Source organism: Petaurus breviceps, unplaced genomic scaffold (assembly GCF_028583685.1).
Source record: "Petaurus breviceps papuanus isolate PSGF00001 unplaced genomic scaffold, PetGlider_PUasm1.0 90977, whole genome shotgun sequence".
NCBI lineage: Eukaryota > Metazoa > Chordata > Mammalia > Diprotodontia > Petauridae > Petaurus > Petaurus breviceps.
In genome coordinates this window covers 44,642,152-44,765,793 of record NW_027187391.1, presented here as the reverse complement: position 1 = coordinate 44,765,793, position 123,642 = coordinate 44,642,152, and the positions used below count along the sequence as shown (strand labels likewise).

The 123,642-nt window shown below is 37.7% G+C and overlaps 2 protein-coding genes across 2 annotated transcripts in view; one reads left to right on the top strand and one right to left on the bottom strand.

The window, feature by feature from the left end:
• NR2E1 (nuclear receptor subfamily 2 group E member 1) overlaps positions 1–23,824 on the top strand; it is a 28,914-nt gene extending 5,090 nt beyond the window's left edge. Inside the window, exons 2-9 of the mRNA XM_069077433.1 lie at positions 927–1,072; positions 5,492–5,579; positions 7,723–7,958; positions 9,656–9,802; positions 12,328–12,424; positions 12,812–12,961; positions 13,152–13,368; positions 23,074–23,824. Coding sequence (XP_068933534.1) covers positions 927–1,072; positions 5,492–5,579; positions 7,723–7,958; positions 9,656–9,802; positions 12,328–12,424; positions 12,812–12,961; positions 13,152–13,368; positions 23,074–23,236 — 1,244 coding nt within the window. The 3' untranslated portion in view covers positions 23,237–23,824. The remainder of the gene's footprint in view (positions 1–926; positions 1,073–5,491; positions 5,580–7,722; positions 7,959–9,655; positions 9,803–12,327; positions 12,425–12,811; positions 12,962–13,151; positions 13,369–23,073) is intronic.
• Positions 23,825–60,512: 36,688 nt separating this feature from the next.
• Positions 60,513–104,655, bottom strand: SNX3 (sorting nexin 3). Its single transcript, XM_069077099.1, has 4 exons — positions 104,180–104,655; positions 69,604–69,699; positions 62,785–62,909; positions 60,513–61,257 (listed from the first exon to the last, which is right to left on the bottom strand). The coding sequence occupies exons 1-4, from the start codon at positions 104,339–104,341 to the stop codon at positions 61,152–61,154; spliced, it is 489 nt and encodes a 162-aa protein (XP_068933200.1). The 5' UTR covers positions 104,342–104,655; the 3' UTR covers positions 60,513–61,151.
• Between the last annotated feature and the right edge of the window lie 18,987 nt (positions 104,656–123,642).

Below are 123,642 nucleotides of genomic sequence, written 5' to 3'. Positions count from 1 at the left end.
GTGTGTGTGTGTGTGTGTGTGTGTGTGTGTGTGTGTGTGTGTGTGTGCTTGCCAGAGGGGCGCCGAGTACGCAGGAGTGAAATGATTTTTCGATCAAATGCCAGTTTTTTTCCTCCCCCAGCCTGGGGACAGACAAGGCCAAAGTGTGTCTACTTTAAAGAAAAGGTCAACTGAGGAACTGAGGTTTGGAGAGATGGGAAAGCTACTTCAGACAAGTTGGCACGGGAAGGGGGAAGGAGATTCTTTTTAGACCCCCAGTATGGTAATTAATATTATTCAACAAGCATTTATTAAACTACTGTGCTAAGCGCTGTGGGGAGGGTAAGAGAGGGGAAATTGTTTCTAAGATTGACCAAAGAAAAGTAAGGTGAAAGTTTTGTAACTATGTGGTATTATTGTTACTAATTCTGCTACTGACTAACAATAATAACGACAATGGATCTCAGAGCTGGACCCCGGACTCCTTCACGGGTTCCCAGTGTGTTTATTTTTCTTGTGCATTTTAAAGTTTCCAGTTAGTCGCGTTTCTCCAGCACTAACAGCTTCCAGGGCTCAATGGAGGAGCCCAGGCAGGCAGACCAAACTTTTTGTCGGAGCAGAAGAAGGACGTTTTTGCTGTTCCCTCTACTGCTGCTGAGGCTGCCGCCGCTGAGCTCGGGGCTGCAGGGCCCTTTTATTCCAAAATGGGCCTCGGCGATTGTAGAGGATCCAAATAAATGTAGCGGTGCATGAATAATGTTCATTGTAGGAAACTGACACTTGCTCAAGGGAGGGTGGGGGGAAAGGTTGGCTATAAAATAACTTCATTATTTGCGTTTACCACTGCTCCAGTGCTAATCCCTTCTCAGGTCAGATTTCTCTCTCTCTCTCTCTCTCTCTCTCTCTCTCTCTCTCCTTTCTTTTTTTTTCTTCCCTTCTGATTTCAGGTCGTATTTTAGATATTCCCTGTAAAGTGTGTGGGGATCGCAGCTCTGGAAAGCACTACGGAGTATATGCCTGTGATGGATGTTCGGGTTTTTTCAAACGGAGTATCAGGAGAAATAGGACGTACGTCTGCAAATCTGGAAACCAGGTACCAGTCACTTCTCCCCCTTCTTCCCAGACATCACTCCCTCCTCCTCTTCAGAGTCTCTCCTGCCATCTGCTAAAGAGTGTACACACAGTTCTTCTATTTGGGATCTTTTCCGTACTTTTTTTTTTTTTTTACCTTTCATCTCCTCCTGGTCTTTACAGGCGTCAAGCCTCCGCCTGATGAACGGGGGTAAAAGACAAAGTGGGGGAGGAGAGGCGTGGGAGGAGAAATAGATTTGTTTTCAATAAGAAAAGTAGGAACACAGAGGTTACAGTGTTTTCGCCCAGGAGGAATAGTTTTCATAAGTGGTTAAGACACAAGCAAAAGTGCTTGGAAAGTAGATTACAGTTTCGAACCCAGAACAGGTTTTTAGTTTCTTAAAATCAAGTAACAAGTAAGAGGAAGGCGCTCAGATTTCCACCTATCCCCATAATCTTGGGACATACACCTCATTGGGAGCTCTTCTTCATTCTCAATTGCATGCATCCACCCTTACACAAATCTGGTGCTGTAGAAATCCCCTGGTGCCTTAGGAAATTCTGGAGATTTTTTTCCTCTTCCTCTAAACTCTGGACTCATCAGGAGGAATAGAGAAACCTTTAGGGGAATCCATGCGCATGGTTCCAATCAGAAGGTAGGACCACTCAAGATTCAGGGAGTCAAGTTTCATTTGTAAATTGTAGTTTTAGTGGAAGCAAACTCTGCTCAGAATATTAGGGAAGGGGGAATGATAAGGCAATGATAATGATAAGGTGAGATCAAAGCTATCTCCTCCAACCCGAAGACCCAGCGTGAGTTTTCTTCTTCCTATCTTTGCATCATAATCTGGGCCAGTGTCACCTTGCACAGATCAAATTAGCAAAGAAGTGACTTAAGAAAGGTTTTCGGAGGTTTAGGGAAATTGTAGCTGGCATGTTCCTGCAGAATTCAGCAATGACCAATAATAGTAACTGAATTCTGGCATAGGAAATGGGGGAGACCAACCAAGAGCCCAAGCCAGGGCAGTAAGAGAATTTCAGAAAAGCCTCCTGAAAGGAAAAACAGATGCCTCTATCAACAGAAAAGAAATAGCCAGCTTTTTAATAGGCTTAACTTTTCCTTTTCACACCAGCCTTATGGTCGAAGAATCTTTCTTCTCATCAGTCATTAAATCATAAGTGCTCATTTCAGTGAAGATAGAGCTCTAGCTACATGCTTATGGTGTTAATATGGCAAGAAATACCTAGAAGTTTTCATCATAGTACTGTGGGAATGATCAAAATCACACAAGTAGTTGCTGCTTTGCAGAATTATGGAAATCCACTATAGATATACATATGTATATGCACAAAATATATACATATAGATACAGACACTACACTGTTAATTGTTACTAAATTGTTCTGATTTCTATCATGGGCTATATCTACATTTATGGACTAATTTGATAAAATTCTACTTTAAAAAATCATATGAATACAGCAAAACTTGAAGGAGGGGTTTTATACCCATAATTTTGTTTGATTGAATTTTTCATTTGGTGATTAGTCATTTTGTCACTTTGTTGATAAATCAGTACTTGGGCAGCTCCATACATGGGTAATTAGGTCAATCAGTAGATAAAGTACTGGGCCTGGAGTCAGGAAGACCTGAGTTCAAATCTGGCCTCAGACACTTACTAGCTATGTGACCCTTGGCAAGTCACTTAACCCTGTGTTTGCCTCAGTTTTCTAATCTACATAAGGACCTGAGGAAGGAAATGATGGGAAACCACTACAATATCTTTGCCAAGAAAACCTCAAATTCAGTCACAAAGACTTAGGACTGAATAACAAATATTTCCATACATACATGCTTCTTGAGATATGAAGGGGATTATTGCAGTCACAAGACTGGAACAGTGTCCTAGAATCATAAGATCACAGTTTTAGACATGGAAGGGGCCTTTGAAGTTATCTAGTCCAACACTCAGTTGAGGAAACTGAGCCCTAATTGAGATTAATTGGCTTGTCCAAGGTTACAAGTAGTAAGTGATGAACCCAGATCTTTTGACTCCAAATCAGTTTCATCATGCTGCCTTTTCCACTTGGTTTTATTTATTGAAATGCAATATGCCACATGCAACAAACAGAATTGGGGAATTCAAAATATGGGGAATGTTCTTTTAAACACTGGGAAAGTAGCCAAATCAAAACATATTGATGACACTAGCATTTGCAAATGGGCAACAATGGGGCTTAGCTTGCCTGTTCTCTCCCCACTTTGCAAGGCAGAATACATAAATTGATCTTTGTCAGACACCTTTGTCCCAGACTTTTGATAGTGATATACATTATATAATCTGATTAGAAGATACGAATAAACATTAATGAAGGCCTTTAGTTGGAGTCAAAATGTTTGTTAGAAGAGTGAGATGACACTCTTAATTACATGTTAACAAACTTTTTTAAAATTTTAGGGATCTCAAAAAAATTGCTCTTTTGGGGTCGGGGAATGTGTGCTGTAGAATTGTCCCAGGGATCTTCCCCCGCCCCCCAAAAATCATTTTTAATTTTAATCAGTTTAGAGCCAGAACTTCAATAATTGGAAATTACCATGAACCTTTTACCAAGTTTTTAAAGATTTCAAGGGGAGCTTCTCTTTATTCACCTACACAATAAATGTTTGGATACTACATTGATCTAACTCTAAAACTTATGATAGTATCTTTCCCCCAACCCCCACCCTAAAGAGAATATTCAGAAGGACAAATCTGAACATTTAAATCCAAGTTTCCTTTATATGGATTTATCTGGACTTTTGAAGCAACATTTTTAACAAGCAACTTTTATTTAGAATGATTCCATTTTTTCTATCATTCACGTAAAAATACTAACATGTACAAAAAGAGAGACCTTTAGTGGATAGAGGGCTGATCAGGGAATCAGAAAAATCCAGATTCAAGTTCTGTTCCTGTTGAATACTAGCTATGTGACTTAATCCTCTGCAACTCTCTAAGATTCTGTTACAGAGGAATTGTCATTAGTAGAGGGAATTATCATACCTCAAGTTTCCTACATTGATAACATTCTAGGTACAGAAATAAAACACAGTGAACACCCTTAACATGTTCCTCTCCAAATGTCTGTGAATAAATAGCTATATAAGTAGCTATGTAGCTATGCACATATAAACATACACAAAATATACACATCTATCACTATATATGTATGTAGGTATGCATATCTATCATTTAATTATCACAAAGACTTGGTAGTAAATACTTTTTTTTAAATAAATAAGAAATTTCCCAATTTAACCTCCTCTTTCAAAAACCTCATTAACCAGAATATTGCCTGAGTTAAATTATCCTTTCTCACATTTATTTCTAATTTTCAAATCTGGGAAGTTTTAACTAACTTTTCAAAATTTAGTGTTTGTAGCCTTTCAAATCTTCCCCTTTTACCCCTCATTTTAAGTTTCCTTATCCCCTGGTTTCTTTAGCCTTAAATTTCCTCTCTTGTGTGCCACTTTTGTCCCTATATCAATGGGTATTTTCACAACTCTAGATGGAGTCAAATCTTCAGGAAAGCATTCAAAACATTGGACCCAAAAATCGATTTAGGAAAGCAAGAAAGGGATTGAACCCATAGGGAGTTCAGACCAGGGAAGTAGAACCTGAAAGGAAAACCTGACTAGAGAAAGTGGAGTAAGGAGGCAGACCACAGAGATAGAATGGGAGGAGACGAGAGGAGAGACAGAAAGACAGTGAGAGACAGAAAGAGAAGCTGTAATTCAGAATACCTGGCTCAGTGATGGAAGCCTTCTCATTAAGGGTGGGGTGGGGAAGCGGCTGGGGGAGAGAAAAGAAGGCTGCAAGGTAGGCCGCTGTCTTTGGTGCTGAAAAGGCCTCACCAACCTCTTTCTCAGAAGTTTTCTATTTAAAAATTCCTCTCAAAATTTGGTAGTCTCAATTTGGCTCAAAATCCAGGAGAATGATCAGCTCAGTATTGTTATTTCTGCTCTCACCTCTTCCTCTTTCTCTTGCATCTGGCCATTTACCCCCAGTAGCCCATACTTGTCTGACTGAAGCAACCAGTACTCACAACACCAACTGACTTTTTCAAGCTCATAGAAGCAAACTCACATCAGGAATTCAGCTATTTATTGCCTTTCTAAAACACCCAAAAGGAGTTGCCCCAAGTTGGGAAACCCAGTATGGACTTTAGCCTTCAGGATGTAAGACCTCTCCCTTCTTGGAGATTCAGAGGCAAAAGCAACAAAGTTAAAAGGTGAAAATCAAATAAATAGGACTCATTCTGTCCTTCTGCTCTTCTCCAACTTCCTCTTATTTGATGATCTGTTTATTTTCCTTGAATCTGCCCTGATTTGTCCTCCTTCCATGAACAAAAAGCACCCCTCTCCCCTTGCCTGTAGACTGATTCTCCCTTTCTGTTTCAGGGAGGTTGCCCAGTGGATAAGACGCACAGAAACCAATGCAGGGCTTGTCGCTTGAAGAAGTGTTTGGAAGTCAACATGAACAAAGATGGTAATCAGCACATTCCTTTATTCTTCTAATGTTGATTGAGTAGTAAGTAAATTATATGTACAGAAAATACATTGCATTCATATGCATGTAAATCATCTTCCCCAAACACTTCTACCAGATGCCTGGGAAGTTGTCCCAGTGTTTCAGCCAAAATCTCTCCCTTCGACCCTGATCAGTGCCAGTCCACTTAGAGTTCCCCTCTTGTAGGGGGAACTACTCTTGTAGGAGGCAGTGTGGAAACTGAAAATAAGACATGCCTCTTCATGCTCATTAGTTCTGTCACCCTGGGAAGGTCATCTAAGCTCTCCTCAATTTCTTCATCTGAAAAATGTGGGAGCTGGCCTAGAGTTGGAAGGAATTCTAGAAATCTCTTCCAACTCTATCATTCTGTGAACTGTGGGACCTGACTCCCACTCTAACGAAGAGAGTCTGGGATCACTACCATTATTCCTGAAGAAGAAGAAAAATGGGGCGGGGAAAGACTGCTTCTAAAATGCTGGTCCAACATTTCCCGTTATCGCTGTGGAAAGGAAGAACAAGTGATCCCGGCAATATTTCCAGCCTCTTGTCATAATCCCCCTTCTCACCTCTTTCCGGAATCACATCTTTTTGCTTCCCTTTTGTGACTAGCCTTTAAGCCTATCAGACAGCCCTGGGACCTTAGAGTCCTGTTACTCCTTCATCCTGAGTGAACCTGAAGGACAGAGAATGGAATTCGTGAAGCAAGTTTTCTGAAAATGAGAGTATGTCGAAAGAGAAGAAAACCCTCTTTAGCAAATCAACAAAAGAGCGTTCTCCGAGGCTGCTACTCAGAGGTCCCACAAGGGACATTTCTGCATCCTCTACAGAGATGAAGAGGAAAGAATACTCTGGGAGGCGGGGGAGTCTCCTAGGTGTCCCCCTCTCTCCTGCTTCCGAGGGCACTATGCCCTCTTTGTAGCACGAGGAGAAGAGACTAGGGACTGGGACTCTGCAGGGGGCTGTGAGAGTGTGTATACTACAGTTCCGAACAGTTTGGAAAAAGCCCGGCTGGAGGCCTCTGCTGCCCAGGCTGAGGTATCAGTGTTGGGGACCAGGGTCAAGGACTGGGGAGGATTTGACCTTCAGGACCAGGGCCAGGGACCAGGGCCAGGGACCAGGTCCGGCAGCGTCTAGCTGTCAGCTCAGGAAGCTCTCTCTCTGCAGCGGAAAAAAAGCAGGAGCGGAAAAACCTGTTGAACTTCTGTATTGACAAGTTGTCAAGCTCTGCGGGCGGGAGATTGCCCCTGAATTAATTTGTTTGTTTAAACTGTTTGCGGTAATTGTCAGATCTCTCTCCTGCTGCTTGCCTGCCTGCCTCCCTTCCCGCACACTCTTCCGAGGCTAGCTCTCCTTCCCTTTAGCATCACATTTCCCCCACTCCATTCCCTAGGCCGCTAGCATCTTTTTCTCTCGAAATCTTAAAGGCAGAAAGTCAATTCCCCTCGGGGTTCCCCATTGGTACTGGCTCAGAACCGGTTCGGGTGCAGCTGCTGCCGGTGGGAGCCAGGACTGCTCTTTGAACTACGCCTGAGGGCGACAAGGCCTAAAATTGTTACCTGATAAAAGGCAAGGCACTTATCAGAACTCTGCAGTGAGCCCTCCTTTCGGATCCTTCTCTCGGATCAGACTGTGGGCAGTTGGCAGACACCAGGGTCCAACCTTGCCTGAATGTGTCTCCGTTTTCCAAAAAATAGTCCCCAGATACTGAAGGTATCCTTTCCCTAGCCCCGAGTCCCTGGACCAATTCTGAGACTCGGAAACTAGATGGTCCTGGGTATTTCCAGATGACCCAGTGCGGAAGCGAGAGACACAGCAAGATTATCCGACTCTCTAGTGCGCACGTCGAGTAAGTTCATGGCAAAGTAGTTAGGGATTTATGGGGTTTAGCAATTTAGATACAACCTGGTCCAACTCCCTCGTTTTTCAGATGAGGAAACTTGAGACCTGGAGCGGTGAACCACTTCCCTAAGGTCACGCAGCTTGTTAGTGAAGGAGACAGGTTTCAAAACCGAATCTTGATTCCAAACCCGGAGTGAGGCTGATGGGCTGAGGCTCAAGTTCTTGGGTTACCAAACTTGTTAGAACCAAGCTCAACTTTGTTACTGTGTGTCTATTCCTGCAGCTGTGCAACACGAGCGAGGGCCCAGGACGTCTACTATCCGCAAGCAGGTTGCCCTGTATTTCCGCGGCCACAAGGAGGAGAACGGTGCAGCCCCTCACTTCCCTTCCGCAGCCCTGCCTGCCCCAGCTTTCTTCACTGCAGTCACGCAATTGGAGCAACACAACCTGGAATTGGCGGCAGTGTCCGGCACCCCGGAGAGGCAAACATTGGTGGGGCTGGCCCAGCCCACGCCCAAGGTCAGTGGCCCACCACTCCAACAGAGGAAAAATAGGAGGGATCAGAGGGTTGAGTGTGAAAGGTTCGCTAAGGAGATTGAGAAAGAAAATAAGGTTATGTGTTTTTCTTTTCCCCTTGGATTTAAAAGGGAGAAATACTCCCTTAAATCGGAGTATTCATCTTAGGACTTCTCTTCCTTGGCTAAGGGGGAGTGGGAGGTAGGGGAGGAACCGGAAACCAGTTCTCTTTGCTGTCAATAATTCCCTATCCCTGTTAAAACTTAGATTTCCCAGTAGACCAGTTGAACAGCAGTGTGCCTTACAGGAAAATGACCTCCAAATTGGAGCTTAATTTAGGTCAATGATGTAGGACCTCAAAATTCAATCCGATTTAATTCAAGAAATAGCCTTTGAGTGTGCACGGCACTGTCCAGGGTGCTAGTACTAAGAAGACAGTAGTGAAAATAATGCCTGCCTCCAAGGAGTTTACAATCTGCTAGGATTAGATCAACTATTAACTTTTTGTCCCCCAAATCTAATATTAGGCCGAAAAGTCTAAAGGGAGTTGCTCATTAGCTAGTGTGAAAATGTTAAGTTCTATTGTACCATTAAAGAGGGAAAACCCACAAATGCAAACCCATCTAGATTGCTTTGGCTCTTTCCCTGACACTTCCAAACTGCTTGAATTTATTCCAGTGCTAGCAATCTAGTATAAAAAGGGTTTATGACATTTATCACCAATTTAGAATGCTGCCATCTAGAGACTGCATTTATAACCCCTAAGGGTTTGTGATGCCCAGGGAAAATTTAAGATAGTCACCCCAGGATTTCTCTGAAAGGAGATCCAACAACTGCATGGAGTCCTACACTGTCAGAGTTCACACACACACACACACACACACACACACAGAGTCTCAGAAAAGCAAAACACCTGTGCACCCGAACACGAACACATGCATACACAATATTTAATGTTTTTTTTTCCTTACCCCTTGATGTGTATAATAAGCATGGGAAAGTGCTGCTATGAATATGTTGTCAGTTGTGAATGAGAATGCTCTATGAATGATTAAAATGTCTAATTGAAATATTTCCATAATATACTAATCCTTTCTAAAAATATTCATATGCATATTTGTGTTTTGGATGCCTATTAATTTATACTTTTTCATGTCTATTTTTATTTACACAAATACAAGCTGCTCTTGTCTAAATTGGGAGCCAGGCCTGCCACTTGGCTCAGCCCTGTGTAAATTTGCTGGTGAGGATAGAGAAAGACTGAGAGACTCATAGACTACTCACTCTGGAAGAGAACTTAGCAATCTTTTAGGCCAACATTCTCAATTTGCAAATGAGAAGACTAACTCCCAGAGGAGAGAAATGACTCAACCAAGGTCCATCTCTCCAAAGTGAATACAACCATCTAAATAAGAGCTTAGAAATGAGGCTTCTCCTGGGGAAATCAAAAAAGTTAGTTCAGGGTATGACTTCTCTCAGAGGGTTACAAGTGAAAGTTCTTAAACTATATGGAGGTATTTTAGTTATACAAAATTATGCAAAACTTAAGTGTATCCTTTTTCCTTAGTGAATCCTTTCTCTAGGAATTGTTGGTTCTTATTTAAAGTAACAAAAGATTGATTTCTTTTTAAAATGCTGTGTTTTTATCATGCTGCCCCCACCCCTTAATCCAGGCTTCCTCCTTTCTTCTCCCCTTCCAGTATCCTCATGAGGTTAATGGAGCCCCTATGTATCTCTATGAAGTAGCCACTGAGTCTGTATGTGAATCAGCAGCCAGACTCCTTTTCATGAGCATTAAATGGGCCAAAAGTGTTCCAGCCTTCTCCACTCTGTCCTTGCAAGATCAGGTAAGCTTGAGTGTGCTTTGAGATTCTTGGACAATAAGGGTTATAGGAGAGAATACACAAGGGAGAATAAGAGTTACTGATCCCAGTTTCACAAAGCTGGAAGGGATCTGGGAGTATCATCTGTAATAACTCCTTGTTATCAGTCAGGTGAATATCTCAGCCTGAAATCCTTAACTGGCTAAACAATCACTAATAACAAAGTGTTTTGTGATGTCCAAAAACATAACAATGAAGTCAACTCAACAAATATTTGATAAGCATTTATTATGTGCAAGGTGAGGTACAGCATGACAAAGAACTGACCTTGGAGTCAAGAAGAACTGGTTCAAATTCTACATCTGAAATATACTCGCTTGAGCATGAGTGATTCACTTTACTCCTTAGGTTCCCAGCGACTCTCAGAGACTATAAGTTACAGATGGATTACTGAACTGCATTCATGGATACATCCAGACACCAATGGAGTTATAAATCCAAACAAAAAAATGTACATGACCTTGTGCTAGGTCCTGATGGTATAGAGACACACCAAGGAAATTATTAAGATAAAGCTCATTTAAGAAACTCTAAATTGGAAGAAAAAAAGGCTTCCTTTTGAGAGGTTGTCCTTTCCCCTCATATTTCCACCAGCTAGAATGATCCTTTACTTCAGGAAAGTAGGATGAGCTCTAAGGAAAAAAAATGTGTAAGAAAATATTCTCTTTTCTTGCAAGTGGAGTTTAAAAATGTTTCCATGTATATTTTTAAATTGTTAAAAACCTTTGTAGGAAAGGGAGAAGTAGGATATGTGACTAATAATGAGATATTTCCATTCCTCACATGAAGGATTAGTCTCATTACATTATGATCACACTTGTGTATTCTCTGAAGATGATACATAGAGTTTGGGTCACTAAACTATATGGAGATAAACAGCAAATAGGAACCCAGGATGTATTATAAACCTCCATAGAGATAAGAGTTCATTTAATTCTTAAAATTTTTATAAATCCCTAAAAGCAAATATCTCTCACAATCCTATGGCCACAAAAAGATTTTCAAAAGACTACATTATATTGTACCTAAAATTGCATCACGTCCAGAAAGAAAATAAATTTTATTCATCTTATTTGAAAATTATTTTTCCAGAATTATTTTGATTGTAAGGGAATGACTCAAAGAAAATGCAGTCTAGATTGCTTTCTGCAGAACTGGTTTGGCAAATGTATTCAAACAGACTAGTGGCAAGGTTTACCAAAAATTATTAAGTGGTTATACAAGCAAAAGATATGAATCCTTTAAAATAATCATCATAATTTAAAGATTTGAATTCTATTGTGCCTAATTAGGTTATACTAGCTCTCCTAAATATAAAATGCATTTCCTCACTGAGACACATGCTAACACATTCAAAACATTTACTTATTCTTCATAAGATCTATTTGCATCACACATCAAGAATAGCCAAAATTGGATGATTTTCCCCCCAAAATTTTTCAATTCATTTTCTTGTACCTTATGTAATAAACTTTACAAAGCATTGATTTTTAAAGATTAGAATTAGGTATGAGTCATTAAGAGTATTTTTGATAAATATTTAATGAACCAGTTCTGGAGAGTAACTTTAAAAAAAAAGCCTTACATTTAAAATGAGCTGCTTTTGCTCATTTTGGAAGACAGAAACCATTTAAAAATATCTATCAGCTAGCTTTACTGATTTACCTAACAGATCAATTTTTGAAGTTCCCATTTTTGGATGCCATTTAAAAACTCTTCCAAATAAATGTCTAGAGACATTTGGAAGACAAACATAAATTGATTTTCTTTTCAACCTTCGAAGAAAACCCTACAATAACAAGTCAGAGTGGGAAAGGGAACTGAAGAAATCAGATTTTGCATTCGAGTTGTCCATATCACATCACATAAAAATGAATGCAATCTGTTCCTTTATGCTTATCTGAAAAATCAGACAACCAACAAGGAGTTACATGTGGAAACCCTGATTAACTTAATTGTATCACTATTTTTCCTCTCCTAATGCTTGTCTTTGATAAGTACTGTGGCTATTATCCCTCACATATATACTGTTCCTTGATCTTCTGGTTCTAGATCTTCTAGTTCTTCTTTGAGAATAAAAGGCAGACAAAAATTCAGTAGGCCAGTCAGTAATCCTTGAGAATTTCTGCATTAATATTCCAGAGGGCTCATTTTAGGTGGCATTCCAGTATGCTACAGTTTGGCATCTCATAGAGCACTTAATCTTATGAGCAATTCCTAGGTTTGGCTGGAATAAAAAGACAAGAAAGGAAAAGCAGACCTTTCCCTGGGAGAAGCAAACTTTGGGAAAATAGAGTCTGAAGTAACATGTTACTTTATCTATAGGCACCTTGTGAAAAAGATAAAAGAAAAAGCTAAAATATTCAAGAGAAATTACCAAGACAGGCATTTAAAACCGTTTTTTTTAATAATGGAAATTTACATATTGAGATTGTTTATAAATTTATAAATTATACACTATATTCTATTATCCATCTATTGTATGACAGCTGATGCTTTTGGAAGATGCTTGGAGAGAACTGTTTGTTCTAGGAATAGCACAATGGGCCATTCCAGTTGATGCTAACACTCTACTGGCTGTATCTGGTAAGAACTGCACAATTTAATGACTTTGTTGTAGAAATTACCATAAAAATACATTACTGAAAAAAGAACAACATGTAAAGAATAACAAATTCCTACTGAACAATAGAGTATACCTGTCATTTATAAATCTATATTTAAATGCAAATAATGTTGTTTTGTTGTATTCATGACTGCTTGCATTGTTATTTAAATGCAAATTACTGTGTTTGTTATCATCCCAGAGAAGATTTTATATTAACTTCCATACAATATAGTCAGTCTACAGGGAATCAGAGATCTCAGAGTGACAATTGAATAGATATTTATATGCAGAATTTTGTCAAAAATCAATATGAAATCATGAAAATGCCCTAATATTAGGACATTAATTTCACATTCCCATTCTAGGCATGAATGGTGAAAATACAGATTCCCAGAAGCTGAGTAAGATCATCTCTGAAATCCAGGCTTTGCAGGAGGTAGTGGCCAGATTCAGACAACTTCGGCTGGACGCAACTGAATTTGCCTGTCTCAAATGCATTGTCACTTTCAAAGCTGGTAAGCAGATGTGAACCCCTTCTTCTTCTTCTTCTTCCTCTTCATTATCCCCGTGCCCTATCTCGACAGCTTCCCCTCCCCCTCCCTGCCCCTGACCCAGCCTGCCCCCTTCATGATAACAGCCACTTCAGAGTCAGAAAGAGCCTCATAAAATGGAGCTGATCTTTCGGACCCTTTGACTCCATTTTAGAGAGCCACGGTCTTCTTTCATGCTGGACCAGCTTTGCATTTCATCGCTGCTTTATACCGTTGCACCCACCTGGAGGTCAACTGACCGACTGGTTCCTGATCTCTTTTCTAGTACCTACACACAGTGGTTCTGAACTGAGAAGTTTCCGGAATGCCGCGGCTATTGCAGCACTTCAAGATGAAGCTCAGCTAACACTTAACAGCTATATCCATACCAGGTGAATTTTATTTGTTTAATAATTAAGAATAACAACAACCACAGCCATGGCAATAACCCTCTTTTACATGGGGTATAGTTTACAAAGTGTTTCCCTGCACCGCCCGCCCCCCCCAACATCATCTCACTTGCTTTGATCATGTACCTAAAAAGGATCATAAGTCTTAGATCTGAAAGGGACTTTAGACATCATTGAATCTATCAATCAATCAAAAAGCATCTTAAGCACCTATTGGTGCCAGATCTGGTGATGGTCTGGTGATGGGAATAGGAAGACAAAAGTAAAATAGTGCCTGCTCTCAAGGAACTTATATTCTAATGGAGACAATATGTACAGTTAGAATATATGAAAAATATTTACAAATTAAGGGGGAGGAGCACTGACTACTGGAAGGATTTATCAATTAGGCCATGTTCCTCAATTTAGCCTCAGAGGAAGTAAAGTAACTGGCCTAAGGCCATACAAATAGTAAAGTGGCAGAGTTTTGAACTAAATCTGATTCTAAGTTCAGCAGTCTTTCCACTGTACCATGGGAAATTGCCTTTGTGAAGGAGACTCAAGCTGTGTGTGTGTGTGTCCCAAAAAGCTAGTACAAACAATTAGCTTAATTAACCACTGAATCCAAGCAGTTCAGTCAAAAGAACACTAATAACAAGTCAGTTAGTCAAAATGGTCCAACTGATATTTGTACTTAGACCCAGCTAGATTGAGAAAGGTCAAAAATAATGACCAAAGTATTATGGTTGTGGACAATGACATCTTGAATGGGGTTGGATAATCCTAAAGAAATGAAGGTGTCTTTATGGAGATGCCAACTAGATAACCCTCAGAAAAGATGGGCTTTCACACTGATGATTCATTCATTTGAGGTTTCTTTAACCATTGACTGGTAAGCCCTCTATGATTGGCTCTGTCTCTAATTGTGAAGGCAGACAGAATGGATCTTCTTGATTGGCAGCCATGAATAGACACAGATAGCTTCACACTATTCCTGGCAATGAGAAACACATTCCAGGGAAACCTTGTTAGAAAATATAATGGATTGGAGTATGGAAAGTCTACAATATGGGCTTTATTCTAGTTTCTAGGAACCAGTTTTAAAATGACATTCCTACTTATTTGAAAAAAACAGAAGGCAATGCTTTCTATCCTATGATTCTATGGATTATTATTAGCTGCCAGCATGGTTTCAGGATATAACCCCCCTCCTAGAGTAAGAAGCTCTTTATTCCTCTAAAACAGGGGTTCTTAAACTGGAGTCTGCGGGGTTTTTTTTTAATTTGATAACTGCATTTCAGTATAATTGGTTTCCCTTCTAATCCTATGTACTTTCTTTATTGCATTTAACAATATTATTCTTAGAAGTCCATAAATGTCACCAGACTACCTAAGGGGTCCATGACACAAAAAAAAGTTGAGGGTTCTTGTTCTATAACTTATGCAAATAGTACACTTGGCTTCTTTTGCCGATCAATCACCATCAGATAGAAATAATTTTTTTCTACTTATGCATGACATCTTTTGGGTTCCATAGAGATGGTGAAAAAAAAAACAACCAAATATATACATCAACCAATCAATCAATCAATAAACATTTCTTAGGTGCCTAGTATGTGCCAGGCACTGCACTAGGCTCTGGGGATACAAAAAGAAACAAAAGACGGTCCCTGACCTCAGGAAGTTTATAATCTAATGAGATAATATACATAAAGTATGTTGTGAATCTTTAAGTAATATATGAATATTATCTATTATTATGTCCTAAAATGAGCAAGTTTGTTATGAAACAGTTCCATTATATTCAAAACCCGTTAATCAGCCAAATTTTAGTACTCCAAGAATGTGGGCAGCTTAATGACCTCAGCCCACATTTCTCTCCTTCTTCCATAGAATAGTGCTGAGTGTTTCTACCCATATCGTCCCTTCATTTGAGCAGATGAGTTTTAGGTGAGTAGCTGAAATGAGTTAGGATGAGATGTGGGGGCAAAGGAGAAAGAGGTGTGTTTTCTCTCTTTATATGTCAACTATTTTTGACCATTTAAATAAAAATGGATAGAGATCTTATTCCAACTACTTCATCTGTAAGAATTACAAGAGAAATAGATACTGGTGATGGGGAAAGGCACCAGGCAGAATGGAAACAAGATATACATGCACCATATAAGCCTAAAAGGATAGCCATGTTTTTCAGTGATCCTTCAATCCTTTCTTTACTTCTTTGTTTTTTACATACTTTTCCCTCAAAATGCTAAGTGTCAGGGCATAGTGGGTAGTATTGACTGCTATTCTGATAACTTGATAAGTGAATTCTAGTGAGTGATAATTATAATATCATAGACTAGGGTTTAGTTCCTTACCACAACTAAGTTCATGTCATAGTAAATTTAGAGATGGAAGGGAATTTAGAGATCAAAATTCACTCTTTGCCTTCAATTCTATTTTTTATGATACTTCCAAAGCACTTTTTGCCCAAGGATTTTAAACTCTTGAGAAATACGGTTTAGCCAAGAAACAAAATTTTGAGATATAGAATTTCTGCTCCCATTTTTTTCAGATAGAGAAAGGTTTATTATGAGCAAAACAATTTTATCTTTCCTTACTTTTTAGTTGATGGCAGGGGGAAGGAGTGTCTCCAATTATTCTGGTTGCTAGTTCTCTATATTGATCTTGAAGGGAAAAATGAAACATGAGGACAAGTTTACAAAAATTCAAAGGAGTCACACCTTCACAATCAGCCCACCAAAATAAAAATTCAACCTATTATAAACATTCATTTCTAACTCTCTAGATATGGCCAAATCTAAAAAGAGTCAGGATGAGAAAATCCTGCACATGTCAATATTTTTTGTCTTGACTGACATTACTTCCCCTAGGGACTCTTAATTTCTATGACAAAATCCCATTTTTTTTGTGGGAGGCTGCTACATATATTCTGAGAATTATATGAGTTATTAAGTTAAGAGTATGGTGTTTTTCCTCAAAATTAAAGGTGTCTTGTTGTTTAATTAAGGATAGGATAGATTTGAAATCCATTTTTAGTCAGTTAACCACAAACCAGCTTTATTTTAGAATTGGTTTTTTGGTCTGAGTAACTCTCATAGAAAACAATACATTGTATTTTCTACAAAGAGCCCCATATCTTACATGGACTTTAGATAAAATAATGATGAAGTAAAAATACAACAAAACAATAAAAGTGTTTTATGGGGAGGCAATTGTCAAACTTTGATACATCAATGCAGGGAAATAAAAATTGTTGTTGTCGTTCATCATTTTCAGTCATGTCCAACTCTTCATGGCCCCGTTTGGGGTTTTCTTGGCAAAGATACTGGAGTGGTTTGCCATTTCCTTCTCTAGCTCATTTTACAGATGAGGAAACTGAGGCAAACAGGGTTAAGTGACTTGCCCATGGTCCATCCACTGCACCTACCTCCCCTAAATAATTCTTAATAGTGATTTTAAGGTTTACAAAGGACTTAGTATATATACTAAGTAAATAATGTAAATATTACTATCCCCTTTTGGCAGATAGGAAAACTGAAGTTCAGAAAGATAAAATTATTTTCTTATATGCAGCTTATCAATGAGTATTTATTAGGCATCTACTAAAGGCTGGGCACTTTGCTAGGCACTGGCTGTAGACTGACAAAGAATGAAACAATATCCATTCCCAAGGAGTCTACATCTTATCAGGAGTGACTGCATGTAAACATATAAGTATACAAAATAAATGCAAAATCAATGTTAGCTAACTTCAAAGTAGGGAGGAGGAGAGAGCTGGTAATAAAGAAATGCTGTATAGGACTTAGTTCATGATGTGCATGTTGTAGGTACAGAGAAGGATAATGGAACATCAACATATGAAGAACAGATAAAAGACCATTTTGCCTAGACTGAAGAATGCAGGAAGAGATAAGTACGGAAAGGTAGACTGAAGCAAGCTTGTAAAGAGCTTTACAAGATAAACAGAGGATTCAAAGCTAGAAATAATAGAAAGTCACTAAAGTTTATGCCGAGGAGAAATGACATGGTCAGAAACACTTGAGGAAAATCACTTTGGCAACAGTATGGTGGATGGATTGAAGAGGGGTGGACAATTTGGAGGCAATTGCAATAATCTTGGTGAGAGGTTGTGAAAGTCAACTGCTGGGCAGTTGTTAAACTAGGAATCAAATCCAAGTCCTTTATCTCAAAGGAGGGTTTTGTTTTGTTTTGTTTTTCTGTCATGTCATGTGCTTTCTCTACAGCACACAGTCTTCCATCATTAGGAGCAATAAAAAATCTGCCTTGACCCGCCCTTCTCAGTTTATGCTCTCAGCCTAGAGATATAATTTAGCGTATTTAGAATCACGCTTGTTATGAGATTTTCCCTATGTCAGCTCTTAGTTCCATGAAACTAGTAAACATAGACTCAAAATCTCCTTTGTGAAAAAATGGAGTAGTTAATAAACAAATGCTATTGAGTTATCAGAGCAAAGATGGTAGTGCAGCTGAATTCTGGGCTGTGGAAATGCAATAGCTGCAGGCAGTTATCTGAACATATATTCCAACATCTCTCCTATACTGAGGCTGTCTGCAATCAGCATATAAAAACTAGGAGAAACAGAGGTGCCTCTGCTGGTGACTGAAAACTGGCATTCAGAGTCATTTTAGTAGGAGAGAGAGAGAGAGAGAAAGAGAGAGAGAGAGAGAGAGAGAGAGAGAGAGAGAGAGAGAGAGAGAAGATGTGGGGTATTGTTTCAAAGGAGCAGTGAGGAACTGGGGGGACAGGTGGATTCTGAGCATCTTTTTTAGTCTCTAAGTGCATTTCCCTTGTCCTATTAGTGTTCTCCTGCAGGAGTCTCATATATCACACCTTGCCACCAAGTTACCTTAGGTCTAGGTGTGAATTGCCCCTCTGGGAAGTGATATGTGATCAACTGATGCCACAGGGTTGCCACTGCATCTTTGACTCAGTGATCTTTGGATATCTCTCTTCTTCCCAGCCCCCACTATGATTGAAGGGTCAACACAACTGATCTGTGCCATGTAAAATATACAAGCACACTTGAGCAGAATCAGTTCTCAAATATTCCTGCTTCTGGGTATGTGACAAGACCTATGTTTTTTTTTTCAAAACTACATTAAGAAATCAGCAGCATACAACATGACTAATATGGAAATATGTTTTACATGATTGCACATATATAACCTATGTCAAATTGCTTAGGGAAGAAGGAGGAGGGGAAAGAGGGAAAAAATTAGAACTTAATTTTTTTCTAAAACGAATGTTAAAATTTGTTTTTACATGTAATTGGAAAAATAAAATGCTATTAAAAAGAAAATCACAATGTTTTAAAAAAAAGGAAATTAGTGACACAGGGTAATTTTCAAATATATACTTCAGATCATGTACATGGCTCTCTCTTCCTGTCAAGTTCAATAACAACTGAATTGAGGCGCTCAATGCATGTTTTTTGATGGACTCACCTCCTCCCTGTTTTGACTCAGGACCAGCCATGAGAGAAGACTATAGAGTGGATAATTTACTCATAAGAAATCAAGAGTTGACTGTCTTTGAGAAAGTAATTGATTCCCACACGGGTTTCTAATTATGTGAGAACTTCAGAACTTTGAATAGCAATCATAACGGTAGCTGGCATTTCTATAGCATGCTAAGGCCTTAATTTTTCTTTTTGGACCAGACTTGTAATTTCATGAGTATAGGAACTCCCAGTGAGGACACTGTATACCAACTGCATTTCAGCACCTGCTCTGTAATACATAGTCTTAGAGGGTGAAGTTAATTGCCTAATTGGGGGTCTCGGAGGCCAACCCTGTATCCAATATGCTACCTCATAAACATTAACATTTACAGAGTGCTTTTCTCCCTACAACTCTGTGAGGTCTGTAAATCTTATTACCTTCATTTTGCAGATAAGGAAATTGAGATTTAGAGAAGTCAAGAGGTCCATGGATATATAGCATATTTCAGAGTCTGGATTTGAACTGATAGCTCCTGACTCCAAGTCTGGTACCACTTTCTTACTGAGGACATAGTAGAGTCTCATTCTGGACTTTGAAGTAGCCTTTGACATGTCTCTGAGACTGTTCATTGCTCTGCTATAATAGTAAGGGAAAGGGTCAGTGTGGTAAAGAAGAAAGGGAAGGATTGTTTTAATATTGGGTTTTATGGAAATTTAGGAGTCTTTTGTATGAATTTAAAAACAAAACCTTCAGCAATTAAGATTGAGGAATGCTACCTTTGGATCAATCATCTCACTTCCTTAAGTCTCAGTTTTCTGACCCATAAAATGAAGAGGTTCAACAAAATTACCTTTAACAACCTTTACAATATTTCTAAATACTTTGCTGTTATTTAAGAGAGACCTCGGGTAGGCCAGATGTCTCAGTGAGTAAGAGTGCCAGCTCCAACCTCAGGAGACCTGGGATTGGTTCCAGCCTCATATGCTCGGCAGCCACACAAAAATAACTGGCTGTGTAACCTTGAGCAAGTTACCTAACCTCGATTGCTTTATAAAAAAAAAGAGAGAGACCTCAAAAATGCTTATGAGCAATCATTGATTCCATTGATTCCATACAGGCTGATTTCAACCTATTAAAAGATTTTGTTCCCAAAGTTCATATCTGGTAAATTATTTAGAATAAAAATACATTTCACCATAAAAATAAAGTTACATTTTGGTTCCCAGGCCTGCCTAACAAAAGCCTATGGTTATAATGCCTGAAATGTGGACCATGACTGCATATGGGTACCAGTGTTTCTCTAAGAAAAATCTTTTTGGTTTTCTACCTGAGAGGCCATTTTCAAAATAATTCTCCACTGTAGACTCAGCAATATTTGCACAATCACAAAATCTCAGCTATGGGAAGGACCTTAGAGGCCACATAGTCCATCCTATATGTGGACAAGAAACCCCTCTACAAGAGCTCCAACAAGTGTTGATACAGTCATTACTTGTAGACCCATTTGTAGTGTTGGGAAACTTGCTGCTGAATCCTTCTGACTTATGACCTTTCTATTTTTCATTGACATCCATATTTTTTTCAGGTCTTGGGTCCCTTGCCTATCTTCAAAACCTCCTTCAGGAGAAAAATCAGATATCAATTCAGCCAATACATATTAAGTTCTTTTTATATGTAATAATAGTAGGCTCTCCTTCCCTGAAGATAAAAACAAAATAATCCCTTTCCCCAAAGAATTTAAATTCTATCAGGCAAAAACATGTAGACATATAAGGAAATATTAAGTTTATATATGTTAAGTAGAAAATAATTTTAGGGAGATGCTAATAGCTAGGAGAATAAGAAAGCCCTCATGTGGGAAGGCACTTGAGCTGAGCTTTGGGGAGATTGAGGGATTCTTAGAGGTTGAGGTGAAGAGGGAGAGCACTCTACATTTTTTTTGCCTTTTTTTGGAGGGCAATTGGGGTTAAATAACTTGCCCAAGGTTACACGGCTAGTTTTTTTGTGAGGGTGTTAAGTGTCTGAGGCCAGAACCGAACTCGGGTCCTCCTGACTCTGGGGCTGTGCTTTACTCACTGTGCCACCTAGCCGTCCCTAGGGAGAGCATTCTAGGTTGTCCACTGGACAGCTGGTCAAAGTCAAAGAATCAGGAGATGGAATGTCCTGGATGAGGAACAAAAAGTAGTACAGGTTAGCTGGAGCACAGAGTCCAGGATGACTATGACACCATAACCCTGGGTGATTAAAAGGGCAGTGGTGTCCTTAGCTGAAATTAGGAAGATATGGGTCCGAGGGAAAAGATAATGAGTTCTATTTTTAATATTATAATTTTGAGATGCCCATATCCAGTTAGAAGTTCATAGGAAAATATCCAAAATGCAGTTGATGAGGGACCAAAATTTAGGAGACTAGATCTAGACAAATGGATCTAGCAGTGATCTGTATAGAGATGACCATTGACCCATAGAACCTTATCAGATCACTGAGAGAGAGTGTGAGTGTGTGTGTAGAAAGAGAAAAGGACCTGTGGCACAGCTTGAGGTATACACACAGTTAAGAAGTAAAACATGGATAATGATCCAGCAAGGGAAACTAAAGAGGGTCAGACAAGGAGAAGCACCAACAAAGAACAGTGTCACAAGCACTAGAGCGGAGACAGTGTTTAAGAGGTGAGGGTGGTCAGCAGGAAAATGCTGCAAAGAATTCAAGAAGGATGAAGACTGATTAAAAAGTCATTGTATTTGGCAACTGAGGAACCATTGGTAACTTTGGATAAGAGAGTTTCAATCAAGGCAGATTGCAAAGGGTTAAGGAGTGAGAAGGAGGAAGTAGAAGCAATGAGAGTAGATAGCTTTTTTTTAAAATAGGGGTTTAGCTATGAAAATGGGAGAAATAGGATAATAGCTTGAATGAGAGTAGGGTAAAATAAAGGTTTTTTAAGGATGAGGTAGTCTTGGCATGCTTATAGAAAGCACAAAATATGCCACTAGATAAGGAGATATTGAAGATTAGAGAGTAAGGTGGGATCAAGAGAGGAGTTGACATCAGTGAGAAGAAAGCTCACCTCCTTATCCAAGAATGGAGCAAAGAATAGGGAATGTAGACAAGGGGAAAATTTTCGTGGTCTCAAAAGGAAGAAGAGGTCAAATAAAGGAACTGGTACTTGGACTTTGAACTTTGACTCACCTACTTTCTAGTGTTAAGTGGGTTCTTCCCTTGTCACTGTAAACTCTTTGGTAAAGTGCTTACTTTGAATTCATTCATATACTTGTCAGTTTCCATCATGAAAGCTTAAACTTGGCTTTTCACCAACATGTTTCCCAAGGAATGTTTGGCCTTTGGTTGTGACATTTCCAGAAAAAGGAACCCACCTGACAAGTTCTGCTGTGATAAAGGATACAATAGGGATTGTGATAATGGAAACAATAGGGATTACTTTGGTATAGACCTGTCGTTCTAGAGGCTGTGCAAGCAGCAGAGAATTGAGCTTGTGCATCAGAGCCCAGATAGATGTTGGACCTCAAGAGAGAGAATTGTTCAACACTTTTTCATATCTTTAATTAGATGTCAATTTCATTGACATGTAAGTTGGGTGGCATTCCCACCCAACAGAATTTAGTCCTTAATTTGTAATGTAATAGAATTATTTCTGTGAGTGACTAAGTATAAATCCTGAATAATAATTTGGAGAAACGCTTAGAAAAAGGAGCCATTTCATTTGAGGGAAACAGTCTAGGGGAGAAGCATTGGGACTAAGAATCAAGAAACTTCCACTCATTCAAATATATTTCTTAAGCTCCTAATATATTCAAGACTTTATTTATGCTAGGCACTAGAAATGTGAAGATAAAAAAAACTTAATCCCTGCCCTCAAGAAGCTTACTGGCCAGATACAATATTTACATAGTTAAGTGATTTAAAGAGGGGAAATATTCTAACAACTGAGTGGAAGAAGGCAGGGTGGTTCTTTTTTTGTAGTTGAATCACCAGATCCTATAACATAGTAGGTTCTTAATAAATGCTTGCCTAGTGTGCCTCCATTTCTCCCTTTGCAAAATAGGTAAAATTACCCTTTCTAAATTCATTTCTAAAGTACCCTGTTATTAATGAAATCCAGTCAAAAACCTGTTTTGGCACATTTGGATATGGCTTTTGTCCAAATACAAGATATTAAGATTTTTAAACAGGATGCACTTTGGCAAATGCTCATCTAACTTTCCTGATTTCTTTTCATTCCAGGTATCCCACACAACCTTGTCGCTTTGGGAAACTCCTATTGCTTCTGCCAGCCTTACGCTCCATTAGCCCATCTACAATAGAAGAAGTGTTTTTCAAAAAAACCATTGGCAATGTGCCAATTACGAGACTGCTTTCAGATATGTACAAATCCAGTGATATCTAATCTCTGCTGAACATATACACAGTCTTCAGGATGGACAGTGTCAGATGAACTTTTACCTTTGGAGAACAAGCCTCAACTAACAAAACCTTCAGGAAGCATAAACCTGGGAATGTGTAGCCTTTGGAGGAAAAAAAATAAAAGAATTAATTGGCACAAGACTATTCCAGTAGATATGACCTGCTGCCTCTACAGAAGATTGTAGACCTGAAGAAAGGGCATTGCTTGATAGGACACCCGGAGTGGAGAGAACTCATCAATTCCCCTTCTCAGTGGGAGGGGCTCACGATTGCTGGTTGCCACTGGCCATGCTATTCTATCACTCACCAGGAAGATGATTCTGATATAATAAAAGCCAAAATACAGTATTTCATTTTTCCTTTTCAGTATATGAAGTTGGGTTACCAAAAAATTACTCTGGAGGTAATACAGTGTGCTGCAGCCTTCAGAAAGTAACTTAAGTTGACACATTTGTTCAGAATACAATGGGAACATTCTAAATCAAATACTTCACCAAACATTTTCCTTCTGTTGTAGATATAATCAAGTGGCCTTCATAATGAATTGAAAAGTGTTTTAGGTGATTGACTATTCTCCCCCCCCCCCTTTTTTTTTGGCCCTTGAAGGCCAGGCAACCCTATCAAACCAACTGGTGAATATAGGTGACTCTCTCATCAGGACTGCAGTTTGGATAACATCTCAAAGACAGAAGAGTTTTACAAAAAGAATACAAGTCAAAGAAGGAAGAATAAAACAGCAAAACCAAATAAAGCAGAGATGTCTCACTTCGTGAGCCGATTGCTGTCCCGTTGGCGTAGTGCTGAAACCAAAGGCAATGGGGTCCGAACTCTTGATCCAATGAGACATGCAGAACAGCAACTGAATATACACAGCATGCTAGGATGAACTTCAAAGAGATAGATGCTAAAAGGTTTCTTAATTGATAAACTGCTAACAGTCTCTGAGACTCTACAATGCCTTTCAGAAAACTTTGGGTTCTAAGTAAAGCCTTGTTCATACATACAACACACATACACACACATGCACACACACAAACACAACCTTACACTATACGCTGCTTCTTTGATATGAGACTATACTTATGAAAATGTAGAAACAAACATTTGAAGATAGCTGCTGTACTTTTCATGTTTTGATTTGTTATTAGATACTAGCCCTGAGAAAAATCAGCACTTGGCCTATCATAGGATGAGTAAAACTTTTCTTGTACAAAGTGAATTAACAGATTTGTGAAGTTAAAAAGTTGTACTCATTGTATTTACAAAGAATAAAATATATATTGAATTTAAATCATCTTCCCTTTATTTTATCAATGTCTCTTGCTAGTTTCTATCCCTTAGATACAAAGTGATATCAACACAACTATTAAATACCTATTGCTCAGATTGTGCTCCATACTGGATGTCTGAAGGATTGTGAGAAAAAAGACTCTTTTTAAAAAAAAATAGCAAATCCCATGTATATAAATCATAAATAAAATAATAAAACAAAAACTGTTCTCCACATCTCTCAACTAGAACTGCATCCATAGGAAAAACTTACTATATGAGAAGGAAGTTGATTAAAACAAGTTTTGTTCACTCCTCTATGTCTCACTATCTTGCAAACATTTCAATCCTGACCATGAATTTATTTTTTCAATAATCAGAAAAAATCATGCAGAACTAGACAGAGTGAGTGAGTAGTGAGAAATAAGAGGTGATTGGAGGAGAAACAGCAAGAGAAAGGGCAAATGGACTTCAGATCCAGATGTTCAAAACTGCAGGTCATCAGCATTTTCTTCAGAGGGAACAGAGGTAGGATAAATGAAGAAAATCTCACAGCCTTTGATTCTACTGTTTGTCATCATTCCTAGGAAAGGTTTGCTTACTGAGGGAATTGAAACTATTGATTAAAATGAAGACGGGAGATGATATGCTGATTTCAACTCATCATGTTCTCCATAGTCATCATGATCATAGCTAATTGAGAGCTGGCCTTAACGAGAAAAGGGGTGAGATTCCCTACAAAATACCACAAATTGCTGGCCTTTCAGAACAGGAATTACCTCAGTTTGGGGCAACTCTGGTTTACTTTTAAAGACTCAAATGTTGCTAAATCAAACACTTCACCAAATGCTTTCTTTCTGTCTCAAGACATTATAAAGTGGCCTTCATGATAGATTAAAATGGATTGATTTTGTTATTTAATCTTTTCCCTTTTTTGGCCATTGAAGGTCAGACAACCCTATCAAATTAACTGGTAAATATAGATGATCATTTTCTAGGGGGTGACTAGGCTCAACAACCTTCTGGGGAGTCATCTTGTAACACAATTTTGTGGGTCCACAACTTACTCAACCTTATATGCTTAAGTATCTTATAATGAGTTCTGTTTGGTACTTCAGCAATGAAATATCCTTGAAGAGGTTTCAAGACGGAACTCACATATACTCAACTCCATGGAGGTATGGACCATGACATAGTCATTTTTCTGACTTTCCCAGGATCTGGAACAATTGAATGAATAAATGAATATTAAATTCTCTCTAGTTTAGGTCATAGTAAGGTTCCAACATGTTTCAATGAGAAATTTCCAAATGTTATATTCATCATTTATTTCTTTATTAATATAATTCAACAGAGTACTACAGAAAATGAAAAAAAGCTGAGGTGAAACATAGTACTTACTTTCAGGTATCTTATAGTCTAGTAGAGTTTCATGTTTGCCATCAGATGGGTGTGAGGTGGAACCTCTGAGATATTTTAATTTAATATGATGTATTTTGTTAATGTCCAAGAAAGCAGGGATGGAAGCAATGGCTGATGATTCACAACAGTCTAAGATCAGTTATTAATATCTCTCTTCTGACACAGTTAATATCTATACTTATGAAAGAGATTTCACATATCCCAGACAAAATAGGAGATTTTCACTACTGTGAGTGGCAATGACATAACTAGAGTAAGGGGTTGGGAGGCATCAAGTCCTAGATGAACATACCCCAAACTTGATCATTAGAAGTAACCCTTAACTCTTTTCTTTTTTGCTTTTTGCTTTTTTTCACTTATTTTAAAATGTTTATTTTTTTTCAATTATTGAAAACCCATTATCCCTCTCTCCATATCTCCTCCCCCATTGAGAAAGAAAAACAAACCCCCTTTTGCAAACACATGTTGTTGAGCAAAATAAATTCTCCCATTGGTCATGTTCAAAGTGGGAAAAAAATCTCAATCTGCCCTTGAATCTATCATATCTCTTTCAGGAGGCAGATAGTATCCCAGTGAGTGCACTAGAATCACAGTTTGTCATTGTGTTGATCATAATTCTAAAGTTTTTCAAAGTCGTTTGTCTTTATAGCCATGCCGTCATTGTATAAATTGTTCTGGTTCTGCTCCCCTCACTCTGCATCAGTTCATACAAATTTCCCCAGATTTCTCTGAATCTGCCCTCTTTATCATTTCTTATAGCATGGTAGTATTCGATGACATTCATATGCCATTTAATTTATTCAGCCATTCCCCAGTTGATGAATGCCTTGTCTGTTTCCAATTCTTTGCCACCACAAAAATTGCTGCTATAAGTAATTTTGTATACATAAGTCTTTTTCTTCTTTTTTTGATATCTTTGGGGTATAGATCCCATAGTAGTATTGCTGGATCAAAAAGTTATGCATAGTTTAACTTTTGAGGAACAGTTACAAACTGCCTTCCAGAATAGCTAGGCCACTTCACAGCTCCATCAAAAGTGCCATTAATATATTTGTTTTTCCACAATCCTTCCAGCATTTATCATTTGCTTTTTTCATGTTCTTTGTCATCAGATGGGTATGAGGTGGAACCTCTGAGTTATTTTAATTTCTGTAATTATTAATTATTTAGGGTATTTTTCATATAGCTATTGATAGCTTGGCTTTTTCCCTCTGAAAATTGTCTGTTCATATCCCTTAACCACTATCAATTGGGGAATGGCTCTTATGCTTATAAATTTAAATCCATTCCTTGAGAGATACAACCTTTACCAGTGAGACTTGTTACAAGGATTTTCCCCCCTTTTGCATACTTCTCTAATTTTATCTGTATTGGTTTTGTTTGTACAGAGACTTTTTGATTTTATGGATTTTAAATTGTCCATTTTACCTCCTGTGAGTTTCTCTATATCTTGTTTGTTCACGAATCTCTTCCACTATCCATAAAGCTCAAAAATAATTTTTTCCTTGCTCTCTACTTTGTTTATGATGTCACTTTTTATAACCTATAACTCTCTATATGCTCTCATCATTAAAAAGAAAATCACTGCATCTTGCCTTGGTGGGGGATGACATCTATATGTTATAGCACCTACATGTTGTATTGTTGGGATTCTTCTGAGGGGCTTTTGTTTTGTTTTATTTTCAAATGGTTTGGGGCATCCAAAAGGAGAGGATAAATTGAAACAAAAATTACTTTACTTAAAGCAAAAGATTTCAAGTCGAAACTAATGATTGAGTGCTTCTGCTATTGGCTCAACTTATTGACTGTCCTCCATGTAACTTCTTCAAGAATCAAGAAAAATTAAGAAAAATTATCTAAGGATCAAGCACTTTGACTTGCATATATTTTGGTTTAGACTACAAAGTCTTTAGTTGGATAGCTGCTTTGTGGGCACTGTGTCCTTTTAGCAAAACAATGAGAAGTGTATTTCTTTCAAATTGCATTTCAAAATTCTTTATTTTCAAATATTTGAATTCAGATCTTGGCCAAAATGACTCCTAAAATAATAAATAAGTCTCATATTGTGCCCATAGGCAACCAGGTGGAACAATGTATAGAGCACTGAGCCAGAAGTCAAGAAGACCTTATTTAAATCTGGTCTCAGATGCTTATTAGTCATGAGACTTTGGGGAAGTCACTTAACCTCTCTTAGCCTCAGTTTCCTCAGCTCTAAAATGGGGATGATAATAACACCTACCTTACAGGGTTATTGTAGGGACCAAAAAGAGATATTCATAAAGCTCTTAGCACAATGCCTGGAATATAGCAGCACTTAATTGATGTTTGCTTCCTTCTTTCCATGAAGTTTGAAGTTAGCTGAATTCCTCCCAGTCTTTGCAGTATGTTTTATATGTCTGAACTGGCTATCTAAGAGATGAGGAGAATAAGATTGTAAACTCCTTGAGGGCAGGGATTGTCTTTTGTCTCTTTTTGTATATCCAGTACTTAATACAGTGCCTAGCACATAATAGGTGCTTAATAGATGTTTATTGATTGGTTGGGGGAGATGAAAGCAAAAGTAGCTCAACACCACAGCACAACACAGTTTCTATTATAGAGATTATTTACTCACTGGGAACTCTAGGGCCAGTCTTGCTCCTAATTCATACATCCTGGGTAGATCACCTCTCTGTATGGAGGTGGAATCATGATTAGCCATTGCATTGACTAGAGTTCTTAAGTCTTTCAAAGTTCTTTTCCTTTACAATATCATTGTTATTGTATAAATTGCTCTGTTGGTTACACTTTCTTCATTCTGCATCAGTTCATTCAAGTCTTCAAAGGTTTCTCTAACATCATCCCTTTCATAATTTCTTAAGATATAATAATATTCTGTTACATTCATAAATTGTCCTTTTTTGTTTTTAATAAATTTCATTGATATCTTTTAGTTTTTATCTCACTAAATTTTCTCCCAATATTTCACTTCCTTCCCTTTTAGAGAACCATTCCATATAACAAATATTTTTAAACAAAAAGAAGAGAAAGACCTCAGCAAAAGGGATCAATACATCAAAAAAAGTCTGAAAATATCTGCAATGTACCACATCCATGAACCTTTCACCTCTGCAAAAGAGAGGGATGGGGATGTCTTCTCACATTTCTTCTCTGAAGTCATGCTTGTTCCTTGTAATTTTGCAACATTCACTTCTGGTTGCTTTGTGGTTTTCTTTTCTGTTTACATTCCTGTAGTCATGTGTATTATTTCCTTGGCTCTTCTTTCTTCATTCTCATCAGATTAGGTAAATCATTCCACGTTTCTTTGTATTCATCATATTCATCATTTCTTGCAACACAGTAACATTCCATTATATTCATATACAATTTGTCTAAGTAGTCCCCATTTTGTAGTCATCTGCTTGTATATCCCTGATTATTTACATGTTGTCCCCCTCCCCTGTTAGAATGTAAGTTCCTTGAGGGTAGGGACTGTTTTTGCCTTTCTATCCTCAACACTTCGCATATTGCCTATATTATACTAAGTGCTTCACAAATACTTATTGACTGACTCAGTTTTGGCTACCTATATAGAACTCAGTTTCAAGCACAAAGTGTCCCTTCACTTATAAGTGGATGAAAGGGACAATTTTGACCAGTTCAAAGTTGGCCATTGTTGATTAGAGATGAGTAGGAGCCCTAGGCAAACATGAATTCAGTTTGCTCTGTATCTCAGGGAAAATTAATGGGAATGCAGAAACATCCTAACATTTAGGTACAGGCTGGTCTCTCTGCCTTCATTTACATTTATATTTATCTCCAGTTAACCTCTCACCTCTTTGTGTTTGAGGCAAAATTGAGGTTACCAGAAATATTACCAGAAATGGATTTCATTGTCTGTTGCTGGACAGGCACCCAGAGGGGAAGCTGGCAAAAGAGCAGTCATTTTCTTGGAACTTGAAAGTCTCCTAGAGTCAGGAAGGCTCTTAAATTAATTAAATTCTACCCTGAGACACTTACTAGCTATGTGACCCTGGGAAAGTCACTTAACTTCTGTTTGCCTCAGTTTAATCAATTGTAAAAATAGAGATAATAACAGCACCTACCTTGCAGGGTTGTTTTGAGGGTGAAATAAGACAATGTTTGTAAAGTACTTTGTCTGGCACATAGTAGGTGCTATATAAATACTCCTTTCTCTTCTCTTGGAACTAGCCTCAGTTCTTGAGTAGGTGGGCACAATTAGTGGCATCAGCTGTCAGAGATACCTGGAAGGAAAATATCTCCATTCTCTGGAACAGCACAGTGCCAGCTTCTATTTCTGGTTGCCCCTGAAGAATTAGGTTCTTTCTGAGTTGGTCTTGGAGGTCCCCATTCCTTTCACTCTGAATTTCCCTCTGGTCAGGACATGATCAAATCTCTCATCCAAAACTTTTGATTGAAGAAAGTGCTAAATGAGGTGTTTGGACCTTACTCACACTTAGTTTTGATCAATAAATTTAGTCAAAAAAGTGTTCGGGGTGATCAATGGAGCCAGATTGACCTCAGACACAGAGCTTATGTTATAATATGGAACATAGTTAATCAGTTAGCCAGTCAATAAACATTTATTAAATGTCTATTATTTGCCAGGCATTTTGCTAAGCACTAGGGATAAAGCAAAAGACAGCCCCTGCTCTCATAAACTAATGGGGGGGAAACATGCAAAGGATTATGCACAAACAGGCTGTAGGCAGGATAAACCAAAAATAATCAAGTCTCCATTTTAGAAGTAATTCCTTGATGGCAAAATAGAGGACTCTGGGAATCTTGATATCTGCTGGAGACCTCTCTCCAGCAAACACAGAACAATTCATAGATTCTGGTGTTGCCTTTAATGATAATCATGAATCAACAAGATTGAAGGACCCATGAAGGCAACTTCTATGCTGGTTCAGATCTTAGCAACAAGGACAAACCATCTCCTCAAGTGAAAATAATTGGGACCTTGGTCGGGAAGTAATGACCACTTATTAGGATTTGTGATAGAGAAGGAAAGCGAAATAGGGCACAGTCTGCTAAACACCTTCGATTTTAGGAAAATAAATTTCAAAGGGTTCAGAGAAAGAATAGACAAAACCTCATAGGCTACAATTCTACAGGTGAAGTCAGACCCAAGGGGATGAGAAGTCCTCAAGAATTAAATTTTGAAGATGCAAAGAAAAAATAATGATATAGGATAGGAAGAGCTGTTTAAAGAGACTGATCCATTAAGGGAATATATGGATCAACTTAATTTTTTTAAGAAATTATACTGATATCTTCTATTTTTATACCATATTCACTTGCCAATGTGTCTCTGTCCATTGAGCTCTCTCTTGCCAGAAAGAAAAACATTTCAGCAAAATGACCACATTTAATGGTATAAGCTTCACACCCATAGCCTCCCACTTCTCTACTAAGAAGAATGAAATATGTTTTCTGGCACCAAATTTGCTCACTGTAATTAATTAGAGTCTAGACGTGTCTTATTGTCACCTTAGTTTACATTATTTCAGTCATTTGTGTATATTATCTTCCTTGGTCCTGCTCATTGTGGTCTACATTAGTTTATTCAGTTTTTCTCATATTCAGTTCTTTCCTCTACCCTATTCTTTTTCATTCTTTCTTCCTCTACTTTCCTGTCTCTACCTTCCCTCTGTCCCTCCATCCCTCCTCCCCACTTTTCCTCTCCCCCTCTCTTAGTCTATGTCCTTCTCTTGCCCTCTGTCTCTCTCCCTCCCCTTCCTTTCTCTCTCCTTTTCTCACTCTATATCTCTCTCTAACCTTTCTCTCTTGCTCTCTCCCTCTTTACGTCCTTCTTTCTCTATCTCTCTCTTGCTTTCTTCCTCCCTCTCTCTCTCTTTCTTTCTCTCTCACCCTATATTTCTGCCCCCCTCTCTCTTTCTCTCTCCTCTCTCTTTCCCCTCTATTTCTTCCTCCTCTCTTTCCCACCCTTTCTTTCTCTCCCACCCTCTCTATCCCTGCTTTCTCTCTCCTTCCCTTTCTCTTTCTCTGCATCTCTCCCCCCCCCCTGCTCTTGGTTTATCTCTCTCTGTTTTTGTCTGTCTCTTCTCTGTGTGTATGTCTCTATGTCTGTCTTTGTCTCCATCTCTGTCTGTCTGTCACTCTTTCTTACACACTTTGATGACCTTTAAAAAAGTTAATTCTTTTAACTCTATTCCCTTTTTGAGACCATTATTGAACTCGACCCACTGATTGCAGCACTTGTGATTGAGAACCCTCTTCTGATCAATTCCCTTTCCCCAGAAATTAATGCGCCCATTAAGACTTATAATTTTACTCACCAGGGCTATCAATCAAGGAGCTCAGAAATAGAGTTAAGGGTTTTCTTATAATTGGTAGCTGCCTTAGCTCTGTAAGGGAGCGTGCAGAGGAAAAGGGGGGAGCTAAAGGGGGAACACAGGACTGAAGGCAATACAAGCCTCAGCTTCAGTGAGTGGCTATGAGGCCCTAAATCTGCCTGCTTGTAAGACCAGAATGCCTTCCAGATATAAACAATTGCAGGACCACCTGACTAGGTCAGCTTCCACAAATATCAAAAAGAAGCAGTTGCTCCAAGTTGGATTACTGATATCACTAGCTGGCCCTTCTCTATCCCAGCTCCCTCCCAGTTCTTTGAAATGTAAAAAAATAGAAATCTCTATCATCTAATTCAATTCCCTAGAAGACATTAAATGACTTACTCAAGGTTCCACAGGTACGAAATAGCAAGTTGAAGTATAAATCCAGGTCTTTGGATACCAGATTCCATTCACTTTCTACTTTCCCAGGCTTCTAGAGGACAACCTCACCTGTCCACATGGGTTGGTACCATGTCTCAGGCCTCTTTCCAAACAAGGGAGAGGGTTAGAGGAGGTCAGACACAAAACAGAAACCTTTTTGGTTAGGTCATCACTTTGAGATTTCTCCAGTAGGAAACAATCCAGGTCATCTAATCAGTAAGCACTATTAAGCACCTACTATGTGTTATGAGGTATACTTAGGTGCTGGAGGATAAAATACAGAGAATCTGCTCTATTGGACAGGGTGCTGAGGTCCTTTAGTGCAAGCTGTCATGTCCAGTTAAAATGAATGCTCTAATCTCCTTTGGGGGCAGGGAGTTGGATAAAAGAGGTTACACTTTTATTTTGGCCAGCAACTTGCATGAACTTGATGTAAATGATAACTATTCTTTTTTTCCCCTTTTTTGGAGGGCAGAAGGCAGGGCAATTTGGGGTTGAGTGACTTGCCCAAGGTCACATGGTTAGTAAGTATTAAGTGTCTGAGGCCGAATTTGAACTCAGGTCCTCCTGACTCCAGGGCTGGTGCTCTATTCACTGTGCCACCTAGCCACCCCAATAAGTATTCTTGAAGACAACCAGGAGGAAGTTCTTTCTAATGGCCACAGATGAATACAAATTCCCAGGAAGAAAAGAGGAAGAAAAAAAAGAGGCAATAAGAGTCTTTATTTTAAACCCTTGAAATTAAGACCATGATCTTACCAATCTATTTTCTTACTGGGTCTGAGATTTAAACCTGGGAAATTCTAAGTGGGAAAATTTCCTTCACCAATGAAGATTGGCACCTTCTCTGCAAATTATCAATAGCTGGGATCTTTAGATTTCTCCAACACTAAACTACTGTGAGTGTTTGCTTCTGTGTATCTTGTGCCTAATCTGTTCTACCCATCGATTTCTCTAATTCTTAGTCAGGACCAAATCATATCGATGCTCACTGTTTTGTAGTATACTTTGAGATCTGGCACCGCTAGGCTTCTTTCCCATTTTATTTTTATTATTTCCCTTGAGATTCTCGACTTTTTGTATCTCCAGGTGAATTTTTTTCCCCTTGCTCTTTTTTAAGAATTTATTAATTTATTTATTTTTAGTTTTCACCTCCTCTAGCTTTTTAAATTAATCCATTGGTTGTTTGATTGGTATGGCACTCAATAAGTAAAATAATTTAGGCATTATTACCATTTTTATTATATTCAGCCTATCCTATTATGGTTCAGCCTACCCATGAACAATGAAATTTTTTAAATTATTGATATCTGTATTTATTTGGATAAACATCATTTCAGAATCATGTTTATATAGTTCCTATGTGTATCTTGGCAGGTAGACTCCCAGGTATCTTCCACTTTCTGTAGTTATTTTAAATAAATTTTCACTTTTTATCTCTTCCTACTGGATATTGCTGTTAATACAGAGAAATGTTGATGGCTTATGTAAGTTTATTTTACATCCTATAAACTTGCTGAAGTTTTTAATTGTTTCAATTAGTTTTTTAGCCTACTCCCTAGGGTTCTAACATATCATCTGTCAAATGCAATACTTTGGTTTCCTTTTTGACTGTTTATTCCCTTGTTCTCTCTTTCTTGTTGTATCGCTATATCGAGAATTTCTAACACTACAATAACTGTAATGGTAATAATGGACATTCTTGATTTATACCTGATCTTACTGGAAAGGCCTTTTGTTTATCCCCATTGCAGATAATGCTTGCGCTTTGTTTTAGAAAGATAATATTTATGGTATTAAGGAAAGATCCCTTTATTTCTGTGCTTTCTAGGTTATTGAACATTAACACAACATTTGGCATATGCTAGGCCCTTAATAATTTCCTAGTAAATAAATGCTAGTAGGCTGAATGGGTATTATATCTTGTTTTTGAAAAGCTCTTATGTATCTATTGATATAATTATGTTATTTTTATTGTTTAATATTCATTAGGAATATTGGCCCATAGTTTTCTTTCTCTGTATTCTATCTGGTATAGGTATCAATACCATATTTTTGTTATAGAAGGAATTTGCTAGGATTCCTTTTCCTATTTTTTCAGTTTATGCACTACTGTAATTCATCATTCTTGAAATGTTTGGTAGAATTTGCTTTTAAATACATGTAGTACTGAGTTTCTTTGTTTTCCTTTGAAAGTTCATTTATGACATTTAATTTCTGCTTCTAAAATTTGGTTTTCAATTCTTCTAGTTCTTATTCTGTTAACCAGGACATTTTACATTTTTGTAAATGTTCATCCATTTCATTATATGGTCAATTTTATTGGCATGTAATTGGACATGGTGCTTAATAATGTATTTATTTTCACTAGTTGTGAATTCAACTTTTTCATTTTTGATACTGGTAATTTGGCTTTCTTTTTTTTGTAAAAAATTGTTTTCTAATGATTTATCTTTTTTATTGGTTTCTTATTCCTCAATCCCTCCCCCACAAAAAGCTCCTGATTTTATTTATTAATTCAATGAACTTTTTTTTTTTGCTTTCAATTTTGTAAGTCTCTCTTTTTTTTTCATTTTCAAGATTCCTAATTTGGTATTTAATTGGGAGTTTTAAATTTTTTAATTTTCTAGGGTTTTTTTGGTTTGATACCCAATTCATATATCTGATCTTTCTCTCTTTTATTGTGGAAGCATTTAGATATATAAAATTTTACCTAAGGATTACTATGGCTTTTTTCAAAAAATTTTGGCATGTTGTCCTATTATTGTCATTAATTGTAATGAAATAATCAATTGTTTCTATGATTTACTTTTTAACCCACCTATTTTTTAAGTTTAAGCTATTTAGTCTCTACTTAATTTCTAATAATTTCTCGAATAAAGGGGCCTTTATTGAATAAAATTTTATTTCATTGTCGTCCATAAAAGATGCACTTAATATTTCTGCTTTTCTGAATTTATTTGTGATGTTTTCATGCCCTAATATATGGTCAATTTTTGTAGTGTGCCACACACATATGAGTAATATACTTCTTTCTCTTCCCATTCAATAATCTCTAGCAGTATATCACATGTGTGTATACCTATAATGTAATAAAAATACTATATATAAGTATGCATGTGTATATGTATGTGTTTGTGTATTCTATCCAGGTTCTTCACTTCTGGATTTTGTTTTTGTTATATTTATCTAGGTCTGAGAGGGGTAGGACAACTTGGTGGTACAGTGGATAGAGCACCATCTACTGCATCTTGAGCCACATCCAGTTGTCTTGACTTTTGTCTTTCCACTGGCCTCTGGTGACTCTGGAAGACTTTGGCCCACTGGAACAAATTGTTCATATCCATCCGTTCTGCCAGGGAAGTCTTCATGCACTTGGGATAGACGCTCCACTAAGTCACCAATGGGTTTGAGGCCCTTTGGCTAACCTCAGCATGGGTTAACCCATCTGCCAAGAGAGCATGCTACTAATTCTTGGAGCCACAGGTGAAAGCTGGGTGAAAAGGTGGACACCAAAAGGGGATGAGCAGCCGTGAAAAGGGCTTAGCAAGCCCTCATACCACAGGTGCTGGTCCTCTCTGAACACCCCTTACACGCTGACTACAAACTGACAACTAGAGGATCACGGTAGGCTTCCCATAAGCTGAGTAAGGATTTTTTTTTTAAAGCAATTGGGGTTAAGTAACTTGCTCAAGGTTACACGGCCAGGTGTTTCTGGGTGGGTGCTAAGTGTCTGAGCCTGGATTCGATTCCAGGTCATCCCGATTCTGGGGCCGGTGCTCTTACTCACTGAGCCACCTGGCCACCCCTCTGAGTAAGGATTCTAAGAGAAGAAGGTGAGGAGGGGATCTGTTCTATAAACTATACAAAAGTGTGGAGGAGGGAGAAGAAATATCAAGTCTGGAGAATAGCAAATTAGACCAAATTGGTTGGAACAATCAATGTCTAAATTAGAAGTAATGTGAAATTAGTCTGGGAAGGTAGGAGAGAGCTAGAACTAGAATGTTAAGGGCTTAAAAGCCAAGCTGCAAAGCTTATAGTTGATCCCAAAAGCCATAGGAAGCCAGTGACGATAAGTACCTTGTTAACCTAGACTAATGCACAATCCTTAGAGGGGTAAGGAACTCTGAGTCACAAAAGGAAACCGGTCCTGAAGAACACTGTAACTTGAAACCTTGTAAGCAGAGTTATTAAGTCTATAAAGTGGAAGAGGATAGGAATTTAGGATCAGGATTGAACAGCAGTATTTCCTTTCAAAAAGGGGATTTAAACACCAAACATCATTATGCCATTACTAGCCTTATTAAGACCTCTAGATGTAAATTATAACTGTATGAAATGAAAAATTTAAAAACCTTCTAATACCTACCAATCATAGAATAAATTATGTATCTGATGGATAGTCATGCAGCTTCTCTAGACCCAAAGACCTTCAACTTTCTGAAGTGAGAGAGGCTTGAAGAAATTATCTTCTAAAAGAATCCAAATTCGCATAATCCAGACAAGAAGGCAGAGGGTGCCTTTTTTTTCCTGTTTTTAGGAGGTTCCTGGAGAAGCACACACCCCTGTCCAAAAATATCTTCACTGGGCTCCTGAGGACAGGATATAAGGATATATGTGGATATCTAGTGGAAAATGTATCCAGTTGTAAAATTTGTCCTCTCCTCTCTTCATAGAACTTAAATAGGAAGGATACACATCATATTCATATTTTGTTGTTCAGTTGTTTAGATCATATTTGACTCTTCATGACCCTATTTGGGGTTTTCTTGGCAGAGATCCTGGAATGGCTTACCATTTCCTTTTCCAACTCATTTTACAGATGAGGAAACTGAGGCCAACAGGGTTAAGTGACTTGCCCAGGGTCACACAGCCAGTAAGTGTTTGAGGCCAGATCTGAACTCAGGAAGAAGAGTCTTCCTAACTTTAGACCCGGCATTTTATCTATTGTGCCAACCTAGTTGCCCCATATTCATTTGGTTCCTAGATTTAGAAGTGGAAGGGACCTCAGAGAGAAGCTAAGTAATTTGTCTAAGGTCACATGGGCTGTAAGTGTTTAAGGTGGTATCTAAACCAAACTTTTCCTGATTGGAAGCCCAGCATGCTACCCACTGTCTTCATAGTTCCCATGTGATTAAATAGATACAGATTTAGTATATGGAATTTGGAAGCATCTGGAAGGATCTTAAGGATGGTCTATTCTATTACCTAGAGATTCATTTAGCTTTTGTTCAGTCATTTTTAGCCATGTTTGACTCTTCATGACTCCTTTGGAGGTTTTCTTGGCAGATATACTGGAGTGGATTGCCATTTCCTTTTCTAACTCATTTTACAGATAAGGAAACTGAGGCAAATGGAGTAATGTGACCTACCTAGGGTCACACAGTTACTAAGTGTCTGAGGTCAGATTCGAACTCAAGAAGAGGAGTCTTCCTGACTCCAGGCCTGTTATTCCATCCACTGGGTCACCTAGCTGTGCTCAAGCAGAGCATCCCTGGGATGATAATTCCACCTTAAAAACTTAAATACCTCTTGGGGAGGTTGTTATTAATTCACCCCTTTGTGAACTACTTTAATTACAGGAAAATTGGATTGAAAGGACCTTAGAGAGAACATGGAATGACAGAAAGCTCTAAACTCGAAGGCAGAGATTTGGCTTGACTCAGGATCTAACACTTATTGTCTGTGGGACCTTGAACAAGGTCCAAGGTCACTTCTCTCATCACCTCTCAGAACTTATTTCTTCATCTGTTATTATTGTGTCATTTCAGTCATGTCTGACCCTATCACCCCATTTAGGGTTTCCTTGGCAAAGATACTGGAGTGGCTTGCCATTTCCTTCTCCAGCTCATTTTACATATGAGCAAACTGAGGCCAACAGGGTTAAGTGACTTGCCCAGGGTCACACAGCTAGTAAGTGTCTGAGGCCAGATTTGAATTTAGGAAGATGAGTTTTCCTAACTTTAGGTCTGATACTCTATTCACTATGCCACCTAACTGCCCCTTCCCTAACTGTAAAACAGGATTTAAAAATACTGGCACTCCCTCCCTACTTCAGGAGTTAGGAGGCCCATACTTTGAGTGCTAAGGAAACGTGAATTAGAGACCCTCTAGTCTAGTCCCTTCCTTAGCAGCTTAGGGTTCTAAAGCCCAGAGGTATTAGTAGAGGATAGAGGAGCTATGTTATGAGCCAGGGTCTTCTGACTCCAAATACAGTGTTCTTGAATCAGGGAGTCAGGTGTCCTAAAACCCAGTAGAGCTCAGTAGCAATGGAAATTTGGATTAGAAGCAGAAAAAGGGAGATGCTTAGAGTACTGAATAAGTGATGATATTGGGTCATATGTCATGAATAAAGGGCTCTAAGGTTCTCAAGGTGCTTTACATAGGTTACCTCATTTGATCTTCATAATAATGAGGGCGTTGCTGTGGCTATCCCCATTTGACAGATAAGGAAATGGAGACTGAGAGAGTTTAAATGTCTTGTCCAGGATCTCACAGATAGTAAGTGAATCAGGATTTGAATGTGGATCTTCCTGATCCCAAGTCCTATACACTGCTCCATATAGTATGCATATGTAAGTTAAACACACAGTTATATGTTCAACTATTATCAGGAGGCATAGGTCGATACTACTTACTATCCCATTTGATAGATGGGAAGACTGAGTCACAGAAGGGTCCGACAACTTTCTCAAAGTATAGCCAGTGGATCAGTGGCCAAGTAGGACCACTTCAGCAATTACCGGTTCTCTATAGTTTCCTCCAAACCCCACAGGGTAACCCAATAGCTTATATTTGTTCTTGGATCCCCTTTCATCTTACACAGTCCCCAAGGGGCTTTGCCTTATTATAAAAAGCCATCTCCCTAGCATCTGAAACACAGCTGCCTCTGGGGAAGGAAAATGGAAGCTGTTTATTGCATAACAGCAGACCCACAACCGGCAGGAAACTTAAGCAACAAATACCAGAGGGAATTTAGGTTGACAGACTATATAGCTGCCCCATTTGGCAGGCAATGACCATGGAAATAGTATCTCTCCTCCAGAAGATGATGCCAGCAGAGGAATTAAGGCCTCTAGCTTTACAGGGTTAGAGCTTACCTGAAAGCCTTCACTTCCCCACAGGACAGTTCCCCCAAATTCAAAAGTGGGGTGTCGGTTTGGTTTTTGAGTCAGGAGGAAAAATAAGGTGTGAAAATGTTTCATCTGTAAAGGGAGGAGGTTGGATACAAAGGTCTCTAAGGCCCTTCCAGTTTTCTCTCTTATGATCTTTTTTGTTTTTCATGACTTGCCTTCTAAATCCGGTCCACTCTTTCTACCCAAATTCAGCATTTCTCTACTTCTGCATGCAATCTGAGGATGGTCCACTCAAGGAAAACTGGGTGGTGGAGAGTAGAATGATGGTCATTATTTCTTTCCCACAAGGGAAAAGTGGTAGTACACAGTGCCTCTATTTACACAAACATTTGTCTGTGTTGCTATCTAGCATCTAATACTTAGAGAGGCTTTTTAACTGTCCACTTAGTTTTTTCATCTGCAAAATGGCAACAATAACCTTTGATCTCCATAAATCTTGCAAAGGTTCAGATCCTTTGATAAGAGGAGGCCACATGAAATAAAAGCCACTAGATTTTCCTTTCACATATATTTCAACTTGTTCATTACTTGGGGCTGAATTTTGCTCTCTGAGGAATTTTTTTTTTAATTTTCATTTTCAGTTTCAAATTCTGATCCTCTCTCCCCTTCCCCCCCCTCAATTGAGAAGGCAAGAACAATAATGTCCATTATACATAAGAAGTCATACAAAACATAATTCCACATTAGCCATGTTGCATAAAAAAAGAAAAAGCAAGAAGAAGAAAATATACTTCAATCTGCACTGAGTTCTCTCTCTGGAGATGGGTAGCATATTTCATCATAAGTCCTTCGAAATTGTATTGACAAGAGTACCTGTCATTTGTAGTTGATTAAACAACATTGCTGTTACTGTATACAGTGTTTCTCTGGCTCTGCTCACTTCACTTTTCATCAGTCCATATAAGTCTTCCCAGGGTTTTTTGAAATAATTTTTTATAATACAATAGTTTTCCATCCCAATCACATAGGCTAACTTGTTCTGTCCTTCCCCAAATGAAACGCATCCCCTCAATTTCTAATTCTTTGCCAACACAAAAAGAGCTTCTATAAATATTTTTTGTACATATGATTCCTTTTCCTTTTTCTCTGATTTCTTTGGGATACAGACAGTAGTGGTATTGCTGGGGCAAAGGGTATATATAGTTTTATAGCCTTTTGAGCATAATTCCAAATTCTTCTCAAAAATGGCCAGACCAGTTCACAACTCCACCAACAGTGCATTAGGATCTCTATTTTTCCACATCCCCACCAGCATTTGTCATATGACTTTTCTGTCAGGTTAGCCAATCTGATAGGGGTGAGGTGGTACTGAAGAAATTTTTGCCTTAAAATTTTTTTCTTTTTAACTATGATATCTAACTATATATGATATATAACTATGATAACATCAACAAACAGAAATGTTCCAGTGCACACAGATAATATATGAACTTGTTTTTTTTTTAAGTTATATTAACAAAATTGTCCTGTTTTTGTCTCATTTTAACCTTTTCGTCCTATTCTGTGTAATCTTTTCTTTTATGGAGTATTTTCTTTTTCCATTTTTTTTCCTGTATCTCTTCCACTTGTATTAATTCACTCCTTCCTCTAACAGAAGCCTCACCTTATAAAACAACAATTTTTAAAAATCATAAGCACAGTTAATTGAAATAAATCAACACAGAAAATGCTTTGTATCTTTAATAAAGAGGCAACAAAGGTTTAATGTACAGAATCATTAAACCTGGAGACAGGAGCACTTAACAGACAAGAGATGTTCTCGATGATGTATATAATATTCTTCCCAAATAGTTTCACAGCTCTCTGCCAGAGGAAGGAGTAATGTTTCATCACTTGGTGGTTTCTTTAGGAGCCTCATCCCAGCAATGGTGTGAGCCATCAGGAATAGAAAGAGAAAAGCAGGTACCTCTAGTAGAATATAGACCACTATGGACTATGGACAGCGGATATCCTCTAGACATCTCCAGAAAGCTAAGGGATACATAGCTTTGGATAGGATATTAGAGAGAAAGCATGACTTCAAATCCAGCCTCAGACACTTACTAGTGTCTATGGCCTCAGGCAAGTCACTTAACCCTGTTTGCCTCAGTTTTCTCATCTGTAAAAGGAGCTGGAGAAGGAAATGGCAAATCACTCCAGTATCTTTGCCAAGAAAACCCCAAATGGGGTCATGAAGAGTCAGACACAACTGAAATGACTGAATAACAACAAATCTCTAATAAGCTGTTTGTCTCTACATGTGAGATATATCTAAGCTAATTATTGTAAATTATTATAGCATATCTATATTATTTAATATAGATAATATAATTAATATATTATTATTTAATATATTATTAATTTAATAATCTAAATTATTGTAAATTATTATAGCATATCTAAGCTAATTATTGTAAACTGGCAGATTTTATAGCATAGTGACTACATAGTTGGCTTTGGAGTCAGGAATTTATGGATTCAAGTTCTATCTAGGATACACTGTGTAACCATGGGAAGTCATTTGCTCTTTTTCTTGTCACTCTCTTGATGTCAATGGTTTTCTTTGAAAAAAAAAAAGATGAACGACAACAATCTGTTGTGGGTTTTTTTTTTAATTATTGAGCTCTTCCATATTTACATCATCACCTCTTGGGGTCACAATCCAATATCTAGTATTATAGATCTCTCATAACCAGAGGGCTTAAACAAACAGTTCTTTTATTAAAATCATATTCCAGAACCCTCCAGTAGAAGCATGTCTCACAGCAATTTATTTATTTTTGCTTTTTGGAGGGGGAAGACAGGGCAATTAGGGTTAGTGACTTGCCTGAGGTCACATGGCTAATAAGTGTTAAGTGTCTGAGGCCAGATTTGAACTCAGGTCCTCCTGACTCCAGGGCCAGTGCTCTATTCATTGCTTCAACTAACAGCCCCTCAGTCTCACAGCAATTTAAAAGGAGCCCAAAGGATAAGATCAAATAGAAGCTGCCAGTGATGTTTAAAAAGCAGTCAACAAGGAATTTCTTTGAAGCTCTCTGCCAGTCTCAAAAAACTATTTTTATAACTCCTCTTGGCAGCTAGATGGTGCAATAGTAGATGGTGCAATAGAACTGGAGTCAGGAAGACCTGAGTTCAAATCCAGCCTCAGACACTTACTAGCTGTATGACCCTAGCAAGTCATTTAACCTGTCTGTCTCAGTTTTCTCAACTGCAAAATGGGGATAATAACATCTACCTCCCAGAGGTGTTGTTTTATAACAACATTTTTATTGATAACAACACTTAGCATAGTGGCTGACACTTATTAGATGCTTATTTCCTTTCCTTTTTGCCCAAAAGATATTCATCTACCTGGGTGCAAAGTTAACTCCAACTACCCCAGATCTATACTATAATTTCCTAGTTTGCAGTAGTCCTAGCTGGTGCTGTGGGTATTTGGGGAGGAGGTGAGGCTTAACTCACACCTTCTAAGTTCCTGGCCCATGAGTCCATCTTTTCCAAAGAGATCTGTCTCTTCTCTCCTACCCAGAGAGTTATCTCTTTTATCAAAAATTAAGAAGGGAAGTGGGGGGGAAGCAGTTTGTTAAAACCAGCCATAGCACATCATCCAAACTGCTTTCCAAAATGTTCATTGTTCCACCAATATTGTATTTAACATGTTGCATTATTGGGTGGTGGTTAGGAGGCATAGTGGACAGAGTGCTGGCTGTGGGATCAGGAAGACCTAAGTTTAAATGCTACCTCTGTAATGGTAATGGGGATTGAAGGTTTTCCATGCCCCTTGTATTGGCAAGCAAACAGGTACTTAGCACCTTGTTTCAAGTTCCTGATTGTGTCAAGTATTAAGATCCAGAACTTGTGAATCCCACAGTGGGAGGAAGTTGCTGATGTAACAGGAAGGGGTGGAACAGGGAGAAGCTAATACCATATATAAAGAAAAGCCCAAGCTAGAAAGCCAGAATTTCTGAGAGAGACAGAACTGCTAGGATTCTGAGAACTTCTGAGAACTTCTACAAATTGAGAACAGAATGGAGAACAGAACTTGTGGTGGCAGAACAGAGAACTGAGAAATGAGAACTGAACTGAGAACTGAGAAGAGAATTGAGAAAAACTGAGAAATGAGAAGAGAGAACTGGGAGGAAACATGACTGTGGTGCCAGTACTTTGTCTGTCTGTTTTGATGTTACTTTGTCAGATTCGTCTGTTGATAGAGGACATTGCTGTTGTTACAGAAGCCCTGGGACCTTACTGCTGGTTCGGAAGCCCTGAAAGAGGATTTTCTTGTTGTATGTTTACAGAAATCCTGGAGGAGGGTCTTACTGATGTTTTCAGAGGTCCTGGGACTATACTGATGATTTGTGTTAATTTCTCAGACCTTGTTGTTGGGTCTATGTTGATTTCACAGGCAGAAAGTGAATTGATGATGGTGCCGGCAATGTGCATGAATGTTATTGTGGCTTTGTTAAGCTTTGTCTTCCCAGGAACAGAAACTGTGAAGGACTTGAGATGGACTAGACACTGTGAGCTTCAATATGGAACAGGAACTGCACAAGGAGCTGGATAAGGAACTGAGAGCCATCTGCCTTTGAACTTAGGTGACAGTTGGATAGTTTTGGGCATGAGCTGGGACCATGGAAGAGGAACCATGGAAGCTAAGAGCCTTCCTTGAGTCAAGATGAAAAGAGCTCTCCTTGGGTATTTAATGCAAACTGAGAAGATCATGATTTACTGTGGCCTAGGGGTGGAGAATTTTGACCTTTACATTTAGATGATTGAGTTAAGGACTTCTCCAATTAAGAAGAAAAAAGACTTTTTGATTGAAGAGATTAAAACAATGTGACCTAGGGGTGGAGAACTTTGACCTTTGTACTTCACACTGAATTAAAAGTACTAAATGATTGAGTTACTAAATGAATGTACTTTGTTTAAAAATATGTGACCACTTTGGTGAAAACTATGTGGCCATTTTAGTGATAAGTTGTTATGTCATAATATTGTGAATGTTGTACTTTGATTTCTGAGAACGTTTTGTCTTAGTTGTTACTGAATAAATAGAGAGTTCACTATACTGTGTAATCAGAATCTTGAAGCTGTTCACAGCAGCAGTCCTCTGGAAAGCTGCTTGTGCTTGGCTTTACAACCTCAGATACTTACTGGCTATATGATCCAGTAAGTCATTTAACTTCTCTGGGCCTCAGTTTCCCCATCTGTTAAATGGGATAATAATAGCACCTACTTCACAGAGTTGTGAGGATCAGATAAGTTAACATACAACCTTTAAAGTGCTATATAAATGCTACGAAGTAACATATGAAGAACAAGTCACTTAACTTCTCAATGTCCCAGGCACCTCTTTAGGGTATAAATAAATTGCTGCTCTGAATCATTAAAAGATTATCCACACTAGGGATCACTAATTCCTATGAAATCATAGATATTGTGAACAACAAATAAACTGAAACTTATTCTGACTCCCAAGGATTAGGATTTTCCATGAGGTTTGCATAGTGACCAGACAACTGATCTAAATCATCCATCACAGACATAGAGCTAGAAGGAGTTATCTAGTGATAGTCTAATCCTCCCCTTTTACAGATGAGTAAACTGAGGGCAAGAGAGGTTAAGAGAGTTACCCAACATCATAAAGGTAGTAAACAGCAAAGGCAGAATTCCTATCCCTGGTCCCCTGACTCCCAATTCAGCAAATTTTCCAATGATTCCATTGAATCCTCCTACCTGGATCTGTGATATTCTTTTGCATCCAAACAATGAGCAACTACACAGATCTAACTACAATTAATAAAATTGGGGGGCAATGGATTGTATGACAGCAGCTTACGGAATATTAGTTTAGTATCTGGTACTTAGTATAGGAAAAAGAATATTGGCCTAAATGTCAGGAGACCTGGGGTATAGTTCCCACTCTATCACTAACTAGCTACGGAGACTTGCATGAGAACCCCATTTTGGTATCACAATATGTTGTACCATCCTTCTTATCTCCTGAGAAGTTAATAGCCAGACAAACCACACAGAGATAGAGTCACAAAAGGACTGGAAGCAGAGAAATAAAAGTACATAAGACAGAAATGACTGCCCACTCACGAACTCTCAAACTAAAAGAAATACCAATGGAGCCCATGTCCCTGGGACCTTGAGAAATAGGGATTTACTTCAGGCATCACCCCCAGATGATGTGATATCCCTTGGAATGAATGAGGGGCAGGCCCTGGGCTTCAAGTAGTCTCTCTTGACACTTAGCCTCTTTAAGAACCCCTTCCATATCCTACCATGGGAGTGCAGAGAAGGGAAAAAGCATTGTAATGTCAGGGAAATTATGTTTATTCCTTTCTTTGCTGTTGTTACTGTTGTTTGTCCTTTGTTCACAAAGAGAACCATGACATCAGGAAGGTGATGCCGTGACTTGCACATGAATTGGATTTAAGTGAGGGAGGGCTGTGTAAAGTCACCAGCTTCACTTTCTCCTCTGGAGACATCTGGGTCCAGTGGCAAGATACAGATCAGGATGACTGGAGATGACTCCTTTCCCTTCTTTAAGTTCTGCTGAAAGGATGGCTCTAACTTGCATTTCAGTTTTGCCTCAGATGGGTAGGGATAGGGACTACATTGCAATGGGCAGCTCTTAGCTAAGAGACTTCTACCAATGCAGGAGCAGGTTAACAATTTCCTCAGAAATTTATGGTCTTAGAGAGTTGCCTAGAGCACTGAGAAGCTGTGACTTACTCAGAGTCAGAGATGGGACTTGAAACTAAGCCTTCCTGACTTTATGTCACACTTTGACTAATCAACCCTCAAAAGACTGACACATACAACAAAGCCTGAAATGTTGGTTGATCAGCACAGAATGGTGGGTGAATGTGAATAGATGTTCTTGGAGGCTTCTTTCAATTGAGAATGCTTGATTCTTATATGATTTCAAGCAGGAACAAAAGGTGAGAAGGCAAGTGATTCTGTGTATTGAGCAGCAAAGCTGGGAAGAGAATATTCAGTTCCCTTCAGTTTAACAAGCATTTATTAAGAGCCAATAAAGTAGCAGGCACCATGCTGTTTGAGACAGAAAGACAAAAATGAAATTCTACCAAATCTTACCCCGGTTAAGATCAGAGCAGTATGGTTTGGGCTTCCTTGGTTGGTTGGTTTTTTAATGGATCTAAGATTTCAAGTACAGGGAACTGGAATCCCAGGTGAGGGATTTTCCTCTACCAATACAAATGGCACCTTCTGTGTGACTTCTAGTCTTAAGACTGTTCCCTGAAGCATTAAAAAGTTAAGTGACTTGCCCGTGGTTACACAGCCAATATATGTCAGAAGTGGGATTTGAATTCAGGCCTTTCTGGTAATGAGACCAACTTTTCTTACATTACACCAAGACATAAGAAAAAGCACTGGTTTTAAAGTCAGAGGACCTGGGTTCAAATCCTGACTCTACCAACCACTTATTACCCATGTGACCTTAGAAGAAGTCACTTAACTTCTCTGCACCTCAGTTTCCTCATCTGTAAATGAGAGAATGAGATTAAATGGTCCCTAAAGTCCCTTCTAGGCCTAAGTTTATGATTCAATGGTCCTATGACTAGAATGATAAGAAAGCAAATGGGTTGCTCTCTCTGCACCAAGACACAAAGGACCTGTCTCACAAGATTGGGCAAACTGGGAAAAAAAAAAAGAAAAAGGAAAAAAACCCACAGGAGAAGCTGGTCAGGTTACAGACTTAGGACCCCCTTCCTCCCTCCTAGCAAAGAGTAAATCCCCATTTGAGTTGAAAGGACAAAACTTTCCTTCCTCACTTTAGTCACTCATGAATAAACCGGTTAAACATGGTTTGGATTTACTGAATGTGAAAACAACTGGATTAAGGTATAATCTAGCTAGAAAGGAAATGGAAGCATGAAGAAAGCAATTACAAAGATGCAGTGTTTACCTCTGCCAAACAGGGATAGCCTTTCCAGCATTAAAATTAAATTCTCTTAAATGTTTTAGCCTTCCATTAGGTTAAAATAATAATCAAGTTCATGGTTGCCATTCTGATAAGAAAACTGGTTATCAAGGCAACCACACACATGCTGGTAAGATTAGTCTCCCAACCCTTAAAGAAGGACCCTCCCTACTAAAGGTACTCACTACTTAGTACCAGGTTGGGTCACTCAGAATGGGGGCTCAGCTACTATCATGACACTGCTCTGCGGTTCCTACTATGGCAAAGAAATACCAGGAGGTAGTAGAACCATTATTGAATTTAAATCCAGAAAACCTGGGCTCCAGGGTTCCCTGGGTTCCAGGGCCAGCTCTGACACCTCCCAGCTATGTAACTATGACTTTCTTGCTTCAGATTAGGATGCTACTACTTCTACTACCCACCTCATAGGGTTACTGTAAGCATAGCAAAACATAAATTGTTTTAAAGTTTATTTATAATATATATATATGTATACACACACATATATATGATATGTAAATATGTATTTAAATAAAGCTTTAGCTCTATATACATTCGAGCCATTATTATTAAATCACATTAATTTAGAAATTAAAATAATGCCTCAGTTTATGGTTCACAAGATGCTTGTCTGTGCTAGATGGTACATGGAGTGAGTTTTATGTAGCATTGTCAAAGAGATTCTGATCTCTAAAAGCATCACTCATAAAGTCAGTATGTCCTTACTCCAATTTAAATCATTCCTACTTTCATGGAAAGAATTGATAAATAGAAGTATGCATAGTGTGGCGGTGTATATATATATACACACACATATATATACATACATGTGCTTGCACATGTATGTGTATCTCTATATAGGTATATGTACTTTATATATTATATTGTATATGTTATATATTATATACAATATATAATACGTGAACATGTATATGTGTATAGATATATGTCTTTTATGTAGGTGTATATGTACATGTATATATGTATAGAAACACATATATACAGATGTACACATGCGTGTGTCAAATATTGACCTTCTCTAGTGTGGGGTGGGAAGAGAGACAGTTTGGAACTTAAAATGCAACAAATAAATTAAATTAAAAAATTTTCAAACCACTCCCTTTTCTCTGAATCTGAATTCTCAGGGGGCTTACTGCTTATTGAAATGTTACCTTCTGTTGTGATTTGTTTCTATTAATGTATAATCCTTTCTCCCCAACTACATTTCCTACCTTTTCTAGTCTCCTTACCCTATCACTTCCCTCCCTTTAGATAGACTGGGGGGCTCCTTGAGATCAGGGACTGTCTTTGATCTTCTTTGCATCCCCTAGTACTTAGCACAGTGCTTGGCACAACAACAGGTGCTTAACAAAGGTTTGTTGACTGACTCCGTCAAGTTCTGGACTACTTGCTATTTTGAACCTACAAGGATGTTCCATCTCCCATCTCCATGTCTTTGCATTGGCTTTCCCCTGTGCCTGGAATGCACTCCCTCCTCATCTCTGACTTCGGAAATTCTGGGTTTTCTTCAAGACTCACCTCACGGGGCCACCCCTATATGGAGACTTTTCTCATCTCCCAGCTGTTCAAGTGCACAGTATGCACTTTGTACAGTATGGGTATGTAAGTATATCTAAATGTGGTCTTTTATTAGAATGTAAACTCCTCACTATGACCAAAGGGCTATTAAAATGTGCATACCCTTTGACCCACCATTCCACTTCTAGAGCTGTACTCCAAAGAGATCACACAAGTGGTAGGAGGACCCGTATGTACAAAAATATTTATATTAGCTCTTTTGTGGTGGCAAAGAATTGGAAATCAAAGGGATGCCCATCAATTGGGGAATGGCTAAACAAGTTGTGGTATATGAATGGAATGAAGTATTATTGTGCTATAAGAAATGAGGAGCAGATGGACTTCATAATAACCTGGAGAGACTTATACAAACTGATGTTGAGTGAGGGGAGCAGAATCAGGAGAACTTTGTACACAATTACAGATACAACATATGTGTGACGACTAACTTTGATAGACTGGGCTCCTCTCGGCAATGCCAAATTAGAAGAAAGCTCCAGAAGACTCAAGATGGAAAGGGATATCCACATCCAGAGAAAGAACTACAGAGCTGAATGCAGATTGAAGCAGACTATTTGCTCTCTCTCTTTTGTGTTTTATCTTGTTTCATTCCTTCTTTCTAGTTCACTCCATTGGTTACAACTCTTCTTTACAACTTGACTAATGTTTAATGCAAAGGTATTTGTAGAATCTATGTTGGATTGCATGCTGCCTTGGGCGGGGGGAGGGGTGTGGAGGAGAAGAAGGGGGAGAAAATTCGGAACTCAAGGGATTGTGGAATTGAATGTTGTAAAATAAAAATAAAGAAATGAATTTAAACAAACAAACAAAAAAGAATGTAAACTCCTTGAGGACAGAGACCGATCCACTTCTGTCTTTGTATCCCCACAGTGCTTACAGGATGCCTTACTATGAAAAGTCTAATCAATGTTTGCTCATTGATCGATTAAGCAAGCTTCTTTAATGAAGGGCCCCCATCTTTGTGTGCCCTAGAGCAGTGGTGTCACACAGACCACTAAATTGAACATAAGAGTTGCATGTTGACTTAGAAAAACACTTATTAATTTCATTATTCCTCATTTATCTCTTTAGCTGTTTATTTATTTTGTTAAATATTTCTAAATTACATTTTAATTTAGTTTGGGCCACACTCAGGAGTACTGTTGGCCATGGAATTGCATGTCGAACACTTCTGCCCTAGAGTACTCAACAATGCTTTGGCATTGACAAGGCATTTCATAAATCATAGGTTCACAAAAGTTAGTTTGGAATTTTTGTTGGTTTAAAGAATTCATTGCCCATCCTGGCAGTTACCACTTTCTCCCCCTCTCCCCCCCCCCATTAATTTATCACTTAATATAAATGCTGACAGAAAGCAGATAAGACCTTGAAGACACTTTCATATATTTACAAACCAAAAAGTGAATCGCCTCCCTTCTACTTTTTGAAATAAATTCTCTTATCTGCAACTCATATGGAAGCTTTAAACACTATGCAGGAGCAACATGGGGCCTCAAACTTTCTCAAACTGAGTCTCCAATTGCTGAATGGTGCATCTTCTAGGTGAGTAAATCTGATGTTAGATACTATGACCTATGGTGGTGAGGAAAAAATAGCCCTTCCAAGAGGTGAAGTGCTGGGGTTTTTTCCCAGTCGGCTTTCCCAGTCTCTCTTCAACTGTCTCAATTGCCTCCATGCCTCCAGGGTTTAGCTATTTAGAGCCTGCCAAGGCAAAACCAATTTGTTCAGTCAATATCCAGACTCCCTTTCTGATTCATTAAAGGGGCTCATAAAGGGATCACAAGGAAAAGCGATTTTATAGTTAGTTTAACACCTAGTTATCACATTAAAACCTCATGATCTGTGACTAAATTCTGTAACTATATCATTTGAGTTGGGGGGAGGAGGATTATATCCTTAAATACAAAATTATTTCCATTTAATAGGTTTTAAGACCTATTTATAACATCCATAAATTCAACAAATCCCATTCTTCTTTTTTGGTTCAAATAGTTCCGCATGGTGAAATTTAATGAAATTTCTGGGGATGCCACCCTTCAGAAAAAGTGAAAACTTTCAACATACAAGCACTTTATTTCCAAGAGAGAAATTTCTATATATTATAAAGGCTTTATAAGTGGAAAAAAAAACTTACCTATCTGGGTCACATTAAAAAAAATCTTTTGTTATCTTAATTTCCAGATATATCCTTCCCCCACTGAACAAGAGGAAGGGGGGTAGGGGAAGAAGCAGTTTAGTAAATCACCTAAAACATCAACCAAGTTTAACGGCATATGCATTATTGCACATTCATAGTTTTTCCATCTCTATATGGAAAGGAAGAAGAAGCATCTTCATAGTTCTCCAGGAGAAGCTTCCTGATATTTTCATAATATTTAGGATTTTGTTCGGTTATTGTCCTTTCATTTGCATATTTTGGTTTTTATGTATATTGTTTTCATGGCTCTGCTTACTTCAGTCTATAGAAGTTCATGGAAGTCTTCCTATGCTTTTCTGAATTTTTCATATTCACAATTTCTTATATTGTAGTACTATTACAGAATATTCATGTATGGGGTGGCTAGGTGGCACAGTGAATAAGCGCACTGACCCTGGAGTCAGGAGGACATGAGTTCAAATCCAACCTGAGACACTTAACACAAAAACTAGCCATGTGACCTTGGGCAAGTCACTTAACCCCAATTGCCTTCCAAAAAGCAAGAAAAATTATATATATATACATATATATATATATATATATACTATAACATTCATGTATTACAATTTGTTAAGCTATTCATCAATAATAGATATATACTTTTTTTCCAGCTCTTTGTTACCACAAAAAGTGTTGCTATAGACATTTTGCTCTGTATGAGACTTTTCTGTCTTTGACCTTGGAATACATTCCTAGGAGTGGGAATTCTGTTTCAAAGAACATGGACATTTGGTCACTTTGTAAACCTAATTCCAAATTGTTTTCCAGAACTGTTGGACACCAGTTGCTTCCTGATGCTATGACCTCCATGCAGGAAGGCAAGCAAATTGCTGAGAAGAGGATGCAGAAGGGTTATACGAAAGGGAATTCTCCTGACTCCCCAAGACAATATTTCTCAACTCCCTTTCCACTGCTCAGCTATCCAGTCTACAGCTATTTATCTATCAACACTTCTCATGTACCAACCACATTTCATCTGCACGAGGATATATGTATACAAGTACACATATGCATATGTATATAAATACCTATGTGTGTATACACATACATATAGATTTATGCACCCCTCCTCTTCCACTCTTAGCAAAAAAAAAAAAAAGACTGGCAAACCAGAATGTGAAATACAGAAATACCTTTGGGGAACAGTGATCTTGAAAGTGAGGGCTGTGCCCTCTCAGGGCAACAGAGAATGAACCCAACGGATCAATGATAGGGTGGGAAGATAGGTTGCATCCCACACTTCTGATATCCTAGTAGAAACACATCAAGCCCTTCAACCATAATTACTCAACACTCCTACTTTACCCTGTCTTTTCACTGGTTTCCCATGGCTACATGCAGGAGTCAACACTTCATATAACCCAACTCAGGCACCCACCCACAGCAGCTGCATAGGCAATATTTCCTACCCACTGCCTCTTTCAGCATTCTGACCACCTGCCCTCCAGATTAGCTCCTGGAAGTGGAAAGGACTAGGCTCCTTGCTCCAGTGGCTGGAAAGATGTACCCTCCCTTTTTTCATGTTAGAACTGAGCAAATTACGTAGGATGAGCAGGCATCAGTGGGCTACAGTCTGCATAACATTTCATTACTATCTTTCCCTCTAAACCAATTCCTCTTCCAAACTTCCTTACTACAATCAAGGGTTACCACCATCTTTGTTCAAAAGCTGGGTTATCATCCTCATTCTCTCTCACCTAACTTATTCGAGTCTGTGAATCAAGATGTCCTCATCTTAGGCCAGGACTGAGGACTGGGTCGTTATAACAGGACCCCCATGTAGGGAACCCCGGTACCAGGTAAGCCCACCATGTAAGGTGAAGCCACCAAGGAGGGCAAGAGGGCATCTCCAAGTGTTCTATACCATCAGATACTTTTAAAGACAATAATGAAATGGACCCTTTGCCAATATCCTGCTAATCCTTGCCCTTAAAAAAAAAAGCCAAGACAAAGCAGTGACATGAGCATGAAATCCAAGTTAAACAGTGGCAATGAGTCAAATTTCTACTGCATTAATTACTACTAAACCAAGCTTACATCTCATTAATAGGAAGCTAATATTTAGTGCTTCTGGCATACCTTTTTGTAGTTAAATATGAAAGATTCTGTCTCTATAGTTCAGAGGACTAAAGCTACACTTTTGCAACTAGTACTGGAACTATAAATCTTAGTGAGCCTCAAAGCTGAAGGTACTACCTCATTGCTTGTATGAGGAGAGGTTCTTGTACAGGTAAGTGTTGGACTAAATAGCTTCTTAAGTCTTCCAATTCAAGATTCCATGAGTTTCCAGCTTTCCAGCTTCCAAAAAATATGCTTTTCTATATTACGAAAATTTTGAGTGGAAGCCAGAAATCTATTACACTGCTTCCTGGCCTGTAGATGGTTAAAGGAAAGATACAAAGAAACCTTTGGAGAATAGAAGGGAAAGCTGGTAGCTAGCAAAATAGGAACCTATCAATCATTTATTAAGCAGTCACTATGTGCCAAGCACAAAAAAAGGGGGGTGGGGGGAGAGATGAAGTGGAGAGGGGAGAAGGGATGGAATTTGCAAACTATAGGCCAGGAAACTTAACTTCAATCCTTGACAAATTTCTAGAACCTATCATTAACAGGACAGTGAGCATTGAGAAAGAGCAGGGATCAAAAGAACAAATCATGTCAGACTTGACCTCATATGCTTTCATGACAGGTTAATAGACTGGTACACAGGGATTGGAACAGACAGTTAACCTAGATTTTAGTAAAACATCTGACATTTTTTCAAGTCCTTCTTGTGGAATAGGTCTAAGGCATAAACTAGATAATTAAACAGTTGGATGGATTTGGATCTAGTTGAATGGAAAGATTCAGAGTTGTCAATAATGGCAATAATGACAATAATGGAATGTCAGCTTGGAAGGGAGGCTCCAGGGGAGTGCCCTGGGGATCAATTCTTGGCTTTTTGCTGTTGAACATTTTTATCAATAATTTGGTTATAGGCATAGATGGTATGCTTATCAAATTCTGTAACAACACAAAGTGTAAAGAACTGCTAACAGGATTAAAAAAAACTCTCAGAAGGCTGTAACAATGAGCCAAATCTAATAAAATGAACCTGAATAGAGGTAAATATAAATTCCAACACTTGGGTCCAAAAATCAACTTTGCAAATAAATACTTGATAGGGGAGGCATGACTTGTTTTTTTCTGCTTAGTGTCAGAGGACAGAACAAGGAGCAGTAGAGGGGAAATTCAGAAAAGGCAAATCCAAGCTTATGGTAAGGATAAACCAAGAAACTAGAATTCTTCCTGAAACAGCCCAGGAGCTAGTGGTTTCCTTCTCATTAAGTATCTTCAAGCCAAGCCTGGATGGACACATATGAGATTCCTTTTCAGCTATGGCTTGGACTAGCTGCCTTCTGAGGTCCTTTCCAATGCTGAGATTCTGTGAAATCAAAGACAAGTCCTAACATGAGCCCAGCTTTCCTCCACTATCAACTACATTGGTAGCCTGGTCTCACTTTAAAACAGGTATTTGACATGGTAATCTTGATACCAGTTTTTCTTGTAAATTGTTTTTTGGCAAATTTTTAAAATTTTACACCTAAGTACAAAATGAGAATAGGAAAAAAAAATCATTGCCAGGCACACAGGAAACCATAAGGGAGGATTCAATATAAAACAACAAATTTTCATTTCAAGAAAACATGTACGATAAATGCCACATTGTTTTCAAAGCTGCCCAGTTTTTGCTTCCTTGCTGGTTTTCTTTTGTTCTCTGCTGTGCACTTCTATTTTTTTCCCACCATCCCCCACTTCTGTAAAGAAAGCTACAATTAAGCATGGTTATATATACACATACATAGATATCTATAAACATACATATATACACATTTATACTTGTACACATACACACATATGTCTGTATTATGCTTTTTAAAAAAAAAGGTTAATGTTGGTTCTGAAACACAGTAGCTCTGAAAAACTGCTCAGAAGATAGGGCAACACGGGAACCAAACTCTTACTGCTGCCTGGATATGCAGATTAGAAAGCCAGTTAACTACTAGGCCTCTATCTCAATTTATACAATAACAACAACACTATAAGGATAAACAACTTTGAAAGCTATAAGAAATATGATCAACAGAATGACCATCCATTCTTCAAGAGGGCCAATGATTAAACGAGCTATCTACTTTCTGACAGAATGGTGACAGATTCAGGGTACAAAAATGAGACATTCATCTATTTATTAATTTTTTTGCTTATTTATTTTCAGCACAGCCAATGAGGGCATTTGCTTTCCTGTGCATATTTGTTGCATATGAATTTGTTTTCCTTTTCTTTCCCTTCCAAAGTGGTTAGGGGTAGCAGATAAATAATTTACTATAAAAGAAATAAAACATTTTTAAAATTTTTGAAGGGAAAAAAAAATATCCGTGTAACCTTGGGCAAGTTACTTAACACCAATTGCCCTCCAAAAAAAGGCAAAAAAAAAATTTTTTTAAGAGGAAAAGGATCTATATCTACAAAAACATTTATAGCAGCTCTTTCTAGCAGTCAAGAACTGGAAATCAAGGGGGTGTCCATCAATTGGGGAAAGGTTGAACAAAATACGGTATATGAATATAATGGAATGATATTATGTCATAAGAAATGATGAAAGCAAGTTTTGATGAAACCTGAGAAGACCTGAACTGATGCAATGTGAAATAGGCAAAACAATTTGTACAGTAACAACTATCATAAACTAGTAACTGAAAAGACTTAAGAACTCTGCCCCACGTGATGTGAAATCATGATTTCATTAGGTGAATAACTAAACATGCTGCCCATGACGTGAGAGGTAATGAACTAAGGATGTGGAATTTGACATGCTTTGGCCAATGTAAGAATTTGCCTTAACTGTGCATGTCTTTTTAAAAATAAGCTTTTGTTGATATTTTCTGTAGCACATTTAATGTGACAAATCTCATTTTTATTTTTTCTTCTAAAAAACAGCAGCCTGTGCTCAATAAGAGTTAAACATCTAAAACTCTCAGTTCCCTTATTTGATGATGCAAAGAAGGAACAATGAATTTGAAGTCAGAGAACTTAAAATCAGATCCCAACTCTGCCACTGATAATCTGTGTGAACTACTACAAATTGCTTCATCTTTTTTGGGCCTCAGTTTTCTCCACTGCAAAATAAGAGAACTGGACTAGATCTTGAAGGTCCCTTTAAACTATTAATGTATGATACTTGTTAGGATATGTGATCCTATGAGAATCCTGAATGAAAGTTTTAAGTTTTCAACACACATTTCATATCCCGTATGATAAATATTTTTTTAAGAGGGGGAAAAAAAGTCAGCACAACTGGATCCTTTGGAAAAAAATCTGAAAACTTGTGCAATGTCTAACACCTATATATCTTCCTATATATCCATAAGGCAGGTAGGTTGAAGATGTCTTCTTATATCTCATCATTTTAGTCCTGTTTGATCTTTTTCTTTAAAAAATTTATTCATTTTGGGGCAGCTAGTGAATAGAGCACTAGCCCTGGAGTCTGGAAGACCTGAGTTCAAATCCGGTCTCAGACACTTAACACACACAAAAAAAAACTAGCCATGTGACCTTGAGCAAGTCACTTAACCCCAATTGCCCTACCTTCCCCACTCCCAAAAGCAAAAAAAACAAAAAAATTTATTCATTTTATACTTAAATATAAAAAGTTCCCATTTACACAGCACAATACATAGAAGGGATAATGAAACCACGAATTTCTATTTCAGTTTATTTTTTTAACTATGTAACAAATACTACACATTGTTTTCTAAGCAAGCCCACTTTTTTGTGCCTCCTTGAGTTTTCTTTTGTTCTCTGCTGTGCACTGTTTGATTGCTATTATTTCTGTTATTTACTTTTGATTTTTTGGTGTTCATTTTCAGTCACTGTATATATTCTTGACTTTGCATGTTTCACTCTACATCATTTCATGTAGATGTTTCCATCATCATACACATCATTTCTTACTCGGCAGTAATATTACAGTCATAGTACAATTTGGTCATTCCCCAATTGATGGATACCTATTTTGCTTTCAACTCTTAGCTATCACAAAAAAAAAAAGTGCTTCTCTAAATATTTTTTGAAGTATATTGGGTTTTTTTTATCTTCCTTGGGGTATAAGCCCAGTAATGGAGTCTCTGGTCCAAAGGGCATGGGCATTTTAGTCATTTTATCTGCAAAGTGCTTTCCAAAAATAGTTGTACCATTCACAGCTCCACTATCTTTCCACAACTCAATGCTTACTGTTGTCATTTTTGCCCACTTGCTGGGTGTGAAGTGAAAGCTCAGGGTTGTTTTAATTTACATTTCTCATTAGTGATTTGGGGCATTTTTTTCAAGTAGCTGTGAATACTTTGCAGTTCTTCCTTTGCATATTTGTTAAAAGGGACTTTTTTTCTTCTCAATTGGGGAGGTTGGTTAGGAGAGAAAAAAAATCTATTTCATTCACTATAAAAACTAAGTGGAAAAAAGCATGTTTGTATTTTTTTTTAAGTTCAAGTAGCACAAGGGTTTGCACAGACTGCAGAGCCCCGCCCCGCCCCCCCCAAGTGGCAAATATACTGTATTTCATTACCCCATTTCCTCTAACTTCTTCCATGTAGTCATGCTATGGAAGGGGTAAATTTCAGATTTTTCCTTTGAATGATTTAAAGATCTTTTCCAGGAACCTTATTCTCCTATCAGCTCCTTTCTTCTGCTTGGCAGGTGTCACTTAAGAGCTATCACAGGTGCACTTCATTATGTTTCTCTTCACATAAACCCTATCGTTCAGGCCACTGTTCTACACCTGGTACAAGAACATGTTACCATCAGGCTTTCACTCATTATTCTCATAGGATCACATACCCTAACAAGTATCATACATTAGTAGTTTGAAGGGACTTTCAAGGTCTAGTCCAATTCTCTTATTTTACAGTGGAGAAAACTGAGGCCCAAAAAAGATGAAGCAATTTGTAGTAGTTCACACAGATTATCAGTGGCAGAGTTGGGATCTGATTTTAAGTTCTCTCAAATTCATTGTTGCTGCTATTTTTTAGAAGAAAAAATAAAAAATGAGGTTTGTCACACATTAATCCCACGATCCTCCAATGTGCCACACCAGACAGTCCACAAGCATTTGGGCTTGAGTTGGCAGTTGGCAGCTGTCCAGCATTAAGCGATTCTTTTACACACCTTAAAAATGCTTAAGAGGGGAAGAATTGAAGGTATCAGTCCACCTCTACCTTAATCCATGGTTCTCTACCATCATCACACCAAAGTCTACAGGTGGCTTGGTATAATGACTGTGGATAAAAGCCCACCCTCCAAAATAAATCACAAATGAAACCTAATCTGAAACCAGTATTTACAATCCATTCAAATGCCAAATAGGAAAAATTATGATAAGAATCACATTCCCCCCCACCCACCCATTAAGAATGTTTTTTAGGTATGGCTCCATTAATGAGTGGAAAGTATGGAAACTGCTGGCAAAAGCATATTCCAAGTTAAGCCAGCCTTTCATCATCATGTACATTTCCTCTGTAAATGCTATTTTTGCTTGGATTTTCAGATGCACAAAAGTAAAAAACAAGACAGTTAACAGCATCACACGCTTAAGAGTTGGAAGAGAACAGAGGGATAATCTAATCTAACCTTCCTCATTTTATAGCTGAGGTCTCTGAAGTGCAGTTGTCAGTGACTTTCCTACAGTCACAAGAATAAAAAGTAGCAGAGATAGGATTTAAACCCAGTTCCTCTGATGTCAAATCCAACTGTTTTTGTTGTTATCGTGAAAACCAAAAACTGCCTTTATGAGGATTTTGTGGTATCTTTACAGGGGTATGAGTATTGCAGGGTCATATTGGAAATGACATTGATCCATCTCTATAGTCAAATCTGACCACGGTCAACACTCTTTCCAAAGGTTTTCCTTATGAGTACTCTAATAAAGCAACTTATTCAGGAATAGCTTACTACTACACTGCACTGTTTTATAAACCCCAAAACTGATAGTTTAAGTTAGAAGGGATTCAACAGCTTATGCCAAGAAGCATTTCACTTGCAATCAATCAAGTGACTGGTAGTATCGGCAAATGCCATGAAAACTCCATAGCAATTCCTTAGCTGAGGCTTGTAATACGGCAAGGGATACAACCCAGTTTAATGGATTCCCCAAAGGCCCTCTACAAGAAAATTTATATCCTTTAGTGGTATTTATCTATATTTGACTCTCCTTTTTGGGGGGCACTTTTTGGCCCAACCTGGTTCCTTATATTACAGAGTTCATATGCTGATGTATCTCATTGTTACAGAATACTACTTTATCATCTAGTTCAGGTAAATACTCCTTAATAATCAAAGGGATCCTGGAGTTCTCCCTCCTCTAAAATTTTGGTGATAAGCCTCAGGGGCATCTTATGCCTACTGTGAACTGGTCAGAGCACAGTCTTTAGCAGTAAGGTATCATTTTTTGTCCACAGCTTTCCCCAGTTTATGCAGACTGCTACTAAGTTTGCTGCTCAAATATACTGTAGAGGGAACATGGCTTAGCAGATTCAGGAAAAAAGACTGGCTATGGGTTGTAGTTCAAATAAGTTACTCAAGTTAGCTGGAACAAAATGGAGAAAAAAAAGACACACTATGCCTAACTCAAAGGTTTATTTTTCTTTTGTAACAATAACTTGAGGTTACATAGTATTTTGCAAATAAGCACTTCATAAATTATTCAATAAACCTTAAAAGGCAGTACTTCTTTAAAGCACTGCAATGATTTAAAAAATTACCCCATTCAGAGGCAGCAGTATATTGATATCACCACTTTTTTTTAAAGAGGAGTGAAGTTACAGGAGAATATATAATTAGTAAACAATCCCTACCAACAAATGAAGTAAAAAAACCATAAAGGAAGAAAGGCCTGAAGCAAAGTAACAATCAATACACATTAGAAATGTATTTTCATTTTTATTTCAAAACAACTTAAATTTTTAGACAAATGATTTTAGTATATAAATTTGATTGTTTTTTATACAGAATATAAAGATTTCCCTCATTAGTCTTCCATAGAAAGTGTTTTACAAGCCTGAAGGAAGATACTTTCTGCACACAAGTGTTTTTCTCACATGTGGGGTACTGGAAAACAACTGCCTAATGCTTCTACACATAAATCAGAACAGGTGACACTGCATATCAAAAAGAGCGTGAGAAACATTTTAGTCAATCATACACGAGAAGCAGATGTGACACGGAAAACTGTGCAAATTCCAGTAAGGCCAAGTCAGTAACTTTAGTCAGGACGTAGCAGATAATTGAGGGGGACAAGTAGTGTGCACCGAATTAAAACAGCAGTCAAGAGCTATTTTTTTTTAAAGGTAGAAAGAGGGATTTTTGCTAAAGCAAATGAATTTGTTTTAACTGCCAAAACAAAGCAAAACTGAGCATCATAATGAGTGTTAGTATACTGGAGGCTTATTGGCCTGTTTCTGTGCAGCATGCTAAAATTAGCGAGACCTCTTCACTGGTGCGTATGAATCACTAATATTCATGGTAATAGTTTCGTTTATTTTTACATAGATTTTTTTTTACAGCATTCAGGCATGTCTGATTTTGGATGGAGTATAACTTTTATCTATTATTTCATCTTGTAAAAACATGTGAAGACAACGTTCATTCTGTGCCAACGGGTGGCCAGCAACCCTAGAAATAAGAATAAAAAGAGACTCAATTCATAGGATTTCACAAAAATGAGGAAAAGAGACTAAGTCTGGGCTTATATAGACACAAATTTCTTAACATTAAAAAAGCAGCTGCATTCAATACTTTCCCTCAAATCCAGAAAAAGCCTCCAGTGACAAAAAAATCTTCAGTACATGTATAGGAATCAATCAAAGAACATTTCTCTCTTTTCCTTTCTTCATTTAAAGTTAAGGAGATCTCCTAAAGTATCTACTACTACTACCACCATCACTTATTACTACCTACTGCCAAAGATGAGATTTAAAGTGAGATGAGATCAAAAAGGACTTTTTAGCTTCTGTAAAATCTCATATATAGTACTGAAAAATTCCCAGGGTTGCAATGTCTTTCCCAGAAGGGCAGCATGTCCACAAAAATGAGCAACAATAACTGTACTAAGAAACTGCAGAGACAATTCTTGGGCTTTGTGCAGCTCCCTTCTAATTTTCTGTTTTGGTTTTGGTTTTTTGGCTTATCAAGTACATCCTAGAGTTACTAGGGATAACCCATCAACTCTCCAAGCTCCTTTAACCACTGACTATATACATAGCACAAACATATTTCCCAAGACTTTTTTTTTTTTTGGAGGGCAATTGGGGTTAAGTGACTTGCCCAAGGCCACACGGCTGGTTTCTGTGTTAAGTGTCTGAGGTCGGATTTGAACTCAGGTCCTCCTGACTCGAGGGCCAGTGCTCTATTCACTCCGCCATCTAGCCGCCCCAAGACTCTTTTTTTAAAGGAAGAAATGGTTACTGTTGACATTAAGTCTAGAGAGCTCTTTATTAAGGCCAACACAATTCTAGTCAGTCCTTTTTCTTTTCATAAATCTTCCTATTACCTTTGCTTTTAAAAGAGCTACAATTCAAATAGGAATGAAGTACATGGCTAGAAATTTTGGTATGCAGTCTATTAAGGGTTTCTAAAGTAAAAGACCAAATTGAGACAAACAATCCTAAGTATTCTTACAGTTTCAAAAGAATACATTTTACCATGAAAATTAAAGAAAAACGTGCACCTTTACACAAGACATGCTGATAATACCTCCATCTGCAATCAAACAAAATGATTGCAAGTGCATTGTAAGTTTTATTGTTCATGACAGAACATACCTTAAATCAGAAAGATCCACACAAGTAAAACTGCATTTTTTTTAAATGCTGTAATTTCAGTAGTAATTTGCATAAATTAACCAAGCAAAACAAATACAAAACTTAGGTCAACACAAAGATACTCATTTCAATCACTCAAGTGTGTTAATATTTAACATCATACACATCATTCAACTTGTTAGATACTTCTACATTTTTGAAGTTTAAATTATGCAAAAGTTACACAAGCTTAGAAATGGCTGTCAAGTCCCAAAGGAAATGCAATAATTTATATAATCTGCAAAGCTGGTTATTTGTAGCTTATAAATAAAATGTATATGTTTAACACCATATCAGAAAAGGTTACCTGCACTTGCCTTAAAGGATTGAGAGTACTTACTTGTTTATAAATTGTTCAAGTCCTTGCTTCCTTTCCTCTATAAAAGAATCATCGAATATTCCATCATCTCCTCGAAAAGGAAGCTGACGCAGAAATGCTTTCCCAGGAAGGGGTGGGACTACAACCTGAAGAAGAAAAAGAAAATAAAGTTTAATTCATGCTGATCTGAAGCTAAGAAGTGCTGATTTGGAGAGTACTTCATCCCAAGAAATAAGCCCTCACTGCAACATCACATCTTCTTAGCTTGTTTACAGAGATCACTCCTAAGGAAAACAATTGGGGAAAAGATTATTTGCACTACATTCTGGAGGTGAACAATTACAGAACCAGTGTTTAAGGAAATTCCAAATGTGAAAACCTCCTACCCAAAATGCCTATTGCCAAATGTTTGACTCATGTCAGGGTTATTTTGTTTTAAGCTTAAAAAAATTTTAGTGACTAGCAAAAGAAAAGTGTAATTGCCTGGAAGAATGGGGGAGAAATGCAAAAGAAGAAATAATGCTTCATCACCTACTACAGAGAAAAAGAAAAGGGAACAAAGCCTGGCAAAAGAGGAAATGCTATAAAAGGTAACACAAGATGAGGACATTACAAGGCTAAGAAATTAAATTTGGATTATAGGATGACCACAGGCAAGTAACCTCAGTTTCCATATCTGTAATATGATGAGGTGTTTCTCTTAGCTTAAAGGTTCCAGGATCCAGAGTTTTCTATGAAAAATATACCAAAGTAAAAATAAAATGATCTTTAAGACAAGTGGAAGGTAAACAAAAGGGCTTCAAAGAATTTAATGATTAAGAAAAATGTTAACATTTGTGTCTGCTGGACTGCTTTTAGCACAGGTGTGGTTAAATGCACTTTTAACTTCTAATGTCTCTCCAACTTCTTTCTGGACATCTCCACTTGGAAAGAGCAGTTTGCTACATCTTCCTACATATGAGCATACTTTTAGACATCTAGAATTTGAGGTAATAGTGGGGCAGGCAACTAAAGCCACTTTTAACATTGGAACCAACCTCTGTCAGGCTACAAACCACACAAGTTTTGTATATCCCTACATGTGTGTATTTGTTGTCTTCCCTGTTAGAACTTGAGCTTTTTGAGGGTAGAAATTATTTTGCGCTTATCTTTTTGGATGCCGAGAGCTTAGCACAATTGCTTAATAAATGTCTGAGTCAGCTTTGGATCTGAAGATAAAGGAAGAGTCTGTTAATAGATCTTGCTTTTTTTCTCCTTTTAAAACATACCTCATATTTGCCATATATCCTTCCATTCCCACTTTCTTCAGCCCAATCCAAGCCCTCAAACTTACATGGCTACATTTATCTTCCTGCTCTTCCCCTGTCCCTTTTCTATTCCATTCTGTATACTGTCATCAAACTAATCTGACCTAACAATTAAATCTACTCTCCTGCTTCAGGAAACTATTGCGGTTCTTTCTACTTACTGTATTAAAGTTCAAATATCTACTAGATTCTCCAGGCCCTTAGTCAATCTTATTTCCTTGCTACTCTGTAAAATATGCCTTTCATTCCAATAAAATCAATCTCTGCCCTGCTTCCAGAACACAACATATCCTCATTCTTACCTCCCTGTCTTTATTCATGCTGTTCTATCTTAATGGAATGCAATGTCTATCATTATTCTGAAGGGTCAGTTCCTCAATGAGGTCTTCTTTAACTACTGGGGATCATGCTGATCTTTCTTCTCTACTAGAAAATGCTTAACCTATGTTTGCTGAAAAATTACCCTGGGGTCTATCCCATACACTTTTTAATATTCAACTGCTCTCATTCTTTCATATTATCAGTTTTGTCTCACCCAACTAGAATACAGGCATTTTGAAAGAAAGAATCATTTTATGATTGCTTCCTCCAAACCACAAATATCTGAGTATATTACCCCAAATAGGGTCATGAATAGTTACTGAAAAAATGACTGAACAACAAAAGTTATGTATAAGGTGTCACCAAGGGCATACTGGTGACTCAAATATTCCTCAGTCTTATATAAATATAAAGGGATTAATATAAAATAAATATATTTATATTATATATAAAATATAAAGGGATTATTTATATTTTTAATAGGGGCAAAAAGAAACACACCCAAACTAATGATATTGTAAAAGGAAGGACAAATAACAGTTCAGTGACTGGGCAGTGGGTAAGTCTAGAATGTTTAACGATGGGTTTAAACATCTGAGTTGAATTTGAGGAAACAAAATTCCAATTAAAAGAGATAGAAGGTACAGTAGAGATATGAGATAATAGGTGGGAGACAGAAGGTGATGCCAAGAGTATTTCAGGCAAAGGAACACATGTATTGTCATACAGAGATTAAGAAAAAAAAACCATGGGTTATAATTAAGGAATGAAAAATAGTACAGGTTGATTACAGCATGGTAACTTTTAAATCTAGAGCTAAAATGAACCTCAGAGGCCATTTAGTCCAATCCTCTTATTTCACAAGTGAGAAGACTGAGGTTCAAAGAGGTTCAGTAACTTGCCAAAGGTTATAACACTAGTGGTATCTGATAAGGTATTTGAATCTAGGTCTTCTGATTCCAGAGCAATGGTCTCATTGCTACACACTGCAACAATGACATAAAAAGACTGGAAAAGCAAGTTGCGACCACATCATAATAGATCTTGAATACCAGAACAGGGGAGTAACACAACCAAAGTTCTACTTTAGGAAGATTATGTATTCAATCAGTGAAATAAACTGTTTATTAATAAATAGTGTTTATTAGTCACCTATTATGTACCAATCACTGTGCTAGGCACTAGGGAAACAAATAAAAGGTAAAAGATAATAATCTCTGCTCTCAAGGAGCTCATTGTCTAACTGGGGAGAACAACATGCAAACAACTATGTAAAAAAAGATATATCCATATACAGATATAGACAGATACATGTATATGTATATAAAAATAAATTAGAGATGAATGCAGAGGGAAAGCACTAAGATTGAGAAGGACTAGGAAAGGCTTTCTGCACAAGATGAAGCTTTAGCTGAAATTTTAAGGAGACCAGTGAAGCCAAGAGATAGGTATAAGGGAGGGTATTCTAGACATGAGGGACAACCAGTAAAAACACACAAGATTTGGAAAATGGAGTGTCATGTACCAGAAACAGCAAGGAAGCCAAAATACCTAGATCTCAGACTACCTGGAAGAGAATAAGTTGTAGGAAGGTGTCTGAGGCCCAATTTGAACCCAGGTCCTCCTAATTCCAGGGCCAGTGCCCTATTCACTGCGCCACCTAGCCACCCCTATGTTGTTTTTTTTAAAGAAGGGTAGCAAGGAGCCAGGGAGCGACTGGAGTTTACTGAATGGGGCGGGCGGGGGAGGGGGGGGACTGGGTATTGCTGACCTGGTCAGGTCTGTATTTTAATTTTTTTTTTTTTTTGCTTTTTTCAGGGGGAAGGCAAGGCAATTGGGGTTAAGTGACTTGACCAAGGTTACACGGCTAGTTTTGTGTTAAGTGTCTGAGGCCGGATTTAGGTCCTCCTGACTCCAGGGCTGGTGCTCTATTCACTGCTTCACCTAGCTGCCCCCAGATCTGTATTTTAAAGGAAAACCACTTTGACAGCTGATTGTCAAAGGCAAACTGGAGTAGGGAAGAAACTTGTGGCAGGGACACCAATCAGAAGGCTATTACAATAGTTCAGGTGTGAGGTGACAAGGGCCTGTACCAGAATAGTAGTAGTGTCAGGACTTGACAGCTGATTGGATGAGAGGAGAGTGAATGAGAATGAGAAGCTGAGGATGATATCTAAGTTGCCACCCTGGATGATGGCATCCTTGACAAGGGCAGAGGGGAGAATGTCATGGGAAAGATAAGATATGCTGTGTATATGTTGAATTTAAGATGTCTAGGGAATATGTTATTTTGAGATGGTCTAATAGGCAGTTGGAGATGTGAATATGGAGATCAGAAGAGAGATTAGGGCTTGATAGGTAGATCTGAAAATCATCTGCACAGAGATAACTGAAACCCTGGAGTTGATAAGATCACCAAGTCAAAGAGTATAGAAGGAGAAGAAAAGAAAAGCCCAAGACAGTGAAGAGCCTTGGGGACCTCCTATGGTAACCAAGTTGAAATGAATGAAAATCCAGCAAAGGAGGCAGAGAAGAAGCAGTCAGACAGGAAGGATGAAGCAATGTCATGAAAACCCAGAGAGAAGAGAGTTATCAAGCAAAGAGGGTGATCACTGGTATCTAAGGCTGCAAGAAAGAAATTAAAGAAAGATGAGAATTGGGAAAAGGCCATTTATTAAATTTAGCATCATTACGGACTTTGGAGAGAGAAGTTTCTGCTGAATGACAAAGAAGTCAGACTGCAAAGAGTTAACAGAAAGGAAAGAAAGTGGAGGCTTCTATTGTAGCTGGCCTTCTCAAGAAGTTTAAACATAAAAGTGAGGAGAAATGTAGGACTATAGCTAACAGGGAAAGCTAGATCAAGTGACAGTTTTTTGAGGATGGGAACAACAAAAGCATGTTTGTAAGCATTGTAAGACAAAGAGCAACCGAAGATTAGTAAGAAAGCAGAACAGAGACGGCAATCGCTGGAGAAGACAGAATGGAATGTGACCATCTGTGCACATAAAGGGGTATGCCTTGTGAAGGAGGGCTACTTCACGTCTGCACATTCCAACAATGAGAAGGTAGAAGGGAGACTAGACTCAATTATGTATTACCTTAAAATTTATGAAGAGTTTTGCTGACAACTTTGTTTTATCAATAAGAAAACAAAAGCTGAGAGGATATGAAACGGTTTCTCAATATCACAAAACTTACTAAGTAGCAGAGCTAAGACTTGAACCCAAGTCCTCTCAATTCTGAACTAACTGATCTTTCTATTACACCAACTAACATTTTAGAAAGTTATTCTAATTGTTCAAGTAAAAAGTGTTAAGATTCTGAACCAGGACCTACTAGGAAATAAGAAAGAAAAGGAGAGGATGAAGGCAAAAGGCAGTAGGAAGGCAGAATCAATAGGATCTGGATGGCAATCAGCTTGAGATGGGGACAGTGAGAGAGAGGACAATCAAAGGTTACTTCAAGGGTTTTAGCCTGGATGACTTCAAGGATGGTGGTAACATTAACAGAAACAGAGAAGACAAGAAAGATAAATAGGTTTTCCTTAGAGAGAGTGGGGGGAAGGCATGGAAGAAAATTAAGTCAGTTTTCAACATGCTGAATTGCAAATGCTAGAGAACAACTCAATGTAGATATCTGCCAGGAAGTTGGGGCAAATGAAGATCCATAGCTTAATTGAGAAGTCAAGACATAAATTTGAAAGTAGTCTGCATTACTAATTTTGTATACACCAGAATTAACAAGTTCTTCAATGGTTGATCAATATAAAGTTGCTTCTAATTCTAACTATATTTTTAATATAGTTAAGGCATAGTTCAATGTAAAATTTAATTCAAGATTTAAGACAGTCACATACTGTTGTCGTCTGCACTCTAAACTTTGCAAAAATCATCTTCTAATTGGATAAGTTGTAGTACATTACAGGTCTTTGTCAAACTGTTATTAATGCCCACAAAGCACAACATACAAGAAATTGCTCAGAAAAAGCAATGTAAAAGATGCCACTAAAGAAACACATCATCAAGAAAGACAAACTAATAGGGGTGGCTAGGTGGTGCAGCAAGTAAAGCACTGGCCCCGGAGTTGGGAGGACCCGAGTTCGGCTCCAGCCTCAGACACTTCACAGACACACTAAAAACTAGCCGTGTTACCTTGGGCAAGTTACTTAACACCAATTGCCCTCCAAAAAGCAAAAAAAAAAAAGACAAACTAAAAGCCCAATGATGGAAACCAAATAGCTTGTTACAATGTCAGGGGAACACATGGAAGGTCCCCAGCCCTCTGAGGGAAAGCAACCCTTAGACAAATTAAGGGAGGTGGAGGGATATGGTTGGGCTGTGATCTGTAGCAATGGTGGGAATATTCAAATCTGAGATCACAGATCTATTAGAAGACTAGAATTTTAGCAATACACATTTAAACTTAAAATTTTTCAACTAAGGAGAAACTGAGGATTCTGGATGAAACACTGGTATGATAGTACACAAAAGTACTTGAGAAAATCATTACTTCTATTTAAATAAGGGAAGGTTTTTCCAATACAAAACCTTTGGAGGGCTTGAAAGGACAGAATAAAGACTATAAGCAAGTTTATAGCCATGGTATTAAGGAGGGAGAAAAAGATGATCTTAAAAGTTATTAGGATTAAATTTATTCCACACTTCTCTGGGGGGAGAAAACCCAAGAACAACAGTGATGATTCTAGCAGCAGTTTACATTTACAAAGGGTATTATGATGATATATATTGGCCTCGAAATACCCCTTTGGGAAAGGAAACAATATGTATGGAATGATGGGTCTCATAGATCTATGTAGGTATCACTAAATAAAAATGAAACCAAAGAACATTAAAAAAAACTCAAAGATCGGGGCAGCTAGGTGGTGCAGTGAGTAAAGCGCCAGCCCTGGAATCAGGAGGACCCCAGTTCCGAGTTCCGTTCTGGCCTCAGACACTTAACACCCACACACACAAAAAACTAGCCATATAACCTTGGGCAAGTTACTTAACCCCAATTGCCCTCCAAAAAACAAAACAAAACAAAACTCAAAGATCATCATTTAGCTCCTCATTTTCTATTAAGAAGCTGACACATCCTCAAAAACACAAAACAGAAATCAAGATTATTTTCCTGATAGTTTTAATATTTTAGTTTACAATACATTTTGCTTAGAGGTAACATTATAAGAATGTTATTTTACCCCAATTCTCACCTTGCTTTCTCTTTCTAATTCACTTCGAAGCCACTCAAAATCACTGTATCTTCTTCTCACAGAAGACTCCTTCAACTTGAAAATAGGAAGATTTGTCTGAAAGACAAAAAAGTTAAGAGTTTACATTATATGTCTGGGAAAAAAAAACTTTTTTTAAAAGAAGAAAAATATGTCTAGCTTGTCAAACCATTATAATTCTATAAAATACCAGGCCAATTTGATTTATGAAGGAAAACTGTTAGCCTAAAGAGACAGTATTTCGTCTTTGAAAAGACAAAAAAGTATAGATTTTGTATTAATTGTTAAAAGGAACATTATTTAAAGAGCACAAAGTTTAAACACTGACAAAAAGATGTTCCTGTTCATGACTGTGGCTGGTCATGCTAAGATGTTTTACACAAACCTTAAGTGCTTTCCTGCATTTCAGGAAGCAGCAAAATATCTCAAAAATAACTGTAGTATAGGAAGGCAACATCTAATTACAATCAGTTTCTACTTACTACCCCAGCTAAGGTACGTACAGCAATTTAAAAAAAAAGTACTTTAAAACAAAATTTTGCTTATATTACAAATGTGAGACTGTATGTCTGATATAACAAAAATTTGAATAAAATATTATTGCCTCTCCAATGCCACTAAAATACTGTGAAATAACCTGAAAATAAGTAAGTTTATCTTCAATCTTCCCACTAGTAGGAAATTAAAGCAGCCATGCAAATTAGATCAGGTTCATGGTATCCAGGCTCTTACAGGCTGTGGGCAAGTAAAGTGTTTAAGTAATGAAAACATGATCTCTAACACTCTGAGGTTACACAGGAATGCAAGAAAACTTTTAGGGACTTGTGGTCTTTACAATCTCACACAGAAGCTTTTCACAATTTCTGACAGTTCAAATGAAAGCCTTTCAGGATCTTTTACCTTTTAAGAATGGAGATAATCTACTGGTTCCCTTCTCTTAGGGAAGACATAAATTAGAAACCAATGGATTGATGGTCATTTCTGATTTATGAAATATTTGTTATCTGACATTAATATTTTACAACAAAAAAATTTTAATTGGTCATTTCAGGAATCAAAATAAAGATCTGGAGGAAAGGAAAACTTTCTATATTATGCTAGATTCAAACGAAAAATTTGTTTTGTTTGTTATGGCAAATATGAGACTAAGGTAAAATAGGTTTAATACTTTTAAAATGACAAGTTGTATTGAAGACAGAAGGTACAAATCAAGTGTCACTTGAAGGACTTTAGAGATTTAAGTAAAAAACAAAAGACTAAACCAAAATCAAGAGGCATTAAAACCAAACTTGCTCCTAAAAGCCAAATAAATTTCTAGTTATATGTTTAATAAAAATGGTGCTGGGAGCCAGTGTGTTGCTTGGTAAAAATAAGAGCTTTGTGCTCAGGACCTTAAACTCATTTTGCAGTGTTCTCAACTTTTTCCAAAGTGTATTAGCTTCTATACTTTATACCTTACAGCTTGGAGTCCTACACAGATGCTGTTGTATATGTTTCATACATGAAACCGAATCTCACAAGAGGTTTAAAAGCACTTGAGTTTTCTTTCCCAGGTAACCACAACATTTGTTCATTGTATTAATGACTAAGAGCAAAATTGCACCTAACAAGACTCTTATTATGCTAAAAGTCAAGCTTATATTTAAAGATTCTGGCTTTCTGTACAGAGGAGTATTCTTATCCCCAATAGGGAATAAAATTAGGTCCCCCAGAGCGCAGGATGATGATTCCCAGAAATAAAGCACTGGATTATTTCTCTCTAATTTCACCTATTGGCTTTTTAACTGAGTTCAACCTTCCGCATTAAAATATTAAGTCTTTGTAAGTGTCTAAAGACAGAAAGGCCTTTACAATACTGAGTGTTTTCTGCAGGTGAGATTTTACATTTTGAATTCCCTCCTCTCAAATTACCTTACAAAGGGGATTAACTGCTCTCTTTTATTCAATACCCTAAGATCAAGCCTGTGAAAAGAGTTCCCTAAGAATTTTCATACTTCTGGGCACGGAAGTCTATAAAGTTAATCTCTGAAACAACATATCAAGCTTACAGGTACAATGTTGGAGTAAGAGTGCCAATTCGGCTCATTTTACCTTCCATTTTCCCTTTTGAACTTTTGACACACAATCATGATTACATCTGACTCATTCTAATAGGGAATTTTCACCATTTTGAGAGTTCGTATGTAAGAAAGTTTCCCCTAAGATTTTCCTTTTTCCAAAAGAGCAAAATCAAAAAGAATTCATAACAAAGGTCAGTTTTCAAGTATTTTTTAATACATTTTTTTTCTGCCTCATCTTTTTCTCTTTTGCTGCCCTAAGAATGTCTGGATATAACACCTCAAATTTTAACAAGAACGATCTACTACATTTCTATGAACCAACCAGATTTAAGGTGGTAAAATTTATTAGTTAACTATAAGATTAACACAGAAGAACCACTGAATCCCTACCATTAAAACTATCACATCTGATTAAAAACTTTTGTGGTCACTCAATTATTTAGAATGCATTAGAAAAGAGGAAAAAGCTCCAAATTACTTGCTTAGACTGAACAAGAGATAGCATACCATCAACTAGCATTGCTAAATATTAAAATGAGACCCCAAAGTCTTCATACTTGGAGTTCTCTTTTCCATTCCAAGAGTTCCCCAATTTGCTTTTTTTTGGGACGGGGTGAGGGGGGGGACATTGGGGTTAAGTGACTTGTCCAAGGTCACACAGCTAGTAAGTGTTAAGTGTCTGCGGCTGGATTTGAACTCAGGTTCTCCTGACTTCTGGGCTGGTGCTCTATTCACTGTGCTACCTAGCCACTCCAAGTTCCCCAATTTTCCTAGGTTATTGGGGACTCCTTCTAGAGAGTCATACTTTTGCCTCAGTGTGGTTTTGAATGTGCCTACAGAAGGTAATTTTTGGCAAGTTTTACCGTGTTGGAAAGGGCTCAAATATGACACCAGCAACAGATTAGGTTAGCTTTCCAAGAACCAGTCTCATCAAGTACAGATTAGTTTTCCAGTAGTCTGACCACAGCAACACATACAAGGCCCTTCAGGCTGGGGCATTCCTTTTCTACTTCTGCAATGATAGCAGAGTAGTGGGGGATTGGGGTGGGGAGGAGTCGTGTAAAAGGTGCCAATGATCATACGGGTTTAAAAGCATCTATATTAGCTACTAGTTAGTATTTTAAATGTAAGATCCTTGTCCAATGACCAATGAGTGGACATACATTTAGTAAATGAAAATGGAAGAAAAAGGAAATTGCAGTTGAATAGAAGAATGATTCTTCTTAACAGCTTCACCTTAGAGGGACAAATAAAGGAGTTGGTGAAATTGGTTTCAGTGTACCCCAAAACAAGAAACAACATTTTGTGGGATACCTGGCTATCTTGCCTGCATTCCACAAGATAGTTGTCACTTATATGCTAACATCTGTTTCAGAAGATGAAAAGGTAGAAAAATTCTTTTGAGGAACTCTGAATGATCATTCAAATTAAATTAACATAATTTAATACATGGTAATTTAAACATAAAGATAGGCAAAGGTCGGGGCGGCCAGGTAGCACAGTGAACAAGAGCAATGGCTCCAGTGTCGGGATGACCTGGAGATCAAATCCCGGGCTCAGACACTTAGCACCCACCCAGAAACACCTGGCTGTGTAACCTTGAGCAAATTACTTAACCAAAATTGCTTAGGGGTAGCCAGGTGGCTCAGCGAGTAAGAGCACCGGCTCGGGATGACCTGGGGATCAAATCTGGGCTCAGATACTCAGAACCACACCCAGAAATAACTGGCTGTGTAACCTTGAGCAAGTTACTCAACCCCAACTGCTTTAAAAAAAAAAAAAGATAGGCAAAGGGAAAGATTCCAAAAATGTATCTTGGAATACATGGTCTAGGCAGGTATAAAAGACATCAAAGGGTTGTAGACTATAGAGATGCTTCACATCTATAAATCATTTACATCTTCTCTGGGGGGAGAGAGATGGGAAATCAGCAGAGAATATAGCAAACTCCAAATACAATCAATTTCTTTTCTTTTCAATGTTAACAGGCAATAGCAGTCTTTATAAAGTCAGACCACTGATCTGTTAAGAACAAAGATTAAACAATTGATGGAAAAAAATAGGAAGTGAATAAAAATGAAAATAATGGTGGAATATCACCATTTCCAAAGGAAATGTAACCATTCTGGTATAGTGGATAACAACTAGTCTCAATGTGATCTTGAGTAAGTCACTGAACTCTTTAGTGCCCAAGTCAACTCTAGGAATTTAAAATTGTTTCTTATGCAATGGATACTTTGTTGGACTTGGTAGTAGCAAGACCAGAGCTCAAATCCTGCCTGACACTTACTTAACTGTGACCTTGGGCAAATCACATAAATCTGTCTCAAATTTTCTCATTTGTAAAACAGGGATAATAAAAGCATCTACCTCACAGAGTTGTTATGAGGATCAAATGAAATGACATGTGCTTTGCAAATCCTAAAGCATTATATAAATGCCAAGTTATTATTACTGTTATTATTTTATGAGATCATAAGTCTAAACTAAGGATATAATCCTAGTTCATAAAGCTGCTTTTCAACTTTACATTTGACATTCTTCCTAAGATAATCAAGGCTCCTCATAGAGCTCACAGTCTAAATAGGAAATAAGACAAATACAGATTCCTATAATATACAATATTCTAAGTATGTCAAAAAAGTGCCATGTGAGGTGGAAAAAGTCATATCATTGCCTTGTTGAACTTAAAGGCCATATGTTGTTAAACATAACTTTATTCATCAGTAAAATTTTAAGTTTTCCGTTCTTTGATGTTGGCAATAAAGTTTAGTGGATAGAGGGGTGAATTTAAGAGGCAGGAAAACTATTTCAAAGCCCAGATTATGCTTACCAGCTATATGATTATGAGCAAGTCACTAATCTCTGGCTATCTTGCCTGCATTTCTCAAGATAGCTGTCATTTATCAAGCCTCAATTCCCTCATCCATAATATGGGGATAATACTATGTTCCACATGGAGTACAGCATTAAATACCTATTCCAAATGGATGTCAGGAAGATCAAATGAAGAAATGTATGGAAAACACTAACTATACTTCACTGGATATTACCTCATCTATTTGGATACTATTCCAACTCTATGAAGGATCACAATACATTCATGCCTTCTTATTCATCTACTCTCTTGTCCTTGCCTTTCTATAAATCCTTCACAGGAATTTAACTAATGAGCTAGTAGCCTTCCTTTTGATTTCTTGGTAATGAATTACCCATGAAGCACATAGGTTATCCATTTATTATCCCTTATTTACATGATGGGATCCCTTCATTTATCAGATGGTACACTTTGACATCTCTGTAGAGGCCCTATATCATTATCTTTTTCCCTGAAACTGTTAAATGCCTGGCTCACAATCTTCTCCCTAACATGTGCATTTATGCTTGGGGACTCAAATACCCTAGCTTCCCAATTTATCAAACTCAACTATCATGATCTGCTTCTACCACAGTCCCACAAAGGAATGGTCATAACCTTGATCTGATCATCAGTTATAAGTTTACTATTACTCAAAATTCTGAAATTTCTGTAGCAGACCATTAACTTCTTTTCTCCTTGTACTGTAACACTCCTAAACATGTTCTCTGACCTCACTGCAACTTCAGGCACTCTTTTCCCCTGCCTGCTTTGGAGAGGTTGGCCTTCCTTGCCCTAGCCTCACTATCCTTCCTTCAAAATACTGACCTTACAGTTAACCAATTCAGCTTTACATTATCCTAATAAAAATCTAATTGCTGATCACCCCTTTCCAAAGTCCAGCTCTGGGTTCCTCTTACCATATGCCTTCTTTATTCTTCTGAACTTAAATGTGCAAGGAAGAAATCACATAACCATGCTGATTGGGTCTTTTAGAAGCCAGTCATAGTCAAACCACCTCTTGGATCCAAGAACCCAGGAATAGCAGTCCTCCCCACCCAGACCACCAGTCTCCTGCCTCCAACCTGCTCCCCACATACATCATAGAAGAAAGTAACTCTTGCTGAGACTTGACAACTGCCTCTGAAGGCACTATAGTCCCTACTACTGAAAAGGCCCTGAAAAGAAAGTTCTTAGCACCAAACTCCCTGGCATTACCAAATGGTTCACTGAACTCTAGTCTCTAACTCCTTCACTTTTTCTACTAAAAATTACAAAATACCAGTTTAATTTTTTCTAACAACTACATTTTTTCTCCCACACCTGGCAAACAGACCATCTTATTGTTACTGTTTTTTAAGTTGGATAGGAAATTCCTTTATGATTTTTCTCCTTAAAGTTGTAAAAGTATCACAAATAACTGTACCAATGCTTGGAGTCATATAAGTATCAGATTATAAATCCTCTATGAAGAGTTCTTTAAAAGCTTTTACATTTACTTGTTGGAAAGTTTGGGTGGGGAGGAGGAAGAGAAAATAATATTAAAATTCTGTCAATCAGCTTATCCTACATTGCCAAACCTCACTGGATTAAGCTTAAGCTAAATCCTTCATTTCATTACATTTTACTTTCACACATCTTTGAAGCATATTAAATAATTTAATGGATGACAACTTGGGAATATGAAACTGTCTCTTGCTATACAGAAATTTATATAGCTGAATTTTTAACTTTTTAAGAGAACTGATAATAAGAAATTGTTTCTGTTTCCTATAGATGTGTTTATTTTAGGTATGTTAATTGCCCAATTTCTCAAAGGACAGATTAATATTTTACCTGGTGAGATAGCATTAAGAAAGGATACTTTATAGTTAACTTAAATAGATTTATACACATTTTTAATATTAAGGGCTACCAGCACTCCAGGCAAGCTGGTTTTCTGTCTCTGCCTCTGTGTATGTCTATCTCTCCCTTCCTGACCATAAAATAAGATAATGTTTTTCACTTAGCACAGAAGAATGTGAAGTAGATTATAGAGGTGAGATTATATAAAATATCAAGGGCATTCAGAAATATTTACTCTCCTCCCCAGGATGACTATATATTTGGTCTTAAATAGCAAAATAATTTTCTAAAAACACTTTTAAGTTCATGCTATCTACTTTCAGTTTCTTTCCTTATACTGAGAATCTTTCAGACTGAAAAAATGCCATATACAGTATTTAAAATAAACTCTAGATGATGAAATGTTTATAGACATACTGATGTTCATTATTCAAGATACTTGAAGTAGCTATCTAAAAATATCACCTCTAAAAGTATCACCTGGGAATCTGAGGATTCTTGAAACCCTTTAAGGAAATCTTTGAGATCAAAACTATTTTTATAATAATACTGAGATATTAATTTCTAAAACAGTAAATATTTATAGATACAATCCACATAAAAGCTTTTGGAAGGAGGTCCTCAATAATTTTTAATAGTGTAAGGGGGATCTTGAGACAAAAGTTTGAGAACCCCTGGTCTAAGAGAGTTTTTTTTGGTTGTTTTTGAAACCACTACTAATTAATCCCAACCCAGATCCAGGACCCAGAATAGATACATTACGAAGGATAGAATTTGGACACCTCAGTACAGATGGAAGATAGATATTCCCTTTATCCCCAAACACAGAAAGCTGCCTTCCATTTGGGCTTTGAGAAGCTAGCTAGTTTAGAGAAGGTGACTTATTAAAGTCAATAGCTCACAGATACCCTATATGTGGCTGGATTATCACCAACAACTTGAGCAGAAAGACCAAACCTCTTTATGTAATCATCTGAATACAGTTTAACAATAGATATCAGAAAAATGTTTACTAGCTGTTTCTAATATTTCTTCAGATAGTGTCACGTGTACGTCTTAAAAGAGACTGGCAACTACATCAAAAGTATACTCAACAGGCCATGCTCTATTCAGTCAATCCTCAGAGATGTAAATGGATGCCCCACTATAGTTCTCATTAAATGGTTGCATTTCTTCCCATATCTGCATCTTAAGATAAAGGATAAGCTGAGAAGTGCTCCAGCCATTACCTCTCCCTTCAGAACTTTTGATACTAGTTTTACTCAATCTTGAATGGCATGAATAATTGCAGATATGGTTTATAACCTAGATGAACTTCAAATATATCTGGGGATAAGTCATTTAGTAAAGAAAAAGCTTTTAGTCAGGAGACCCTTTTGAAACGTAGATTGTCACTAAGCCAAGGTATTTAGTTCAGTTTTTTCCAAGTACATGGCCTTCCAGTGTTACAACTCCCCGTTATTTTTTAAAAGTGTCCTTTACAGTATAATTTTCAACTAGTGCAGTGGAAATTATATCAACTAGTTCTGTTACTAAGCTGTCCACACTAACACATCTGCCTACAATTTCATGTAGGAACTAGCAACAAGATGCCAGTGATGTAACCACGCACAAGGTCAAGTAGGGTTTTTAATGAGTAGCTCTCTAATGGAATGCAGCTTAGTAATGACCTCACAGACCAGAGCAATTTCTACAAGAAAACAGAAAAATTAATTACGAACAAAGGGAAATCAGTTCATAACTCCACCTGAAAAGTCTGCAAGATCTCTACACTTAGAACTTGAAAGAACTTAAAAGACTGGTCAAAAATGTCTCTGGTTATAGACACTGAAACTATGGCAATATAATCTATAACACTTCTAGTTTACTTCTATATATTGCTATTACTTATTTATCAAGGTTGTGCAGAGAATGCTTTATAAACCTTAAGCTACTATATTCAATATTAGGTAATTTGCTAATGGTAAGCCAGGGGTACACTAACAAATTCACAGCTATCAGAGGATCACAGAACTAGAACTGGAAGGGACCGCAAAAGCCATCGAGGTCAATTCCTTTAATTTATTTGCTCAGAATAATAAAATCCAATTAAATAAAAATAAACATTTCATTTCTATTAATAGAGAACTTCTTAGAAGAACTTAAATGAATAGTCTTTGTTAATATTTGTCAGGAACTGTTTTATTTTTGTCTTATTAGAATCTAAGTTCCTTGGGAGGCTAGGTGGCACAGTGACTAGAACACCGGCCCTGGAGTCAGAAGGACCCGAGCTCAAATCCAGCCTCAGACACAATACAAAAAACTAGCTGTGTGACCTTGGGCAAGTCACTTAACCCCTCAAAAAAAAAAAAAGAGCAAAAGAATCTAAGTTCCTTGAGAGTAAGGGCTGTTTCATTCCTTGTATTTTTATTCCCAGAACCTAGCTCAGCACTGGCAATCAAGTGACATGAATTTATTAAATGCCTACTACATGCCAGGCACTGAGATCCAAAGATAAGTGCAAAACAGTCCCTGCCCTAAAAAGATTACATTCTATAACATGGCAAAAACTGAAACATGGAGGCATCACATACATAACAAGACTATACAAAACAGACACAAGGTAACCCAGGAGAGAAGGGGAGGGATATAGAATACAAAGGTAGCACTTAAGCTACATCTCAAAGAAAACCAGAGTCCAAAAGGTTGAGGCAGAACAATGCAGAAATGAGGGACAGCAAATGAAAAGGCAAAGGAGAAAAGACAGAAACTATCATATGCAAGGAACAAGTAAGTTGGTCTGTGGACTACAGAGTATGTAGCCTGAAATACTGTGTAAGAGGACTGGAAAGGCAGGACAGTGTTATGTTGTGAAAAGCTAATTGCCAAATGGAGATGATAGGAAGCAGGTGCTGCAGTCTGGTGGTAGAAAAGGAAACATGGTCAGACCTGCACTTTAGGGAAAATCTCACTGGCAGCTGTGTGGAAGATGGATTGGAATGTGAAGTGACTTGAGGTAGGGAGATCTTAAGGGAAATCGTTGCATTAGTCTAGGTGAGAGATGCTGTACCAGGGTAGTAGCTCTTTGAGTAAGAATGGAAGCAGAGGGGAGGCCAGGTAGCACAGCGAGTAAGAGCACCGGCCCTAGTGTTGGGATGACCTGGGGGTCAAATCTGGCTCAGACACTTAGCACCCACCCAGAAACACCTGGCCATGTAACCTTGAGCAAGTTACTTAACCCCAATTGCTTAAAAAAAAAAAAAAGAATGGAAGCAGAAAAAACAGGATTAGGCAATTGATTAAATAACCTGGAGTAGGCACATGGAACTGAAAACGACCCTAAGGTTAGAACTGGATAAAGGAAAAGATAGGTCCTCAAATGTAATAAATTCAGAGAAAGGGAAGGCCTGAGGCAGAAGATAATTTTGTTGTTTTGAACACAGAGTTTGACGTATCTATAGATATTCAGTTTAAAATGTCCAACAACATGCACGACTGAAGCTCATGAGAGAGATGGATGCACAGAGAGGTCTGGATGCACAGCTTTGGGAGTCTTCTGGATAAAGATGGCAATCAGCTCCATGAGATCTGAGGATTCCTGCCTCTTCAGACCATGTTATGTCAATCTAGTTCCCTCAGCTCCAGGGTCTCCTCATCTTGGAAAACCCAACCACCTATGTAGCCTTCTCAATATGGAATACCCTCCTTTACCACTGGCAAGTTTCCCCTGGAGCCTCCACTTTGTGAAGAACACCAGATGGACCTTTATTCTCCTCCCCGCCAAGATCCTGGCTTCTGGATTTGAAAATCATGTCCCTTTGCCAGTCCATCCCCAAACTTCTTTCCACACCCTTTGTGTGCTGCTGTCTTCCCCTATTAGAATATAAGCTCCTTGAGGGCCAAAGCTGTTTTTGTCTTTGCTAAGCAATTCATGCTCGTTTCCTTCTTGCCTTGATGAGATCACCAAGTAAGAGAAACTAGAGAGAAAAGTGAACAGAGTCCAGGAAAGAGCCCTGGGGTACACACACACAGGTAGTGGGAATGAAATGGATGAAAATCCATCAGAGATTTAAGAGTGGTTAGAAAGGCAGGAAGAGAACCAAAAAGAGTAATGTCACAAAAACCCAGAGATGAGGGTGGGCAAAAGAGCCAAATGCTTAAGAGAGGTCAAGAAGGATGAGTACTGAGAAAATGCCATCAGATTTAACAGTTCATTGTTAATGACAGACCATTGGTAATTTTAGAAAGGGTAGTGAGTGAAGTTGGAAGTCGGATTGCTAAGGATTTAAATGAGTATGAGAGGAGAGGAAGTGGAGTCACTGGGTACAGATGGCTTTTTAAGGTGCTTAGCTAAAACAGAGGAGAAATACAGGATGACACCTAACAGAGATGGTAGGATCTAATAAGGTTTGGGTTTTGTTTTGGCTCTTTGTTTCAAACGATAAGGGAGATTTAGGTATGTCTGTAAGAAGCAAGGAACTAGTAGATATGGAAAGATGATAATGGGGGTGATCTCCTCCTGAAACTCATTGCCTGGCACATTGGCTAGAAGGGTCACCTTTTCATCAGAGACTGGCATAAAGCAAGAGGTAGTGGAGGATGTCAGGTAAGAGAAGGAGAAGAGGGAGCTCATGGCAAATGGCCTCTTTCTTTCTGGCAAAGTATGATCTGAGGTCGTTAGGCTGAACAGGAGGAAGTATTAGGAAAGCCTCGAGAGAAGAGGTCTGGAACAGCCATTGTGCTAGAATCATTTAGGGAACAATAAAACTAAGAATGCCAAGAAAGCTCAGTTGAAATGGGATAACATAAATCTGTAATAAACCCAATCTGCAAAGTTGCATGATTTCTACCAGTTCTGCCTCTACCAACACAATCTTGTCTAACAGCATATACAAGAAAAAACAAACAAGGAATGGGGTAAGGAAGTCTGTTTATACCTAGGAGAAATTGTCCTATCTCCTATGTTTTTGAATTTTTTTTTTGTGGGGGGGGGGAGTTCTATCTACTTCTCCTATGTCTATGAATTGTCACTTCTTGCTGCTGTCAATTGTTTCACTTTAGCACTCTCACATAACTTTTCTAATTCACTATTGTCTAGAAAACCGAACTTGTTTAAACTCTATACCTATAATGGAAAATAAATCACGTAACTGTATGTGGAACTTGATAAGAATCAGAGGACTTTTGCTTCCCTGCATACATAAGGTCAAAAAGAAGGGAATGGGAAACCCAACCTCTCCTTCTTGTAACTCCTAGCTTCCTAGTTGACTCAATTAACTTAAGTGCCACCGTCTATATAAGACCTTTCTCAATCTCCTAATTGTTAGTGCTCTCCCTCAACCCAAAATTACTTTATATTTACTTCATGTGTATTTTTGCTATTTTTAAACTTTCCTTTTAAAAATTCTTATCTTCCCAAACACCAGAGAGTATTTCCATATACAAAGCAGAAGAGATAAGATTATTGTAAATTGCACATCTCTATTAACATACAGCTTGCTTTTAAAAATAAGCATATAATAAATTCAATACACTACTTTCAAAGCTTATCCCTATTTCATTCTGAAGTTCCTTCTGTTCTCTTCTGTGCACTATATGAATTTATTTGTACAAATGTTACTTCTCCCCAGTAGAATGTAAATTCCTTTAAGGCAAGGACAGTTACTTTTTTTTTTCCTTTGTATCCTCAGTGCCTAGGCACATGATAGGTTATTATCAATGGACGTGTTTGTTCAATTGTATTTTTTTGTTCGGTACAGCTGAGACTGTGACCTCTTGGCAATCAAGTGTTAAATAAACTAATTAAAGAACCTACACCACGAACAAAATGCAAGGTCCATATTCATTTTCTAAACAGTTAAGAATCATCACATAAGATTGTGGTCACTTATTTTTCTCAAAATCTAACAACAAAAGTGATGAGGAAGGAAAATACAATACAGTTCACTTATAGGCTCCTTCCTCTTCTAGCAGATGATTAACTTGAATAAGAATAGTCAGATAAATGACATTAAATACTATAGTCTGCATGTTTCAGATCTACAGATCAGGAGCAGTGCCAACACAACAGAAAAGACCTATTAAGTCATTATTGTTCTGTTAGCCTGATGGTGCTCAAATGCTATAAATATAAATAATTCTATGAAAAAAGTATATTTTACTGTTATAAATTTGCCCAAGGATTCTCATATAATGAGTCACTATTAAAAACATAGAGTTTAAAAGCAATGAGTTATCTTTTAGGGTATCAAAGAAACATGTCTGCAAATTGAGTAAATTAGAACAATTTTTAAAAGCTTTCTGGGAGGTGCACCCAACTTAATATTCTTTTAAGACATACTTAAGATAAGGTAAAAGCAATGTCTTCTCACTCTTTTTTCAGCACTTCCAAGTGTTTTTCCCCCTTCATGTTTTTTCTTTAAGTCCTCACCCTTCTTAAATGGAAGAGAAAAGACAGAACAAACTAGGTTAAGGAATAGGAGCCATTGTAGGCCCTCCCTCTTGTTTCTCATTCCTCACATCTCTTTTTTTGTGAGCATATTTTAGTTTCTTGTCTGTAAATTTCACTAAGAAACTCCACTAGTCAATAATTTGTTTAAATTAAGACACTTAATTTAACAAGTATTTATTGAGTGCCTACTATGTATTTTAGTATTGTGACATACAAAAGTGGTATAAAACACGATCTCTATTGTAAAGAAGCTTATACTCTGAAGAAACCCAGGCAAACACAAGAAATAAGTAGCAGATAGCATAAAACATGTAACTAAGTGCCAAAAGGTGAAAGCAAGCTTAAGTAAGGAAAAATAAGTGAGTTCTAGAAAGGCATAATGAACTGTTTGTCTGTTTCTTAAGAAACAAGGAATGAGACTGAGTAAAAGTAAAATTCAGCAAAGTAGTTTAAAGGCTTTCACAGCCTTAGTCCAAACTTTAAAACTCTTAAAATAGATTTGATCTAAGAACTTATTTTAATTGTTCTTAACCTTTCATGCTAGACATACTATATTTATCCTCCCTTACGTCTGCTTACTAAAATGTCCTATGGAAAAACTATTAAATGTAAATGTATCAGACATAGATGAAGTTTCTGAGAATCCTCATTTCCTCCCTTCCTTAATAAATTCAAATAAAACCAGTATTTTTCCCTTGGCTAGTAAACCTACTTCAAATACTACAAATGTATTATCTGATAATAAGCTATATGTTTCAGCCTTGAGCCTAAACCTGGTGGATGTGAAGCAAGTAGGAATGTTTCAAAAAATTCAAACTGTATTCTTTCTTTTACCTTGTTAGAAAATTTCTCTTGACTCTCTTCATCACCAACTTTATTCAGTAGTGAACAGGCAGAAAATCAGCTGTCAGTTCAGTGATATGATGATGTACTGAGTTTAAAAGTTAAACTTAGTTTCACATTATATCTAGTATAACATAGTTAGCTATGAGAAGTCCTTAGCTCTTAAAGTAATTTAAAATTACCTTGTTACAAAGGGGGGCATAGTGTGCAGGCAGCAAAGGAAATATACATTCAGTATATATTTGGATATATTAGTTATTTCAAGTGATAAAAACATAAGACATCAATCAAAATAAGAACTGTACAGTTTAAAGGCAGAGATAATACTCTTGGGCCAATTCTCAGAGAGAATACTTAGAAGGAGGTTTGGAGAAGGAATTAATCTCACTTAGATTCAATGTCAATACATCCCTCACACCAAAATGAGAAGAAGAAAACTAAGAGTTACTATTCCATAAGTTAGGCCACTATTTTCTTAAATGTGCTTATAGTTTAACTATATTATACACTATGGACCAGTGTATTTCTATGCTTAAGTTTATTCACACACAAACACACACATACAGCTTTAAGCATATATACTGTTTTCTCTTCATTTCTTCGAGAAAATTATTCTTAAAATAATTTGTCTTGGCTAAGCTGAAAGAAAAGGAATCCATGTCTGACCAAGATGGCTGCCTGAATAAGAGGCACTCTTGCCCTCCTCTCCTACATGTAACTCCAGCAAAAACCTGAAATCCACACCAGACCAAATACTCAAGAATTCCAATAAGACACTACACTAGGTTATTTCTTCCAACCCAGAACTGCACAAAACCCCAGAACCCCACAGGCAATAGGAAAGGGGGGACCCCCAACAAAGCCAGTGCCTATGCTGGCTAACAAGACAGCAGCTACCTACTACCACCAGAGCCACTTGTGGATTATAAAGCTCTGTGTCTAGAGACAGGGTAGAAGGGTCCCCTAAGAAAAACTAAGGGAGGGAGCTGTGGAAATATACTTAGGAACTAATACAGCATGACAGTTATCTGATCTACTCACATAGGATCGCCCCAGGTCAAGGGGCTCTGAGGTCCCTACACATTTGGTGCTAAGATGTCAGAGAGAGTTTTGAGGATCTAGGGCTCTGACTTCAAAGATCCACAGGGAACTAACTCAGGGAAGTGGAGGTCAAGCAAGGAAGCCAGGATGTAAACAAGAAGGGTCAAAAGTGCAACAGGGAGCAAAAACTGGTCCTATCACAAAGCCCCACTCATGAAACTAAAGCTGTAGAGATTACTCAAATCAAAGAAAACACTGACCAACACGAAATACTGTAAATCTTGAGATGCACCAAAAAAGAGTTAACTCCGTAACAACTGCAACCAATGGATAACACAAAAATTTAAGATCTGGATGAAAGAACTGGATGGAGAACAAATAGTTTAGAAAACAAAATAATAAATCTTACCAAGAAATGTGATTCCTTGAAATCTAGAATATACCAAACAGAAATCAACGACTCTGTAAGATAGCAAAAAAATATTGCAACAAAAATCAAAAGATTTATCTGATATCAAAAAAAATGACCTGGAAAACAGGTCAAGGAAAAGATAATAATTCAAGAATCATCAGAAACCAGGATTTCCCCCCCAAAATCCTGGACACTACAAGAAAAACAAACAATCTGCACAGATCTGTTAGAAGCAGAAAGCAAAGTGAAGACAGAAAGAACCCACGTCTTAAATGCAGGCTCCAAAAGAAAAAAAGTCCCAGGAAGGTCATACCCAAAATCTAGTTTCCAAATTAAAGAGAAAATACAACAAGCATCCAGAAAAAAAGCATTGTAAGGCCCCAAAAGAACACGCTCAGAATGAGACAAAGCCTGTGATTTCAGCAACTACCACTATAAATGAGAGGTGATTTTTGGCAAAATATTCCAAAAGGCAAAAGATATAGGCTTAGAATCAAGAATAATTTATCCTGCAAAACTAAGTATAATCTTACAGAGGAAAAAAAAATCTATCTTTAATGCATTTAAGATGAAAAGATGAGAGTCAATTAGAAACTTTAAAATACAAACAAGTGTTCACAGAAATCTTAAAAGGGTAAATTTGTAAAGGGATATAGGATGACACAGTGTTAACATTCTAATGGGGGAAAAAAACAAATGTCCCCTCAGAACTTTAATGTCTTCAAAGAGTATTAATTTAAATAAGAACAAGAGGTTGGGGGGAAGAAGGGAGTGTGGACTGTTTCTGTTCTCTTTCCCCTATTCAAACTCTCATAAGGGAGGGTAAAAAAGATACACTAGTGTAGAAAGGAAGGGCATGGAAGTTTGGGGGGCATATGAAAAAAGCATATAAACCTGAAAGAGGGGATGAGGAAAGCATATGTTGGATGAACCTCATTCTTATTTAAAACACACACACACACACACTCTGGTGTAAAATCAATACATCAACCTCAACAGGAAAGGGGGAAGGGGCATACTGGGCAGGCATTAACTTTATTTTTTCACAAACTTGAAAGGGGGGTGAATATCAATAGTGATGTTCCTTCCAAAAAAGGCTCATGAAGAATTTTTTTTTAATGTATATTATAAAACAGAAGGAAGACAAGCAGGACAAGTTTGAAAGTAACATATAGATTATGTAGTTGTTTTGTTTTGTTTTTTTTAACAACTTTTAAAAATATTCTAGTTTTAATTTAAAAGATTCCCCCACTACCACCACATCCCTACTCCAATAATTTGGTCAGGGCAATTATGGGATTCAGAAAGGCATTCTTGATAGAAACAGCAAATCAGACTTGCTCCCTATGTGATTTGGGCAAGTCAATTAATCTCCACACATTTCCATTTTCTCACCTAAATGAAGAAACATTTACTTAAGGAAAATGAGGGGATAGTGGGGCCAAGATGCCAGAAGAAAAGCAGGAACTCACCTGAACTCTTCCAAATCCCCCTTCAAACAATTTTAAAATAATTCCTCAAATCGAATTCTGGAATGGCAGAGCTAACAAAAGGTCAGGGTAAAATAATTTTCCAGCCCAAGACAACTTAGGAGGTCAGCAAAAAAAGGTCTGTCACACCAGGAGCACAGCCTAGGCCAAGCATGGCAATGCCAGCAGCAGGTCTTGGAGGTCACTGAAAAAGTGGCAGCAGCAGCTCCAGGAGCTCTCAGCCCAGAAATGGTAAGGGGGTTGGATAAATGGTCAGAAAAAGATTACAGGAGACCCTTTGGTTGGCACTGGGTTCAGGACCCTGTTGTGTTGCCCATACGTAGTTGTTGGTCACAGTTCCAAGGTGACGTGCTAGCACTTGCAACTACAGGAAAACAAAGTCCCTTCCTGGGTAAAGACCAGAGCACAGGGCAAGAGAGCAGTGACCACACCTCTCCTTACATCATACCCCCTTGGAAGCACCAAGAACATAACAGACCCCCAAGGACTAACTCTGAAAATAACAGCACAAAAAAACTGAAGTTTAGAATAATGCCCCTTCTACCATCCCAGGAAAAAAAATCTAACTTCAACAAAAACTTAAAAGTCAAGAAGTAGGCTTGAAAAATGAGCAAACAACAACAAAAAAATCAAAGACATAACAAAACAAGGATGTCAAAACAACTACAAGCAAAACCTCAAAGAAAAAAATGAATTGGACACAAATGCAACAAGAATTTCTGGAAGAGCTCAAAAAGGATTTTAAAAGTCAAATAGGGGAGAAAAAGGAAAAACTGGGAAAAGAAATAAGAGTGATGTAAGAAAATTATGGAGGAAAAAAGTCAATAGCTTGGTAAAAGAGATGCAAAAAAAAAATTTAAGAAAATAACACCCTAAAAAACAGAATAGGCCAAATGATAAAAGAGGCATAAAAATCCAGTGACAAGAACTCCTTAAAAAGCAGAATTGGTCAAATGGAAAAAGATGTACAAAAATTTTCAGAACAAAAGAACTCCTTAAAAAAAGCAGAATTGGATAAATGGAAGCTAATGACTCCATAAGACATCAAGAAACAATAAAACAAAGTCAAAGGAATGAAAAATAAAAGAAAATGTGAAATATTTCATGGGAAAACAACTGACCTGAAAAATAAATGAAGGAGAAATTTCAGTGATTTATCTGGACTCACATACTACCAAATATCTGAAGTGAGGCTTTAATTTAGGTCTTCCCAACTCCAAATCCAGGTGGCTTCTTAAGAAAGAAACTGAGAGAAGAGAAGCTTTGTAACATTGAAGAGATTTTCATCAAGCATTAATCAGATGAGGAATGGTTGAACAAGTTGTGGTATATGATTGTAATGGATTATTTTGCTACAAAATCACAAGCAGGGTGATTTCAGAAAAAAACCTGGACTTACATGAACTGATGCAAAGTGAAGTAAGCAGAACCAGGAGAACTTTGCACACAGTAACAGCAATGTTGTACAAGGATCAACTGTGAAATGACTTAGCTATTCTTAGCAATATGAGTCAAGACAATTTCGAAGGACTTATGATGAAAATGTTATCCATCTCCAGAGAAAGAACTAATGGAGTTTGAATGTAGATTAAGCATACTTGTTTTACTTTATTTTTCTTGCTTTTTTTGGTTTTTCTTTTGCAACATGGCTAATATAGAAATGTTCTGCATGACTTCATATGTATAATCTATATCAAACTGATTGCCTTCTCAAGTGTGGGAGAGAACAGGGAGAGAAGGGAGAATTTGGAATTCAAAATTATAAAAAACGAATGTTAAAACTTTTTTTACATGTAACTGAGGAAGAAAAAAAAGAAAATGAAGGTGTTGGACAGGATAATTTCTTAGGTTTCTTCTAGATCTACATCTATGATTCTATATTATAGAGCCCAGGGAAATAAAGATGAGTCTGGACAGAAAGAAACGCAAGAAGGGCAGCCAATACTATCTGTGAATGACTCTTTCTATTTAGGTCAGTTTCTAGTATTCTAAATTGGGGTAGTTTATTTCGTCTTCCTTAACTATAAGAAGGGAATATGATTTAAATAAATTAAAAGTCAAGAACACTTACTTTAATAATTTTTCTTTACAACTTGCTACTATAAGAAGCCTAAGGGAGAACCTATCAGGATGAGAGGCTATAACACTTAATTATATAAAAATCTGGTAGGTCTAAGATAAGTGGAACTAGGTAGAAATGGCCCAGACAACACTGAGATGAAGAATGTTCCAAGGGAATAATCAGGGTATGAACCAAGAGACAAAACAGACAAATTTAAATTAGCAGCAAAGGGCACAGGAACCAGGAAAAAAAAACCAACTAAGATCACAGTGGGAGAAAAATTGCCTAGTTTAGAGCCCTATGGAAACAAACCTAGCAAGCAAACAGAAAGCGAAGGAAGAGAACAGAATAGCACTAGAATGATCATATCATAAATTCCACTGGATCTCGAATCAATTAAAACTTATCATTAGAATCTTCTAGAAAAGTCTAAGCAAAAAAGCTTCCCATTTCTGACACTCCCCTCATAATCACTTACCAACGTATTTGAAAGTGTGCTCCTTTAGAGCGTAGAGGCTTAACTTTGTCCTCACAAACTTTCAGAGTGTTAAGATTTGACTAGGCTTATTATCTAGCCTTTATCTCTATTAAAAACACTACCTCTATAGCTAAAACCCCACAATCTGTAGTTTTAGTTTGAGTATTGAGTAAGCAATTTCATATTCTTAATGAGATCTTCTAGTCTGAAATAGAACACTGATCCTAACTTAGCAGAAAGACTGCCTTTAACCTTACTCAGGAGTTTTGGTGAATGCTCATAAAAATGAGTTAGTTCCTACAAGAGTAAACAAAATATTTTTAGTCAGCCAATAAGCATTTATTAAGTGCCTACTATATGCCAGGCATTATACTTAAGGAGATAAGAAGATGACAATCCAAGGCGGGGGGAAGAGAGAGTAGAGAGAGAAAACAATATGTACAAATAACCTATATTCCAGATAAATAGTTAATAACATAACAGAATTAAGGATTGGAAAAAATTTTAAAGGTTAGCATATATTTTATCTTGAAGATTATAATCAAGCTGTAAAATATTCTAAGGTGATTTATTATTATTAATAATTAATCATTGTTGGGGCGGCTAGGTGGCACAGTGAATAAAAGCGCTGGCCCCGGAGTCAGGAGGACCTGGGTTCGGATCCGGCCTCAAACACTTAACACACACACAAAAAAACTAGCTATGTAACCTTGGGCAAGTTACTTAACCCCAATTGCGCTCCAAAAGGGAAAAAAAAAATTAATCATTGTTGCATCCAGCCTCAGATATTCACTAGTTATATAACCCTAGGCAAGTCACTTAATATTTTTGACTGCCTAAACTGTAAAAGAGGGGTAATAACAGCACCTATCCTACAGGGTTGTTGTGAGGATCAAATGAGATAATATTTATAAAACACTTAGCACAATGCCTGGCACACAGCCTAATAAATGCTTATTCCCTCCCTCTCATCTTTTAAAGTACCATTGATTTATATCTAATTCAACAACATTTAAGTAGGTTTTAAAAAATAATTTTAAATAATGAGCAATACTTAATCTTAAATTAGTTTGTATGACAAGAAATGTGATCCAACTGGGACCAGTTGTCACTAGAATGACTGATGAATTTTTGAGTCCAGTGCCTGAATCAAAGGAATTCTACTAACTCCTATGTGTGTGTATCCCTTAGATTAACTCACAACTACAGCCTTACTTAAAAGGTACAATCTATGTACCTTAGATATGAGTATTTGAAAAGGCTCTGGCTCCCTATATTCTCCTGAGTACTTCCTCCTACCAGCCCAAGGCTACTCAGTCAACCAGTAACCCTGCAATTCTGGAGAGGGGTGGTTTTCCCTAGAAGTACTATATATGGGTTTTTTTCGCCTCTCACTGGCCAGAAAAGATAGCTCAGAAAATGGGTGACCAGCAAAGCCCATTAGCACATATAATGTTCTATCCTTTTTGTATGCAGATATTACCACTGGTAGTATGTTGGCTATGCTATCAATAAAGCCTAATTAGATTTGAGTATGGGGCTACATTTCTCTTCTTCGAGTCTTCTTTAGAACCATATCATCACAGCAACATGCCTAAAATTAAGACGTAATTCAAAGATTTTCTTTAAACAAATGCAAAGTAATGATGTCTATAAAATAACAGCAAAAATATCATGTGAATCAAATAATCTGATTTTCATGAAACACATAAGCCCTGTCCAAAATTATCTTTCTAGACTTTGATACTTAGGATCACAAACTGGCTAAGTGTAAGCATTTTTCCCCTAAATATATGTACTACTCTCACAATCTTACTCAAAGTGGAAGCTAGAAGGTTCAAAGGCTTGCCAATAACAATGAAACATTCTCTGTTAAAATTTAACCTAGATTTGATACTGGAAAATGATTTATCATCAATTCACCATTAACTTACCTTCTCTCTCTCTCTCAAGAGAAACCTAATATCTCACAGCAGCAACAGATCATTCCAATTTGTCATTAAAGCAGCTGTATTTTACAACACTGGTCGGTATGAATCCTTGTTTGTATTATTATTTTGATGGGTCATGTTTTCCAGTTAGTAATTTAAGAAAAAACTTTGAAGAAAATGTAGAAGAAAGTAGTAGAAATGTAGTAGGAAGAGCAGAGGACTTGACCAGAAGACTTAAGAGTCAGGAGACCAGGGCTTTAAGTCCCAGATCTGCCTTTCACTAGCCACATGAGCACAAACAAGTCCTATCTTCTCATCTTCAGTTTTCCTCTCCTATAAAATGGGAGCAGATCTTCATTGCAACATGTCTAAAATTAAGACAAAACTAAAAGATTTTCTTTAAACAAAATGCAAAGTCATTATCAAGTCTATAAAAATAATGGAAAAAAGATCATATACTCCCTATGTTACTACTTACCTCTCACAGGGTTGTGATAGGTCTTTGTGAAGTTAAGATAGGTTTATGTGAAAACATAAATATTAGCTATTATTATTACCATGTACAATGGTTACTCAGTATAGGTTCACAAATTTTTCTCTAAGGAAAATCTGCTTTTCACTTCCCTCTCCAGTTTTTTACTTCATGATATTATAGCTAACACTGAAGAGGGAGCTAAATCAGTACTTTCTCTCAACCCCACAATGAACCTGACTTCCTAAAGGGTGAAGAGCTAAATAAACATTCTCTAGCTATGGCTTAAGAGGGAAGATAATATTGGGGAGAGAAAGGTAATAAATTTTACAATCCTAAAGGAGTGACTGAAAGAAAAAAAGTACAAAGAACTAGAATCTAAGAAGGGAGGGTGCCCTTTTGTTGTTGTCTTATCTCAACAGAAGATACTAGAACTGATTATCCCCTTACCTTCACTACCTGACCAGCCCATTTCCATTTCCAAAAATGGATCTTTTTGTTATCTTTTACATTGCTTTCTATGAAGAAGTAAATCTTTCCAATGACCTTTGGGTAACCTCCAATAATGATTCTTCAGAGTTTATGGCATTTGATGACTTGCAGCTATACAAATCTCCAGAAGAATACCCCCAATAAGAAGGAAACAGCCCATAAGTACACAAATATTCACAGGCATCTTTTGTTGCAAAGAAGTTGAAGTCTTAAGGGGATGCCCATCAACTGAAGAATGGTTAGTTAATGCTGATTCTTCAGAATTTGTGGTATTCTATGATTTCACACATTATCACCCAATACTCTTTCCACTCAGATGCGTCAAGCTGCAGTACAAGCTCCCAACCATACTGGGCCCTGAGGGAAACATATAACCTAATCCTACCCTGGTTCTCATAAAAGAAAATGCCATCAGAAGCACATCCCTGAGGGGCGGCCAGGTGGCTCAGCGTGTAAGAGTACTGGCTCCAGTGTTGGGACAACCTGGAGATTGAATCCCGGGCTCGCACCACACCCAGAAATAACTGGCCGTGTAACCTTGAGCAAGTTACTTAACCCTGATTGCTTAATAAAAAAAAAAAAAAGAAGCACAGCCCTTTCTGTTCCCCCAACAAATATATCTCCCTGCTCCCATATCACATCAAAACTGTGGTAGGCACATGGCAGAAGGTGGGCTCCATGCTCTGGTCACAGAGCCCACCCAACTTCTTTTCCTTTATGGTAACATAAACAGAATCATAGATGAGCAAGCCTGGAAGGGCTGTGATCTTAATCACAGATCTCACTGCTCTTCCAAGTTTCCCTATCATTGTCAAGCATACTACAATACTTCCAAACACCCAGGGTCATAACCTCAGTGTTATCCTCAACTCACTTGTATCACGTAACCAAACAGTTGCCAAACCTTGCCATTTCTATCTCTGTAACATTTCTTATATTGGTCTCACTTTTCCACTCACACAACACCGCTTGCTAGAATACTAAAATAGCTTACTAATTGGTCTCTCCCTTCTCCAATCCATCCTCCACAGAGTTAAATAAATGATTTTCCTACAGCACAGTTTTGACCATGCCATCTCCACTACTCAATAAACTCTAGTTGTTCCCTAATAATTCAAGAATCAAATATAAATTCCTAAGGTATTAAAAGCTCTTCATAATCTAGCCCCAAACTACCTTTCCAACTTCCATCTTAATGTTTCTTTTTTTTTGGTTTTGGTTTTTTTTTTTTTTTTTTTGCTTTTTGGATGGGGCAGGCAGGACAACTGGGGTTAAGTGACTTGCCCAAGGTCACACAGCTATTAAGTGTTAAGTGTCTGAGGTCTCATTTGAACTCAGGTCATCCTGACTCCAGGGCCAGTGCGCTATTCACTGTGCTACCTACCCACCTCCTTAATATTTCTTTACACATACAACACCCAAACATGAAAAAGGAAATGACAGTATAATATCCTTGATTAAACAATGTACAGAAAAAAGATTCGAATACATTTATAGTAAAAATTTTTCTGCTGAGTTGAAACTGAAGACAATTCCATTTTTGCTTGTTGTTTTTGCCGTGTGTGGTAAATGTTTTACAGAAGCATTACTCTTGATAATTATGTTCATTACCTATTATTTGATTACTGTATTGTGTATTTTTCAATTAAAAAATGAAAATTAAAAATCTGAAAACAATTCAAATGCTTGCTATAATGATCAAAAGAAACAGCAAACAACAACCATTCTTTATTTACATTTGCCCCATTCCCTCAAGACACACACCGAGATTTTCCAAAAATAAACATATCCAATCACACTGCATTCACTAAAAATATTAACCATATCTTTCATGAACCTAATAAAGATGTACCATTAATTTCAAAATATTTAAGATTTCTATTTCATCTTCATCTCATCCTTCAAAATTTTAATTCTTTATATATGTTTTATAAAATACATAATGCTAGGGGCAGCTAGGTGGCACAGTGAATAGAGCACCGGCCCTGGCCCTGAAGTCAGGAGGACCTGAGTTCAAATCTGGCCTCAGAAACTTGACACACTTATTAGCTATGTGCTCTTGGGCAAGTCACTTAACGCTGACTGCCTTGCCTTCCCCCCTCCAAAAAAGAATTTATGTCAGTACATTACAAAACTCCTAAGTAAACATACATATGTAAATACAATGGAGTACAAAATAAATTTGTTTTTCTTTACCAAGTTGAACAAGTGAAATATCATTTATTTCGTATTCTCTGCATCTTTTAGTCACTTGTATGGCTCCAAAGATAACGTTTGTTATAGAATGCAGTTTGCAAAAAAAAATTTCCTGTTCTCAAAGATTCAAAGATGCCCTTGATACATATGTAGATTATTCTCAAAGATTTTGTAGAGGTAAGAAAGTAGGCATGAGTCACACAGTACTTAAATTTTTAACACACACTGATTAGCCATTGATTATAACCCCAAATACATATATAACCAAGAAATGCTAATAAAGTTTACATGGCAAATCAAAATAGGTTTAGTGAATTCACAGCTAAGCATTCTGCTACCAACTATATATAAAGACCAATTTTTAAAAGAACATTAAAGGAAAAAAGTCAGTCAACAATATTTAATCATCATAGATTTACCTATATATTAGTTCAGGATTTAAAAATGTATAGTCTGCCTTCAATAAGCATAGTCTGAAAAGGGATGAGTAATATTGCATATTTACAGATAAGTATATTTATGTACTGTATATAATCCTCATATGAAATATTTTATGTATGTATATGTATACCACAACTATATATGTGACTATTCCATTCATAGCTGCATCAAGTGGCAGCTAGGTGGCACAATGGATAAAGAGTGGTGCCCGGAGTCAGGAAGACTCACCTTCCTGAGTTCAAATCTGGATTCATACACTAACTAGCTATATGACCCTGACCAAGTCACTTAACCCTGTTTGCCTCAGTTTCCTCATCTATAAAATGAGCTAGTGAAGAAAATGGCAAAACACTCTAGTATCTTTGGCAAGAAAACTACAAATGGGATCACAAAGAGTGGCACACAACTGAACAACAAAACTTTCATTTTACAAATGAAGAAAATGAGGCCTTGGTAATTTGCCCCAGGGTCACACAGGCAGTAAATGGAAGAGCTGGGATTCAAATACAGGTCCTCTTAACTTCAAATCCTATGCTCTTTCCACTGTGTATCATGCCTATTTTATTGTTGAGTGAAATTATTTTAATAGACTATACATGGCTCTAAGCCACACAAGAATGGAAATATACTGGTATTAAAAGGAAAAGCCTTTACTTGGGGTCATTCAAAGAACTCTGTAGTTTAAAAATTACATTACCTCACAAAACTAGTTAAGCTGAATGTGTTACATTCCCCATTTTACTTTTTAAACACAAATGAATGAATCTCTAATTATTAAATTACAGGCACAGTAAATAGGCTGAGGGGGTTGATGCAGATAATCTCTACAACCCCCTTTAGCCATGTAAATCTATGAAGCATAGGTGTATTTCAGGAGGCAATGGAGCTTTCTCCAGTGTGATTACTCATTTGCTAGATCCTTCAGGTGGTGGTAAATATTCAGTATTCATATTCTTTTACCACACTGGGATGCTGTCATACTGAACATTAAATTAAATTAAGTGTATTACAATTTGAAAACTGTAGTCTTAATTAAAACTCAGTTAACACATCTTAATCAAATGAGAATGTTTTTCAGAAGTATGAAATTCTAGATAAATGAGGTATTGCACAAAAGACAAAACACAGGTCAGAGACCAACAGAGTACTCCTATGAGATCCAACCTCAAAAACCTATCATTAACAGTGCTGACATTACTGCTATGCATGGAAAGCAAAAACACTGGGTCGGTATGGATCTAAGAAAAGGCTATTACTGTCATTCTGGACTCTCCACTATTTTACCCACCTAATGTTCACCCTCATACTGGTTGGCTCTGTTTGTATCAATATGGACAATGAGCCAGACTTGAAGAGAGAAAGATCTGTAAAGCTTTTAAAAAGAGAATACTGAATACACATCTTTCATTGGTGGTTTTGTGTCATAATTCTGAACACCAATCATACTGTTCTGATTTAGATGATGTGAGACAATATAATCAGAGAATCACAGTTGGAAGGGATATTAGATGTCATCATCCAATTCCGCAATACACAGTTCACACTTCATATAATATCCTGACAGACCATCTATATAATCAGGATTCTGTCAACTTAAAGAGTCATACAATCCAATTCTGCACTAGTTTGTTACTGAGTTCTTTCTTACACTGGGCATAAGGATGAATTACTTAATTTAATCGAAATGTGAAAGTGTATATAGTGAATGAATGCTGTTTCCTGTGGACTGCTTAAACTGATATGCCCGTGATCCTTGGCAAGTCGCTTCTTCAACTGTAAAATAGGGATAATGACATCACCTACTTTGCAAGGTTGTTATGAGGAGCAAATGAGATATTTGTAACAGGTGCTATGTAAATTCCCTTTCCTTTCCCTTGAGAATGGTAATATATGCCTTGAGAACCTAGCAAGATGCAACTAGCTTCTTTCCTATGATAACTGAATTGTTCGGTTGTTTTTCTTCATGGTCACTGACTCACTTTCTAATGTCTGCTGCTCACCAATTCTAATCTCTGATGCTCTCTTATTTTATTCTATGTCTCCATTCACCTGTCATTCATCTCAAGTTCTTTTTAACATAGGTGAAGCTACATATACTAGTTGTAATTAAAAGTTTCTGGAAACTTTTTATTTACTTCTGAGAAGTCCTGACTTCTTCTTTGCCTCCTAAAGATGTTTTTCAGCCTATATCTTGGTTTAAAGAATTCAAACACAAAGAGAAAAGAAGACTTACAGCATGTTATAGTAGTAGAAAGATCACTGACTTGGGAGGGTTTCAAATGAGACCTGGTAATTCTTGCTATAAAGCTAATTAGATGTGCAACTCTGAGCACAACCTCTGTGGGGTCAATTCATCTGTAATAAATGAAATGTTTTAACTAAACAGTTCTTCCTCTCTTGGTGAAGAGTAGCCAATTTTCATTTCCCTAAAGTCCTATAATCAGTAGTTACAGTGGCTAGTGAAGTTAAGAATCAGAGCATGAAAAGAAGACATTGCTGGTAGTAGGCCCCTCCTTAATGATAATTCTAGCAGGTCACTGAGAGAGGAGGGACATAGTAGCAGTGGCCAGCTGAGAGATCAACCATGTACAACTTAAAATCAATACATTAATTTTAAAAACAAGACATTCCATCACTTAGTTCTAGGCATTGTCTCTGGCTTTTACCCCATACATGGAATGTTCTCTCCTCTTCTCTCTAACGATTGACCTCTCTGGCTTCCTTTAAGTCTCAATTAAAATCCCATCTTTTACTGAAAGCCTTAGTCAAACCCCTCAATTCCTGTGCTTTCCCTGCCAATTATTTCCTTTTATCCTGTATATCCCTTGTTTTTGTATTTATTTGTTTGCATGTTGTCTCCCATACTAGACTATAACCTGATTGAGGACAGAGGATTGGGTCTGTTTTGCCTCTTTTTGTATGCCCAGTACTTAGCACAGTCCCTGGCACATAGTATGTGCTTAATAAATATTTACTGAACATCAATGTGTACTGGACAAAATGACCACTAGCGTTTCTTTGAGTTACAAACTCTATGACCCTACTTGGGTGAGATAGTGCAACCCGTTATAGTATAAGTTTATTTGTACAGTTATTTTTCAGTTGCGTCCAAACTTTCATGAACCCAAGATTTTCTTAGATTGGTTTGCCATTTCCCTCTTCAGCTCACTTTACAGATGAGGAAACTGAGGCAAACAGGGTTAAGTGATTTGCCCAGAGTTACTAAGTGCCTAATGCTGGATTTGAAATGAACTCAGGTCTTCCTGACTCCAGGCCCAGCGCTCCATTCACTGCACCACCTAGCTATCCCATAAGTTAAATTTAACTTACATTTTGTAACTATAAGATATTACATAAAAATAAGTGATTAATAATATTAGTTTTTGGGGTGGGTAGGTAGTACAGTGAATAAAGCACTGGCCCTGGAATCAGGAGAACCTGAATTGAAATCCGGCCTCAGACACAACACTTACTAGACTGTGACCTTGGGCAAGTCATTTAACCCCAAATGCCCTGCCTTCCCCTCTCCAAAAAAGCAAAAAAAAAAGTTAGTGTTTCTTTGTAATAACTCTTAACCATGCTGGCACATAATTCTAAAGTTACAAAGATAAACATTCTAATCCAATAAGTATTTGGTAGATGCAGTGAGCACAGAGGTTATGCAGAACAGGAGAAGGAAGAGCCATTGCATATCATTTCCTTCTTTCCAAAGTATTAAATCATTTCACCTAATATTTCAGTTTCATGTTTGGCTATGTTGTATGTGGTTGTGTGCTTGTATGGTAGGGCTTTAAAAGATGTGAATGTCTTCCTTCTGTGGTTCCATGATGCCCTTTGAAGCTCAAAACAGGCTTATCAATAACGAAATCAATCCATTAAATTGATCCAATTGCACATGTCCATTTTACTTGTTTAAAAAAATTTAGCAACAGAAACTTACTCTAAAATTTAATTAATGCATCGTGATACCTTTAATTACAAAGATTTTTTTTTTTGGAACATCAAAACAACATCATAAGATGTTAAAATGGTAAAATTTCAATACCTAAGACTAGAAATTCTTAACTTCCCTGGCAACTTTGCTTTAAAGTTACATCATGAACTGAAATGCTACTCTATTTCCTCCTCAGCCTTCTTCTCCAGGAACCTAAATCATTCTAGGTCCTTTCGGCTTTCCCAAACCTTTAAATCATTCCTGTTGCTCTCCTTCAGACTTACTAAACCACCAGAACAGTTTTAAAAAACATTATCATGATAATCTTGTTCATTACAGACTTAAAGTGCTATCTTTGTGTCCAAAATGGAGAATGGGTAACTTAAACCTTAATCTGCCATCATCTAGAAAAAATTACTTCAAGAATTAGTCAAATTTTAAGGAATTTAACATTTTGTGACCCCATTCATTCCCCTCTCAGTTCTGTTTCTGACTTTCCTAACTTTGCCATCATTTCTCAGCATTAGTCTCATCTTGGAACATGGGACCTCCTCATGCTTGAACATTCATCAGCCATGGGCCCCCTTCTCCCACTAGTGAGTTCCTTCCCAATACTCCATTTTGGGAAGGGGTCGAAACACTAAATACTATCCCCTCCTTTAAAAATTCCAGCACTTCACAAATATTAGTTGACTATGTATAACTAGGATTTTTGTAAGCTAACTTCATATGAATCATATTGATAAAAGTACTTTTTTTTTTTTTTTTGCTTTTGGGAGGGGGAAAAGCAGGGCAATTGGGGTTAAGTGGCTTGCCCAAGGTCCCGCGGCTAGTAAGTGTTAAGTGCCTGAGGCCAAACTTGAACTCAGGTCCTCCAGACTCTAGGGCCAGTGCTCTATTCACTGCACCACCTAGCTGCCCCATATAAAAGTACTTTTTAAAATACTGCAAAATATCCACATTTTAGACAGTCACAAGTCCCATTTAAGGAAAAGCTTTTTAAAAAGTTAGTCTATGGGAAATAAGACACACAGGCACTGGGGTATGGAGATCCATCTTGCCCTACTGTAAAGTTGGAGGGGAGATGAGGTAGGATACATGAGAGAGCAGATTGGGGGAGGGAGTATACAGTGGGACTGCTGTTTTGGGGTGGTGAGCAGGCAAAAGATGGGGAGAAAATTTGTAACTCAAAATCTTATGTAAACTAAAAAAAAATTTAATTAAAAAAAATGCTAGTCTAGGAGGATGGACCCAAGATGGTGGAGAAAAGGCAGCAACTTGCCTGAGCTCTCCCCAAAACCTCTCTTAATACCTTTAGATAATGCCATAAAATAATTCCTGAAGTAGCAGAAACCACAAAAGAATGGGGTGAAATAATTTTCCAGCCAAAGACAACTTAGAAGGTCAGCAGGAAAGGTCTGTTACACCTGGGTGAAAGTTGAGCAAAGTCCAGCACAAGCCACCCCAGCTCAGACTGGGCTCCAGCAAACCATGAGCAGGTCTTGGAAGCCAATGAATCAGTAGCTGCAGCAGTAGCTTCCAGAGCTTTCAACAGTAAACGAATCAAACAACTGGTTAGAAGCAGATTTACAGGGGTCTTTTTGCCAGCACTGAGGCAGGACTCTGCTGCTTTGCCCATACTTAGATCCAGGTCACAGTGCTGGGTGGCAGTCCCAGGTTGAGAAGGCACCAGCACATAAGAGCTTGCAATGGAAAGTAGACCCTTGCCACAGTTCCAGGGTGGAAAAGAGTTCTTGTGGTCACTCACAAACCACTGCCCAGTACAGGACAGTAGTAAACACAGCTCCTTAGGTCATACTACTTTGGAAGAGCTGAAAACTTACAGGTCTCTAAGAAGTATCTCTGAAAAGAACTCAACAAAACCCCTGAAGCTTGGGACAATGAGCCCTCCATTATGGAAGCTGAGCCCCACTTTAGCAAAAATGTTAAAAGTCAAGAAATAGGCTGAAAAAATGAAAAACAGAAAAATTATGACCATAAAGATGTACTATGGTGACAAAGAAGATCAAAATACACTCAGAAAAAGATGACAGAGTCAAAGGTCATACATCCAAAGCCTCAGAGAAAAATATGAATTGGTCTCAGGTCATGGAAGGACTAAAAAGATTTTTGAGGGGCAGCTAGGTGGGGCAGTGAATAGAGCACCGGCCCTGGAGTCAGGAGGACCTGAGTTCAAATCCGACCTCAGACACTTAACACTATAGCTGTGTGACCTTGGGCAAGTCAACACCAATTGCCCTACCTTCCCCCCTCCAAAAAGCAAAAAAAAAAGATTGTGAAAATCAAGTAAGAGAGGTAGAGGAAAAATTAGGAAGAGAAATGAGAGTGATACAAGAAAATCAGGAAAAAAGAGTCAACAGCTTGGTAAAGACATCAAAAATACTTAAGAAAACAACACCTTAAAAAACAGACTAGGACAAATGATGAAAGAGGTATAAAAATCCAATGAGGAGAAGAATACATTAAAAATTCCATTGGACAAATGGAAAAAGATACACAAAAATTCACTGAAGAAAAAAACTCCTTAGAAATAGAATTGGCCAAATAGAAAAAGAAAAGGAAAAAATACAAAAGCTTACTGAAGAAAATCGCTCCTTAAAACTTAGAACTGAGCAAATGTAAGTTAATAAACTTTATGAGAAATCAAGAAACAATCAAATAGAATAAAAAGAATAAAAAATAGAGGATGTGAACTATCTCACTGGAAAAACAACTGACCTGGAAAACAGATCGAGGAGAGATCATTTAAAAATTATTGTGCTACCTCAAAGTCTCAATCAAAAAAAGGGCTTAGACATCATCTTTCAAGAAAATATCAAGGAAAACTGTCCTGATATTCTAGAACCAAAGGGTAAAATAGAAATTGAAAGAAGTTACCAATCACCTCCTGAAAGAGATCCCAAAATGAAGACCCCCAGGAATATTATAGCCAAATCCCAGGTCAAGGAGGAAATATTGGCAGAGGCCATAAAGAAACAATTCAAGTATCATGGAGCTACAGTTAGGGTAACACAAGATTTAGCAGCTTCTACATTAAAGGATCTGAGGGCTTGAAATATGATATTCTGGAGGGCAAAGGAGCTAGGATTACAACCAAGAATCACCTCCTCAGCAAAAGAGCATAATCTTTCAGGGGAAAAAAATGTATTTTCAATGAAATAGAAGACTTTCAAGCATCCCAGATGTAAAGACCAGAGCTGAATAGTAAATCTGACTTTCAAATACAAGAGTCAAAGAAGCATAGAAAAGTAAACAGGAAAGGGAAATAAATCATAAGGGAATAAAAAGCTGGGCTTCTTACAGAATTAAAAAAGAAAAAAGAACCCTAAGACCAATAAGAGAAAAAAATTGAGATTCCATTTAGTACAAAAAGACTTTACAAATACTTTCAAGGGAAGCATCAAGCAAAAAGAGGAAGTATAAGAAGAGAATTCTGATTCATCTGTGTGGCAGGATATGCTAAGCTATGGAAGCTCAGAAATAAGAATGCTGAGATCTGTTTTATCAGAAAAAGGCAAACTCATTGGTGAATAAAGGCAAATGGGATAGCTCTGTTAAACAAACCATCACATAAGGTTAAATTAACAGTCAGCTAAGAAACCAAAGACAAAAAAACAAGAATCCAATAATATTCATAAAAGCATTTCTGCCACAGTGAAGAACTGGAAACCAAGGGGATACCCATCAATGGTGCCATGGCTTGAAAAAATATGCTATACAAATATAAGGATACATGATAAAATAAAATTTAAAAATTGGAGAAACATAGGAAGATTTTTATGAACTGATACAGGGCAAAATAAGAACAAAAACAACACATGTATTGATTGCATAACAAGGGAAACGAAAAGATCACTAAAATAAAGCCTAGAGAACAAATAATAAAACATACTTTCAGGACACAGAAGTGGGAAGTTGGGGGAAACATAACTATTAGGGTTGAATGTGTTATACAGCACTGAATGCAACTACTACCCCAAATTTTGTTTGTTTGTTTTTTTTTAACTATAAGGAAGGATTCACCTTGTAAAGGGAGAATGAAGTATCCTCTCCAGAAATGACTGAAGTAAATACAAAACATCAATAAAAATGTTTTCAGGCCAATGTCAACATGCACTATGCTATCTTCCATTTGAGGAAAGTGATATTTAGGCACAATGATGTTTAGATTCTTGAAGTTCAAAAAAACTTCATCTAGTTATTTGACAAATAAAAAGAACAAGGCAATTAGAAATAACTGAATTGTGAGATTCATTTTTAAACAAAAATAGATGCTTCCTAGGTAAAAACTTCACATTAGTCAAAAACATTAAAATAAGAGAATGAAGTCCAAGAGTGGCTGAAGCCAAATTCTTAAAAATTTCCATTAATATGAGAACACTAATTTATTTATGCAAATTTTAGTTCATCCAAAGCCAAAATTTTGTTATACCTAATTTTAATCAACTAATTTGTCATGTTTTAACAGCTGGATTAGTCTTGTGTAATTAATTTTTAAAAGATACTTACCTTGTAAATTCTTTAATCCTAAACTACAAAGAGTGAAGCACTATTCTCAATTAGCATCTTTCAAATCATCTGAATTACTTATCCCCAACAAATACTAGTCAGAAAATTATAAGTGTGTGTTTCTACTTCAGTTGATTCTTTCATTCAGTGAAGTGCAAATCTGGAAATTAGAATGTGTGTATGTATTACCTAAATGAGTAGATTTCCCTCAATATAGTTCTAGTTCCTTGATTGTGGGATGTCTAACACTCTGGCCCTAGGCCCCTAGCCATAACAGTGGCCAAGTGCTAAAGGGTTCACTCCATTCCTTCAATCCTCAATGCAAATCCAAATCAGCAGCACCTACTGGTGAGCCTTCCCTTTTTCTTTTCTTTTTTTTTTTTTTTTTAAATAAAAGTCATGAAACTGCTTCCTTGGTTTGCTAGATTAAGGTGGGGTGAGCACCCCGAGGCCTTTCCAGGCACGTCCACCAATACTCCAACTATTAGGGAAGGGCCTGGAGCATCCAGTTTGACAACTACTGGGAAATCGGTCTCCAGGAAAAGAAAGCGGGGGTGGCTTCAAGTTAAATACCGCTCTTTCCCATCGCACCCCAGTCCCAGAAGCTGTTGATTTAAAAGACGCTTCCCCCCTGCCCCCACCGAGTAGAGGTACTCCTCCCAAACCCAAAGTCATCCCTGAGATAAGGGCAGGAGGCTCCAGGGGTGGGGGGGAGCCAGGGCCCCTCCCTCCCCAACGGGAGGGGGGGGTGTCTCACCCCGACGCAGACGCTATGACATTCCCCTTCTCTCCTACCCCAACGCCAAACATGCCCCTTAGGGGTCACCCCCACCCCCAACCACCAGGGGCCCAACGTCAACTATCAGGGTCCGAAGGGATAGGATGGAGGGACGAAAGGCCCCCGGCAGACTTCGCTCCCGCACCGCCACGCCCCATTGCGGGCTCGGGGCCCCGTAGGGGGGGGCAGGGGAGAGCTGGAAGAGGGGGGAGTCAGACTGGGCCAAGCGGTGGGGCAGGGAGGGTCCAGGGCGGAAAAGGCCTCACCTTGACCCTTATCTCATAGGTGGTGAAGCGGCCTCTGCCGACCCCCACTGTCTGCGGGTTGCTCACGTCGATCTCGAGGAAGTTGCTGGGCGGCCCGTAGGCGTCATTCAGGTTCTGCGGTTTGGTGATCAGCCGCCGGGTGTCCGCTACGGTCTCCGCCATTTCGCCGCTGCTCCCTCCTCCGCCTCCTCCTCCTCCCGCCGCCGCCGCAGCTTCTTCTTCAACCTCCACCGCCGCCGCCGCCGCCGCCCACCCGGGGGAAACCGAGCTCGAGCTCGCGCGCTCCCGCACGCCGGCACGCACGCACCACGCAGGCGCGCGCGCGCTCGTTCTACCTAGCTCTCTCGCTTGCCTCCCCCACCTTCGGGGACTACGGCGCAGGAGAGAGGAGACTTGGGAGCTTGGTCACCCTGCGGGAAGACACCCTCCCAAGTCCCTAGGGGAAAACAGCTGACTCGAGTGCAGGAAAACGCAAGCACACGAAGCGCAGCTGCAGGGAGGCCCCAGAGAGGAGGGAGGAAGGAGCTGCACAAGGGGGCGGGAGGATGTTCTGGGCGGGGGAAGGGAACCGCGAAGGGCACCACGGAATTTGTAGTCTTCTCTGTTCCTTCGCCCAGGGCTTGAAGGAATGTGCTCTTGGAGGAAGAGCGGGGGCCAGGTAAGACTACAACTCCCACAATGCACAAGGAGAAGAGCGCGCACACAATGGAGGGGTTTGGGCCAAGGGTGTTCAAGGGCCCGCCCGCAGAGAAAATGGGAAAAACGGGATGGGCTCCTCAGCCTGTTTCTCCAGTGTCAGCGATGCTGGGCTGGGGTAGCTAGAACACCGGAAATGACAGTCACGAGGAAGGGAGACGTGGCGGGGGAAGGGTTAAGTGAGCTAAAACTATGCAAGGTGAAAATTGCAATGGTCTGAGTACGAAAATAAAAGTAGGAGCAGAGGGACGTGCCGCAAAAGCTGACAATTTCAGCCCGTCCTATTGTTCCAGTGGAGCACTAACAAACACTCTCCACGTCATCCTTTGGTTTGTTAAATATTTCAAACATCAAAAGAAAGCAGCTAAGTTCTGCAGTGGATAGAACGCTGGGCCCGGAGATAGGAAGATCTGAGTTCAAATTCAGCTCAGACACTTACTGGCTTTATGACTGGGCAAGTCACTTAACTTATGTCTGCCTCACTTTCCTTAACTGTAAAATGGGGATTATACCAGTACCTTCTGAGGATCGAATTAGATTATAGTTCTAAAGGACCTGGAACACAGTAGGCATTTAATAAATGCTTTTCTACTTTGCACCTTCCCATCCACCACCTCCTCAGAAGACACAGCTAGAAGAGCCCTTGGACATCTGGTCAAGTCATCTGGTGCTGTCACAATCTCAAAGATAAATATGATCAACATTTTTTAGTATCTATAGCCTGGAAGAAACTACCTGTCTTTCAACACTTGCACTTTGCTATTTTCCCCCCAAGACAGCGATAATAGTGATACATCATTCACTGGGAGATCAATTCAACTATCCAGATAAGTTTGAGGATGGGTTCTATCAGCCACCAATATATGCCTTATATTTTCTAGGTTTGCAGAGCACTTTTCTCACAACAACGGTGAAACACAGTCAAAAAGTATTACAAATGAAGAAAAAAATTAAGTGATTTGGTCACACAGCTAGTAGGTGCCAAGACAGGAATCAATCCCAGGTGTCCTGGTTCAGCCATCCCTCCTCTATACTACCATGTCCAACATCCTCTCTACAACAGAATCAGAGAATCACAGTCTTGGAAGGGGCATTAGAGACCACCTTGTCCAAGCTATATCTGGACAATAGCCCCCTTTATGGTACCCAAAGAATGGTCATTCAGTCTTTGCTTGCATCAGTCAGCCAATAAGCATTTATTAGGCCTCTACTATGGGTTGGAGAAGGCAGAGAGGAAAGAGTGCTGTCTCTGGAGTCAGGATGTCCTGAGTTCAAATTTGGCCTCACACACTTACTAGCCTTATGACCCTAGACAAGTCACTTAACCCTGTTTGCTTCAGTTTCCTCATCTGTAAAATGAGCTGGAGAAGGAAATGGCAAACCACTTCAGTAGCTTTGCCAAAAGAACCCCAGATGGATTCACAAAGATCTGGGCACAAATGAACAGTAACAACAACAAATAGGCTGGAGTTACCAAAAAAAAAAAAAAAAAACAAAAGACAGTTCCTGCCTTCCAGGAGTTCACAATCTAACAGAGGAGACAACATGCAAACATCTATGTACAAACTAACTATATGTAGGATAAATAGGAAATAATCCACAGAGGGAAAGCACTAGAATTAAAAGAGACAAGGAAAGGCTTCCTAAGGTGGACTTGAAAGGAACTGGGGAAGTTGGGAGGTAGAGATGAGGAGGGAGAGTATTCCATGAATGGGAGACAGCCAGAGAAAATGCCTTGAGTCTAGAGATGGTGTCTTGTGTGAGGAACAGCAAGGAAGCCTGTGATAATGAACTGAAGAGTCTCTTGGGGGTTGAGGGCATGATGTAAAGTGTAAGAAGACTGGAAAGGTAGTGGGGGACTTGGCTTGAATGCCAAACAAGATTTTATATTTGTTCCTGGATGTGATAGGAAGCCATGGGAGTTTATTGAGTGTGTGTGATGGGGGGAGCAGGGAGGAGTGACATAGACAGACTTGTGCTTTAGGAAAATCACTTTAGCAGCTGAACAGAGAATCAACTAGAGTAGGGAGAGACTTGTGGCAGGCAGACTGACCTGCACTATTGCAATAATCCAGGCAGAAGGTGATAAGGTCCTGTAACTAGGTGATCCAGAGAAAAGAGAGTATATATGTGAGAGAGGCTATAAAGGTGAAATCGACAAGCCTTAGTAACAGATTGAATACGGGGGAGTGAAAGATAGGAGTCAAGGATAACACCCACTGGAACGTGGTGGTGCCTGCAACAGTAATAAAGAAATTTGGAAGATTTGGGGAAAGGATAATGAATTCACCTTTGGACATATTATTAAGTTTAAGATATCTACAGGACATCTAGTATGAAATATCTAATAGGTATTTGGAGATACAACTGGAAGTCAGCAGAGGTTTGGACTGGGTAAGTAGTCTTAAGAATCATTGTGGTGGAGGTAACTGAATTCATAGGAGCTGCTGAGCTCACCAAGTGAAGTAGTATAAAGGGAAAAGAGAAGACAGACCAGGACAGAACCCTGTGGGACATTAAATGTGAATGAAAAGGAGCAGTCTGATAGTAGGAAAACCAGGATGAAGTCACATTTGCTTCAAGTGCTTATATTGGGAGTAAGGAAAGAGACCATGAGGAATGTAACCAGTTTATTCGTATTGTCTGTGGTAAGGGAAGTCTACAAAAAACTTGGAAAAAACTTTCCAAGACAAGTCTGCATACAGAATGTCCAAAAGTTGTACTATAGTTATAAGTAATTAAAACTTAAAATTCAGGGGGAGGAGCCAAGATGGCAGCATAGAAACAGGAAGACTCCCTGCACTCCCCCCATAACCACCTCAAATACCTATAAAAATGACCAAGTTAGCTTTAGGGGTACAGAACCCACAAAGTGGTAGAGAGAAACAAATCTCCCACTGAAGACAGCCTGGCAGAACTGCAGGAAGGGTTGATTTCAGCCCGCTGGGAGCAGTTTTTAGCAGGTTTTAGCCCCAGGGCAGCCCAACCAGCCTAGGCTAGAGGGACATCAGGAGAGTAGATCACCAGCAGCTGTGGCAGTGTCCAGAATTATCAACCTATAAATGCCAAAGACAAAGTGAGAGATCAGTGCAGTGTGGCTTTGGGAACAGGGAGTCCGGGAGTGTGGTCTGGCCTCTGCCCCCTGGAGGGAGAAGCTGCTGAGACAAGGCGGCCATGGAGCCGCCACTGTGTGGCTGCTTCAGAGCTCCTGGCCTGAAGATTGTAGGGGGACCAAGCAACCAATTTGAGGGGAAATCGCTCTTGCTTTAACCTGCTTGGATCTGGATTGCTGCTTAGGGTGGAGGTCCTGGAGGACGTGACCAGTTTGCTCGAGTCCATGGAGGTTTCTGACAGGGCAACCAACTAATAGCTCCAGCAGCTGAGAAAGCCCCAGTGATTTGGGATAAAGATTTCCTCTCTGGAAGCAGAGTTCTACTGTGGTAAAAAGCTCAAAAATCAAGTAATTGAGTGGCAATATGAGCAAGCAAAGGAAGCAAAGCAAGCACAGCAATCAGACTTTGGACTCCTTTTTTGGGGACAAAAATGATTAAAGCATGGAACAGGAGGAAGACAGCACAGTCAGAACTGCTGCCCAAAAGCTTCCAAGAAAAATATGAATTGGTTACAGGCCATAGAGGAGATTAAGAAGGATTTTGAAAACCAAATAAGAGAAGTAGAGGAAAAATTGGGAAGAGAAATGAGAATTATGCAAGAAAATCATGAGAAAGTCAACAATCTGACTGAAGAAAATAACACCTTAAAAAATAGACTAACTCAAATGGCAAAAAAGCCAATGAGGAGAAGAATGCCTTAAAAAGCTGAATTTGCCAAATGGAGAAAGAATCTCAAAAGCTCACTGAAGAGAATCATTCCTTCAGAATTAGATTGGAGCAAATGGAAGCTAGTGACTTTATGAGAAATCAAGATACTATTAAACAGATACAAACAAATGAAAAAATAGAAGGCAATGTGAAATATCTCATTGGAAAAACCACTGACCTGGAAAATAGTTCCAAGAGAGATCATTTAAAAATTATTGGACTATCTGAAAGCCATGATCAAAAAAGAACTTAGAAATCATCCTTCAAGAAATTCTCAAGGAAAATTGACCTGATGTTTTAGAACTAGAGGGCAAAATAGAGGTTGAAAGAATCCACTGATCACCTCTTGAAAAAGAGCCCCAAAAGAAAACTCCTAGGAATATTATAGCCAGGTTCTGGAGTTCCCAGATCAAGGAGAAAATATTACAAGCAGCCAAGGAGAAACAATTTGAGTATTATGTAAACACAATCAGTATAACACAAGATCTAGCAGCTTCTACATTAAGGGATCAAGGGTCTTGGAATATGATATTCCAGAGGTCAAAGGAGCTGGGATTAAAATCAAGAATCACCTACCCAGCAAAACTGATTATCATGTTTCAGGGGAAAATATGGTCATTCAATGAAATAGAGGACTTTCAAGCATTCTTGATGAAAAAACCATAGTTGAATAGAAATTTTGACATTCAGATATAAGAAGCAAGAGAAGCATGAGAAGGTAAACAGGGAAAAAACATAATAAGGAACTTATCAAAGTTGAACTTTTTATATTCCTACATGGAAAAACAATCATTGTAACTTATGAAACTTTTCTCAGTATGAGAATAGTTGACGGGAATATAAATGCGTGTATGTGTGTATATATATATTACATATATGTACACATCCATATGTCTATATAGGAGAGTATATGGGTGTATGAATACATATGTGAGTGTGTATATATATGTGTACAGGTATACATGGACAGAGGACACAGGACCAGTTGAATAGGAAAGGATGATACTTAAAAGGTGAAATTGAGAGGTGAGAGAGGAATATAATGAGAGGAGATGGGGAGAGACAAAATGGAGGTATCCCATATAGAAGAGGTAAGGAAAAACTGTTACAATGGAGGGGAAGAACAGGAAGGCAAAAGGGAATGGGTCATCCTTATTCTCATTGAATTTGGTTAGGGAGGGAATGACAGATACACTAAATAGGGTATCTCGCCCTATAGGAGAGCAGGGAGGAAAAGGATGAGAGGGGGGATGATGGAGGGGAGGGCTGGTTGGGGGAGGGAAGCTAGCAGCACACACTTTTGAAAAGGGACAGGGTCTAAGTAGAGAATAGAACAAATGGGGTGCAGGATAGGATGGAGGGAAGTATAGTCAATATTTTACAATATACCCAGTAAGGAAATGTTTTGTGTAGCTACACACGTACAGCCTATAATGAATTGCTTATCTTCCCAGTAAGGGTGGGTGATGAGGTAGGAAGGGAAAGAATCTGGAATCCAAAGTTATAAAATCAAATGTTTAAATATATATATTACATGCAACTGGGAAATAAGATATACAGGCACTGGGGTATAGAGATCCATCTTGCCCTACTGGAAAGCCAGAGGGGAAATGGGGGAGAATATAGGAGAGAGCAGATTAGGGGAGGGAATATACAGTGGGATTGCTGTTTTGGGGTGGTGGGTGGGGGAAAGATGGGGAGAAAAATTGTAACTCAAAATCTTGTGGAAAAGAATGGTGTAAACTAAAAATAAACATAAAATTCAATTAAAAAAAACTAAAAATTCACTTTGACTTTTGGGACAACCTGCTTACCCTCAGTACTCATCTACTTCAATGGCTATATATGAAAGTGGTGTATTTAAAAAAAAGGCTTCAATGATCCTCTTTTCTTTCTCCTCTTCTTTCTCTTCCTCCTCCTTCTTCTAACCCTATCACTAATTCCTTCTTCCTGTAGAATGTTTATATTTAGAACCTGAGTCATGTAACCAGCAAGATGAAGAACTAAATATTTTCTCCAATCTTTACAACCTCTCAAACTTCTCCAAAATAGAAATTATACACAAGAGATAAGGCAATTTCAACTGTCTCCACAATCTAGGAAACCAAGAACTCAAATAAAGTTAAAAAAAAAACCCACCAACCTCAATATATTAACAACAGAGAATAATCCCTCACCCCTAAAATACTCAGCACTTCCTGTTCCGTGATTCTGAGGTGTAATAACACCCCTGTTAAAAGGCAGAAATAGTAAATTTAAAAAGTAAAAATCTCTCATAGACCATAAAACAATAAAAATAGTCATTGCTTTAAGGATACAAACAAAAGCCAAATCCAAATGGGAACTTAACAAGAAAATCCTAAATAATGGGTGGGTTAAAGAACAAATCATATTTACTTTCACTCAGGTGAAAGCAAATAATGATGAAACAGCATACCAAAATTTTTGGGATGCAGCTAAAGCAGTTCTCAGGGGGAAAAATAATATCCCTACAAACATACATTAACAAAATGAAAAAAATAAAAAAGTTTGACTGACATGCATTTTAAAAAGTAGATAGCCAAGAAATAACCTAAAATAAGTACAAAAGATGAGAGATTAAAAATTATAGGAGAAATGGGTAAACTGGCAACCAAAAATATATGCAGATGATTAAAACTAAAAGCTGATACTGTGAAAATATTAATAAAATCAATAAACCTTTACCCAAATGAGCAAGGTGATACAACAAAACAAGAAGAAATTAAAAGAGTCAGAGCCTATTACATAGTTATATGCTAAATGACCTGAGAATATAAAAGAAAGACAATGCTTTCAAAAATTATAAAATGCTCAAATTAACAGAAAACCATGCAGAGAGCTTGACTCAGTCTCAGAAAAGGAACTAGAATAACTGTAATTGAACTATCAAAGGAAAAAACTCCTGGTCCTGATATTTTCAGGAGAATTCAATTATCTCACATCCACCTGAATTATTGCAATAACCCACCAGTCTCTGACCTCTAGCCTTTCCACATTCCAGTCTACCCTCCTTTAGCCCCTATAGTGATTTTCTTAAAGGGCAGGTTCAATAATGTCAACTCAAGCCCTATACACTAAAGAAAAAAAAAAACTCAAGTGATTCCACATCTAAAATCAAATACAAAATGTTCATTTTGGCATTCAAAGTGCTTCATAACCAAACCTCCCTCTTACCTTTCCAGTCTTTTCACACCTGCCTCCCTGACATATACTCTTCAGTCTAGTGAACTGGCTCCCTCCTCCCCTCCTGACCTTTCTGGCTTCCTTTAAATCCCAACTAAAATCCCACTTTCTCCAGGATGTCTTTCCCAACCCCTCTTAAGTCTAGTAATGCCTTCCTTCTGATAATTATTTCCTAATTATTCTATACATAGAGCTTGCTTTGTATATACTTATTTGCATATTGTCTCTCATGAGATTATTAGCTCCTTGAGGGCAAGGACTGTCTTTTGCCTCTTTTTGTATCTCCAGTGCTTAGCACAATGCCTGGCATATAGAAGGCACTTAAGGTTGATTGATTGATAAAGAATAATACATAGTAGGGGAAGAAAGAATAATACACAATAGAACATTATACAAATTATTCTCCAAACTGAGGAGGAATGCACTCTACCAGATTCATTTCATGAGACAAAAATAGTCCAAACACCTAAGTCAGGGAAGGACAAAGCATAGAAAGTTAGACCAACATCCATGATGATTATAAATTTAAAATTTTTTAATTATATTCTATCAAAGAGACTAGTAATTTATCCAAGAAATCATTTATTAATGACCAAACAATTTCTAGCAGTTTTGCAAGGATGATTAGAAAACAATCAGCATAATTAATCATATATATTTTTAAAATCCCAAACCTCTTAATTATCTCAATAGATAACAGAAAAAACTTTTGACAATGTACAACACTAAATTATGCTAAAAACTCTACAAAATATAGGCTTAGAGATACCTTTTTTAATGTCATAAAATTATAGATTTTAAATGAAAAGCAAGCATGATATGCAATGGGGATACAGGAGAAATTTTCCCAATAAATACAGGAATAAAGCAAGGCTGCCCATTCTCACTATTATTTGATAGAGTTCTGAAAATGCTAGCAATGCCAATAAGATGAGAAAGAAATTCAAGGTGTGAAGATAAGCAAAGAAGACACATTTACGAGCTGTGTGACCTTGGGCAAGTCACTTAGCCCCAGTTGCCTTTTCTTCCTCCTTCCAAAAAAAGAAAGAAATAAAACTGCTCAGTATTTCTAAAACCAGTATACAAAGCACTAATTGAAAGAATCCAGGGATTACCTCCAGGAAAAGAAAAAAAAACACAGAAAAACAACCTTATGATTCAAACTACAAAATACATAGTAGTTACATTTAATAATTACAATGACAAATAGCAAATTCTTCTAGTTGCCAGGAGAAAGGTCCAGTGTTCTATCCACTGTACCACCTAGCTAACTCTAGAGCAGAACTAGTTGACTAGAAAAGAATCTATGTATTGAATCCCTGAGAAGGGTTTGATAGCAAATATATAGTGACAATTAACAGATATATAAGACCAAAATCCATTTTCCAGTAGAAAAGTGGTCAAAGGATATGAGCAAACAATTCTCTAAAGAACTAGTAACAACTATGGAAGAAAATTATCTGCTCTGTCTTTTAAGCACAAGCCTACTAGAAACAATTTTATCAATTTAGATGAAGCTAATTCTAAACATATCTGCTTAGGGGCAGAAAGGTCCAAAAATGGGTAGGGGTGCCATATGACTTTGAAAATCTCTCTATAACAAAAGCCATTTGGGGACTTCAACTTAGAATATTCTCAAACAGTAGGCAGAATTTGATAGTCAAGGCTGAGCAAGGGGTCAGATTTAGGTAACAGTCTGAGAATAATACTAACTTAAAATGTTACATCCTAGAGAACCATTTCCCTAAAATGATAATATTTAAAAGGACTGAACACAGTGCATGGCACATAGTAGGTATTATATAAGTGTTAGTTACTAATAACAATAGGAATGGGGGGGGGCAGCTAGGTGGCATAGTGAATAGAGCACCAGCCCTAGAGTCAGAGGACCTGAGTTCAAATCTGGCCCCAGACACTTAACACAAAAACTAGGCATGTGACCTTGGGCAAGTCACTTAACCCAAATTGCCCTGCCTTCCTCCCTCCAAAAAGAAAAAAAAAGAATAGGAATAATAAATCCATATAATCCCTTTTTAAATACAACTTCTAACAATTCTCATTTCTACCTGATTAAAGAATTCAAGAAATACTTCCAAAGAAAATCTGATCAAGGCCTGGAGAAAGGGTTTAATGTTCCTTTATTTTATTTATGATGTGACCTCTTATGTCTAGATCACAATATCCATATAGTGCTTATTGGTATGTGCTATGAAATATTGTCTAAATCTCATTTCTGCCAGAACATCACACAGTTTTCATGGCAGTTTTGGTCAAACAGTAAATCCTTACCTCACTGTCTAGGTTTGTTGAATACCTTGGTTTATGGAATATTCAAATATTAGGTTCATTTGTTACTGTGTGTTTTGTACTTTATCTTTTTCACTAAATGATCTATATTTTTTAGGCACTACCAAATTGTTTTGATAATTATTGCTTTGTCATGTAGTTTGAGATCTGATATTGCTAGGTCCTTTTTATCCTACTTTTTTTCCCCTTATTATTTCCCTGATATTCTCAACCTTTTGTTCCTCTAGATAAGTTTCATTATTTTTTTTCCTAGCTCTATAAAGTAAGTCATTGGTAGTTTGATTGGCTTGGTACCAAATAAATTGATTTTTCTTATATTGATTCAGCCTTCCCATGAATGATTCTTTCTCCAATTATTTATTTAGGTTTGTCTTTATTTTAATAAATAGTCTTTTGTAATTGTATCCATATAGTTCTTGTGTCTCTCTTGTTAGGTAGACTCCCAAGTATATATTCCTGTAAAGCCATGCATGAGCAACTTTCCAGAAGACTGTTGCTGTGAACAGCTTTCAAGGTTCTGATTACATAGTATAGCATACTCTCTATTTATTCAATAACAAATCAGAGCAAAACATTCACAAAAAATCAAGGTACAGAATTCACAATGTTACAATTTATCACAGAAAATCAAAATACAGCATTCACCATGTCACAACTCAACAACTTATCACTAAAATGGCCACATAATTTTCAACAAAGTGGTCACATAATTTTCAACAAAGTACATTCATTTAGTCAATCACAATATCCTTAATTCAATCACAAAGTACAAAAGTCAAAGTTCTCCATCCCTAGGTCACAGTAAATCATAATCTTCTCAGTCAGTACACAGTATCCAAATAAAGTCTTCTTTCAGCTTGACTCTAGGGTGGCTCTCAGCTTCCATGGTTCCTCTTCCATGGTCCCAGCTCCAACTGTCACCTGGCTTCAAAGGCAGGCAGCTCCCAGTTCCTTGTCCAGCTCCTTGTCCAGTTCTTCATCCAGTTCCCATTCCATATTGAATTTTACAGTGTCCAGTCCACTTCAAGTCCTTCACAGTTCCTGTTTCTGGGAAGACAAAGTTTGACAGAGCCACAATAATATTCATGAACATTGCCAGCACCATCATCAATTAACTATCTACCTGTGAAATCAACTCAGACCCACCAACAAGGTTTGAGAACTCCACACAAATCATCAACATAGAAATCAACACAGATCCACAAACAAGGTCCAAGAGGTCAGCACAAATCATCAGTAAAGTCCCAGAACCTCCAAAACTCTCCTCCAGGACTTCTGTAAACATACAACCAGAAAATCCTCTTTCAGGGCTTCCAGCAAGGTTGCAGGGCTTCTGTACAAAGTATCACAAACAGACATCAACACAGACAGAGCAGATAAACACAATGCTGGGATACCACAAGTTTTCTCCTTCTTGATTCTGCCACCACAAAAGTCCTCTTCTTAGTTCTGCTGTCTATAGCCAAGACCTCTCCTTATATATGGTCATTTGCTCCTCCCCTTCCTATTGCAGAAGTTCATGAGTTCTAGGGTTCAAAAGTTGTGGGGCTCACATGTTCTATTTCTTAACAGACTTGATACAAGGCTCAAAAGAAACTTGAACTGAAACAAGGTGTTAATTCAATAGCTGAAACAAGGTGTGAACTACTTCTGTGCTTGCCATTATAATTCCATAGTTATTTTAAATGAAATTTCCCTATTTCTTTCTTCTAGGCCTTACTGATATACAGAAATGTTAGTGTTTTATTTTATTTTATACTTGCAACTTTGTGGAATTTATTGTTTCAATTACTTTTTAGTTGATTCTCTGAGGTTCTCTAAGTACACTATCCTGTCAATCAAAAGCAATAATTTTGTTTCTTCTTTGCCTAGGCTATTCTTTCAGCTTGTTTTTTTCTTTCCTTATTGCCATAGCTAGCATTTCTAGCACTGTGTGATATAGGGGTGATGACAGTAGACATCCTTGCCTTGAGCTTGTTGGAAAAGCCTCTAGTTTGTCTCCATCACTTATAATTCTGGATCTTTTTTGCTATTTGCTGTGTTAAGGAAAGGCCCAAAATATTCCCATGTTTTATAACCAGAAATGAGTATTTTATTTTGTAAAAAGCTTTCTCTGAATGTAATGATATGATTATACATTTGTTGTTCATTTTGTTAACAAAGTCAATTATATTTGAGTTAAATGAAATTATAAATGAGTAGAGGGGAAAAACTGGAAAAGAAATGAGGGTTATGGAGGAATGATTTAGAAATAGAGTTGAGTTTAGCACAAGAGGTACAAAATATTACAACAGATTCCCTAAAAATTAGAATGGATCAAATAGAGTTAATGACTTCAGGAGACAATAAGAAATATTAAAACAAAGTTAAATAATTTAAAAAGTAGAAAAAATATATCAGGGCATATGACCATGAAAATAGATCAAGGGGGATAACTTAAGAATCATTTAACTATCTGACAGCAATGACCAAAAAATACCCCTAGATATTATATTTCAAGAAATCATGAAAGAAAACTCCCCAGGCATATTAGAATAAGAGGTCAAAATGAAAATAGAAAGAATCTACTGATTACTTCCTGAAAGAAACCCCAAAATAAAAACTCCCAGGAACATCATAAACAAAACCCAGAACTCCAGATGAAAGAAAATATACTGCAGGCAGCCAGAAAGAAGGAATTCAAGTAGCGAGGAACCACTGTCAAGATCACACAACATTTAGCAGAGGCCATGGAATAGCAAATTCCAAAAGGCAAAATATAAAAGCCTATATTCGAGAATATGTTTACCTAGCAAAACTGAGTGTAATCTTATAAGGGAAAAGATGGGCCTTCGATGATAAAGGACTTCGAAGCAAAATGGGGAGAAAATAGCTTATAGCCTAGCAAAAATTAGATAAAGAGCAACACCTCATACCATATACCAAGATATGCTTCAGATGGATATGACTTAGACATAAAAGATGGCATCATAAATGTTGTAAAGGCAAGAAAGAAATTACCTTTCAAATATATGAGTATGACAAAAAAAATGGTAGAGAAGATACTAGAAGATAAAACCAATGATTATAATGACATAAAATTTAACTGTTTTTGCACATACAAGTCTAACACCACCAGTGTTAGAGGGGAAGCAGTTAATCAGAAAAAAAAATCTATGAAGTGAGTTTCTCTGATCAAGGTCTAATTTCTAAGATATATAGGAAAATCATTCAAATTTATAGAACAGGATCCCATTCCCCACTTGATAAATGCTCTGACAATATGAACAGGCAATTCTCAATGGAAGAAACCTAAGCTATCTATAGCCATATGGAAAAATGACACACATCAATAATAATTAAGGAAATGCCAATTAAAGCAAATCTGAAGTTTTATCACATACCCTTATTGTTTGCAAAGCTGACAGAAACAGAAAATAACAAATGTTAGAGGAACTGTGAGAAAAAAGACACATTAAAACACTGTTAGTAGGGCTATGAATTGGTCCAGCCATCCTGGAAAACAATTTGACCCAATGATACTAGCACTAAGCCTATTCCCCAAAGAGATCAAAGGAAGAGAAACAGATTCTATACATACAAAAATATTTATAGCAGCTCTTTTTTTTTGTATTGGCAAGGAGCCAGAATCAAAGGGAAGTGCTTGTCCATTGGGGAATGCATGAACAAAGTATGGTATTTGAATATAATGAAAAACCATTATATTATAGGAAATGAAAAAAGAGATAGTTTTGGAGAAATTTCAAAAGACTTGTATGAACCAATGTAGAATGAAGTGAACAGAAACAGAACAATTTAAACTATAACATCAATACTGTAAAAGTGAAAATTTCTGAAAGACTTAAGAACCCTAATTAATGCAATGATCAACCATGATTTCAGAGGACTTATGAGGAATATTGGCCACCTTTTGACAGAGAAGTAATGAATGAAAAACACAGTTTTGGATGTGACCAAGGTAGGAATTTCTTTTACTTAACTATACTTATATGTTAAAAGAGTTTGATACTTTTCCTCCCAGAGTGAGTAAAGAAGTCGAAAGAGGGAAAATGCAAATGTTTGATTTAAAAACTTAAATCAAATTTAAATTTCAGAATTTAACATTTTAAGAAAAGAAAGAACATGCTGCTCTTAAGTAAATCAGGAGTTTCTTGACTTTGTCTAATCACTGCTCTAATTTTATCTTCAAGCAGAACAGAGTTCCCCCTGAAAATTCCTCCTAGTTGCCTTAAAATAAGTGGTTGTCAGACACAAATAAAATTTAGTTCAGAGTATTGTTTCAGAATTGATAAAAGACAAAGAAATAAGACTTTTTTATTCAGGTTAGTTATGTCCAGACTAAATGTATTGTCCTAGTATTATTTTGTAATATGTACTCTAAAAAGGTGGGAGGGGGCTCATTATTCTTCCACATAGCCATATGAAAAATGCTCTAAATTACTAATAATAAGAGAAACAGCCATTAAAACAACACTGAGGTTTCACCCCACACATAGAAAATTGGAAAAGATGACAAATGATGAGAGTAGTCGCTGTTGGAGGGGTGTTAGAAGACAGGAATACTGATGTATTTTGATGGGGCTTTTCATTGGTATACCAGTTTCGGAAAGCAATTTGGAAATGTGCTGATAAAGTAACAGTTCTTGACCTAGAGATTCCACTGCTAGACATATACCTCAAAGAGCTTATTGGCGAATAGAAATTTTTATAGTTGCACTTTTTGTGGGAATAAGTAACTGGAAACAAAGCAGATATCCATTAGTAGGGAAATGGCTAGACACATTATGCACATGAATGTAATAGAATAACAAGCATGTATAGGTAAATGTTTAGCAATTGGCTCTCTAAAAACAAATTATATGCATATCACACTTTTAAGTTTAACCTGCATTATTAATGGTTTTCCATTTTTTTTTTAGAGTAGACAGCAACAAAGCAATAAATCAAGCCCAAAAGCATTTGTTGATTTTTGAGGTATAAATGCTCACACTTAAAATTTAATAATCAGCTCTCCTGATTTGAAGATGGCTCCACCTTCTCCTTAGAAACAACCCTCAGACAAGGAGGCAAAGAGAAACAGACTTAGAGACAGATATGAGTGGGCATGATACCCAGACACTCATAGATCTAGGGGGAGTCCTGGGTATCTATGCAGCATCTTAAGAAAATTAACTCATTCTAGATGAACACACAGCTGGCTACAGGACAATAGAACACTGAAAGGTAGCGAAAGATTGATGTATAAGGGAACTGAAGAGCAATGAAGCACAGGTGTTATAAATGATTATGCTCTGACTTTGCCATTTGCTGATGCTATGAGTCATGTGGACTATGTTAACTCTGGGTGAGGAAGAGATAGTTAACTTTCTAGTGAATCATGGCCCTCCAGGTGAGTACTATATAAATTGAGAAGAATGTATTCCCTATGGGAATGAGTGAAAAGATTTTGTTAACCGTCCAGGGGGTTTGGCAAAAGTAATTTCTGTTTTCTGTTGCAAATAAATCTTTTTCTATGTTTAATGTCCTTATTAGACTAAGTGCTTGTCAGGGAACTGAGTACCCTTTTAAGAAAGAAAAATGTACCAGTATTAAAGTTCTCAGAGTTTCTTGGATAGAGGAACAATTCATAGATCAGTTTTGTGAAGAGAACCCTGAAATTTAATCCAGGTCTATTCTGGGCCAGGCCTAAGACCAATATCCTAGTAATTTATGTTCAATATTGGAACAAAGTAAAACACATATCATAGGTCATTCCACACTTAACAAATGATTTATTTAGCCTATCGGGAGAAGAATATTCCATAAACATATTCACTGAGGACACCATGATTTGATTCAGTATAGCAAAGTTCTCCCACCTCTGAGTTGCCCATCATGGTCCAAGCATAAGAGTGAGACTAGAGCTCTTTGCAGCTGTTTTGTACACAGCCAACAAGGAAATTATGTCAATAGTCCCCAGATTCAATCAGTTCCCAAAGATGGTCTCAATTCCTTTTAGGGAAAAAGAGGTAGGGAGAGGGAAGGGTGGTATTATGCTACCACTACAAGGTCCTTTTGTCACAAAGGATCTTCTGACACCAGAGTTTTATCATTCATTTAACAAACATTAAATTCACATTCAATTCATTCATTCAAATTAACTTTGTTCACATACTGTGGTAGTCCTTAGAGATATTGAGGTAGATAAGACACAGATTCTCCTCTCAAGGTCATAATCATTTGAAATATTTAGAAACAAACCTATTGACTATAATTATTACATATAGGTGGATATAACTGGAAAGATCAGTGCTTGTTACATAGTTCTGCCTCCATCATGTATGTGCAAAAATAATTTCTTGGTTACTATTTAGAGAACTAGGTTTTGTCTGAGATTTGACTGTTGGTCAAATGCAAAACTTGTGTTGAAAGGGTTAATCCCTTTCTTTGCCATTATTTTTCTCTTAGACATCCAAATCAATGCCACAATGGATCTATATTCTAATGTTTCATTAAAATATTCCCTTTTCCCTCGCTGCCTGTAGTTACCAAACTTCAATTTGACATGAAACAACTGCTTCCATATAGTCTACTGTCCATTCTCTACACATAGCTAGTCCAAAAGAGTTGTGCCCAGGTGGACAATACCGAAGAATGTTCTAGGCCCTCATTTTTGATGGTCCTGCCCTGCTCCTTAATGGATATACAGGGGAATGTTGATGAAGGCATTTTAGAATTGAGATGTGGCACCTGTGGAAAATATAAGTTTCACATCCATGTTGGGAACCTTCAATTGGTTTTAGGACCTAACATCAGACTAACATCAAATGATATATGCTGTCTTCATTAAAAACATAATTCTCTATCTCAAGTACTGTACCACAGTATCATATCTTCATATGATAACTGTATTTCCTTAAATCAGTGGTATTTAAAGTGTGGTCCAGGAATGTTTAAGGATCCCTGAGACCCTTTCAGGGGGTCCAGGAAGTCAAAACTATTTTCATAATGTGAAATATTCATCAAATAAATTGATCATGCTTGGAGTTTCCCTCATTTGAAGATTTTCATTCGAGACGATAATAAAACAGACATTTCCATTTCTAATATACTAAATTATATATCTATCTACCCATCTGAAACCCAAATAAACAGAAGCTCTTTGGGGGATCTTCATTAATTTTTAAGAGCATAAAGTCTTCCTGAGATTGAAAAGTCTGAGAACCATTGCCTTAAATAAAGTTCAAGAAAGTATTGTATGACTTCGACAAGAATAAACTTGTTTCATTTTACAAGTGCTTGGAATGTTGGGATACATTTTTTTGCCTTTGTTTTATATTCATTATGTATATACACACACAGATGCACATAGAGACAGACAGAGACAGATAGAAAGAGACAGAAAGAAACTGAGCCAGAACAAACAGAAAAAAAAGAGCGATGAAGATAGAGACAAAGAGATAGAGGGAGAGAAATGGAGAGAAATATTAGCAAAATCTTATGGGAAAAAAAGTTTTCTCCAAACTGTGAGGCAGACTCAAAGCTAATTAACTAATGATAAAAATTTTACAATTTTATTAATTATTGATGAATTATCAGTACATATCCTTGATTGCTTTAGAACCTGAGATAAGAATGAACAAAGAAAATGAGCCAGGAGCAGGTAGAAAGAAGAGTGCTTTGCTATGGTTACATATTTATCTTCAGAAAACTTACATTCCAGTTAGGGAAAAAAGATGAAATAGCATCCAGTGATAATATTCAGAATATCCAGACAGATCTATGATCTTAGTGATGAGGAAGTTCCTGTTAGGGGTGCAGATTGTTCCATGCCTACCCATCCAGGATGATTCTTCTGTGTGCCCTTCCATAAATTCAACAAAGAAATTTTACCCACATTATTGGGGATCTTCTTTCTTCTTTATTACATCATGAGGTTAGCAATGGAGCACATAGGCTATAATGGACATCCTTTGTTCTTCCCATATGACCAGCCCAACTCTTTTTGGTCACACATTTCTTTGATGACATCCTTTAATATATATTCATCACAATGACACATATACAGAATTTAACATAGCAAGTGTTTTTTTTTTTTTTGGAGGGGGGAAGGCAGGGCAATTGTCATAAATGACTTGCCCAAGGTCACACAGCTAGTAAGTGTCAAGTGTCTGAGGTCAAATTTGAACTCAGGTCCTCCTGACTCTAGGGCCAGTATTCTATTCACTGTGCCACCTAGTTGCCCCTTAGCAAGTATTTTTAAAATATTATGCTAGTTCCTTATATATCATGAATACCCTAGCACCACTGTCAGAGATTCAAATCTGTTACATCTCCCCCAAAGGGTTGGTGGGTGTTTCTCTGCCATTGGCTCAAGCCACCACTGAGTGTATTCCCTACATTTTTTAGGAGGCTGGTGATTAGTACTCAAATTCCAATTAACCACTTCATATTAGGTAGCTTTTACAAAGGTATATTTACTTAAAAGATACAAAAACAAATGTACAAACAATTCTCCAACTCTCCAGGGCACTATCACTCCTATACCACCTGTTTTGGGGGTTGGGATGGAATTAGGTTCATAATTTAGCTCAATTCCTACATAGCATTTTTCCTATCAAATTCACATCCAAAGGTGGCATTATTACTGGCTTCTGCTATACTAGAGACTGAAAAGTCACTACAGATTTTCCTTCTGTGCTGGCTACAATATACAGCCTGGATTCCCAGACTCTGGTCTTTGATGCGATTAGTCTTTGAAACTTCAAAGATAGGCAACTTTATTCCCTGTACCTAGAATGGAAAAAGAACAAACAAAAAAGGCAAGGAGGCCCTATTTCTGAGGGGATTCAATGACCTAGTTGGGGGAGGCCCTGAGGCCCTCCTAGAAGAGGTCTAATTGCACACCTTAAACGAAAGTGTCAACTTGCTAGCCCAAAGGCAAATGCAGGAAAGTGAAAACTAGCCGTCTTGAAGAAAATAACTGTTTTGGTTAAACAACCAATAGGAAAAGTCTCCTTCCTACCACATGACAGACCAATTAGAACTAGTTACAGAATGTCCATGCATGTTCCAGTCATTATATTTCTCCCTAAAGCAGCTCCTTATCTCCTTCCATATAGAAGTGATGCCATCTTAATGAACTCATAGAATCTGCACATGCTCCAGACTCCTGGCACTTAATTGTTATTAAATCAACATTACCACTGCCTCAGGAAAGGATGTGTCAGTAATTTCACCCATCATCTTCAGTGACTTCATAGATTATAAATTCTTTCTCCTGCCACTACTCTCCTTTATGTTGATTCCACCATTTGAATGTATGCTGCTTAAGAAGAGGGACTGTCTCACTTTTGTGTCTGTATCCCTGTCACTTAGCACAGTGCTTTGTACATAGTACTAAATGCTTTTCATTCATTCATTCATTCATTCATTCATTCATTCATTCATTCATTC

Coding starts and splice junctions, on each gene's coding strand:
- SNX3 (XM_069077099.1), bottom strand. CDS start 104,341: ATGGCGGAGACCGTAGCGGACACCCGGCGGCTGATCACCAAACCGCAG. Junction 69,700..104,179: donor CCTATGAGATAAGGGTCAAG/GTGAGGCCTTTT, acceptor TTTGTCTTTCAG/ACAAATCTTCCTATTTTCAA. Junction 62,910..69,603: donor AATTAGAAAGAGAAAGCAAG/GTGAGAATTGGG, acceptor TTTCTTCTTCAG/GTTGTAGTCCCACCCCTTCC.